Below are 104,779 nucleotides of genomic sequence, written 5' to 3' on the forward strand. Positions count from 1 at the left end.
CATCAACTAGATTTCTTTACATCTTATCTACAAGATAGGGAGTTACTACAACGCCCTTTTATGACAAGAATACTTCTTTATTTCACTCCAGTTTGCATAAAACTTCCAGACGAGTAAATACCAACGCTTGCTTTCTGTTACATACCGCTGTCAAAACCATTCTACATTCACAACACAACCAACTTCAAACTGTATATTACACATCAGCTTGCCGTCTAACTTTTAACATTGTATTTCAGAGATATAATAAACATATTTCTTTATTGTTGGCATTGTTGTTGTTAGTTAAATTACGTACAGTAGGTTAGGTCTACAGCTTGAATTAATATTTAATTATTATTGTAAAACATAAGTTTGAGATAGTTAAATATTTATTTTATTAATATTTATTTGTGTTACATATCGTTGTCAAAACCGTTCTGCATTCAACACAACCAACTTTCAAACTGTATATTACAATATATTTTACTTTTAATATTGCATTTCAGAGATATAATAAACATATTTCATTATTGCTGTTGTTAGTTAAATTACGTACAGTAGTTTAGGTCTACAGCTTGAATTAATATTTATTTTAACCAACAACCAACTTTCAAATTGTATATTACACAACAGCTTGCCATTTTACTTTTAATATTGCATTTCAATATAATAAGAGATATAATAAACATATTTCATTATTGCTGTTGTTAGTTAAATTATGTACAGTAGTTTAGGTCTACAGCTTGAATTAATATTTATTTTATTATTGTAAAACATAAGTTTGAGATAGTTAATTATTTATTTTATTAATATTTATTTCTGTTACATATCGCTGTCAAAACCGTTCTACATTCAACACAACCAACTTTCAAACTGTGTATTACAATATATTTTACTTTTAATATTGCATTTCAGAAATATAATAAACATATTTCATTATTGCTGTTGTTATTTAAATTACGTACAGTAGTTTAGGTCTACAGCTTGAATTAATATTTATTTTATTGTTGTAAAACATAAGTTTGAGATAGTAGTAGATTAGGTCTGATTTTTATACAACCTTTTGTTTTGCATAATTGACCTTTTGAATTTCATTTCAAAACTATTTGACAACTACCATGGACATACAACCTCCCAGAAAATTACGTCGTCGCCTTTTTAGAGTCGTGCTCCCTCAAATTTATTTTATATCATCTCAAACAAGTCTCATTTACATTATACTCTGTCAATTCCTGCTGAGAACTACTTTTTCAACAACCAACAGTACTCTTTCTTTTTTCCATTATTACTTTGGTCGTGGGCTGTATGACAGTGGAATTTCTAGTGAATAATATTACAAGTGAAAACTTGTGATATTATTCTGATTCTCAACTGTATCTACAGATTTATGAAGAGTGTACTGAGAAGCAATAGCTAAAGTTGCTCTCTCTCTCTTATTCACAGACACAGACAGACATCACCCTACTGTATATGACACCATCAAATGTAAATCTGATATATGTGCTGGTTATTTGTAAGATAAACTTTTGTACTATTGTGGGAGTTGGACAAATCAATAGCTTGGTAAAACAAAAGGATAACTCGTAAAGAGATCCAAACTTGCATATCCACTAGGTCACAAAGGTCACATATCCATTAGTTCACAGAGGTCACATTTCCATTAGGTCACATTCATTATGTAACAGAGGTCACATAACCATTAGGTCACAGATGTCGCATATCTACTAGGTCACAGAGGTCACATATGTATTAGGTCACAGAGGTCATTAGGTCACAAAGGTCATTAGATCTCAGAGGCCATTAGATCACAAAGATAATTAGGTATTGATCTGTGTATAAATACCAGGGTTGTGACTATTACGAAAAAATGATGACCGGACACCTATAAGTACTCACTGATATTCAGATGTGAAATGTATTACAGTCGCAGTAAATCTTTGCCTGGATATCCATGTAGTTGCATTAGCAGCGCAGTAGTGGGTCACAGTCACGCAGTATAATTGCATTGCAGACTTTTGCTAGTGCGCAGTATGCGGTGTACACGCAGTACATCTATTTTCTAATGCGGAGTGAGCAGTATTGGTGCAGTGGCAGTATTACCAACTGCATGGTGCGTAGTGCTTGATGCAATGGGAGTTGCTAGATATGAATGCGGCTTAAACTCGAGTAGGATTAGGCAAACAAATTGATTACAATGAGCATGTTGAATATGGTTTAAATGAGAATCTATGGTTTTAATACAATGTATATACTTGTAATGTTAATACAATGTATATACTTGTAATGTTAATACAATGTATATACATGTAATGTTAATACAGTGTATATACATGTAATGTTAATACAATGTATATACATGTAATGTTAATACAGTGTATATACTTGTAATGTTAATACAATGTATATACTTGTAATGTTAATACAATGTATATACTTGTAATGTTAATACAATGTATATACATGTAATGTTAATACAGTGTATATACATGTAATGTTAATACAATGTATATACTTGTAATGTTAATACAATGTATATACTTGTAATGTTAATACAATGTATATACTTGTAATGTTAATACAATGTATATACATGTAATGTTAATACAATGTATATACATGTAATGTTAATACAGTGTATATACTTGTAATGTTAATACAATGTATATACTTGTAATGTTAATACAATGTATATACTTGTAATGTTAATACAATGTATATACATGTAATGTTAATACAATGTATATACATGTAATGTTAATACAATGTATATACATGTAATGTTAATACAATGTATATACTTGTAATGTTAATACAATGTATATACATGTAATGTTAATACAGTGTATATACATGTAATGTTAATACAATGTATATACTTGTAATGTTAATACAATGTATATACATGTAATGTTAATACAATGTATATACTTGTAATGTTAATACAATGTATATACATGTAATGTTAATACAATGTATATACTTGTAATGTTAATACAATGTATATACATGTAATGTTAATACAATGTATATACTTGTAATGTTAATACAGTGTATATACTTGTAATGTTAATACAATGTATATACATGTAATGTTAATACAATGTATATACTTGTAATGTTAATACAATGTATATACATGTAATGTTAATACAATGTATATACTTGTAATGTTAATACAGTGTATATACTTGTAATGTTAATACAATGTATATACTTGTAATGTTAATACAATGTATATACTTGTAATGTTAATACAATGTATATACTTGTAATGTTAATACAATGTATATACATGTAATGTTAATACAATGTATATACTTGTAATGTTAATACAATGTATATACTTGTAATGTTAATACAATGTATATACTTGTAATGTTAATACAGTGTATATACTTGTAATGTTAATACAATGTATATACTTGTAATGTTAATACAATGTATATACATGTAATGTTAATACAATGTATATACTTGTAATGTTAATACAATGTATATACATGTAATGTTAATACAATGTATATACTTGTAATGTTAATACAGTGTATATACTTGTAATGTTAATACAATGTATATACTTGTAATGTTAATACAATGTATATACTTGTAATGTTAATACAATGTATATACATGTAATGTTAATACAATGTATATACTTGTAATGTTAATACAGTGTATATACTTGTAATGTTAATACAATGTATATACATGTAATGTTAATACAATGTATATACTTGTAATGTTAATACAATGTATATACTTGTAATGTTAATACAATGTATATACTTGTAATGTTAATACAATGTATATACATGTAATGTTAATACAATGTATATACATGTAATGTTAATACAATGTATATACTTGTAATGTTAATACAATGTATATACTTGTAATGTTAATACAATGTATATACTTGTAATGTTAATACAATGTATATACATGTAATGTTAATACAATGTATATACTTGTAATGTTAATACAATGTATATACTTGTAATGTTAATACAATGTATATACTTGTAATGTTAATACAATGCAAAGACACCAATTTTGTCAGAATGGTGATAATGCCAGACTTTTTATTCCAAAATAATATATGAATTAGAGTGCGAGTTAAACTAGTCAATGGCAATTACTAGAGTGGAAGCTGTGTATGTCATCCAGTTCGGCTTCCGACCTTCAAACATCGTTGATTGTGGTGAGAACATTGGGCAATGAGCAGTTACAGTGAAATCGCAGTACAAACACTTGGAAAGTCAGCAGTGTCAGTCGATCCACAGTACTACACATGCAGTTTCAAGCTTGTAAGATCACGCATTCGCAGTATACATGAATTGCTAGGTTTCAGGTAGTGTGCCAGGGAAGTTAATGCGCAGTAGATAATAATGGGCAATTTGGAGTGGTAGCGCAGTTGCAGTAACAGTAAAGGTTTACTAAATATTACAAAGTTGTAATGCAATATAAAATCACTGCTTATTGTACTGGCGCAGTGCAGATTTAGATTAACGCGGACCATCACTTTGCTTTATATATACATAAATAGGCAGTGGGTATATGACAGTGGACATGTGGTAGAGGACATGTGACAGTGGACATGTGACAGTGGACATGTGACAGCGAACATGTGGCAATGGACATGTGGCAGTGGGACAATGGACAAGTGGCAGTGGACATGTGGCAGTGGACAAGTGGCAGTGGACAAGTGGCAGTGGACATGTGGGAGTGGACATGTGGGAGTGGACATGTGACACTAGACATGTGACAGTCGACAAGTGACAGGAGACATGTGACAGTCGACATGTGACAGGAGACATGTGATCATCTAAATATTTCCTTGTATTGCGCATAGTGTCTGTATATTTACAAATAGTTCATAAAAACATTCCAAATCTAACTTGCCCATATGTACATGGTAAATGCTAAAGTTAGCCTTCATCAGTTTGTCTCCCATCAACTCGTTTACCCAGAATGCACTTGTACAGTAGGCCTTCACTCCATGAATGTAGACATATTCTTTGCCCCGCACAGGCTAGCAGATGTTGTCTACATCTGAGGCTTGCCGCTTCTGATGAGTAGTTTAATTGCTACAAGTAAGTTAAAGACTGAAAAACGCACTACATACGCTGGAGAGATAAAATATCTACATATTCAACAAGAACTGAACAGAGTTACAACTGCGGTGTGAAGCTAAGACGACTGCTGGAATTCAATAATAGCTGTGTGTATTGATCGCCATGGCGATCAATACACAGCGTATGGCGACATGGCATTCTAATAGAACGCCATGGCGCTCTATTTTTCAACCTTTCCTTTATAGTGGCGGTCAATTGGAGGTGGCGTTCAAATAGAGACTGGCGTTGCATCTTTCAAGAAGATAAATGGGAAGATAAATTTAGCACTTTTACGGGCAAAGCGAATGTCGCCTACATGCTGCCCTCTTTTCAGCAGGGCGATATGTAATCTTTTGGATGCAATAAATCTGCCAACTTACCTCAAACTTGTCGTCAAAGATCTCTAAATAAAATAAACTTTGGGAAACCGACAAATATCTCTACCAGTTGTTATCTATTGTTTACAATTAATCTGCGATGATATTATAGCCTGTGCCTTACTTTGCAATTTGTTAGAGCTTTCAACTTTTCATTTCATTCTAAATTTGAAAGCATATTTTTATTTTGTATCTAAATGTAACAATGTTGAATCAGTTTGTTGAATCAGAAACAGTTTGCAGCCAAAACTAGCTTTTTATGGGCAATAGAAGAACAGTTATAAGCGTCGATCTATTGTAAGCCGCGTTATATGTATATAAGTTATATATGTGTTATATATAACACGGCTTACATAATGTTTTAAGTTATATATGTAAGTTTTATAATGATAAACGATCAAGTGCTACAAATATATATTCATGAACAAGTGTCATAAACAAACCATACTTATATTACATGCAGAAACAAAAATTAACGTTTTTAAAACAAAAATATTTGCCTCATTTGCTTGGATAGCTACGTTCTGATTGTTGCTTTCGATGGAACAAACTTCTTCTGGTTGTCCAATATCTTCTACAATGTCTTCTGACTTCAAATTTTCTTCTGCACTGCTGAACTAGTCGATATCGGCGTCCAAAAATCTTTTTGGCAGAGCAAATGCACAAATGCAACGCGTAAAAGTTTTGCTCGCCAAATATAACCTTTGGTCCAAAACTAGTCATTCATCTACCGTCATAAATGTGAACCGTTTGTTTCATACATGCACTTAGAAGTATCCCGACTGCGTTAAACAAGGAACTACTATTAGCTTGAGACAGTCATTAATAATTTCTATGGTGTCGCTTTCAAAGTTTCAACAGAAAAACTAACGAGAAGCTCTGGAATTGGACAAGAGAATTCATTGTTATCAAGGTAAATGATTCTGATGAGTGATTTTGTGAACACATTTCTACTGATCAATCGATGTTATGAAGATCAAAAAATGTTAGAATGGCGGTCAACGGAGGTGGCGTTCAATTACAGAGTGATGCTCTATTTTTCAACTCTGCTCTCAGGGTGGCGGTCAAATAGAGGTGGCGGTCAAATAGAGGTGGCGGTCAAATAGAGGTGGCGGTCAAATAGAGGTGACGTTCAAATAGAGGTTCTACGATACATTAAAATACCGGTAAAAATATGTATAGCCATAATGGTGAGAGCGAGTAAACTATAATTGATAAAGTTGAGTCAATACAATAGGAAAGATCAGCCTTGTGAAGACAATATTACTCATGAAAGATTTTGAGAGACAAATACAAAAATTAAATAGATATTTAAGGTAACAAAATGTTTTTGTAAATGATAAAGAGTAAAGAACGAAGAAACACGTAAAAGAGACATGAATGCGATTGGTGTTTAGCATGTGGTGATTTGTCTGGCATATGCGCTACAGGTATTAATGTAGGTAGGCATTCGTCCATGATTAGATTGATGTGGTCTAAAGAAGAGCCCCGAGAGAACCCAATTGGACACTTCAGCAACAGTGGCTTCTAACTGAATTCTAACAACTGCTACCGCAACTCCTCACGCTTAGCATTCATTGACAGCTGTCACTCAGCAGTCAACATTGGCCATTCAACTGACGCGTAAACTGTACAAATCTGACGGGTGTGCTATAATATTACTCGAAATCCGTTTCGTTTTAATCAACGGTGTGGCTTCTAAAATCAGAATTGAAAGTATTTTTTTTCTCAAGATATGCATTCAGTAAAATCCATGAAAAGGCATAAAAATCTCCAGCCTAATTTAGTGGATAATTCCAAATAACATTTTAGCATATTTTTCACCTATTGTGCAACGCGGGTGATCCATCTTTTAGATTGAAAATACAATTGGGGTGCTTCCACTTGTGTTGACAATACAAGTGGGATGCTTTCACTTGCGTTGACAATATAAGTGGGGTGCTTTCACTTGCGTTGACAATATAAGTGGGGTGCTTTCACTTGGGTTGACAATACAAGTGGGGTGCTTTCACTTGTGTTGACAATACAAATGGGGTGCTTTCACTTGTCAACTTTTTATCACACTCTTAGGTTACATGTGCACACGGCTCAAAGCAGCTTCTGTCTAGTCAAGGGTACTTAGACATTTCCTACATTGTCTATCAATATGAGAGATATTATATATTACATATTATTGTCGTCTATCAATATGAGAGATATTACATATTAAATATTATTGTTGTCTATCAATATGAGATATATTATATATTACATATTATTGCCGTCTATCAATATGAGAGATATTATATATTACATATTTTTGTCGTCTATCAATATAAGAGATATTATATATTACACATTATTGTCGTCTATTAATATGAGAGATAATATATATAACATATTTTATTGTCGTCTATCAATATGAGAGATATTATACATTACATATTATTGTCGTCTATCAATATGAGAGATATTATATATTACATATTATTGTCGTCTATCAATATGATAGATATTATATATTACATATTATTGTTGCGAGAACCGCCGGCTGATGCCGCAGGGTCAAGGTAAGGTCAAGCGCTCGTTCTGGCATAGACCAAATCCAGTATCAATGCGCAACAAAAAACATATCTGCTTTTCAGCTATGATGAATGTTAGTGAGCATCTCACAAGTGTGACTTACAGTATATGTGTCCTGATAGAACATCATTCCAACAGTTGTCTATTGATTAAAAGAAGTTTTCGTTTCAGAAGTTTTACTTCAACCTTAAGCCTAGCCGGACAAACAATATTCCTAACTATGGTGTTTCAAAAGGTGCGTCCAACGTTCAGGTAGCAAAATGACTGAATATTATGAAAAAGCGAATCTTGGTTTATATCTGTATTCAACAATAAAAAACCGATTTATCCATCTTTTGCTATAAAGGATTGAATGAATTATTGAATCAGCAGCAAGAAAAATGCATAAATAGCAGCATTTGATCAACTTACTACAGAATCCTAGATAGTGAGGAATGACAAGACATTGAATGACCCTGATATGAGTCTTACTAAAGGCTGAGAAGACTCGCTGTTGATAGATGAGTTTTAGTTTTGCGAATAAAGCTGTTCACTTATTAGACAGTACCTTTGACAGATAGCCCTCTAGAACCTTTTACCCTTGATGATGCCCGGCCTCCAGTTGAGAGGGTGAGTATCCTCAGTCTAGAAAAAAAGTACATGACAGTAGAAAAAGTGTATGATGAGAGTATGGTAACATAGAGTGATATAGTATGGTAATACAGAGTGATATAGTATGGTAATACAGAGTGATATAGTATGGTAATACAGAGTGATATAGTATGGTAATACAGAGTGATATAGTATACTAATACAGAGTGATATAGTATGGTAGTACACAGTGATATAGTATGGTAATATAGAGTGATATAGTTTGGTAATACACAGTGATATAGTATGATAATACACAGTAATATAGTATAATAATACAGAGTGATATAGTATGATAATACAGAGTGATATAGTATGGTAATACAGAGTGATATAGTATACTAATACAGAGTGATATAGTATAGTAATACAGAGTGATATAGTATGGTAATTACGTTTGAGACTAACTGACCAACTCTCACCAACCTCCCCTAATTGAGGTACAGCAATAGTTTGAGACTAACTGACCAACTCTCACCAACCTCCCCTAATTGAGGTACAGCAATTATTTGAGACTAACTGACCAACTCTCACCAACCTCCCCTAATTGAGATACAGCAATTATTTGAGACTAAGTGATCAACTCTCACCAACCTCCCCTAATTGAGGTACAGCAATTATTTGAGACTAAGTGATCAACTCTCACCAACCTCCCCTAATTGAGGTACAGCAATTATTTGAGACTAACTGACCAACTCTCACCCAACCTCCCCTAATTGAGGTTCAGCAATAGTTTGAGACTAACTGACCAACTCTCACCCAACCTACCCTAATTGAGGTACAGCAATTATTTGAGACTAACTGACCAACTCTCACCCAACCTCCCCTAATTGAGGTACAGCAATAGTTTGAGACTAACTGACCAACTCTCACCAACCTCCCCTAATTGAGGTACAGCAATAGTTTGAGACTAACTGACCAACTCTCACCCAACCTACCCTAATTGAGGTACAGCAATTATTTGAGACTAACTGACCAACTCTCACCCAACCTCCCCTAATTGAGGTACAGCAATAGTTTGAGACTAACTGACCAACTCTCACCAACCTCCCCTAATTGAGGTACAGCAATTATTTGAGACTAACTGACCAACTCTCACCAACCTCCCCTAATTGAGATACAGCAATTATTTGAGACTAAGTGATCAACTCTCACCAACCTCCCCTAATTGAGGTACAGCAATTATTTGAGACTAAGTGATCAACTCTCACCAACCTCCCCTAATTGAGGTACAGCAATTATTTGAGACTAACTGACCAACTCTCACCCAACCTCCCCTAATTGAGGTTCAGCAATAGTTTGAGACTAACTGACCAACTCTCACCAACCTCCCCTAATTGAGGTACAGCAATAGTTTGAGACTAACTGACCAACTCTCACCAACCTACCCTAATTGAGGTACAGCAATTATTTGAGACTAACTGACCAACTCTCACCAGCCTCCCCTAATTGAGGTACAGCAATAGTTTGAGACTAACTGACCAACTCTCACCAACCTACCCTAATTGAGGTACAGCAATTATTTGAGACTAACTGACCAACTCTCACCAACCTCCCCTAATTGAGGTACAGCAATAGTTTGAGACTAACTGACCAACTCTCACCCAACCTCCCCTAATTGAGGTACAGCAATAGATTGAGACTAACTGACCAACTCTCACCAACCTCCCCTAATTGAGGTACAGCAATTGTTTGAGATTAGCTGACCAAATCTCACCAACCTCCCCTTTTGAGGTACAGCAATTATTTGAGACTAACTGACCAACTCTCACCAACCTTCCCTAATTGAGGTACAGCAAATGTTTGAGAGTTATAAACAGAGAAAGATTTTCAATGATAAGAACAGTAAAAGAAGGCAATCCATCTTGATAACTCACAGCTGTGTCATCCTCCTTGTATATCTTTATAGTCTTGTCTGCCTCAGCTGTCAGCAGCCTGCTGCCAGACTGATCCCAGGTTAGAGCAAATATTCCATTCTCCGAATCAATAGAGCCAGGCTGAACTGTAGACTGAATTCTCTGAAAGTTGTACCCTGTTTTCCAATCCCAAAAGTAGAGAGTGCCATTGTCAGCTGCAATACACATACAGTCAGTATACATATATACACATACAGTACACAATACACATACAGTCAGTATACATATATACACACACAGTACACAATACATGTACAGTCAGTACACATACATACACATACAGTACACAATACACGTACAGTCAATACACATATATACATGTACAGTACAAAATACACGTACAGTCAGTACACATATATACACATACAGTAAACAATACACGTACAGTCAGTATACCCAACGCAATACCTAATCGTATAAGCAAGCAATGTGTGTCAAGCTGTCGCAAGTCTGTGCTGCAATAGGCATCGCTTCATGATATGGCTTCATTCTAATAAGGAAAATGTTTTAAGTACTTTGGCCTATCATCCAGCTTGTTAATAAATATTACTGAGGATAGAGCAATGCTATGTTAAAAAATATAACTATTTAACAATGAAACATCGATTGTTTGGTGGATGATATACAGCGTAGAAGATGCTGGTAATACTATCTACTTTCCATAAAAGACTACTAGATAGATGACTAGCTACACATAAATAGGAGTGTATGTAAGCGCATAACCTTCCTAAAGTGCAAACTTCAACTTGGTACTTTTACTGTTGTGTTGCCTAAAATATTATTTACTTAAATAAATTGCTTCGCAATAATTTGAATGCATGTTAAATAAAATTAGGTCTTTGTCAAAAAAGATGATAAAACAATCAAATCTTATAATAGGTAGGTTATATTTCCCTACACAAATGTGTAATTCTTTGCCTTCAATCCAAATTACAAAGCATGAATCACACGCCTAGCACAACGAGCGGTAATGATAGTAAAGATAGTACCCATAATGCTCTGTTATGCTCATCAATAACATACCCAAGATCAATAAGATTTGTAGTTGTCCTCAAACCAGAATATCTTCCTAGTACATTTAATCATTTCGAAAATGTAAAAATATTATGTTTGTGAGCTGATTTGGTTGACTCGATGACTCATAATGGGTCAGTCAGTCAAAAGAACCACCTGATGCCACATTGTAGGTTTTTACAGAAAGGTTATATGACATAAAATAAATTTGTTATAAATCAAGGAGGCTAGGTTTCACTCTTTAAAGGTTGACTTGCAACAAAATTCACATTACAGTTATTTGATATGAAAAGATTCACCATATCTTACTCTGTTGCATTGTAGGTGCAAAAATGTGGAAAAGTGATTACAAGCTCTTAAAAGCTAAAAAAACGAACAGTTAATCGCAGCTACACGAGACCGCCGTAGTTTGGATTCCCTTTCCAAAATGGCTCAAATGTGATGTAGTTGTGAGAGATGGTTTCTGTTTACACTTTCATGCAACATCATTCGTCAAAATATTTTCACAAATATACTTCACGCATTTAATAAAACTATGTCTATTGTTCTTACGTGTCTATTTTATCGTCATTGTAATGCTGTCATTTTTAGCAGTGATATCTTATAACTTACCGTAAAAATTCGTTTAATTTTTTAGCCTTAGCTTGAAGGAGTACATATCATTGTCTGATAACCATGACGAGCCTGTTGGTCACTTGTGATAATCGAAAAGTGCTGCAAAAATTATTTGCGATGTATTGGGTCACATGATCAGATTACGACTTGCCAATTAGACCAAACCGAAACAAAACTGTAAAGTAGCGAGCATCTATATTTGATACGGGGTCTTCGGTAAAACCCGAAGTGTTTGTCATAAACTAGTGCTAGAATAAGTTTTATATTGACCTTTTTATTGGCCTTTCAATTCACGTGAGAACATCACGTGACAAGACGATAACCAAATTTCATGGTTACGTCATCAAAATAAAGAGATTCCAATCTACGGCGGCTTTTCGTTTTTGAGCTTTTAAGAGCTTGTAATCACATTTCCACATATTTGGCACCTACAACACAACAGAGTAAGACAAGGTGAATCTTTTGTTATCAAATAACTGTAATGTGAATTTTATTGCAAGTCAACCTTTAAGCTAGTTGATAGAATGGTGTGATCACAATGATGTGATCACAATGAATCTCATCACAGTAATACCAATACACAAAGTTGTTTGAATGCTAAGTTGACCGGCTGGCAAAAGAAAGACAGCTTATAGAGTCTATATTAATATACAAGGTCAAAGAATGGGTAAACAGCTGGCCATGACCAACATAGTAACCATGTAACAATTTTACTACATTTATTATATAACTGCAAGAGCTGATTTTTATAAAATGTGATAGCAAAAACAGACAGAAGGAAAGCCAGCCTACCTCCTGATACAAGCACGTTCTCAGGATTGACTGTGAGAGAATTAATGATGGCATTGTGCCCTGATAAGTTCTGAATAAAATTTCCATCGGGGAACTTCCACTGTTTGATATTGTCAGCTGATCCTGAAGCCATTGTGAACCTATGAGGCAGAATAGATCATAGATTTACAGCTCAGTATCAAAGAAGCTCGATGACTGGAGAAACGCTGAGCTGCGGAGAGCAATTTCAGGCCAGATGCTCTTTCTGTCACCAGCAACCCTTTTAAGAATTGAAACTAAACATATTGTCATGTGTCCAAGACCGCCATGTGTGCTCTCAGATTACAATATTGGTACATATTTTTTTTTATAGATACATTGACCTGTTGACCAGTATTTTAACTATTTTGGTTTGTTTTGCATTAACATCTATTTTAACATCTAACATCTATGTTAACATCTATTAACACCTATTTTATAATCATGCCAGATCTTCACCGGACAGACAAATATTTAACACATGTGAAGGAAAAACAGACCGCTACAATAAAGGGGCCAATTTCAGCCATTTGGAAAGTCAGTGAATAGGCTTTAGTACTTTAGGCATGACTCTGACTAGTTGTATGAATCAATGTTACCTCTCCAGTATCCTCTCACTCTACATATGAAACCCATCCTTGAACAAAACCAACTATAATCACAAAATAATTTAATACATTTAAAAAACTGAAGTCATCTTTCATATTTGATGAAATCAAAGTTAGGCAGGGAGGTAAACTCTCCTACTCCAATTCCATAGATTAAACATTTGTCAGTTTTCTCTATAACTCATGAAACTCATAAAATTCATCAGCCAATCAAAAAGCATGAAGAAATGACTGAACTCTCACTGGGTTGGGTGAAGTGCGATGGCTCGCACTGACTTCTTGTGGTTGGTGAGGGTTACTTTGCTCTTACCGGCAGCCAAATCCCAGAGCCGTACTGTTGAATCATGAGAGCCAGTAATCACCTTCAACACATTGACAACAGATCGTAGCCTTACACACGAGATTCAGGAGTGTGCATTATATTTATCATACACATTATTATTTACACTGCATTACAAGCGCATAAATAACCAATTCAAACATAATAATAACGCTAAAAGGCAGGTTACCTGCGGCTCAGCAGCCTGGGCTTTTACAGTCGCGACAGTATTACTATGGCCAGCAAGTGTGTGGATGCATGATTTAGTGCGGATGTCCCAGACCCTGCAGGTGGAGTCTCGGCTAGTTGTTAATAGCACATCTATAGTTGGATGGAGGTCAATGGATTGGCAGGCGGAAAGATGGCCGTGGTAGTGTCTGATTACCTGCGTAGACATGATATCACAAGTTAAGTGCACCTACTTTTAACATGTTCGCATGTGCTTTTAAAGGCCATGTTGACGTAAAACAACGTGTTAACACCTGTCAACACCATGTTGTTAATTCACGGGTAATTAATAATAATAATGATAATTAAGTAGAATCCCCAAATTTCAGGTAATTTGGAGCATCCGTTTTTGATGATAGTCATTTAATGCATATATTCATGTACATCATCAAATTACTGGTGTAGACTGTAGTTGATTTCCAATCCATGACCAAGCATACATGCCGAATATGCATGCAAACAATCACACATGCACACATTCGCCAGTTACAAGAACACTGAAGCTTCAAATGACCTCAAATTTGGCGTGATACGTAAGGAATTACATATAATTGTTTATAAATCTAGCGTGATACATAAGGACTCACATATAATTGTTTATAAATCTAGCGTGATACATAAGGAATTACATATAATTGTTTATAAATTTAGCGTGATACATAAGGACTCACATATAATTGTTTATAAATCTAGCGTGATATATAAGGACTCACATATAATTGTTTATAAATCTAGCGTGATACATAAGGAATTACATGTGATTGTTTATAAAATGTGCTTTAAACAATCACAATATATGTGACAGAGTCATGATCTTGTGTCAGAGTCATGATCTTGTGGCAGAGTCGTGATCTTGTGTCAGAGTCATGATCTTGTGTCAGAGTCATGATCTTGTGTCAGAGTCATGATCTTGTGTCAGAGTCATGATCTTGTGTCAGAGTCATGATCCTTTGCTAGCGGTAAAACATTTCAGAGGTACCGACAATGTTCAGTGAAACTAGCACAAGATTTCATCTCTACAGACAAACTCAGCACGAGTTGCTAGAATATTCTTCATTTTAGAAGTACTGTTGTTGAGAAGGGTTATCATGAGACATGATCAAAGAAGAGTTGAATGGTTGACCCTAGTAATTGTGATCTAGCAGAGGAAAATTCAAGGTTGGAGCAGAGATTTGGGGTTGTCCTCTTGTACCCTTAAAACGAATCGCAAAAACTTATTTATATAGTTAACATGTTTTATTATATCACCTGATTTTCAGCTTGAGCACATTATAGCCTGTACTACTTAGCAAGCAAAGCCTGTTTATAACAGTTCTTCTTCATTTCATACTAATCGATATGGCCATAATACATACTAGCTTCACTAAAAAGTTAATATTGGTCCTGATATCGACTGGTTCAGCAGGGGAAAGTATTTTAGACTAGAAGACAGTGAAGATGAACTTGGAAATTCAAAAGAAGGTGAAGTGAGTGAATACGACCGAAGACTGAAATTTGTAGCGGCAACGCAGAAGCTAACGATGCTGAATAAATTTATTCAAATGGTTTTATTTTAGATTCTGCAACTATTATAAACATCGCATATGTCACTTGCTTTTTTCTATTTTTTTTTAATGTTTGATATGTTATTATTAATCATTTTATAAATTTGCTGATTGGTAATGTACCGTTTAACAACCCAAAGGCTGTTATTTAAACTGGGCTTGCAATGAGTAGAGGCTGATATTTCAATGTTTACTGTATACAAAAAGCGAATTTTTGCTACCAACTGTAGTCAGCATGAATCAGTGCAACAAACTTTCATACGACATTGTTAAAGATATTGAAAAGAATTTCTGATAGCTCAAATAATTGCAACTCGGATTGCAAAATCTGCATATGTTAACTGCATATGCAAAATATGTTAACTGCGAGCAAAATATATCAGCTTCTAGAGCAATTTCTTATCCTTTCAATACACATTCATATAATTATATATCACATTGATATAATTATATGTCATATTGATACAATTATATGTCACATTGATATAATTATATGCCACGTTGATATAATTATATGTCACATTTATATATATCAATTTGTCACATTGATATAACTATATATAGCAGGACCATGACATAAGGAAATAATGCTCTCAAAAGATAAATGTTTATATAGCCATTAATGAGACAGCATAAAACACTGACATCCTATTGTATTTGCTAGTACAAACACACCTACCTTGTTGTACTCTAAGTCCCAACATTTCACCTGCTTATCTTCACCGCAGGAAAAGAGAAAAGGATGACGGGGAGATACAATGACGCCTCGCACTGCACTGATGTGCCCTGTTAGTGATAGCTTCAGTGTGCCGGTGGCCAAATCGAAAATCTTAATAATTCTATCAGCAGAACCTGTATGAGAAGTTGTTAGGACAAACGTGAGTTAGGTTATTAAACAAGATTAATTTAGTCTTTCAACTCAGCTAAAGAATGCTCAGCTAATGCAACATAAATATAGCACCATAGGAATCACAACAGTTCCAACGACTACAGTTCCGACGATTACAGCTTCTACGACTACAGTTCCGACGACTACTGTGCCGACGACTAGTTTTGACACCTGCTGTTCCGACAACTACAGTTCCGACCACTATGTTCCAAGGACTACAGCTCCAACGACTACAGTCTCGGCGACTGCAGTTCTGACGACTGCAATTTCGACGACTGCAGTTCCAACTACTACAATTTCGACGACTGCAGTTTCGACGACTGCAATTCCGATGACTGCAGTTCTGATGACTACAGTTCGAAAGACTACAGTTCGGATTTAATAGTTTTGACGACTACAGTTCCGATGACTACAGTTTTGATGAATACAGTTCCGACAACTACAGCTCGGACGTCTGCAGCTCCGACATCTGCAGTTCTGACGACTGCAGTTCCGACGACTACAGTTTAGACAACTGAGGCCCTGGCAACTGCAATTCCGACAACTACAGTACCGATGACTACAGTTCCGATGACTACTGTGCGGACGACTACAGTTTTGACAACTGCAGTTCGGACAGCTACAGTTTCAACCACTATGTTCCAAGGACTACAGCTCTGACGACTACAGTCCCGGCGACTGCAGTTCCGACGACTGCAATTTCAATGACTGCAGTTCCGATGACTACAATTTCGACGACTGCAGTTTCGACGACTGCAATTCCGATGACTGCAGTTCTGATGACTACAGTTCGAACGACTACAGTTTGAACGACTACAGTTTGAACGAATAGTTTCGACGACTACAGTTCCAATGACTACAGTTTTGATGACTAGTTCCGATGACTAGTTCCAACAACTACAGCTCCAACATCTGTAGCTCCGACGACTGCAGTTCCGACGACTACAGTTCAGACAACTGAGGCCCTGGCAACTGCAATTCCGACGACTACAGTCTCGATTACCACAGCCCGGCGACTACAGTCCAGTGACTGTAGTACCGACGTCTACAGTTCCGATAACTACAGTTCCGACGACTACAGTTCCAATGACTACAGTTCCGACAATGGCTTTGTTTTTTATTCGTTACTTATTGTGCACACATGCGCCAAATGATAATAGATTGTTTTATGAGAAAATTACTTTTGATTACAGTCAAGTTTTCTACCCACAACCAAGTTTACAAAATACATAATTTTCACTGCTGTCACAGCTCTTTTAAAGACATAGTCAAGAGGAACATGAAGGAAGTGGATAACGGACAGTGACGAATAGCAGATTGGCAAGCCGTAGACCGGAGACCCTCGTTGTTGCAAAAGCATAATGATGTTATGACACGAAGAACATAGCCATCATTCTGTTTAAAATGCAGCAGTTCAAACTCTTTAAATGAACCACCGTGAACACGAGCTCTTAAAAATGCTGTCACAGAAAATCTTGCTAACACAGTGAAGTGAATGTAATGAGAACTGCAAAATTCATAGAAGCACGAACAAACTATTTGGCTATTGCATGGTTCTCACAAAGGGATTACAAATGGTTCTTGAAAGTACATACCTGTAGCAAACCATTGATTACCAGGCTCCACAGTTACGCATCTCACCCAACCTGTGTGACCGCTGATAACCTGTGTGGTTAAAAAGCAAAAGGAGAGACAGTATTTGACTGAACTTCATAGCATACATGTAGCAATTATGTTTTTGCAAACATATCTAAGCTATATGCACCAGATAATCTAGGCTTTACATTACTATTTGGAGGCGATTTGCGCTTGCCTACATCTACCTGACAGTTCTACGAATGGTGAGCGTTATGATACATATTACAAAGTAAACTACAGGATTAATCCAACAAATGCCCAAACATAAAACAGCTTATTTTAAAAAGCTAACTGAAGGAAAAAGAAGGCCCATGAGAGCGACTGCTAATTAAAACCTCAACATTGCTACAGAGTGAATATTTGTCTCCATCTACTAACTTGAATAGATTGTGCACTCTGCATTCATGCCTTAGCAATGAGACTGACAGTGTAATGCTGAACACATCCTAGTAAAGGCTACTAAAAACCCGAGGATACAGCGAAGTAGAGATAGTTGAAGCTGGTGAGTCTGAGGGATTACGGAATGTGGTAATATGAGACGAGTAGCTGCTCCATTAGCCACTCCATTAGCCGCTGCATACGCTGTTCCAGTCGCAGAAGTAGGCTGGATTGTGACCAGACAAAATACTTGCAAGTAGATACAGTGAATAATTTAGAAAGACATCCTTATGATTTTTACTCTTAAAGCACATAATTACATAACAATTACATAATTTTTTCATCATATATGTCAATACATCAGAGTCTTGGCTTTCGAGTGAGCCATTGTTTGACATGGTGAGACAGACATTGGTTGACGTTTATAGGATTTCCCCAGAGCTCTACCGCAGAAATGTTCAATGGTATAGGCTCGAAAATTGTGAGGTCACTATTTTCATATTCGGTGTTATGTGCTCTTACCGCTTATTTATCAACTAATATAATGACGCCAGTGGCAGGTGAAGGTAGGACAACTCCGGAGAACCAATGAAGATGACAAAGGAATCAGTGTCATTAGCTCTCCATGTACAGATTATTTCTATGATAAACAGCTCAGATTCCAAGCACCATACTATGTTTTCCCGATGATATTATGCACTAGCCCTCTCTTTTTATTCTGATGCTGAGGGGCATGACTGAGACTAATTAATTTCAAGCATTGCGGGATCTCACGAAAGTGTAGTTGACATATAGTCCTAGGGCCACGCAACTGCAGGTCACAATTTAATCGATGTGATTTCATTACCTCTATCAACGACAGTATATTACTATATTTATTGAAGCATAATTAATTAACCCAGAATATGAGCTTGTAATGGTCGGGCGTTAGCACGATCCTGGGCATTGTTGATTATCTAAAATCCTAGTTTATTATTAGCGATCTCTGGGTTTAACAGCACCGATTGTCACGGGAAAGGGATCGACGACCTAAGGCTAAATAAAAATTATGACATCACAATGTGGGAACCGCAACCAAGTGTTTTTTATTGCAGATCATACTTTTGACACCCTGTTTTTCATAGTTCTATTATTCTTTGTGTATTGAATATAGGCTCATTCGAAAACCTAGACTCTGATGTATTGAACTATATAATAAAAAATTATATAATTTATGTGCTTTAAGTTAAATTGCAATATAAATTCCTACTGCGTAAACTAAGAAGTGACCACCATCACATACACTTGTATGTGATGGTGGTCACTTTTCCTAACCCACTTACTAAACCAGTCCGCCTTAACCACCTTCATGCGTGACTTTCAAACTGACACAGAAAGAAACGAAAATTCACAAACCCTATAAAGCTTCCAAGGCGCATGCCACTGGGGCTTGGGTATCGTTGGAGCCTTTTTGGGTATAAGCATCTTCTCATTTCCGACAGAAACCAGAGCCTTGGAACTCTTTTCTGTTGCAGCATTTGTCTCAGTCACCGCTGATTGGACATTGCTGGAATAAGTATCGCCAGCACTCACCAACTTAGGAGTACCTGTACAGAGATTATATTCAGAAATATCAAACGTGTAAGTAGAAAACAAAACATTTTTCGCCTCTAAATTTAAACTTGGCAGTCCAGTGTGCTGATTACGTCGGAATAACAAATATGCCGAAATCCCTCTAACAACGAATGAAAGAGATACAATACTCGATCTCGATCAGTTTACCATTATTCATTACTGTGAAAACGAAACTAGAAACAGGTGATAAAATTTTAGCGAAGAAAAAGTTGAAGTTCAGTAAAATAGTTAAAAATACATATTAGATGTAACTTTAAAAATATGTTTAGTAAGCTAAATTCATTTAGGTCAAAGTTTATGTTATATGTCTGCCTCGAATGTAAGAACTCCCTATGGTACGTACTGCACATATCACATTTAATGTTACATTTTATTGCAGATCATAACCACTAAATAGGCCTACACTAAAGTTACAATAGGTAATATAGTTACTAAAGTCAACATATTGTTCTGTTACAAATTTTTAATATTTACAGTATGTATATAAAATTTTGATGATTTTTAGCAGGGGTGTTTGCATTAAGCATTTACTATGGGTTTCAATACCTCTCTACACTAAATCTTCGCCTTACGATGCCCACACTGAAACGAATTAAAATCGTACGCCGGCGGTCCACTATAGTACGGTTGAAATAGATTTGGTCAGTTTGTGTGCAACTGATCTATGGACAAATTCTCATGCTTGAACACAATCATTAGTTGTAATTTCAAACCAAGAAATGTCTTGTCATTCCATCACTAGCACTGCTTCATTAGTTTTTATAAAATCCTCAATTTTCAACTAAATAAGGAAGGTAAGAAGTAAAGTTTAACATTATTCAATTACCTACAAACCAAAAATATGAAGGAAAACCACTCACAGTATTTACCAATTTACCAAATCCAATCTTTCACATGTTGAGTGAAATAGTTGCTAAAATTATAAAACGTATGCAAAAAACTTGTATATTAGGTGATCACAAATCGGGATTGACTGTCTGATTGATAAACTATAATGTTTGAAAAACTTTGAAAATCTTATCAAAGAAGTTAGTTGAAATATCAAGTCAAGGATTTGTCAAGTTAAGTTTATTTTTGTAAGAGTCAGGTTTGTTGCACGCCAAAGAATTCTCCGGTATAGGCAAGTTGAAGGTTGACTGTTTTTAAAAGTTCTGTAATACGGCAGAACATGAATGAGATAGCCATAAAACTTTGTCTACTTATAACTACATAAACTAATGAGAGTAACTATAGATTATAGTATAATGAGAGTGACTATAGTTTATAATGTAATGAGAGTGACTACAGAATATAATGAGAATATTGTAAATTGAAAATACAAATAAAAAAATAAATTGCAAATATTTTTGCTAAAAACTGGTAAACTCTTGAAACAAAGGGTGCTTATTGCATAATTTCCACTTTCCTAGAACCTCGCAAAACATAACTGTTGAATGTAATGGAAAATACGCGCATAGGTTGAGCAACTGTAATGAGTAGGTAAAAGCACACTCAAGAGACAACCATTTCATATGCTTATATAGACACAACAACTCACTCTGCAGTGGCACTCCATAGGGATTGAGAGCAAGAGGAGCACCTGGCTTTGTGGCCTGTCTTTGCTCTTTTTTGCTGGGCACATGCTCGTGCAATATCGGCCCAAACTCTGCCTTGATCTTTGTTGATAGTTTTATCTTTTCGCTAGAACACAACAGAGACGTCTTAGACACAACAGAGACGTCTTAGACATAACAGAGACGTCTTAGACATAACAGAGACGTCTTAGACATAACAGAGACGTCTTAGACATAACAGAGACGTCTTAGACATTACAGAGACGTCTTAGACATAACAGAGATGTCTTAGACACAACAGAGACGTCTTAGACACAACAGAGACGTCATAGACATGACAGAGACGTTTTAGACATGACAGAGACGTCTTAGACATGACAGAGATGTCTTAGACACAACAGAGACATCTTAGACATGACAGAGACGTCTTAGACATGATAGAGATGTCTTAGACACGACAGAGATGTCTTAGACACGACAGAGATGTCTTAGATACGACAGAGATGTCTTAGACACGACCGAGATGTCTTAGACATAACAGAGACATCTTAGACACGACAGAGACGTCTTAGACAACAAGATATCATAGACATAACAGAGATATTATAGACACAACAGAGGCGTCTTGGACATAAAAGAGATATCATAGACACAACAGAGACGTCTTAGACACGAAAGAGACGTCTTAGACATAACAGAGATATAATAGACACAACAGAGACGTCTTAGACACAACAGAGATGTCTTAGACACGACAGAGATGTCTTAGACACGACAGAGATGTCTTAAACACAACCGAGATGTCTTAAACACGACCGAGATGTCTTAGACATAACATAGATATCATAGACACAACAGAGACGTCTTAGACATAACAGAGATATCATAGACACAACAGAGATATCATAGACACAACAGAGACGTCTTAGACATAACAGAGACGTCTTAGACATAACAGAGACGTCATAGACACAACAGAGACGTCTTATACACAACAGAGACACTTTAGACACGACAGAGACGTCCTAAACACGACAGAGATGTCTTAGACACAACAGAGACGTCTTAGACATAACAGAGATATCATAGACATAACAGAGATATCATAGACACAACAGAGACGTCTTGGACATAACAGAGATATCATAGACACAACAGAGATGCCTTAGACACAACAGAGACGTCTTAGACACAACAGAGACGTCTTAGACACAACAGAGATGTCTTAGACACAACAGAGATGCCTTAGACACAACAGAGACGTCTTAGACACAACAGAGATGCCTTAGACACAACAGAGACGTCTTAGCTGTTTGTTACTAACTTTTTCATTATCTACGCTCCTATATGACGTCCACGTAATATCATGGTAATGATAGTAATAAATGGTAGTCTGGTTCTCTACTCATTCATGAAGCAAAGTCTTTTTTCAGCATTAAGCTTAGGCCTATAGCTTCAATGTACTAAACTAGATCTAAAAGCTGCAAAGTTTCAACAGCAATGAAATTAATTTTCAAATGGTTCTAAACCGTTCTAAATGGTCTGCTAGAAATTGTCAAAGAGTGAGGCTCGCATTTAACTGTCAGAACTAGAGAAAAAGAAACCGGATTTGAAGTAGATCGAACTAAGAGCTTACCGAGCAGATATCCAAATTGGTTTTTGATAAAACTATCCAAAGTGCGTATTTGAACCAGTAAACGCTGTAAATATTGATTCAAACTTTGGCCTACCTTTGCTCATCATCAACAGGAAGCTTGCCTTGTTCAGATAAAAACATGTCATGGGTCCGTTTCAATGACCTGAAGACCAATGTGTGAACAGAATGCTTTTGAACTTCTTGCTGCAATGGTAAATTGAACAGAATAAAGTGAGCACTTGTTTACACATTAAAAATTGAATACTTTATTTCCCTCATGTGATTCTTTGAAAAAATAAAAATATAAATTCATCACAGTTTCTGAGCATGACTTGTTCCCAAGGATGCAACTAAAAATGGCTACAATTTCCATAGACTGAATGGAACCTTTTTTGGCTTTACGACCCCAATTTAATATAAAGGAATTGCAAACAGTTTGAAATGCGACAAGAATAGTCATCAAAAACCATGTCTACGCATAAACATCTCCTGGCTAGCATTATTCATGTATATCATCGTTTATAGCTTGCTGTACAGGCCTATAAGGGTAAACAAACAACAAACAATGAATTCCATGTGGTTGGTGTAGGCTAAAAACACAGCCAAAGTAACTAATGCATGCTCAAAACTGAATGGCTAAATCTTAGTTTGGCTAGGCGTAACCGAAGCTGGAATTTGATTGGACAACATATCATGAGTGCAATATTCACTTTATATTTTCGCTATCATGCAACGTAAATCGTCATCCATGATTTATCGGACTTCCAACTGAAGTGAAAAATCAAACAATATAAATGGAATTGAATAATAATCAAGGTTGTGATGCAGTAAAACTGCACCACGTCATCGCAGTGTGGTAGGCCATAATTTTGCAGTGCAGTACAACATTCTAGTGTGAAGTAGACATTTACTGCTACTACAACTGCGCTTACTGCCAATTGCACACTGCGATTTACTTCCATGACATTACATAAAGCTTGGCTATTCCCCCAATACTGCCACCGTGCAATCCTCAAAACTCCAGACTCTATGTATGCTGCAGTTGCGCATTAGTATTAAATTGATACTGTGGATCAACTGGCACTATCCAAACACTTCAGTGCTACCACACATTGCCCAAACTTTTCATCCCAATCAATGGTGTTTGAACGTTGAATTAAATACACGGCTTCACCTTTCATTGCCTCTAGTAATTACTAGCGACTAATCTAATCACTCATGTCTAATCACAACAGAATAAATATGTTCCTACTGTTTGATGTTAGATAAATTTACTGCAACCCTTTTGGTTTGCCTGAGATATTGTGGCTGGTGAACTTTATGTGTGCCACATGAACACAGCCTACTTAAGAGGTTCAATAGCAGTCTATTAGGAAAATAAAAGTTGTTTGTAATATTTAATCAGTACAGTGTACTGAAATGTGTTGTTGCTTCACCGTTTTGTTATTTTTTGTTGTAATTAAAGTTTGTTTTTTATTAAAAATGATTGTAGAGTTTACCTAGAATTTTAACTACTTGCATTTGCCAGTCAAATGTTAAATTTGCATTTGTATACTCACGCAAAATAATGTTTCTGTTTGGCTTTATTGCGGTATGAAGAGTTATATAATAATATTACAACGAAATAGTTGAAATTTTGTCTCAACTTATGTTTGTTAGACATATCAATTAAAGTGAACTTATAGCCTGCTATCAACTGTGAGCACTCAAATCTGCATTCTTGGCGGTGGAGTGGGTTGAGCTAATATAATCAGCCGGTTGATGGCTGTAGTTGCTTGGGTTTATAGTATCTGCTCTCATTTAGGTTGTGCTTGCATACGCATAGCCTACTATCAACTGGGGCCAATTGAATCGCATTATCAGCCTTGCATGGTTGCTTGAGCCTGCATTATCGTTGTTTGCAACGGCTGCACTAACATATATACTTTTATTAGCAGCAGTAGTCACTTGAGTTTGTCCCAGCGGCTCTTTCAGCAGCTTATTTTACTGTTTTCCATCAAAACCACTTTTTGGTTACCCAATCTGTTGGTTCGATCGGCGTTAATATATAGGCGTTAGCGGTGAATAATATTCTGAAAACGAGTAAATAGTTATATCTACATACCTCCACAACCATCTTTGTAATTGTATGTATTTTAAACGTTCAAACCAGAATGAAGATTATCTTACAAAATGATGTTTTTATTTGTCAGGCGGTGCAGATACCAAATTCGGAGTGTTTTTTAACACAAATCGAAACCAACGATGTTCGACTTAGTCGCGAAGTTTTGTATGTATGATATCTTGCAGGCAATTATCGTACTACAGAGCGACTGTAAATCAGACGAGACTATTATTTGTTCTCGGATTATGAACTTTGTGGCGCCATAGCAGTAATTTAGCCTAAGCAACATAATATTTAATATCCGGTAAAGTAAATCGATATTAAATCAAAAGTATATGTAGAATTTAGACTAGCGTAAACGGAGAGTTTAGATTTGCTGTTACCTGATCACACAAATGTTGCTACAAATTTTGAAACAAACATAGATTCGTAGCGTCGGTATGTTAACGAAATCATCGATTTACAAATAATAATCACTGATTGGAGTTGCTTTGACGACAAGAAGGTAAGCTTCGCATTAAGATTTGCATAAGAAATAACATAGAATAACCGAATTTTAGTGCAATGCTATGTTAGCACACTACATGCATCAAACTAGCCCAGTGTTAGAATATTTATCTTCTGGGACTTCACTTTGGCTAGCGTTTGCTTCAGAGTATGTGTATATGTATATATAGTTATGTACTGTATCATCCATGCAAAGCCAGAAGTACTTTATGTAGCCTGGCTTGCCTGGGTTTTACTAACTAAAAACATTCATCATTGTATCTGTTAATGTCTCATACTGGTCAACATACCTGCCAACTCTCACGCATTGGGCGTGAGACTCACGCAATCACCCCAAAGAAAAAATGAAAATGCGTGAGAAATGTGTGAGGTTTTTGCCCCAATTTCCACAATTTTATACATACTATCATTGATACATCAATTGCCCCAAAACCAAATCTCACGCATTGCCCCACTCTTGGGTTGGCAGGTCTGCTGGTCAAGTCTATTTCATTCCGCTTGGATTTTTAGATAGCGATAAAATTTAAAGTTTGGTCAGGTAATTGTATTAGCATGTTTGCATTTTCAACTTTCAGATAGCTTTCACTATGAGTGGCTTAGAATTGACAGAGTTATACCGTGAGTTGCAGAGGACAGGCCATGGACTCTCCAAAACTAGCCCTCTTATAACTAGCTGTGAATCAGAGTTGTCAGAATTAATTCGCCAAATAGACATCATGTTCAAGTATGTACTGTCAACAGAAATTTATCATGCTGCTTCATGTGCATACTTTATGCTCTCTGCTTGACAATTGACTTGATGATTTCTACATGCTTAGAGTGAAAAGAAATGACTGGGAAAAAGAACGAGCTACATTTGAGCTGAAGGTTGAAACAAAGGTGAGAGAACTGCAGTTGCAGCAAGAGAGTATTGACAGGAAAAACCTAGAGGTTAGTCTTCTTGCTTGTTTGCTCCCACAATGAGACAACTAAGTCAGTTGTCTGTAAGGAATGTTGATGAAACAATGCAGACTCAAATCGTAATTGTAAAATAGTGTAATAACTTTTTAGTTCTAATTTAATGTTTTTCTCAATTTATGCCATTGTTCTTCTTTTTTCAGCTTTTATAATTGCCACCACAAATGGTCTTTCTCCTGGTATAGGATTTATTGTGACTATTCGCTTATTAGATTTGACACAAGATCAATTGCAATTGGATGCTCTTCGTAAAACCACCTAGGTCCATGTGTGTTCAAACCATCTAACCTTTTCAATATGTCATTGTTAAGATTTATTCATAGTTTTTACTGCTATGTTGAAGTCTTATGTTAGTAACAAAATGCTTATTTTCTGCTAGTGAAGCTTGTCCCTGTGAACTGGTGTGTCTACAAATTAATAATGTCACCTGTATCACATGTATCTGACAGCTTATGTGTTAGTATATATCAACAGGATACTTGTGTTCTTTTATATCAACAGGTTACCTGTATCTGACAGCTGGTGTATTCTTACATGTCAACAGGTTACCATGTCTGACACTTTATCTATCCTTTTATATCAACATGTTATCTGTGTATGATAGTTGATCTACCCCATCGACCAACAGATTACCTATATCTAATAGTTGAAGTACCCTCGTAGATCAACAGGTTACCTGTATCTAACAGTTGAAGTACCCTCATAGATCAACAGGTTACCTGTATCTGACATTTAAAGTACCCTCGTAGATCAACAGGTTACCTGTATCTGACAGTTGAAGTACCCTCATAGATCAACAGGTTACCTGTATCTAACAGTTGAAGTACCCTCATAGATCAACAGGTTACCTGTATCTAACAGTTGAAGTACCCTCATAGATCAACAGGTTACCTTTATCTGACAGTTGAATTACACTCATAGATCAACAGGTTACCTGTATCTGACAGTTGAAGTACCCTCGTAGATCAACAGCTTACCTGTATCTGACAGTTGAAATATCCTCGTAGATCAACATGTTACCTGTATCTAACAGTTGAAGTACCCTCATAGATCAACAGGTTACCTGTATCTGACAGTTGAAGTACACTCATAGATCAACAGGTTACCTGTATCTAACAGTTGAAGTACCCTCGTAGATCAACAGGTTACCTGTATCTGACAGTTGAAGTACCCTCGTAGATCAACAGGTTACCTGTATCTGACAGTTGAAGTACCCTCATAGATCAACAGGTTACCTGTATCTGACTGTTGAAATATCCTCGTAGATCAACATGTTACCTGTATCTAACAGTTGAAGTACCCTCATAGATCAACAGGTTACCTGTATCTGACAGTTGAAGTACACTCATAGATCAACAGGTTACCTGTATCTAACAGTTGATGTACCCTCGTAGATCAACAGGTTACCTGTATCTGACAGTTGAAATATCCTCGTAGATCAACATGTTACCTGTATCTAACAGTTGAAGTACCCTCATAGATCAACAGGTTACCTGTATCTGACAGTTGAAGTACACTCATAGATCAACAGGTTACCTGTATCTAACAGTTGAAGTACCCTCGTAGATCAACAGGTTACCTGTATCTGACAGTTGAAGTACCCTCGTAGATCAACAGGTTACCTGTATTTAACAGTTGAAGTACCCTCATAGACCAACAGATTACTTGGATCTGACAGTTGATTTCCCTCATAGACCAACAGATTACTTGCATCTGACAGTTGATCTCCCCCTAGATCAACAGGTTACCTGTATCTGACAGTTGATCTTCCCACAGACCAACAGATTACTTGTATCTGACAGTTGATCTCCCCCATAGACCAACAGATTACTTGTATCTGACAGTTGATCTCCTCCATAGACCAACAGATTACTTGTATCTGACAGTTGAAGTACCCTCGTAGATCAACAGGTTACCTGTATCGGACAGTTGGGGTATTTTTGTAGATTAACAGGTTAAGAGAGCAAACGAGTCAGCTCGAAAAAGAAGACAAGAAATTAATTTCAGACTATCAGTTTCAAGTCGAGAAGCTTCACAAAGACCTGACAATGCTCAGAAAACAATATGAAAAGATGAGAACAAGGCATCAGAAAGAGAAAGTCAAATTGGCAACTGAGGTAGGTACATTCTCAGCTAGGTAGGTGCATTCTCAGGTAGGTAGGTAGGTGCATTCTCAGGTAGGTATGTAGGTGCATTCTCAGGTAATCCACCACTCAAACTCCTATTAAGTGTGATAGTATATAATGTGGTCTGACTTTCTAGAGTGCCTTGCAAGGTCTACCTAATGTAATTTTTAAGGATGGACATTTTACAATATATAATAAATACTTCATGACATATTAACATGTAAACATATTAACATGTAAACATATTAACAAAGTTTCGTGTTTTATGCAACCAGTCTAGAACAGCCTACTTGTGAGCATAAAGGTGTCTGCTCTAATACCATATGGCTGTTTCATCTCTCCTTTTATTTGACTCTTATTCATGGAGTGAAGCGTGACAAGAACATCTGACGCTTCTTAATCTTACCGGTAGCTTCTTTTCCTTTCATAAAATTTAAACCTGAAGAAGCATTTCTTTTGTATTTAAAATTCTGAAAAGCATCTCTCTTATGCAATTCAGCTGGACAAGTCCTTAAGAGAAGTGAGCTTCGCAGTGAATAAAATTAAGGTAGCTATGCCAGATCATTATTCATATTTCTTTGTATTATTTGTTATAGCTTACTGTTCTCATTTTTCTTGTTGTAGTCTACACGCATCTTTCTTATCACTTTTGTTATTTAAGTCTCGGATATCTAGCAGCGATCTTGTAATGATCATTGAACACGCATCTTTCTTATCACTCTTGTTATTGGAGTGTCGGATATCTAGCAACGATCTTGTAACGATCATTGAACATGCATCTTTCTCTTTACTCTTGTTATTTAAGTCTCGGATATCTAGCAGTGATCCTGTAATGATCGTTGAACATCGCAGCGATAAGAGGAACTACATAGATGAAAATGCATGGCTACTGAAAGCCAAACATATTAAGTTGAAATTTCTTTGATAAAAGGAAATCAAAAGGTTTTCAACTGCATCATTAACATTCTCGAATATTCAGACCTTGCGACAATAGTGTTGTCGTTGAAAGTTTGTAAGCCCAAAATTTGTTTGAAGAAATTTATAAAAAAAAACAAAAAGAAATTGCACTTTTTTCAATATTACATTGTTAATAATATTCAGCAACTCCACTCATCAAAACTCATTCGTTTGACAAGCAGAAGGTGCTTGCTTACCATTTATTCCTCGCTCTCTTTAACAGAAGTACGAGACAGAGGCCAGCAATCTGTCCAAGGACAAGAAGCAGCTTGAGTTGGAAGTGGAAAAACTCGTTGCTACTGTTAAAGCCCTCAGTAAGCCACATAATGCTAACAACATAGAAACAATGTAAATTGACATTACAGAAATTATATCTCGACTCGTCCATATTGTTTTATGCCTTCTAGCCACTTGGGTTAACACTCTGTCAAATAATTTATCACTCAATTGGGTTAACATTTAATGTTAAAGAGATAATGTTCGCCCATCTAACCTTTAGTAGTTTTATACTAGTTTCACTTTAGTAGCCTCTGACTGTAAACGACTTACTGTAGCTGACAAGTGTGAGTTGATGGAGCAGCAGGGCACTACCTATCAGGATCAGCTAGCCAAGAGGAAGCAAATGATCGGTGACATCGAGTCTCATCTCAGGTCAGTTTCTCAGTTCTACCGAGATATATCCAGTTTCTGCCTACCTCATTGTGAATATTGCGGTATGTCATTGTGATGGTATGCATGAAGAAGTTCTGCGAGATTGGTTTGGGTCTGAACAGAGTAGAAGGAATTATGTTTGAGACAACCGCAGTCATATTGTCTTCAGTACTTGAACGAACCCAGGATACTCACTGAGCATTATAGAACATGAAGGTGAACTTTTCTTTTCTCTATCTGAATAACAAGAGAATATGTCGTAAGTCGTACAATATTACCCATACTAAGTTTATCTTATAAACATTTTGGTTTAAATATATGTTTTCTGATGTGCTGTACGTACAAGGGTGCAGATGCAATTAGACAATCGGTAACTTCCAAGGCTTCTAAGTCAGGAGATGAACATTTGTTTGGGTAATCTTTCATTTTTAGGAGTTTTCGATTTATGGCTCTAGAAGTGTTTAAAGAAATTCATACAAATATTATTTATTGGCTCAGTTGTTCAAATGACAAAAGAAATAATGTAATATACATTGAGGTGCCTGTAACGAGCGAGTTTGCTCATGTGTGATATCAAGTAGTGCCAAGCTGTGTCAGTTTTGATTCTTTAGATGTGCACCAGTGCCTGTGCACTCTGAACTGCTATCAAGACATCTGTTTTCAGAGCAGAAATAGCTAGCCTCAGCTCACAGCTTCACAAGACAGAAGACAAGGAATCCGAGCAAAGTGTAGAGATAGCCCGCCTCAAAGCCGACCTCAACCACTGGAAGAACAAGTCTACAAAATTAATAAAAGATTTGCAATCAGCAGATGAGTTGCTGAAGAAGTCCAATTCTCTTGCCAAGGTTAGTTATAGTTAGTAATAGACAGCAGGGATTACATGTCACAATTTCCATTTCCATTACTCATTTCCATATGATTTCCATTTCCATAATTCATTTCCATTTCCATAATTCATTTTCATATTGTTTCCATTTCCATAACTCATTTCCATCTTATTTCCATTTCCATAACACATTTCCATATTATTTCCATTTCCATAACATTCCCCTATTTTATTTCCATATTATTCCATATTATTTCCATTTCCATATCATTTCCACAATTAACTTCCATATTATTTCCATAACATTTTCGTAATTCATTTCCATATTATTTCCATTTCCATAATTCATTTCCATATTATTTCTATAACATTTCCATTATTCATTTCCATATTATTTCCATTTCCATAATTGATTCCCATATAATTTCCATAACATTTCCATAATTCATTTCTATATTATTTCCACTTTCATAACATTTCCATAATTTTAAAATAAAATTTTCATATCCATTTCCATAAAATAGTGGAAATATTTATGTTTATGGAAATGGAAAAGTAAACATTTCCGTAATATGTTTAGTGACCCCTGATAGACAGTACATGTATTTGATATAAACTACTATTACTTTATACATTAACTTACTCATTCGTAATCTATACCTAACTTAACGTAAAACTTCTAATTGAACGCCATGGCGCTGTATTTTTCAACCCTTCCTCTATAGTGGTGGTCAATTTGAGGAGGCGTTCAAATAGAGGTTGGCGGTATATTTTTCAAATGACTCATCAGAATTTTGGGAAGATAAATTTAGCCCTATTGCGGGCAAAGCGAATGTTTCCTATATTTTGCTCTCTTTTTCCAGTGGAGCAATATTAAACCTTTTGGATGCAATAAATCTGCTAACTTACCTCTAATTTGTCAAAGATCTCTTAATAGACATGCATCGAGAAGCCAAGAAATATCTCTACCAGTTGATATCTACTGCTTGCAATTGACCTGCAATGATATTATAGCCTGTGTCCTTCTTTGCAATTGGTTAAATATTTCAATTATAATTTCATTCTAAATTTTAAGACATATTTTTATTGCATATGTATATTTAACAATGTTGCATAAAAGCTCATTGCACTCATTGATGTGTTTGTTACAGTTTGCAGTCAAAACTAGCTTTTTATGTGCAGTAGAAGTGGATTTATGAGCATCAATCCATTGTAAGCCGTGTTAAGATAGCTGCAAGGATGCTATTAATTAACATGCTATAAATATGCATATTTATAAGTTATATAATAGTAATTTATCAAATGCTACAAATATATATTAATGAACAAGTGACATGAACGAACCATACTTAATGTATATTACATGCAAAACTAACGTTAACGTTTTGAAAACAAAAATATTTCCATTGTTTGTTCGGATATCTGCGTTCTGATTGTTGCTTTTGATAGAATGGACATTTTCTAGTCGTCCAATACCATCTACAGTATCTTCTAGCCTTAACTCTTCTTCTGCACGACTGAACTAGTCAATATTAGCCTCCAAGCAATTTTTTGGCTCAGCAAAACTTTACACGCTGCTTTTAGCCCAAATGCAACCCGTAAAAGTTCTCTCGCTAAACGTAAGGCTTGGCCCAAAACTTGCACACCGTTTTTATATGCTTGTTCTTCGAAGTATTAAGACCACATTAAACAAGGAACTACTTTTAGCCTGAGACAGATATTAAATATTTTTATGGTGTTGCTTTCAAAGTTCTTCTACCATAGTAAATTTATACCGTTTTCATATACATGTACTTCGAAGTAGAAAAACCACGTTAAACAAGAAACTACTATTAGCCTGAGACCGTTATTGATTATTTCTATGGTGTTGCTTTCAAAGTTTCAACGAAAAAAACGATAAGCTTTGGAGTTGGACAATGACAGAATTGATTGTTATTGACATTAAGATTCATTATTGATATGATTTTTGGACACTTTTCTACTGATCAGTTGATATTATGGGTTCATAAAGATAAAAGATAGTCAAAATAGCAGTCAAATGGAGGTGGCGTTCAACTAGAGGGTGGTGTTCAAATAGAGGTATTACGGTAGTTATGTACTAACACTATATACATAGTAATAACCTAGTCATATACTAACATTACTCTATATTCAGTAATAACCTAGTCATATACTGATCTATCACTTCGCTATCTAGAATCTGCAGACTCAGAATGACAGTCTTACTGCTGAGCTGAAAGCGCAGGGAAGCAACTTGCATATGGCTACTAGGGGTCAGCACTGCCAGGAGAAAGAGATGGCCAAGCTAAGAGACATGCTTATTGAAAAGGATAAAACTATCAGGTCTCTATTTTTGCCAAACTAGTTTTTGCTACCGTTATGATATACATGTATATATTATGATTTCCTGGCTCGATTGGTAACTTGGTAAGAGGTTGATAGCATTCGCCAGTCAGGGGATTCAAAGGTTGTTTTATCGAAGTGAAACTTTTGCATCCCTCATGTCACAGCAGTTCCTGCATTCACTTTTGTTAGCTTATGAGCCTAACAAGCATTAGGGCCTAAGTTTCCAAGGTATACTATATACCCTACAAAATGGAATTATTCGATGGATTTAATAATTTGCGAGTTTGCGTACTGTCAATTCCGCGAATTATTAAAATTCGCGAATAATCAGTTTTATTTTTAGTACAAGGGAGAGTAACTACTACCTCAAATTAAAAACTAGGCGGAGTTAGGAGTTAGTTAGGAGGCGCAGTTAGCTGAGTTCCAAACTCTTTTAAAATCATCGCCAGGGCTTTGAGTTGAGCCCATTGCCAATGCATCACACTTCTTTACAAAATTATTTAAGGTTGCCACAAGTTATTTGGAATTTGGCATGGCATCATCATCAAAAAACTCTCCTGCAGTTCTTTACGTTGAAAAAACTCATAACTTACCACAATTTGTTGGTTCACCAAAGGCCTCCAAATCGATGAACATTCATGAAAACCTCTGGGTGTAGCCAAAAATTTATAGCTTAGCATGATCGACATGACTTACTCATCTAAATAGAAACCTAAACACGTGGTATACACGCATAAAGGTTTTACTCTATTGCTAGCTGGTTTCACCGATTAATTTATTCGCAATTGTGTTTATCCACGAATAATTTCATCCTGTAGGGTACCTTGGAAACTCTAACTACTTGCTCTCTGTGTAGCAAAATCACCTTGTTTTTTGTTTAATAGGTCTCTCCTGGATAAGCAGTACTTGGATGAGTCGGCTGCTTTGGATGTACTCAAACAGGATGTTCTTAAGGCGGATGAGGATAATAGGTAGGTATAATTGGTAGTATAATAGGTAGGTATACTTGGTAGGTATAATTGGTAGGTATAATTGGTAGGTATAATTGGTAGGTATATTTGGTAGGTGTAATAGATAGGTGTAATAGGTAGGTGTAATAGGTAGGTATAATTGGTAGGTATAATTGGTAGGTATAATTGGTAGGTGTAATAGGTAGGTGTGATAGGTAGGTGTAATTGGTAGGTATAATTGGTAGGTATAATTGGTAGGTATAATTGGTAGGTATAATTGGTAGGTATAATTGGTAGGTATAATTGGTAGGTATACTTGGTAGGTGTAATAGGTAGGTGTGATAGGTAGGTGTAATTGGTAGGTATAATTGGTAGGTATATGAGCAAATGTAATTGTTGTTTTATTATAAGCATCCTCACGGTCTCAGGTCATAAGGTTGCTCTTTTATTTTGATAGGGAGTTGAAGGCCAAAGAGGTAGAGTACAGAGCCGAGATATCACAGTTAAAGGGAGAGTTGTCTACTCTCAACTTGAGGCTAATCAACACAGACCAGGAATGTCTTTCACTCAGGGAACAGTTGCACCAAAAGGTTAGTTTTGGCTTCACGTTCTCCTGTTAGATATTACCATTACATGATGTGGGTAAATAATATGTATTTGTTTGTCTCCCAACTAGATTTTGACTTTGTTCAAGAAGTTCAAGATGCAGCTTTTGTGTAGCTATGTGGTTGGGTATACTTTGAAGGTTCACTTGTGACAGAATTCACATTACAGCTCTTTGGTAATAAAAGGTTCACCATGTCTTACTCTGTTGTGTTGCAGATGCAAAACATGTGGAAATGTGATTACAAGCTCTTAAAATCGCAGCCATCACGAAAACGCCGTAGTTTGGAATCTCTTTATTTCGATGACATACTCAAGCATTGTGGTTATTGTTTTGACACGTGATGTTATCACATGAAATTAAAGGCCAATAAAGGGCTCAATATAAAACTTATTGTAGCACTAGTTTATGACAAACACTTCGGGTTTTACCGAAGACCCGTATCAAATATAGATGCTCGCTACTTTACATTTTTGTTTTAGCCTGGTCTTATCATCTAGTCATAATCTGATCATGTGACCCATACATCCTGTCATACATTTATGCAGCATTTTTCGATTATCACGGGTGACCAACAGGCTCGTCATGTTTATCTGAGGGTGATATTCACTCCTTCGAGCTAAGGTTAAAAAATTAAACGAATTTTCACGGTAGGTTTTAAGATATAAGTGCTCAAAGTGACAGCATTACAATGATGATGAAATAGACGCGTAAGGACAATAGACATGGTTTTATTGAATGCGTGAAGTATATTTGTGAAAATATTTCGACAAATGAGGTTGCATAAAAGTGTAAACGGAAGGCATCGTGTTCAACTACGCCCCATTTGAGCCATTTTGGAAAGGGATTCCAATCTACGGCATTGTCGTGATGGCTGCGATTAAGTGTTCGTTTTTGAGCTTTTAAGAGCTTGTAATCACATTTCCACATATTTTGCACCTACAACACAGCAGAGTAAGACATGGTGAATCTTTTGATACCAAATAACTGTAATGTGAATTTTGTTGCAAGTCAACCTTTCAAGCACATCAATTATATCAATACTTTTATCATATATTTCAGTACTTCGGAGTCTTGACTTTCGAATGAGCCTATATTCAATACACAAAGAATAATATAACTATGAAAAACAGGGTGTCAAAGTATGTCCTGCAATAAAAAAACACTTGGTTGTGGTTCCCACAATGTGATGTCATAACTAGCATTTAGCCTTAGGTCGTCGATCCCTTTCGCTGCCATTGAGGCTGTGCTTTTCTGTGATAACCGGTGCTCTTAAACTCAGAGAGCGATAATAATAACCTAGGATTCTAGATAATCAACAGTGCCCGGGGATCGTGCTAATGCCCGACCAATACAACACATGTTCTGGGTTAGTAAATTTCGGGTGATTACTAGAGATTGATTTTTTCATCCTTTCGTTTCTGTTAAACATTTATAGTAATTATTATCACATCATTTTATATGCCCCTGTTCGTAATTCGTATCGCTTTCCATGTTGTTTTTTAAATATGATTATGCTTCAATAAATATGCTGTCATTGATAAAGGTAATTAAATCACATGGATTAAATTGTGACCTGTAGTGGCGTGGCCCTAGGACCATATCACTATGTTTCCATGATGCGCAGTGCTTCAGAGTTGCGCTATCTCCAAATCATGGAAACGGCGTCTTTGCACTGAAATCACTGCGCACTGATCAGTGCGAAGCCAGTGCAAATTCGCAGCAAGGAAACAGCGACTGCGCAGTGGCTGCGCATAGCTCTCATGCCGTGGAGACGGATTCTTCGAGGGCCATAAACTAGTACAAAGGTTGTCCTGCTAATCTTGTTTTTTTACTATTCTTCCAATCTTCTTTCACCTAAATTTAATTATGGTCTGCATTCACGAGGATGATGAGGTGATTACTTTCCTGGACTTCGTTATCGATGCCAACACTTTTCGAAAAATAGGTGGCAAGTCCTAAATTAACGTTTAAATAATATATTACTTAAAAATATTTATTAAAAATATATTACTATGTAAAAAGTGTGTTAAGGTTTGTAAAACCTTGTGAATGTGTATTGTAAATAAAAGTATGACGACAGAATCATAAAAAGACCGTTTATGACGTTCGGTATCTGTGATCGATTCTATTTCTCCATCAGGCGATTCGATTTATACAATTTCTCTTCTCTGGCTAATTTGCGGTATTTGCTGAAAACCACTGCGCAGCATGGAAACGTACAATCCCCTCGACTTCGGAGGGGGCTGCTTCGCAGTACTGCGCACCATGGAAACATAGTGTATGTAAATTGCACTCTCGTGAGATCACGCAATGCTTGAAATTAATTTGCCTCAGCCGTGCCCCTCAACATCACAATCAAAAGAGAGGGCTAGTGCGTAATATCATCGGGAAAACATAGTATGGTGCTTGCAATCTGAGCTATTTATAATTTGTGCGTGGAGAGCTAATGACAGTGATTCCGTTGTCATCTTCATTGGTCCTCTGGTCTTGTCCTACCTTCGCCTGCCACTATTGTCATTATCGTAGTTGATAAATAAGCGGTAAGAGCACACAACACCGAATATGAAAGTTGTGACGTTGTAATTTGTGGGCCTATACCATTGAACATTTCTGTGGTAGAGCTCTGGGGAAGTCCTATAAACACCAACCAATGTCTGTCTCACCATGTCAAACAATGGCTCATTTGAAAGCCAAGATATTGAAGAACCTGAATAAGCTGAAACAGTACTGATATAATTGATGTGCTTTAAGTAGCATTTGCTCTCTTCAATCTTGTGTTTAGGTTGTCTTTTTCGCTAGTCGTTACAGAGTGATCATGTTGTGTTTTAAGGCAACGGAGCTGAGGCAGACAGAGGATCGGATCTTGCGAGAAAGGGATTCTAACTTGAATGAAGTAGGTCTTCACAGTTGATATGTTTTCATCTTGATCATTCTGTATGTAGTCTTAGTCAGGCTTGCACTCAGCCTTGAAACGCCAAGTGATGTTTTCATATATTCCATTTTTATATTATTCACTGGCATTAATAATAAAATTCCTTATTTCATAGTAATAATTGGCATTTTAATGCGCTAGCAAAGACAATGAGTGACAACAAAGTGTCAGCTCTGTGTATTACCCTAACATAAAAGCCACGTCTTGCAATTTCAGTTGCAGATGAAGATGTTCTCACTCAGGGAAGATCATGATGCCGAGTTGGCCAGACTTAAGAGAGAGCTTCAAAACTGTCGAGCTCAGCTCTGTGAAGCTATGAGGTGAGTCAGGAGAGATTATAGTTGAGCATTTACATGTAGTAGTAGTACTGGCTGGGTGGACCATATCTCTGCTTGTTATTGCAGTCGTAACAACCAGACATGTTTGCTGGTCGGGCGGACTGTATCTTTGCTTGTTGTTGCAGTCGTAATAACCAGACGTGTTTGATGACAACCTTCTCAGAAGGAGACGATACACACTCAGATGCAGTTAATGCTGCTTTAGATGAAAGTCAGGCTGCAGCCGACCTCAGGCTAACGAAGCAACAGTTGGTAGCGCTAAGGCTAGAAAACCAACACCTTCAAGATCAGGTATGGCAAGGATGTGGTTGCCTTGAGGATTCCATTGCTTTCATCCTCCGTACTTCCTATTTTTAGACCCTTATATGTCTGGCTCAATGCTGTCTCATGATATGTTTTGCTTGTTTCTAGCTAGTAACATCATCCCATATTGGCTCAGATGTTAGGCAGAGCCAAAAGCAAATGAATATTATTCAAGATAGCTATGGAGGAACGGTAGAAAGATTGCAGGTACACAGGCTAAATGCTCCCATAGTATCAGCAGGTATTATGAGTAGTGTGAGTAACTCTATAATATTAGTAGGTAATATTAGTAGGGTGAGTAACTCTATAATATCAGTAGGTATTATTAGTAGTGTGAGTAACTCTATAATATTAGTAGGTATTATTAGTAGGGTGAGTAACTCTATAATATTAGTAGGTATTATTAGTAGTGTGAGTAACTCTATAATATTAGTAGATATTATTAGTAGTGTGAGTAACTCTATAATATTAGTAGGTATTATTAGTAGGGTGAGTAGCTCTATAATATCAGTGGGTATTAGTAGCAGGGTGAATAACTTTCTATTAATCCCGACAGGCTGACAATGAGAGGCTTCGCTCTGATATAGACAGACTGAGAGATGAGATGAAACGAACCAATGAAACTCATCACAGAAAATACTGCAAGCTGCTTAAAGACATGCAAGAAGACATTGAGAGGTCAGTTTCATACATTGTGTGTCACCTGCTGGGATTGACGCAGTCTTATCTCACAGCGTGCTTTCCAAACTAAGAGTCTTTAAGATGTGGTTGCGTCAAATCTGAGTTGATTTTAAAAGAAAGTATATTTCTTTGTCTATCAGTTGATATGTTGTTTGTTGTGTTAGGCGATCTCATTGTCAAGATATTTGAAAATTAAAATCGAAAAAATTCTATCGCGGTAAAAACGCCTAGGCAAAAAAAACATGCCCAGACTTGCCCAAAATGATGTAACGTGTGATACAACCTGTCTCCATCTCTCGTATTCATATCGGCTATTGCGATAAAAGACTAGTCCTACGCGGCTCTATTGGCATATATTTCATCTTGTATTTGCTCGTGTTGGCTAGAATAAAATTTTTAATCTAGCTACAGATACATTATTACCAAATGTCTCAAAGGCCTCAAACAAGGAAAATTAAAAACTTGTCATATTAGCTTCTTCTAAATGCTGTGTAAACATCTTAGTACAGACTACCAATTCTACCGGTCTACAGTAATTCTGTCAAGCAAACTATGTAGAACAAGGTCTTTGTATCGGAACAGTTCCATCGCTACCCACACTAACGATATACAGCCTCCTAAAAGCCCCGCCCACATTATGCCCGTCGCCTATCCTGGGAGTAGGGCTGTATATCGTTGCCCACACCGAAAACTAGTTTCTTACTACCGTAAGTAAAATAAGCAAGCTGCGTCTTTGAAAAGAATGTGGCGAAACCTACTACATCTCTAAAAGTCATAAACATTGTATAGTTGACTGTCAACGTAATCGAGTCATTATTGGTATCAATGTGTAAAAAAATTCACTGGTCACATTTGATTAGTTGATTCAAGTACTAAACAAATGGTCGAGCTATGCAAAAGTGCCTGTCCATCCAGCTCTGATTGCACTTCATAGATCCATCTATCAGAAAAGATTTACACACAGGTGTCAACGGGGCTATGATGCACTCAATGTTCTGCAAATCATGTTTTGCATTATCTTCAACAATACTATCCAACGACCAAACGAGCGGATGCGAAGTTAGGGAGTTTTTATAATAAATGCATGTGCACACAACTTACGAAAATTATTCATCAACAATGAGACGAACCCTTGTTTGAAAATTTCATCAACAAATTTAACCATCATTTTGTAGATTAGTTAAAGTATAATAACGATACAAAATACATTTAGGCCTATTTAAATATGTTACCAAGTCTTTGTAAATTATCGAAATTCTCTAAAAACTTACCCGTCTGATCGGATTATACACAAATAGACAGATTTATTAGGACGAAAATCGTCACAAAACGCTTGAAAACTTGGTTTAATAAAAGTTAAGACCGGAAATTGAAACGGCGGTCGACAGAGAATAGAACGATCAAGTCGTGCGCATTTCGCGAAAAAATAATGTACACATTTCACCAGTCTATGGCATTGTTTACTTGTAATCGAATTTATCCGAAGGTTTCTGTAATAAACGTAGACCGTTTGAGGCATTGACCGATTTATAGGTACGAAATTGTGGTACACAGTTTATCAGCTTATGTTTTTTGTCTAATCACCGAAGGCTTCATTATTTAAAACGTTAGCCGAAATTCTTTACAACTTATGTACAAGCTAGGGCTGAACTACAACGCCCCTTTATGACGAGAACCTTTTTTTATTTTGCTCCAGTTTGCAGAAAACTTTCAGACGCGTGAACGCTCATACTTGCTTTCTATTAAAGATCGCTATCAAAACCATTCTACATTCAACACAGCCAACTTGGGCTGTATGACAGTGGAATTTTCTGCTGGGGAGAGATATAAACATATAATCTTTTCCTTTCATTATTGCTGTTTGTTGTATATAATAACACCCACACCCAGTACATTACAGCTACCATTGTAGTTATACTATTGCACTGCAGTGCCATTTGACTGCTAATATTGCATTTCTCAACCATCAGTACCCATCCAATATCACTTTGGTCGTGGGCTGTATGACAGTGGAATTTCTAGTTTTATTATATAATTTTTACAAGCAAAAAAATTGTCATCTCGGCATAAAGCTTTTATTAAAAATATCCATCAAGTCGTGGCCACTCACATAGTTTCAGCTGATACAATAAGACAAATTCATCTACTGCAGCAAACTCAAACAAAACATCATGGTTTATGTAACACACATTCAAGTCTCTCTTTCCCATTTATGGCAGTTTCCCCACTGACAAAGCTGCTTCGGCTGGTGGGACCACATCAACATCCTGTAATCAGTAAAACAAATGCAATAAATATATTTCATTCATTGATATGTCATTCTAACGCATATCTATTGAAAGTTTTCAAATTGGGAGTTAGATAAATTAATGTACTTGTACATGTATTTGTGTAATTTTAAAAATGAATAAATGTTTAACAAAAGCATAAGTACGCCAAGCCAACGATTCGAAGCTTTGGTTCTGGAAATTAAAGATTTGCATTGATCAATCGATTTTCTTCATTTTCTAGACGTGGGAAGTGAACATCTAAAGTCAAATCATAAATCTAATTGACTAGGTAAAACTGCCATAGAAAATTTGAAGCAAATATAGCTCGGTGAAACGATAGAAAATTATGAAACAATGATTAGTGATAGCAAAAAGTTATAATTTTATTAATTAGTACATGTATTAATGAGTACTAAAAATATTACCTTTAGTATATTCATTGATCTAAGCCATTGTATTGCTAGATGGCATGGATTAAAAAGAAGCCGTCAAGAACTCGCTGTACATACATATCTCGCACACGCAGGAAATTACATTATAACCTAAAACAGGGAAATATAATCTGAATGTAAACTCAAAAGTATATCTATAGGAGACTCAAAGTAAAAGGTAAATTCACCTCCATTCTCCGATCTTCCTCCGTAGCACTTTAATCACCTGATGCACAGAAAACTCTGGAGTCACCTTTGCAGTAACTTTACAGCAATTTTTACAAACCTGTTGTTCGTCAATAAAATGTGTCGATCGAGTAATTCATTAAAGTAATGATGTTAATTAATTTAGTAAATATCAATGTCCATGTGATTTAATAATAGAGTAAAATCCCTAAATTTGAGATCACAGACAACGCATTTTACAAGTGATAACATTTATTACAACATATATAAAAATTTTGTGCTGATTGGCTAATGAAGCGACCTCATATTTATCGCTCGTGGACTCTTTCAGAGGTATTACTAGTTACTTCACGAATGAAGCACCCGCTGGAATGTGAGCGTTTTAAAAGATGGCCTCATTCAAACGCATATATCTCTGGACAGGATTGGTCTACAAAGACAAAAATGACATCAAATTGTAGCTGATGTTTTAGCCTTTTATTGGTCTTGATTTCATTAAATCGACTTTTTTGACGCAACTACATCGTTAAAGGCGCAAATACACTAGGCGATTTTATTGTGTGCGTCATGAGAAGCACAAAGATATCGCCTAAACACACTTGTGCGATTCACCAGTCACTAATAACACAGGCTCGTGAACAGCCAACCAAATTCCGTATCACCAGTTTCTTTGGACTTGATAATAAATGTAAGTAAATATGACGCCTTCTAGACAACGGTATAAACTATGTCTGCTTTTGTTAGGCTTATCTCACTTTCACGAATTGTGGCTTGTGATTTTCGATTAACAAAAAGTGATTCTTATGTTTTTAACGATAATATTTAACAATTTTTATATATATTTTACTCTACGGTAGTTTTATTTTTTGAGAGAATAAATATTTAGCATTCTTAAGATGGTCCTGTGCAACCTGTGCAACAATTGACTGCTAAATGTAGGTTTTTAACTGGGTATCTTTGCAATTCTTGTGTTAGATGTCGTAAAGGATTGGTTGTGCTCGTATTAAATCTATGAACTATTCTGCATTCATTTTGATGATGTTTCGAAATTGGCATCCATAGCATGTTGTTGTGGGGAAAAACGACCATTTGAATTGCACCTTGCCTGGGATAAAGTTCTGATTGTGCATGTCTAATGTTAACGCTCAACATCAACTCGCTGGACTAGTTCCATCGCAGATTGGCGGCATATGGCGGAATATCGTACTACATATCGTACTACATATTGTACTACACATCGTACTGCATATCGCATGACATCCCGCACTACATATCGCACTACATATCGCATGACATATCGCACTACATATCGCACTACATATCGCACTACGTATCGCACTACATATCGCGTGATATCGCACTACATATCACACGACATATCACACTACATATCACACTATGTATCGCACTACTTATCGCACTGCATATCGCACGACGTATCGCGTGACATATCACACGACATACCGCACTACATATCGACTTGTGCGTTTGTGCCTCAAGCAATCAATTCCTCATTTTTTCTTTAAAGGTTGACTTGCAACAAAATTCACATTACAGTTATTTGGTATCAAAAGATTCACCATGTTTTACTCTGTTGTGTTGTAGGTGCCAAATATGTGGAAATGCGATTACAAGCTCTTAAAAGCTCAAAAACGAAAAGCTGCCGTAGATTGGAATCTGTTTATTTATCTGACGTAGTCATTGCAGTTTGGTTATTGTCTTGTCATGTGATGTTATCACGTGATTTGAAAGGCCAATAAAAAGCTCAATATAAAACTTATCATAGCACTAGTTTATGACAAACACTTCGGGTTTTACCGAAGGCCCTGTATCAAATATAGATGCTCGCTCTTTACAGTTTCGTTTCAGCTTGGTCTAATCGTCAAGTCGTAATCTGATTATGTGACCCAGTACTTCGAAAATAATTTTTGCAGCACTTGTCGATTATCACAGGTGACCAACAGGCGCGTCATGTTTATCAGAGAATGATATGTACTCTTTCGAGGTAAGGTTAAAACATTAAACGAAGTTTTACGGTAAGTTATAAGATATCACTGCTAAAAGTGACAGCATCACAATGACGATAAAACAGACATGTAAGAACAACAGACATGGTTTTATTGAATGCGTGAAGTATATTTGTGAAAATATTTCGACGAATTAGGTTGCATGAAAGTCTAAACAGAAACCATCTACCACAGCTACGTCACATTTGAGCCGTTTCGGAAAGCGAATCCAAACTACGGCGGTCTCGTGTGGCTGCGATTAACTGTTCGTTTTTTTAGCTTTTAAGAGCTTGTATTCACATTCCCACATATTTGGCACCTACAACAACAGAGTAAGACATGATGAATCTTTTGATATCAAATAATTGTAACGTGAATTTTGTTGCAAGTCAAACTTTAATAGCGAATGTTTTATTCGATGCTAAACAATGCACATCTTCACCCTTAAGCTTTATTGGTTAAGCTGGCTGATTGCGCGCGCCCATCTCTTGTCTATAACACATTATTCGCTATATTCATTTTGCACCTGCCAACAAAACTGTACTGTATTTAGTAACCTTGGTTTGTTGTAATATCTAATCATCATGAAAGAAATTTCATGTGGGCTTTGTTTCTCTTGAGCTATCATGGAGCTCATTTGCATTTCCAGCCGTTTGACTAGCCTATTGCATTTCATGACTGTTACATAAAGTTGTGAGTATTCTTTTGACTACCTCTTCACCTGTTTTTGTAGAAGGGAGGCTAGGTTGCATGAAGAGCAAGAGCTAAACAATGCGAGAACTGAGGTGACGAACAATACCCTCCATGAGACGAGGGAGTCGGTCTACCAGCATGAGAAGGCATCACTTCAGGAGCAAAAGAACTTGCTGATGGAGAGACTTGACCAAACTGAGGTTGAGATGAGTCAGTGCATGGAAGCCAACTGCAGTATGTGTCCCCTTCAGCTTCTTATTGATTTTCGTGTTTCTTCCTGCGTATTATTAGCTCATGCGGGCTTTTCCTGTTTCTTATTGGCTATTTTGGTTCGTTCTTATTTTTTATTGGCTCTTATTTTTCGTGACATTTTTTTGGTGTTGTGTGCCCTTTTCTATATCTTATTAGCATTTCCTGTCATGTGCCTTGGTGTTTCTTTGTTTTTTTGTGTCTTTAATTAGCTTTCCCTCCCATATTACGTTTTATTGGCTTTATTAGTCCCTTTCTCAGACTTATTGTCTCTTGTCACTCCTCTTCACATTTCATGGATGCAGCGTGTTCCTTCATCTATTTGATTGACTTTTGTCTGTCCTGCCGTGTACCTTACTCTACCTTACTCTACCTTGTTTTTATGTCTTCTCGTGTTAACATTTGGTGCTTGAGAGATTCTTATTAGTTGTTGCTAGCACAGTTGATCATTACTCTAACGCTCATTACGTAACGATTATTAAGCTGGCTTCAAACACGGCTATTGTTATAGTAAAGATTTAGACTACTAGCTCACCAGGTAAGTTACCCAAACTCATTGGGTAATTATATTATTATCAGGCATTCAGTAGTACATGTCTAATACATACACAAATGACTAAATCTTGTTCACAAAAATTGAGCTTGTCGATGGTTTTCATGTCAACAGCACTGACGCAAGAGAACCAGCTGATGGCATCGTTTGCTGGAAATATCTCAGAGGTCATGGCCATGGCAAGCTCTAGCAAGAAGGATGTCAGTCAAAGTCATTACAATTCTGCATACGATGATCAAACAACAGGTGCTGGTGCTATCATATCATACAACATATTCATATGATTATAAGTTCTATCATATCATGCAACATATTCATATGTCTATAGGTTCTATAGATACTAACTCTAACCATAGTACATTAGGAACATTACTATATTCTATATATTAGTTGTATGTATATATATATATATATATATATATTGTAGATTGTAATCAACCAAGTATATTGTACACTTGGTTGATTCATTTCATTAAGTTGAACTTTGTTTTGAATGAGCAGATTTTTTTGGGCTCAGAACAGAAAGCCCTGACCCAGTAAGACGATTAATCAGCGATGAGGCAACGTTGAATTGCTCGAGTTCTAAGATGTCAAATAAAAGTCAAAGATCTAGTCATTCAAGAGAGAATCATAATTGTACTTCCACACCAAAGAAGTCAAGTTTTAACAGCTCACTTCGAGAAAAACCTAGCCACAGCAGAACGTCCAGTGCAGGTCATCCTAGCCACAGCAGAACGTCAAGTGTAGGTCGTTCTAGCCACAGCAGAACGTCCAGTGCAACTCGTCAGCATGATGTATCCAAATCTCCAACTCATGGCCCCTCAAAGTCTTCCCCGTGTCATCGATCAGCTAAGGGTCGCCATTCTACTTCACCCCCTGTTAATCATCCGAATCGCTCATCGTCGTCGGAAGGGAAACAGACCAACTTGTCCCCCAGGTCTGTAGTTTTTTTCAGAATTTATATGGTCTCTACTTTCTGTTAGCATTGATGTCATCAATATCTGTTTATTTCACAATTCAACTCCTTGATATACTCTTCCCACAGGGTGCAAGCCGAAAGGTCTCCATCTCCTGGTGCAAGGAGTTTCATCTCATCTCCTAGCCGAATCTCTTCTTTCCATGGGCATGACTACAGTGAGAGCTTTAATGTGAGTAATCCAAAGTAGGCTTGGATTTTTGTTAGTTTGAAGCAGTACATTGTGTCATCATTCACATTTGACCACCACCTCTATTTAACCGCCACTATGACAGATGTGTTGGAATATAGAGCGTCACCTCTATTTGAACGCCACCTCTATTTGACCGCCACTGTGGCAATCTTTGATCATTATGAACCCATAATATTAAGTGATCAGTGAAAAGGTGTTCACAAAATCATATTAATAACTAAAAATTCTACTGTCATACAGCCCATGACCAAAAAGATATTGGAAAAAAAGAAAGGGTACTGATGGTTGAGAAATGCAATATTAGCAGTCAAATGGCACTGCAGTGCAATAGGATAACTGCAATGGTAGCTGTAATGTACTGGATGTGGGTGTTATTATATACAACAAATAGCAATAATGAAAGGAAAAGATTATATGTTTATATCTCTCCCCCTGCAATAGGAGAAATGCAATATTGGCCAATATTAGAAGTAAAATGCACTGATATTATTAGAATAACCAATTTTATTAATATAGTAATAATATAAAACCAATGCACAATTTTGTTTACATTTAAAAACGTCATAGTTAGCAATATCAAGAAGTTGTGATATTTATATAGATTTTTAGAAAATCTGTACTACGTAGTCATGGTTCTGTAGTCATCCAAACTTATAATTAAATATTGTAATAATCTCATAAGAATCGTTAGAAATAATATCATCGTCATTTCCTTTACTTACACTGCGTTGGACATCAGTTAGAATACCAAAGTACTCAAGTGTCTAAAATGTCAGTTACTTTGAAATCGGCAAAAATGAAACGATTTCAGTACTCCTACGCTAATTACAGAAACCTTCGGCAATTCGACAATGCTATAGACTGGTGAAATGTGCACGTTATTTTTTCACGAAATGCGCACGACTAAATCATTCTATTCTCTGTTGCTCGGCGTTTCAATTTCCGGTCTTCACTTTTATTAAACCAAGCTTTTCAAGCATTTTGTGACGATTTTCGGCCAAATTAATCTGTCTATTTGTGTATAATCCGATCAGATGGGTAAGTTTTAAGATAATTTCGACAATTTACAAAGACTTGGTAACATATTTAAATAGGCTTATATGTGTTTTGTATCGTTATTATACTTTAACGGCTCTACAAAACCATGGTTAAATTTGTTGATGAAATTTCCAGACAAGGGTTCGTCTCATTGTTGATGAATAATTTTCGTAAGTTGTTTGCACATGCATTTATCATAAAAACTCTCAAACTTCACTTCCGTTCGTTTGTTCGTGGGATGAATCGTTTACATTAATAGCAGTCAATTCTCTTGTTATCCAACTCCAAAGCTGTTGGCTTTTTTTCGTTAAAAGTTATTAATTCTTTTTATAGCAAAACCATAAAAATAATTAATAACTGTATCAGGCTAATAGTAGTGCCTTGTTTAATGCGGTCTTGATACTTCGACTTGATAAACGATTTACATTTACGATGGTAGATGAATGACTAGTTTTAGGCCCAAGGTTATGTATAGCAAGCAAAACTTTTACGCGTTGCAATTGTGCAAAATACAATGCGTAAAAGTTTTGCTCTGCCAAAAAATTGTTTGGACGCTAATATCGACTAGTTCAGCAGTGCACAAGAAGAGTTGTAGTCAGAAGTCATTGGGGAAGGTATTGGACACCCAGAATAGGCTCGCTCCATCAAAAGCAACAATCAGAACACACAGCTATCCGAGCAATTGATGCAAATATTTTTGTTTTAAAAACGTTAGTTTCTGTTTCTGCATGTAATATAAGTATATTTTGTTCATGTCACTTGTTCATAAATATATATTTGTAGCATTTGGTAGATTATCATTATATAACTTATAAATTTGCAGCTTTATAGCATATTATTTGATAGCGTCATCGCGGTAATTTGATTTTAAATTGACCGACGCTCGTAATTTCTCTTTGATCGCACATAAAAACCTAATGTTGGCTACAGACTGTAGCAAACATATCAATGAGTGCAACAAAATTTTATGCAATGTTGTTAGATATAGATATAAAATGAAAATTTCTTCAAATTAAAAAAAACTGAAAGCTGGAACAAATTGCTAAGCAGGACACGAGCTATAACATTATTGCAGGTCAATTGCGAGCAATAGATATCATTTAGTAGAGATATTTCTCGGTTTCTCAGTGCATATTTAATAAGAGATCTTTGACAAGTTGTAGATAAGTTAGCAGATTTATTGCATCCAAAAGGTTTCATATCGCTTTCATGAAGGAAGAGGGCAAAATATAGGCAGCATTTGCTTCGCCCGTAAAAGTGCTAAATTTATCTTCCCAAAATTCTGATGAGCCATTTGAAAAATACAACGCCAGCCTCCACTTGAACGGCAACTCTAATTGGCCACCATTATAGAGGAAGGGTTGAGAAATAGAATGTCATGGCGTTCAATTAGAGGTTTTACAGTATTCATAAACTCATTAAAGGTTCATCCAAACAGTAGAAATCTATTTTAGCAATTAAACTTTTTAAATACCCAATTGATATGCATTAGTCAATCTGAATAGTTCAGATATAGGCCTTTGAGCTAATATGTTTCCTTGAGTAGGCCCAAGGCTGACTCAGCTCACAAATGAATTGAATCGATTCTCTGGTATCTTTTACTTCCTGTAAAATTGAATTGACTCACTACTTTCTATCAGTAAATGGAATCGAACCATTTTTAAATCCTTGAAAACATCTCTAGTATAATCTGCATGTTCGTACCAAGGAAAGCAAATAATTTACCTGTCAACTCTGCGCCAAAATTGGCATATCAAGTTCGGGGTATACATCCTCTGCAGGTATTAATGTTTTCTAGTTTTATGGTGTAATAGTATAGTTACTTTCAAAGTTCAGGAAAACTCTTACATTTTTGCTTGCATGTGTTTGACTCAACTCTGGGATAAACTGAAATATCTCAGAGAAAATAACACAGTAATTTTCTGTGTAAAAATTACCCATGCAACGCAGGGCATTCAGTTAGTGCATTATATAAAACTATAAAAAGCTAAATGCAAAACTCTGATTATTTCTGAACTAAAGTAATAATTAGTAAAAAGACTTTTCTATTGTTTTACTTAAGAAACATGTGAACGGATGTAAATGTATCATATCTGTATCATATCAGTGTCGTCATATCTGTACAGATTCTTATCTTCAACCGTTTTTTGAAGTGTTCAGAATTTAACCTAGACAATCATTCAAAAACAATTTTTACAGCTGTTTAGCTTACATAAATATTTGAAATCAGTACTTTGACTAATTGACTAAATTCACAATGAGTAACAATGTTGCTAGTGATAATTTTATTTTTCTAGCAAAGCGGCCCAGTTTATAGACTAGAAACTAGCTCCTTATTGGTCAACTAGTTGCCACACAAACTACTGTATATCAGTATATTTTGCCAGTCACATATATTTCTAGCGTCTAATAGGCCTCATCATACTTTTGATGAATCTAATCTATCAGATTCATGTGTACAGTAGATAAGTGGTAGATCTAAGTATGTACCCGGTTCCTTTTTTAAATTATACTCGACTTACGAGGGGCGATCGTAAAGTTCCAGGAATTGTCTCAGTACACAAAAACCGTTAATCGTAATCACTTAATTTAAACTGTCCCCTTCAAAGTAATCGCCTGAGCTTGCTATGCACTTGTCCCATCTGTGTTTCTACTGATCCATGCAATGCTAGAAATCACTTTCCGTAAGGCTTCGGAGTTGTCTCGTCACATTTTCTTGAATAGTTGGTATGTCGTCAAATCTTTCACCTTATATTGTCAATTTGACTTTGGGGAATAGGTAGAAGTCACATGGTGCTAAATCAGGTGAATAAGGGGGATGGTTAAGCACAGTCACCTTATTTTTTGCCAAATACTGACGTACCATCAATGAGGTGTGAGCCGGAGCATTGTCATGGTGTAGGTACCAGTCACCTGAGAGCCACAAATCTCGACGTTTCCTTCTGATACTGTCTCTAAGTCTTATCAGAATGTCTTTGTACACATGCTGATTCACAGTTTGACCATGTGGCAGAAATTCAGAGTGTACCACATCTCTAATGTCGAAAAATGTTATCAGCAGCGTTTTTACATTTGAGCGAGACATTCTAGCTTTTTTAGGCCTAGGAGAGCCAGGGGATTTCCATTGAGAACTTTGTGATTTGGTCTCTGGGTCATAACCAAAGACCCAACTTTCATCCCCAGTCACAACTTTTGAAATAAAGTCAGGATCTTGTGTTAAAGCATCTTTTAGTTCGATACAACAGCTAACTCTTTTTTCTTTTTGGTCATCAGTGAGCAGTTTGGGTACCATCTTTGCAGAGATCCTTCTCATGCCTAAATCTTCAGTGAGAATAAGATGACATGTACCATAAGAAAGCCCACTTTCTGCTGATATTTCCCGTATAGTCAATCGCCTATCTCCCATCACCTGCTGCCTCACAAGGTCTGTGGCAGTTGTGGTCCTTGAAGTTGCCGGTCTGCCCATGCGGTCATCATCTTTAGTACTTGTTCTTCCCTCTCTAAATCTTTTGTGCCATTCATAACAGGCTGTTTTCTTAAGGGCAGAGTCTCCATAAGCTGTCCGTAACATTTGGAGCGTCTCAGCACCGGACTTTCCAAGTTTTACACAAAATTTTACACAAACGCGTTGCTCTTCTACTTCATTCATTTTCGAAAAATCCGACGAACGATAAAAAATGACCTTGACATTACCTACTATAACTTCATTGCGGGTGCTCTGACAAGCGTAAAACTTTGGCTATGGGGAAATCCCGTGCTGCTTAGCAACATGGAACAATCAAAACAACTGCACATGGTCTTATATTTGACTAGGAAAACGATTCCGGGAACTTTATGATCACCCCTCGTATAGTTATAGCTAGTTCCTTTATGCAGAAATCATTGTCGGGTGCAATGTTAAACTCATTTACTATTTGACAGAAAATAACTAAATATTTTGTTGCAGGCTCTATTTGTATGTATTTCAGACTTCATCAACCGGCTCAATGATAGCGGAGAAGTTTCTTAGAGACCAACGTCAGCGCACTGCGGCACTCGAGCAGATGTTGGACCAACACATACAGGGCCTGAGAGATGACAGCAAGCAGCTCATCTCCGACAATCAACAGTATCTGATGTGAACTTTTAAGCACCATTACGCTTTATCAGTCACCTTGCAGTGACTCACAGCGACTTACAAGGACTCACAGTATATATTGTAAAACTGCTGAGTATCTAAAAGGTTTAGCCTATTTTTTCAGACACAATTTTTACAATTACGGAGCTTTGTCCAGGCCGTGTTATTTATTGTTTATTTTGCTATAGTTTATTGCAGGCTTTACCATTTTCATGTTTAATAGTGAGCAGTAAGGTATGTGCAATGATGGTGAACTGTGACAGTTTAAAATGTGTGCAATGTTGGTGTGCTGTGACAGTTTCAAAAAGATGCAATGATGATGAACTGTGACAGATTCAAATATGTGCATTGCTCGCGAGTTGTGACAGTTTTAAACATATCTAATGATGTCGTGGTTTTTGAGATCCAAACATGTCGCCATGCATCAGTATATGCAAATATCTGACATTGTTTTACTTTTTATGGCTGTTTTAAGTCTTCCTGACTATTTATTAATTTAAAGAATTCTTCATGTTGAATTTGATGTGTTTATTATTTTTAGTGAATTTTACTGGTGCAAGTGAAATGAGTGCTGTCTTCTTATGGTACTAGATGAGAATTAGAGTGTATGCTCAAGTGAATAATCATTTGTTTTTTCTTTTAGTGTCTTAGCTGGTGTTGTGCTCCAGTTGCTGGATCACAATACCATGGTTGTAATAACAGTGTGTCAAATCAGAGTGGTGCCATGATAATACCATTGTATCAAATCAGCGTAGTGCCATGGTAATACCACTGCATCAAATCAGAGTAGGGCCTTGGTAATACCATTGTATCAAATCAGAGTAGGGCTTTGGTAATACCATTGGATCAAATCAGAGTAGGGCCATGATAATACCATTGTATCAAATCAGAGTAGGGCCATGGTAAAACCATTGTATCAAATCAGAGTAGGCCCATGGTAATACAATTGTATCAAATAAGAGTAGGCCCATGGTAATACCGTTTTATCAAATCAGAGTTGGGCCTTGGTAATACCACTGTATCAAATCAGAGTAGGGCTATGGTAATACCACTGTATCAAATCAGGGTAAGGCCTTGGTAATACCATTTTATCAAATCAGAGTAGGGCTATGATAATACCATTGGATCAATTCAGAGTCGTGCCATGATAATACCATTGTATCAAATCAGACTAGGGCTGTGATAATACCATTGCATCAAATCAGAGTAGGGCTATGATAATACCATTGTATCAAATCAGAGTAGGGCTGTGATAATGCCATTGCATCAAATCAGACTAGGGCTGTGATAATACCATTGCATCAAATCAGAGTAGGGCTATGATAATACCATTGTATCAAATCAGAGTAGGGCTGTGATAATGCCATTGCATCAAATCAGACTAGGGCTGTGATAATACCATTGCATCAAATCAGAGTAGGGCTATGATAATACCATTGTATCAAATCAGAGTAGGGCTGTGATAATGCCATTGCATCAAATCAGAGTGGGGCTATGGTAATACCAATGTATCAAATCAGAGTAGGGCTGTGATGATACCATTGCATCAAATCAGAGTAGGGTCTTGGTAATACCATTGTATCAAATCAGAGTAAGGCTGTGATAATACCATTGCATCAAATCAGAGTAGGGCTGTGATAATACCATTGCATCAAATCAGAGTAGGGCTATGATAATACCATTGTATCAAATCAGAGTAGGGCTGTGATAATACCATTGCATCAAATCGGAGTAGGGCTATGGTAATACCATTGTATTAAATCAGAGTCGTGCCATGATAATACCATTGTATCAAATCAGAGTAGGGCTGTGATAATACCATTGCATCTAATCAGAGTCGTGCCATGATAATACCATTGTATCAAATCAGAGTAGGGCCATGGTAATATCATTGTATCAAATCAGAGTAGGGCCATGGTAATACCACAGTATCAGAGTAGGTGTTATGGTAATACCACTGCATCAAATCAGAGTCGTGCCATGATAATACCATTGTATCAAATCAGAGTAGGGCTATCATAATACCATTGGATCAAATCAGAGTAGGGCCTTGGTAATACCACTGTATCAAATCGGAGTAGGGCTATGGTAATACCATTGTATCGAATCAGCGTATCGCCATGGTAATACCATTGTATCAAATCAGAGTAGGGCCATCGTAATAGCATTGTATCAAATCAGAGTAGGGCTATGGTAATACCATTGTATCAAATCAGAGTAAGGTTAAGCCTTTTACATGTTTATCACGTTAACACGTTTTAGTTAATGATGAAAACTCACTACCCCATTTATACCGCAGCAATTTCAATACCATATCAACAATATCATAGATATAAAGGTAACCTCCTAAGAATTATGCTTTTGTCTGTCATATTCTAGCAATTTATTGGCAAAAAATATTTGGCTTGCATTTGTACGACTTGATATCTTTTCAATGACCATCATGTCTATGAGGCTAGTAGATAGCATGATACGTACAGGTGCTGCCCTTGGGGGCCGATCGTACTCTTTCACCCAAGTTTGCACTGTAAACACTAAATTGTAAAAGAGCATTCCTAAATTAGGCATGATGACAAGTGAAATAGCTGCTATCGGCAACACTTAATAGAAAGCTGACACTGCAAAAAAGTTAAACAGTTATATCTGCTATTCCTTTACTCGGGCTCATGGTAATAGACAGAGAGCTACTCAAATGAGTTATTACATTTCTAGAATGTATACAAATATGAATCAATATTTCATGATTAGAAGAAAAGATTCATACACCTGCAAAGTTTTCTTTAATTAAGTTCCATGTTTATGTCTTAGATGGCCTTGCTCACTTCACATACTCCACTGTTCTACACATTCCTAAACATTTCTTACAATCGAAGCCTACACATTAGCCAATAATGATGATAGGCTAGTGACTTTGACCCAGTTGGAATGTAACGTGGCTATATTATTTTCGACACCCATTTTTCTTGAGTTCCGCAAACCAAATGGTCCGCAGGCTTAGAGATAAAACAGGTTTAGAATACTGCGTCAGCGATAAAGAATTGGCATGGTTGTGACTAAAAGTGCAGCAGTCGGTCACCAATGCTTCGACGTACTGCTACATACAATTGTTAGTTACCATTCAAGGTTCATCATATGTATATCCATGATGCCACAAAATTCAAAGGGATCCTTTATTGATTGAAAACAGCAAAGATTGACATTTGTTTTATTGTGAGCGAGTTTTATAACAAATGCATATCAACATCAGAGCTATTGACAGAGGCCTTTGGCTTTGGATCGATAAATATTATCAACTACTCAAAGGTAGCATATTTGCTATCAGTAGGACAACGGAGGTCATATATAGGCTGCATCTCTTATCTCATTTTCTGTCCGTCGCTACTTCATGCAGCTAGTACAATCTTTGTTACTTTCCCACTTTACTCGTAGTCTATTGTGTTTCTTATTCTGTTTCTAAACTTTCTTCAACTCAAGTCAACTCAACTCAAGTCGATGCAACATGTAAGTAAACACTTGAACTTAGTGTGTGACGCCAACATTTTTCATCTGGTTGCATGATAACTTTGTAGTCTGTGAACAGTGTGTGTTTAGCACAGCTGTAGCCACCATGGATCTTGTGCATGGAATGCGATGTAACATCTGCCTTTGAATTTCACCAATTCTACAATGGTTGACCAATTACAGGCCTTCTTCACGACTAACTGAGCAGCAACTAACATTAAAGTGTAGAAAAGTGCCGACATTAAAATATAGAAGAGGATGATTTGACCAAAGTTCGTAATAAAGGCTTTTTTGAGGTGCAAAATGGAAAACAAAATGAACCTTGGTTAAGCTTTGTCTGTAAATAACCAATTGGCCAGATTGTTACATACAAGTACGCTGGGCTAACTCTACCTATGGAGTCCCTGAGCCAATCAGGTGAACTCCTGAACTCAGTGAGCCAATCAGTGAGAAGTTTTCAAAAAAGAATGTTTTACATAACTTCAGCCGCTTCAAGCGTATATTAGAAAATTTTATTGGTAAAACTTTAATTAAAATTTGTTTAAATAAACAAATTTTAAATAAACTTGTATCAATCAAGTTTTCTGGTGATATGGGATAGTACTGGAGGTGATATGGGATAGTACTGGAGGTGATATGGTATAGTACTAGAGGTAATATGGGATAGTACTGGAGGTGATATGATTTAGTCCTAGAAGTGATATAGTACAGTACTAGAGGTAATATGGTATAGTACTAGAGGTAATATGGTATAGTAATAGAGGTAATATGGTATAGTACTAGAGGTAATATGGTATAGTACTAGAGGTAATATGGTATAGTACTAGAGTTAATATGGTATAGCTCTAGAGTTAATATGGTATAGTACTAGAGTTAATATGGTATAGTACTAGAGGTAATATGGTATAGTACTAGAGGTAATATGGTATAGCTCTAGAGGTAATATGGTATAGTACTATAGGTAATATGGTATAGTACTAGAGTTAATATGGTATAGCTCTAGAGTTAATATGGTATAGTACTAGAGGCAGTATGGTGTAGTCTTAGAGGTGACATTGCTTATACATATAGCATACACATTACCATAGTAAAAGATCTTGCTGATATTTCAATAGGTTACAACGCAAAGCTATTGACTCTTAACAAACAAAATTCTGCTTTATACTCAATACAAAAAGTGGTGCGAAGGTTAACAATTTTCCATAGTATGATAATTAATTAAACAGAATAATATGCTTTCGTTAGATTCCCACACAATTATTGTTAATATAACACCTCTATAGATGTATCTCTAATATAGCACCTCTATTAATAGATGTATCTGTAATATTGCACCTCTATACTTGTGTCTCTAGTATAGCACCTCCATAGATGTATCACTAATATTAATTTCTCTCATCTGCTTTTCTATAGTACAGAGGTGAGTAATCCGAATGAGAATGGCTCAAGTGTGTTTACACAAAGAACATTATGCTTAATAGTAACACAAACAGCTATAAAGAGCCAATACTAGAGTCATTGTGCTGAAACAAAGCATTCAAGCTGGTACGCTGCATCGGCTAGTATCAATACTGCCAGAGTCAGATGCCCTCCGCAAAACAAGATTTATCAGTCGTCCGTGTTTGTTGCAGTAAGAAAGAAATGGGCTAGGTAACACTAATTGCTGACTTTGGCAATGGCAGCGGTGCGCTCAATTTGCTACCTCTGCCTTGTAACATTTCTTCCAGCGGCTGGTAAGTTCAGTGTATTCATCTTATTCAAAGCTTGTATGATTGATTCTACTTGTATACCTACCTAGGTGTATACCTACCAACATTTATACCTACCTACACATATACCTACCTACACGTATACTTACCTACACGTATACCTACCTACACGTATACCTACCTACATGTATACCTACCTACACGTATACCTACCTACGCATATATCTACCTACACGTATACCTACCTCCACGTATACCTACCTACACGTATACCTACCTACACGTATACCTACCTACATGTATACCTACCTACACGTATACCTACCTACACGTATACTTACCTACACGTATACCTACCTACACATATATCTACCTACATGTATACCTACCTACACGTATACCTACCTACTTGTATACCTACCTACACATATACCTATCTACACATATACCTATCTACACGCATACCTGCCTACATGTATAAAGACCTACATGTATACCTACCAACATGTATACTTACATACAAGTATACTATGCTAGCAGCTGTTACCAAAACTTGAGCTTAATTCCATTCTATTTATATGTATTATCTAAAACATCATGAGGATAAATCTTTGTGGACAACATTGAACTGAGTGTACTGAGTCTCTCTGTAATTTTTCTAGACATCATTGGTTTGTGCCTAATAAGTGTAAGTGAGATCGCTGTTGGCATCATAAGCATAGACTTAAGGAATGTGAATTCAATTCTTGTAGACATGATTGACACATATAAGTATGTCCATCGAGTCTATGTGTCTATATATTGACACATATAAGTATGTCCATGAGTCTATGTGTCTATATATTGACACATATAAGTATGTCTATGTGTCTATATATTGACACATATAGGTATGTCCATCGAGTATGTGGGAATCTTGTAGACTTTCTTGACAGACTCCTTATGCTTTTAAGTTAAAGCTGATTGGACCCGAATGACAAATGGTTGTGTGTGTGTGTGTCACTACTCTAGAGCTCAGTGTTTCCAGTCTAAGAACGTTTCCCAGCATAAGTTCTAGCAGACACTGACACGCTTAGCTGATAATCTTCGATGAGCCACTTTAGACCTCTGAGGTCTACAAATATGCTACATATTGAAAAAGCCTAGCATAGCTTGTAACAATTTACACTATTTCTTTATTGTCTATTAATTCCCTGAAGAGTATTAAAGTTTGAATATTTAATAGAACAATTGAATGGTCTCATAGATACAATTTAGAGAATGCTTTGGCAACCATTAATAGTTGTTTTAGCAATAACCGTTTACGTTTTCTAACCAACTTTAAGTGTCGTCGGAAATTCTAAAAGCAGCAACGCTTTATTTCATTGCGTGTCAACCTTCAACGTTGTAATGCTTAAACCTAATAATGTGAAAAACAGTTTTCTCAAAAAATGTTAATTATCACAAATACTATTAACATAGTATGTTTACTATGTTAATAGTAGTTGTTAATTGTTGGTTCTCTAAGATCACTCACTCTGATCATTATCATCTTTATAGCTATTCCAAACATTGTTATTTTTAACATGGTTATCCTTCAGACTGCGCTCTTTAATTATTAACATCATCACTATTGCAGCCGGCTCTTTATTATTATTACTATTATTATTATTATTATTATTATCACGATTACTGTTCAGATTTATGCAGGCATTTAAGCTTCCATTTGTTAAAAGTGACCGCAGGTTCGTCTCAATGTTCTTCATGTGTGAGAATGACTGCTCGCATGCATATGTATAGCCAAACATGGTCAAAACGGCAAGACTCGCATGCTGTAGTGTTTTGTATGGTAGCGCGTTCCAATTTTTGACAATCAACTGGTCTGCGTGTAGAAGTTTTTCTATATCTGTCCATTTGTGTTTATTTACCAGCTCTGCTTGCTCTTATGCAAGTCTTCACAAATCGTTACTAAGGGTCTTACGCTTATTCACCCACATGTCTGATGCCTTGAGGTCCGCAGAGCTTAAGTCTCAAGTCAATGTGTCGCTTTATAATTGACCGTTACATCAATGCAATTTCATCCTTGCATATTACACACTACAGGGCCCGCTCTCTCCACAAAGGCAAATTTTTCTGTCCATTCTTGCTGAAATGTCTGATACTTCCTGTTTGTTTTCTTTGGGCCATCATTTGGTTTGAAGGGTTTACCTTTTGGTCTATAAGTGACTCGTGCGGTCTCTGTGCGGCCTCTGTGCGGCCTGCACAGAGCGGACTACAGAAAGCATGACAAACTTTTGCGCCCCACATCAAAACGTTGCAAATGAAAAATGCTTTTATTAAATAGACGCTATTTGTTATTCTGTTTATTGTTACCGTAATTTCAGCATTATTTATATTATTATGTTATTTAAATTAGCAGCAAAATTATTGATTATTTTTTCCACTCATTTATCAAAGAGCCAAATGCAATCATCAGAGGAGTACTGTAGAGTTTAAATAAACTGCTACTCCATTAAAAGGAGTACTGTAGAGTTTAAATAAACTGCTACTCCATTAAAAGGAGTACTGTAGAGTTTAAATAAACTGCTACTCCATTAAAAGGAGTACTGTAGAGTTTAAATAAACTGCTACTCCATTAAAAGGAGTATAATTGTAGAGTTTAAATAAACTGCTACTCCATTAAAAGGAGTACTGTAGAGTTTAAATAAACTGCTACTCCATTAAAAGGAGTACTGTAGAGTTTAAATAAACTGCTACTCCATTAAAAGGAGTACTGTAGAGTTTAAATAAACTGCTACTCCATTAAAAGGAGTACTGTAGAGTTTAAATAAACTGCTACTCCATTAAAAGGAGTATAATTGTAGAGTTTAAATAAACGGTTACTCCATTAAAAGGAGTACTGTAGTAGAGTGTAAATAAACTGCTGCTGTAGATGTGAGAATAAATCAAACAGGTTGGAGGGCCTCATGCTCATTCTAATTTGACATCTTGGACTAACAGTTTTAGGTATGACAAACCAATTAATTAATTTTAGCCACCAACACAACGGCCCCATCTACAACTATAGACTCTCCTTCAGGGCTCAACAAGTTTGAGATTTTAGCTATCATCATAATTCCTATTGTCGGAGTGACAAGCATTCTCCTAGCAATTTCCCTTCTCTTCTGGTGCAAAAAGAAGCGTCGACAGCAGAAGAGTACAAAGTATTGTAAGTACTATTGGTTGGTGGTTGTAGTACTACTTGAAGTCAGTCAGTGTACTAATAGGGTGAGGTTGTAATACTGCTTAATGTCAGCCAGTATGTACCGATCGGGTGAGGTTGAAGTACTACTTAAAGTCAGCCAGTATGTACTGATAGTGTGAGATTGTAGTACTACTCAAAGTCAGCCAGTATGTACCGATAGGGTGAGATTGTAGTACTACTCAAAGTCAGCCAGTATGTACCGATAGGGTGAGGTTGTAGTACTACTTAAAGTCAGCCAGTATGTACCGATAGGGTGAGGTTGAAGTACTACTTAAAGTCAGCCAGTATGTGCCGATAGGGTTAGGTTGAAGTACTACTTAAAGTCAGCCAGTGTGTACCGATAGGGTTAGGTTGTAGTACTACTCAAAGTCAGCCAGTATGTACTGATAGGGTGAGGTTGAAGTACTACTTAAAGTCAGCCAGTATGTACCGATAGGGTTAGGTTGAAGTACTACTTAAAGTCAGCCAGTATGTACCGATAGGGTTAGGTTGAAGTACTACTTAAAGTCAGCCAGTATGTACCGATAGGGTGAGGTTGAAGTACTACTTAAAGTCAGCCAGTATGTACCGATAGGGTGAAGTTGTAGTACTACTTAAAGGCAGCCAGTATGTACCGATAGGGTTAGGTTGAAGTACTACTTAAAGTCAGCCAGTATGTACCGATAGGGTGAGGTTGAAGTACTACTTAAAGTCAGCCAGTATGTACCGATAGGGTGAAGTTGTAGTACTACTTAAAGGCAGCCAGTATGTACCGATAGGGTGAAGTTGTAGTACTACTTAAAGGCAGCCAGTATGTACCAATAGGGTGAGGTAGTGCAGGCCGAAATCTACGCTTTATGTTTTATACATTGTCACTTTATGAAATACAATTTTCATTGAGTGACAATTGTATTCTTCATATAAAAGACATAATCTTGTAACAAAGCTTGTTTTTACATAAATCAATTAGTTATAGTATCACCATAAAATAATTATCATGAGTAATATTATATTACTAGCAACATTATATTACTAGCGAAATCATATTATTAGCAACATTATATTATTATATTATAATTATATTATTAGTAATATTATGTTGCTACTATTTCTAAATCTGGCAAGTTTACTGCAGCTCATTTTTTTTACCTTTTTTCCAAGTTTTCTACACATTAAAAAATAAGACTTTAGAATTTTTATATTTTTATCTGCAATAAAATAAACCTCGGATTTGAACTCAAAACCTCCAGTTCTTCAGACAGGCATTTATTTAATACAATATACCGTTCAACTGACTTGGGTACATACTTATTACACATGCCAATATTTCATGGCTTTATGTATAACACTGCAGTTTGCACTATGTGTGAAGCCATACCAGAAGAAAAATCAGTGCATATATTTGAAAGAAAATGCTTCAACCCACAAGGCCAACAATACTACGTCAATCAGTATAGAGCTGTAGTAGGCACTGCGGCTAGTACAGTTTGAATTACACAGGAGTAAAAAACTTAAAACATTCAACTTAATTCTTAAAACTTAAAACTTAATTCTTATAACTTAATTCTTATAACTTAATTCTTATAACTTAAAACTTAAAACTTAATTCATTTAAAACTTATTTTATTACCTGTGTAATGCCAGGAATTCATTATTTACTTGCATAGAGTTATCTCCTCTCTAGAGGGATAACTGCGCATTCAACAACACGAGCGTTTCCGGTGCCAACAAGGAGCGTTTAGGCCACGCCCCTTTTTTGTGTTAGTCAATCGTAGTGATTGACAGAACAATAACATCAGCCATGAGAATGATCATGAATTTGCACAGTTAAGATAGTAATTATTGCTCATATTAAAGAAATGATGATTATAGTTTATTACTCTAATATATGCTTATTATTTAAATCAATTCAATACCTACTTGACTTGCAAAGGCACTGAATAGATAGTGTTAAGTGAGTTAATGTAATTAGTTACTCATAGATAAGATAGATAGTCATACTGGGGTGGTATTACATTGGTGTGATGGCAAGCTAATCGACTGCCATCAACTGAAAGTATTGACATTGTATGGTGATAGAGTGATTCATTGACACCACAGTCCACAAACAGCCCTTGCATGTAAGATTAGATTTCAAAACATATCAATCAAATACATAGACTAGCTTGAAGCAAAGATGTCCACTAGTTAGTGGACATCTTTGCTTGATGTAAGCAAGCAAAAAGTTTGAAAGTTAGAGTGGCAAATGTTGTTATATGTTAAATAAAAATAAGTTATACTTAATTATAATAAATTATAATTATTTAAAAAATAAAATAGACTTTTTTATTACTTTATTTAGTAAACAATTTTTTATTGTAATCATAGCTAAACAGATTATATTTAGCCATTACTTGCTAATTATTTCACATTTACATTTAAACACATTTGCAGTTTCATTTTTCTTCCTAATTTATTTCAACAAAAAACTTCTTTCATGATATGAAATTTAAAAGTTGTAGTTGTTTGAAAAAGCTTGAAAACCTTTACAGTTGTTTTTTTCCTCTTAATTCATTTGAAATGCTTAAAAATATTTTCTCATGATATGAAGTTTAAAAATTAGAATGGTAAATGTTACATAAAAATAATTTTTCTGTTCAAAGACTTTTTTATTACTCGAGCAACTCGGGTAGTACAGCTCATAGTTGATGGCAGTCAATTAGCTTCCCATCACACTAATGTAATACAACTCCAGTATGACTATCTATCTTATCTATGAGCAACTGATTGCATTAACTCCCTTACTTAACACTATCTATTCAGTGCCTTTGCAAGTCATGTAGGTATCACGGATTACGTGTATGTCACAATTTCCATTTCCATAATTCATTTCCATAATATTTCCATAATTCATTTCCATATTACTTCCATTTCCATAAAATTTCCATAATTTATTTCCATATCAATTCCATTTTCATAACATTTCCATAATTCATTTCCATATTATTTCCATTTCCATAATATTTCCTTACTTTATTTCCATATTATTTCCATTTCCATAACATTTCCATAATTCATTTCCATATTATTTCCATTTCCATAACATTTCCATAATTCATTTCCATAATAATTCCATTTCCATAACATTTTCCTAATTCATTTCCATATTAATTCCATTTCCATAACATTTCCCTAATTCATTTCCATATTATTTCCATTTCCATGACATTTCCCTACTTCATTTCCATAGTATTTCCATAATTCATTTCCATATTATTTCCATTTCCATAACTCATTTCCATATTATTTCCATTTCCATAACATTTCCCTACTTTATTTCCATATTATTTCCATTTCCATAACATTTCCATAATTCATTTCCATATTATTTCCATTTCCATAACATTTCCATAATTCATTTCCATATTAATTCCATTTCCATAACATTTCCCTAATTCATTTCCATATTATGTCCATTTCCATAATTCATTTCCATAGTATTTCCATAATTCATTTCCATATTATTTCCATTTCCATAAGATTTCCCTACTTCATTTCCATATTATTTCCATTTTCATAACATTTCCTTAATTCATTTCCATATTATGTCCATTTCCATAATTCATTTCCATAATTCATTTCCATAGTATTTCCATAATTCATTTCCATATTATTTCCATTTCCATAGGATTTCCCTACTTCATTTCCATATTATTTCCATTTCCATAACATTTCCATAATTCATTTCCATATTAATTCCATTTCCATAAAATTTCCCTAATTCATTTCCATATTATGTCCATTTCCATAACATTTCCATAATTCATTTCCATAGTATTTCCATAATTCATTTCCATATTATTTCCATTTCCATAGGATTTCCCTACTTCATTTCCATATTATTTCCATTTCCATAGCATTTTCATAATTCATTTCCATATTATTTCCATTTCCATACCATTTCCATATTTCTAAAATAAAATTTCCATATGCATTTCCCTAAAATTATGGAAATATTTATGTTTATGGAAATGGATATGAAAAAGTAAACATTTCAATAATATGTTTAGCGATCCCTGGTAGGTATTGAATTGCTTTAAATAATAAGCATATATTAGAGTAATAAACTAATCATCATTTCTTTAATATGAGCATTAATTACTATGTTAACTGGAAATTTATGATCCTTGTTTAACCCTTATCATGGCTGATGTTATTGATCTAGTCAATCACTACGACTGACTAGCACAAAAAAGGGGCGTGGCCTAAACGCTCCTTGTTGGCACCGGAAACCCTCGTGTAGTTATTACTCTAGTGGGTGATAACTATATAGTTACTTACTACACATGCAGTAGTTTGAACAAATACTACATATAATGTATATTAGTTGGTACAATTGCTATATATACAGTAGTTTGTACAATTGCTATATATAGTGTATATTATATACATTAGCGTGTACAGTTACTACACATGCAGTAGTTTGTACAATTTTTATGTCAGCTCTCCTGTAATGGCAGTCTGGTTTAACTAAGCAGATCTTACCGTCCGATGTTGGATGATCATAACAAATATTACAGAATTCATAAAAAAAATTTACAGTTGTAGACAGAGTTTTAACTCGGAAGGAGTTAAGAAGCTTTGAAGAGGCTCCCTATGACTTTAGCCAAAGTGAAGAGCTCTCGTATAACAGGATGGCAGATGGGGATGAAGGCAGTGATGATGATGAGAGGATACGTGAAATGCATGGCTCTTTTTCTGAAATAGATGCAGGTGACAGAGCAATTGCTTCGCGTATTGAAATTTGATTCGTGCATCATATTATGTTATTTCTCATGTATATTAGGCCACAAGACAATCTAGTCAGCGTGTCGACCCTGAGTTTGGTTCAATATTTGATAAGCTAACTTGATGCAAGTGATCCAGCAAGTGTAGTCTTTTATCAAAACTAGGATAACTTAAATTTGTTTAAAAACCCAAACTTACGAAAATACACAATTTCTAGTTTTTCCCAATCTGTAAAAGGATATTTTCTTTATTAGGAATTGACAATGTAAATTATCAAGAGAGTGAGTCAAAATTTCCTAACAAGAATGCTGTTGAAGCGGCTCTGGATGAGCTAACAACGTCTGTAGATGTACAAGTGTTTCCGATGGAGAAACTCTCTGACGCCCGCCCCATGCTTCCAGCATCCGATGCGGTGTGTATGCTTTGAATTGATGCAAAAATCTGTCTTGATTAAGCAGGTTTGGAAATCTCCAGAAACAACTTTGAACTTCTTTGTTAGAATGAAGGACTATACAACTCTCTACTGACAGAGGCCTACTAGTTTATCTACTAGTTTAACTCTAAGGTTGTGCAACAATTCCTTGATCCTGCGATAACTGTCTAGCAACGCGATAACTCTATGGCCATGTGCTGCCTTTCTGGTTGTGTGCTGATTCATGGTTGTGTGCTGACTCCCTGGTTGTGTGCTGACTCTCTGGTTGTGTGCTGACGGTCTGGTTGTGTGCTGACTCCCTGGTTATGTGCTGACTCCCTGGTTGCGTGCTGACTCCACGGTTGTGTGCTGACTCTCTAGTTGTGAGCTGACTCCCTGGTTGTGAGCTGACTCCCTGGTTGTGAGCTGGTAGTGTGATGAAATGAAGTTTTAATATACTGTTGCAGTCTCCACAAGAACTTATAAAAGATCCAAGTGTGAGAAAAGAAGTCGTAGTAGTAATATCCAATCAGACTATGGCTTGCACAAGTTTAGCCAATCAAGATGAAGCAAAAGCTGATGGACTTCAAGTAATGTACAGCGAGCGTACTGCACTTTAGCTCTTTTATCGACCTTTAGCTATTATTAATATTATTATTATTATTCTATTGCTGTCTGATAACAGTTTTAAACTGTTTATCAACTCTAGGTATTGTAGGGAAAGCTCATTGAAAAGAAATATTCAGTTCATGTATCTCATTGAGCAGAGCTTAGATATTTTATGCAAACCATTCATTGCTCATATTCTTGATGCACATTCTATATTTCTTTCAAAAACAATATTCTTTTAAAACCACACTGTTTGTTAAATATATGGCTGTGCAGATGCATGCATGTCAGTATGTCTTCATTTTTAAACAAGCACAAACATTCTAGAACGCTATTAAAATTGATAACTCCATAACATAATAACAGATAAGTATTGACAGTTTGTGCCAAGTACTAAGAGCTGCTGACAGATTTGACAGGTATTGACAGGTACTAACATGCCAAGTGTTATCAGCTGTTTTGTCATGCATTTGTCAAATAGTTGAGTTGTTAAAAAAGATTGAATGTTCACTTTGTTTTTTTGGCTAACAATTTTTTCGAATGAGTACATTAGGCTCTAAGTCTGTCTATTGAGCCAATTCCTGCCTGTAACTTCTCCACTAAATACTTTGGTATAATATACTGCAATATTGTATAGTGCAATATTATTGCAAAAAAATTAAAATAGAAAGCTGGTTAATTGGCTCTCTCCACGTGTGTTTTACCTACAAGACTGCTGTATGTTAGAGCAAATATGTTTATGAGGATACAATGTTTTGTTTATATATGCAGCTGTACTTTGTACCGCTGCATGTACATCTGGTTATGTATATATATCTGTACAAAGTACAGCTGTATATGCAGCTGCTCATGAACTAAGGTGAAATAATGTGACTTATAATTATCCTGTGAAAAAGTTATTATGTAATGTAATGGCATAACTAGTATTAAAGTGATAGGAATGCTGCCATAGCAATCTGTACAAAACCAGTAGTGGTGGCTACTGATCAAGGTGCTTGTGTTCCGTTTAAAAAATATCTTAATTCTAATCCAGCCAGGCATCAACCATTAGTCTTGCCCTTGTTTATCAGATGAACAAATCATGCATGAATTCACTCTGGTTTATTGATCTTAACTGATTAAGTGGTAGTTATCTCCCCAGTCAATGTTGTCCTGGCATTCATTTAGCCACATGAAGAGAGTTGGAAACCCGCTGCTTATGATACACCTTTTCCAGATGAAGATGAGCCACCAAAGAAAATTCCAAGATCTAATTCTGCTGTTCACTTCTCTACATCAAGACCTACATCTGAACCTATATGCATCATTTGTAAAAAGAAAGTGTGGTACTACTCACACAAATCAACTACTGGAAAAGCTGTGTTTCATGTAGTCAAAACTGTGTCTTCTAGTATGTCCATCTCTCCTGTAAATTAGCTTCAGCCATGATTTGTTCAGTTGCTCTGATCATGATAAGTAATTCAAAAGTCTTGTCATGCTTAGCAACCTTCAAAAAATTAGCGCAACGGAACTGCTCAAATCGAGATAAAAACTACTGAAGCTTGAAAATGTTTAAAATGGAATAGCTTGCGCGATATTTTAATGCGCATCATTCGCAAGTGCAGTTTCCATCATTCGCAAGCATGATGAGTTCGATAAATATCTGCAAGTAGCAAAACTCACTTAACTAGTGGATTAATGTCGTTTTCATGACGGGGATAACTTGCGGATCGGCTCAACTTGTGCATCATGGAAACATGATGGATAAGTCGTGCTGTGTATTGTTTTGTAGTCCAACTTGTACTGGTACTGTACAGCTGATTTAAACTCCTATCGACATGTTCAAGCATGGCTGTGTGTGAACATTTTGCTAAATTTGCGAGCGGTGCACCTGCCTACATATGCAGATGGCTTGAAGAATGCTGCTACCATCAAACAGGAAGATCGTATACTCATACACTTTCATCACGACACAGTTGCTTTAGGAATGGCCTATCATAACACGTGTTATGATGAGTATATCTGCATCATGCTCGAGACACGACTGCATAAGTGGTGAAAATATTCATCAATCTTGCCCCAACAGAATCAATTGAGAAGATTGTCCAACACTTACCTATGGTAACTTGGAACTTTTTATATAAAGGGACAAGCAAAGAGCTGTGCCTCTAACTGTAGTTTTTGGATATTTAAGCCGGGGTCACCTGAAGACAACTGAGTCAGAAACCTTCTCAGAGGATCAGTTCATATCTATGGCAGTCATGGTCAAACTACTATAAATTTTGTCACTCCAAGCTATTGAGGATGTGGGGGCCATAATTGTGGATGCCATGGTGCTTATCTAAGCTCTGTCTACCAGTGCCATTCCTTCAACATTCGGATAACTTGCTGATACCATTCTTGATGTGCTTATTGCTCATACTAAGAAGTACAAGGCAGCTTGTGTGGGTTTTATTAGATGTCAGTGCAATGGCTACAAAGCTCGAAGATAATCTACCAATGGGAAAGTCTCCTAGGTTTGCACACTCCCTCCGGCTGTGATGCAGTTTCGTCCTTAGGAAAATGGAAAGAGAAATAAGAAATAAGGAAATAAGAAACTCATCAAAACAGATGTCGACTGTCAGCAAGCAATAAAAGGACTCCGAGAATAATTTATGTTTCGGGGCAACTTTATTTTCTTAGTGAGACTTAGGCATGCTGATTCTAGGGCCAGGAAGATAGCAGCCAGGAAAATGGCAAATGCATGAACTGGGTAAGGTGCAGGCTTTTTGTGTCCAAGTCTAGTGCAAGCCAGTACCTTCCCCCCCCCCCGCCATCAATCGCTAAAAGAACACGTGCATCGTACCAATTATTTAGCAGCTACCTATAACATAAAACAATACAACTTACCAGGGCAACAACACAACTTGCCACTGCATCATTTCCTTCTTTTCATTGGTCTTTTCATGGGTAAGGAAAACAATGAGTATGCTTTGAAGTGTCATACCAGCACTATTGTCCCACCTGATATTCTGCAAGCAGCTCTATGGGGATGTGAAAGATCCAGCTGCCGAGGGAACTGATGTGCCGGTATCATGGTAAAGCTGCCGTACGCAGAGCTTTGCCCATGCATGCACTGAAACAAAATTGAAGCAACAGTAGCAATGGATGCCGATGGTGAGGACAATGACTAAGAAATCAACATATTGAACAAATAGTTACGATGTGCGATATTTTGAAATAACCCAGCTAGTTTTGTAAGACTGTTCGTGATGTTCACAGCGCTTGCAGCTTTCTTGGTACTTTTTATTATTCATTGGTCTATAGAACATAATTATAGTGCTTTGACTTTTATTGTAAAATACAGCTATTAAACTATAATATATATATATACATATTTCTCAAAGTATGGGTGTGGATTTGTGTGTCATTCCGGCTGTCGGACTTGAAATCTTAATATTATAATTCCGCCTACCGATGGATTTGAACTCACGACGTATCAACAAGTTTCTTCTCCAAAAACTCTACCACTGAGCTAGAACACCATAGTGATAAGATCCATTTTTATATAATAGATACACCATGCGTGTGCTAATTATTTTAGCCTTGCGTCCATGAGTTACGATGCTCCTGTTCAGAAATATTTTGAGACCCAAGCATACGCAACGCAATGCTTCTTCGTCTTTTTTGTCAGGGTTAATTTATTGGGCCCCCGGTATCGACAATAATTTATCTCGAACTTAAAATTTGGTGATTTATGTGTTGTATTATGAGATTTGTTAGGCTCAGGCTATATTGGTGTCTGAGCTCAAGGCAGTACAGGTGGTCTTGGTAATTACGCTGAGTGCATAAAGCTGGATAAAGCTAGTGGGTAAAGCTAATAGATTAGCTAGTGTAAGGCAGTATGGGGGAGGATATAAGGAAGTGTAACGAAAGACGGAGGCTTCTTCTTCATCTTCGCATCAGTACATGTGAGTACATCGATTTATACAACATGGCGCAGTTGACAAAATTCTGATTTTTTTTCTTTTTGTGTTATCATTAGCGAACACTTTTCTGGTTACGGGGTTAAGTTTAAATGGTTGATTAGACCCTTACACGAGCGTGCAGGTGAGGTGACGTGAGATAGGGTGGTGTTGTGAGGTGTTGTCGTGGTGAAGCATCGGTGTTGGTAAGGTGTAAATATTTATTACGTGTACGGAGGGGAGAATTACACTAGTTTTATACGAGTGGGGTAGAGTAGATTGGTGGCGAGAGATATATTGTGTTGGGTAGAGATGGAGAGTGGGTTTCCGAAGCTGGTGTTTGGTGAGCACGGTGATGGGTCGTGGGAGAGATTTATAGAGGAAATGAATTTTTGTATGGAGAGTGCTGTTGAGAGAAGGGGTTACGAAGGTGAAGGTAAGGTGAGGTAGAGGTAGGTTAGTGCCACTATTGAGAGCTATTGGGCACAGTGGTAGAGAAGTATCGAGGGGTGCAGGATTTAACGTAGATGGCGTAAATTCTACTTATGAAGGGGCAGTGGAGGTTTTGCAGGATTATTATGGTAGACAAGAGAGTATGTTCATAAAGGGGCATAAGTTTCTGACGGTTAGGCAGGCACTTGGAGAAAGTGATAGAGAATATTTACAACGGGTAGAGAGTTTGAGCAGATATGCAGAGGTGACTAACAATAATGATAGGGTAAGGTTTGCCCTTATAGTGGCGGTTAACGGGTTGAGAGATAGAGAAGTAAGCAGAGATCTAATGAAGAATGCCAATCTTACTTGGGCATTATTGCATGAGGCATTGAGGGCTTGTCAAATGGCCAAAAACTCGGATAGATTTCTGAGAAATGAGGGTAGAAGTACTGATTTAAAAAGTGAGGTTAAGAGAGAAGTAGCAAAGGTATCAGAGTTTGATAGCTGAGCGCAGTACAGGAGTAATGATAGAGATAGAAGCTTTGATTCAGCAGGTAAATCTTCCCCTAGGGGTAGCCCTAGGAGTAGTAGAGGGTATTATGGTAGTGAGGAGCATGATACTAGTAGATATGGGACAAGAGGCCAGGAGTATAACAAGGACAGTGACAGTAGGAGGTATAGAGATAATAGCAGAGAGAGGCATGTCTCTAGATATAGAGCAAGCAGTAAAGAAGAAAGTAGAGATAAAGTTTGCTATAATTGCAGAGGTAGTGGCCATGAGATGCGGAGTTGTCCCCACATTAAATGTTTTTCTTGTGGACGGCGAGGACATGTATCCCGTTATTGTAGGGATAAGGGAGGAGATGTAGGTTACGACAGACGAGGTAGCAGCAGGAGGTCAGGAGGTAGTCGGGATAATAGCTATGAGCGATATGGTATCAGGGATAGTAGTAGGGAGAGGTACAGGGGCCGAGAAAGCCCCCGTGAGATGAGAGACAAGTTGAGTAGATACAGGGACAATAGTATAAATAGGCTTGAGGGGGACCGGTACAAGGAGCTGGCAGTAACGAGAAGAGTACTTTAGACGGTGGCACAGGGTCGGACAAGCCAGAGGCATAGCCTATGGAGACTGCCCTAACGGAGTCAGGTAACGAGCAACACAAGTAAGGTAAGTTACTACGTCTGCTTGTTGGTAGTGATGGAGTGGCCCAAAACAAAAAGAAAAAAGAAAGGGCATGTTGTATTATGGGATTTCTTAGGCTCAGGCTATATTGGTGTCTGAGCTCAAGGCAGTACAGGTGGTCTTGGTAATTACGGTGAGTGCATAAAGCTGGATAAAGCTAGTGGGTAAAGCTAGTAGATTAGCTAGTGTAAGGCAGTATGGGGGAGGATATAAGGAAGTGTAACGAAAGACGGAGGCTTCTTCTTCATCTTCACATCAGTACATGTGAGTACATCGATTTATACAACATTGTGTACTAATTATATACGTTATTAAAAGATATACTGTACATCGTTGAAAGTTGTGAAATTTTAAATTTACAGTGGTGTGAAAACCTTGACAGTTGTTTTATTTATTTTTAATTTAGTTGCCCTGCACAAAACGTTTTCCTCATGATATGAAGTTTGAAACTTACAGTTAGTTGAAAAAGTTTGAAAACCTTTACAGTTGTTTTTATTTTCTCTCTTAATTAATTTATTTCAACTACACAAAACACTTCTTTCATGATATGTAGTTTGAAAGTTTGAATGTCCAATGTTGTTATATGTTAAATACAAATCAATAATCAATTTTCTGTTCAAAACATTTTTTATTACCCAGGCGACGCCGGGTAGCACAGCTAGTATATATATATGTATATATATATATATATATATATATATATATATATATATATATATATAAGCGGAGAGAGAATGTAGAGGCTATTTCTACTCGAGATAATACAACTCTCTGCATCAAAAGTATTAGCCTTTACCGATTTGGTAATCAGACCTTACAAAAAACCAGAATGAAAAGTGTAACGGCACATTTAAAATTAAAACGACACATTCAAAAACTAGGAATTAAAAACATAGGTAATAGTAGCAAAAAATAGTTTTTAAACAATTTCAAAAATAACAAATGCAAAAGGTAATATCAGTTAATAATTAAAACTGCTCATTTGGTGTGCACTTTTGCACCGTTTGCACACGCTATACGATTAAAACTATAGAACACTAAGATTTTAATAACTATAACTGGACAGGCAGACATCTGAACAGACAACGAGAGAAGACGAACCTTGAGATTTATATATATCTATATATATATTTCTCAAAGTCCGTCTGTATGTCGTATATCTGTTGGAAATCTGGCTATAGCTATTATTAGAACAGATGAGCTGGACAACAATACAGACTCAAAGTCATGGCTTACCATTATTGGAAGCCTAACCTTATTAACTAGCTTAGTGGAGTTTTCCATTGGCAATATGCCAGGCTACTAGCTTGAAAGGTACAGTTGTTTAACAAAGTTTTAAAACCTTTACAGTTGTTTTCTCTTAATTTTCTCTCATTTTTCTCTTAATTTATTTCGACTACGCGACACACTTCTCTCATGATATGTACTTTGAAAGTTATAATGGCAAATGTTGTTATATACTAAATACAAATCAATTTTCTGTCCAAAGACTCTTCTATTACACTGGCAATGCCGGGTGGCACAGCTAGTAATTGTATATAGTTTACATCTACGGGTGACAATTATAGAATGTTAGAAAACAGATTAAAAGACAAATTTTGACTTCTTCACTGACATTCTGAATCACTGCAAAATAATTATACGAAAATGTTGCAAATCTGATGCTCCTACAGAGGGGATCTTATTGACAGGAGAGAAATCCTAAAACACTATTTTTATCAAACTTCGCACAAACGTGGGAATGGCAGCTGCTGAAACTCTTCATTGTTGAATTCTGCATACACAAATTAGTCTAAGCCACTGCAGAAATTGCTATTGAAAGTGGATGCCATCGGAACTTCATTTCTAGAGCCCTTTGTCTGTTAGACCCATAGCCTAATAGACGCATTGCTGTAGATTAGGCTGGTTATGTATAGGTATTTGTACAAAGATGGCTTTATGTGTGGCTGAACATATACAAAAGAACATAAACGACTTTGGGCTGTGATAAAAGTACAATATTTAAATACTTGTCCTTTTATCTTTCTACATATATGAATCGAGTGACACTTGCAGAATACCAAAACTACAAGAGGCCTTCTACTATTGCATATATCCAATTACCATGCTTAGAGTTTAATCTTTGACAGTTTAACAGTCGCACTATCAGAAACCCGATGATGCTTAACAAAGGGAGAAGAGAGAGAAAACCATTAGGAGAGGAGACACTTTATCAAAGATACATGTATTAAATTGTTACCAAATCGGCGGAACAGGAATTTAAAAAAAGATAACAAATGGTATGTAAATGTATCTAAATAGAATAGGTTACTTTCTATGGTTATACCTTTTATGGTTATACATTCTACGGTTAAAAATATAAGCTTTGAAAAATGTCTTCTCAAAAACAGCACAGCACAAATTTGCTAGAGACAAGATATTAACAGTTAAGAACAGGAGCATAGAACAAGCCTGCTGTGCAATACTCAATATTGAGCCTTAAGAAACTGATGCATAGTTGTGCTACTCTTGTCACTTGGTCTGCGCAGCTGGTATGACAACTCCAGGTGGGTGCCATGACAACTCCTGGTTGGTGGTCTAACAACTCCAGGTGGGCGCCATGACAACCAAAGCGCGAGTAACTGTCTTATGTAGAAAAGTCAAAGGGTTAAAAGATGATTGGCTTTAGCAACGCCCCCCTTACCAGTTTTCATTTATCATTACAATTTAAAGACTGAAGTTCTGGGTGATGAAATACATAACAAAAATAATAACAGACTTTAATGCACGAGGAAAGTAGCCTAAAGGCGCTGAGCCACAATGCCTAGTCCTGCATCAATTGCACCCAGTAATGCTAACCCATGATAACCTGTGATAACTGAAATAGAGAACAAGAGAGTAATGGTATTGTAGACAGTGATATTCATAATTGATTGTTATATGAAAAGGTTAACCAAGCTTTAGACTCCGTCTTCAGTCTGCAGTTCCTCATCAGCAACAAAAATCAACAGCCTAAAGTATCTGTTGTCTTGGAGGCACAAAGGGGATGTTGGGGCAGCGACAGAGTGACCAGGTCATGTCTAGTTAGCTGATGAGCAAAGTTTGCGCCGCATTTCGTAGGGTTAGTTTTGTAGTAGTTTAAAAGGGCCTTCATAGAAGTGAACTTTGTTTCTTGATGTATAAAGAGCATTCCCTGCGGGTCCTCAAATACCACTTTGAAGCCATTTTTCAGTTGCAAGCTGCAAAAGATTTGTTAGTAGTTAGTAGTAGTAATGTAGTAATATACTGCAGTGCAAACAAGCTGTTTTCTGGGAGTAGGATGACTATTTTTCAACCATCAGCTATACAACCAATATGATAAAGCAGTCGAACACAACAAGTGAAAGAAAATATATTACAAGATCTTGCGTTTACGGTAATATAGTAATTTCCCCTCTCCTAAGTACTTCCTAGGTAAAAGGAAATGAGCAGTAGGCTAATGTGCTAGTTTATAGTTTTTTGGCCAAAGTACACTGGCCCTCTGCCATACGATATTAATTCGTACGAGTGTTGGCAAGGTAAGGCGAAAATGTCGTATAGAGAGGCATAAAAGTAAATACCCATATTGAACCATAACTGCTACAATCCCCTAAGTAGAAAATTCAAATAGCAAATCAACTATGCTGATCACTATGGTTACACTATTTTTCACATTTATTGCGTCAACTAAAAGTTGCAAACAATTTCGAGATTAATTTGCATTTTTTCCGCAAAATGATGTAATTTTGAAGGCGTTAGCTATATAGTGCATATCGTTAATTTTTTGGCGTAGCCTAACCTAGCTTACAATTGACCCAATAACAACGCTAGCTTGTGATAAAATCGCGCTTTTTTGAACTCGTTTTTCTTGGCATTCAGCCTATTAAACATCTTGTAACAAACTACAAGCAATGTTAAATAATTTATCTACCTTTCAGAAAAGACTGACATTATTTTGAAGGTTGAATTTAGAGAATAATGGGTTTTAAGACACCCATCTCGATAGAGACATTTAAATCAGTTAGTCATTCTAGATTGGTCTAAACAACCCTAACTTCCGTCACTAAAAAGCGAGGTTGCGTCACATATTTAAGAGCGGGGCTTGTGGTGTCGATTGCGACGCCGATATTGAATCGCTGTAAAAACGCCTTCACAAACAGAAATGATTTTGACAGTTAGAGGACCAATCTTTATTTCAAGTACAAAATCGAAATCAGCGTGTCTGATTTACCTTGAACAAACCATGAAAGCTGTTCGTGGCAGTTATGCTTTAATTATCTAATGCAAACACCCCCTGGTAAAAAACATCATAACTTTATATACTTCATCACTATATATAAATATATTATTACGATATTTTTAATTTATACTATATTAAAAATTAGTAATAAAATGGTTTATTAATATTAGAAAGTAACTATAATTCCCTACAGTAACTTTGGTGTATTTAGTGGCTATGGTCGGCGTATGATTCTTAGCTCTTCTTTCAACGTTGTTATCAATCTTAGCACCATGGCTAACGGAGTTAGAGTTATGCATGGGCGTGTTCATGAATACGGTAATAATTTGACATTTGGAGTTATTTTATGCCAACTACACATGCACATTTCCTCCCATTATGAAATTCTTTGAATTAATTGATGCAGTATTTTCTTGGCTTTCAGATAATATAAAATTAACTGCTTTCAGAATAGTAGTTCCGGAGCTATGAAGTGCAACACGCGTAAACGATGGGACATTTTGTGATGTCCCATCATGCGGGCACTTGCTCTATTCAACAAAAATCGCTAATATTGCATCAATCAACATTGCAATTCACCTTGTCATGTATGGAATAAACGCGGTCTTGTCACATTAGGGATTCAAAATAAACCCCGAAAGTTTAGTGATTCACTTATTGGCAAGTAAAGCCAGTAAGAAAACCACCATTGTAGTTGAATAGCATGTAATTTGATTGCTGGACATCAATCACCATATAATTCTTATTACACCAATCAACTGCAAGTCTTTGGATGCATTCAAAAGCAAACAGGTTATCACAAAATGTCAGAAAGACAGTATCGTCAACATTGGGTCATTAATATGAATAAAGAATGGTGTGAATAAGGCTAAACTTGACCGTTGAGATGCGTTGGTTGATGTACTGAAGTTATGATGTTTTTCAAAATTCCACGATATACGATGGGAAGAGTTGGAAATGGTCTTAAGTTTATGAAATACATGAAAAGTCTATGAAATACGTGAAAAGTCTAAAAATACATGAAAAGGCATCACATGTGACAAACATGTCAACTATAATGTTTACAAGATAAGGCTATGATAGAAACGTATCACCTATAATGTTGGCAAGGCTATGAAAGGAACATGTCAACAATAATGTTTGCAAGATAAGGCTATGAAAAGAACATGTCAACTATAATGTTTGCAAGGCTATGAAAGGAACATATCAACTATAATGTTTGCAAGATAAGGCTATGAAAGGAACATATCAATGGTATATATCAATCATCCATGCATATCAATCATAGGATATGCATAGAAGCAAATCCTATGCATAGAAGCAAATCCTATGCATAGAAGCAAATCCTATCCATGAAAGCATATCCTATGCATGGAAGCATATCCTATGCATGGAAGCATGATAGTCCTATGCATGGAAGCACATCCTAAGCATGGAAGCACATCCTATGCATAGAAGCATACCCTATGCGTGGAAGCATATCCTATGCGTGGAAGCATATCCTATGCATGGAAGCATATCCTATGCATGGAAGCAAATCCTATGCATGAAGGCATACCCTATGCGTGGAAGCATGCCCTATGTGTGGAAGCAAATCCTATGCATGGAAGCACATCCTATGCATAGAAGCATATCCACTTTATGCGTGGAAGCATACCCTATGCGTGGAAGCAAATCCTATGCATGGAAGCACATCCTATGCATGGAAGTGTATCCTATGCGTGGAAGCACATCCTATGCATGGAAGCATATCCTATGCATGGAAGCAAATCCTATGCATGGAAGCATATCCTATGCATGGAAGCATATCCTGTGCATGGAAGCATAGTCCTATGCATGGAAGCACATCCTAAGCATGGTAGCACATCCTATGCATGGAAGCATACCCTATGCGTGGAAGCATACCCTATGCGTGGAAGCATATCCTATGTGTGGAAGCATATCCTATGCATGGAAGCACATCCTATGCATGAAAGCAAATCCTATGCATGGAAGCATACCCTATGCATGGAAGCACATCCTATGCATGGAAGCATACCCTATGCGTGGAAGCATATCCTATGCCTGGAAGCATATCCTATGCGTGGAAGCATATCCTATGCATGGAAGCATATCCTATGTATGAAAGCACATCCTATGCATTGAAGCATATCCTATGGATGAAAGCGTATCCTATGCATGACAAAGGTGTGAAATTGAGAAACTGAGACCATACGAGAAACTTTGAACTTCATATGCTAGAAACTACCCCAGGGTTGAGCTAACCATTCGCTCAAATCCTACATCACATGTTGAGAAATTCCTGTCAAGGTCATGATAAACTTAAGCTTTGTTTAGGAAATTACAAAGAGCCCTGAAACATGTCTATGACACTAAGCCTGTTACAGTTGGTCGTGCTTTTGACAGTAGTTTGATCAAGATGTCTGGGGTGTTGGTTAGTGCAGCGGTGCGTTCAATTACTTCTGCTCAGCGATGTACCACCATGTTATAGAAACTGGTGTTTGATGGTAAACAAATTGTGGGACTAAAGTGAAACCGCTAGTGAACCGCTGGCCATCTATAGCACCACTCTTGCATAAGCGAACTAACCAGAGTATAAGAAAAGGGGTCCTGTGATAATCATTTCCTCCGTCCGCTAGGGCAAGCTCAACCACAGCGTACCAACCCTTTGCCTTCTGCTCTAGGACTTTGCATATCTGAATAGTAAAATACTAAATCTGACAAATGAGCCAATGAAAGTTCGACCAATCGCCAGCACAATCTGATGAAGACTCTTGCTTGAGTGAGTACCAGCTGACCTTTGACGGCTGACCTTTGACAGCAGACCCTTTGACAGCTGACTTTTGACAGCTGACCATTAGACAGTCTTCTATGAGATTAGGAATGCAAAACATTCCGTATTTAGAGTCTTTAATCTCAACAATGAGAGCTTTTATATGAAGGACTCATATCACCAGTTTGAATCCAGCATCTAGTCATCTAACACATCTATCCACATGATACACAAGCATCTACACATATGATACACAATCATCTACACACATGATACATAACCATCTACCCATATGATACACAATCATCTACACATGATACACAATCATCTACGCATATGATACACAGTCATCTACGCATATGATACACAGTCATCTACACATATGATACACAATCATCTACACACATGATACATAACCATCTACCCATATGATACACAATCATCTACACATGATACACAATCATCTACGCATATGATACACAGTCATCTACGCATATGATACACAATCATCTACGCATATGATACACAGTCATCTACACATATGATACACAATCATCTACACACATGATACACAATCATCTACACACACATGATACACAAGCATCTACACACACATGATACACAATCATCTACACTTATGGTACACAATCATCTACACATATGATACACAATCATCTACACATACGATACACAATCATCTACACATGATACACAATCATCTACACGCATGATACACAATCATCTACACGCATGATACACAATCATCTACACATATGATACACAATCATCTACACATACGATACACAATCATCTACACATGATATACAAGCATCTACACACATGATACAATAGAAGTATACGACTTTACTTGTATTGTATATTAATTGAATTCACAATTACTTTATAGACTATATGTATGTACACACGGCATACTTGTACATGTGTAGTACATTGTATATACAATAATGACATCCATAAGTGATTAATGAGACTGATTCGGCAAAGCTCAAGTCGGACAAGAGCCAAGGTCTACGCTAAATAATGCTGAGCCAATCAGCATCAGGATAGCAAAATGCTGGAAAGTGCTTATAGGTGATTCTCTGTAGATGAAGGAGAGATAGTCAGACTTTCATATGAATAGCCTGTGCACTCTGCATTCATGACATAGCGATGAGAGGGACAGAGCGTTGCTATACATATCCTAATGAAGGTTGCTAATGTGAAGCCGCAATAATTGAAGCCATGAAGTAGGAGGGATTACTGCATATCCTCAGTTTCTAGCCAAGTAATTTATAAGTTGCATTTCATTTTGTGTGATTTTATTCGATTTAGCACTTTCAATTAAGGAAATTAACTTGTAAATGAAAATATGACCCCCATTACAATGCACATTTTTTTATTATTACACCATTATTGTTGTTGTACCATTATTGTTATTACACCATCATTGTTATTGTACCATTACTGTTATTGTACCATTACTGTTATTGTACCATTATTGTTATTGTACCCTTATTGTTATTGTGCCATTATTGTTATTGTACCATTATTGTTATTACACCATTATTGTTATTGTACCATTACTGTTATTGTACCATTACTGTTATTGTACCATTATTGTTATTGTACCCTTATTGTTATTGTACCATTATTGTTATTGTACCATTATTGTTATTGTACCATTATTGTTATTGTACCATTATTATTACTGTAGCATTATTGTTATTGTACCATTATTGTTACTGTAGCATTATTGTTATTGTACGATTATTGTTATTGTACCATTATTGTTATTGTACCATTATTGTTACTGTACCATTATTGTTATTGTACCATTATTGTTATTGTACCATTATTGTTATTGTACCATTATTGTTATTGTACCATTATTGTTATTGTACCATTATTGTTATTGTACGATTATTGTTATTGTACCATTATTGTTATTGTACCATTATTGTTACTGTACCATTATTGTTATTGTACCATTATTGTTATTGTACCATTATTGTTATTGTACCATTATTGTTATTGTACCATTATTGTTATTGTACCATTATTGTTATTGTACCATTATTGTTATTGTAGCATTATTGTTATTGTACCATTATTGTTATTGTACCATTATTGTTATTGTACCATTATTGTTACTGTACCATTATTGTTATTGTACCATTATTGTTATTGTACCATTATTGTTATTGTACCATTATTGTTACTGTACCATTATTGTTATTGTACCATTATTGTTATTGTACCATTATTGTTATTATACCATTATTATTATTGTACCATTATTATTATTGTACCATTATTGTTATTGTACCATTATTGTTATTGTACCATTATTGTTATTGTACCATTATTGTTATTATACCATTATTATTATTGTACCATTATTGTTATTGTACCATTATTGTTATTGTACCATTATTGTTATTGTACCATTATTGTTATTGTACCATTATTGTTATTGTACCATTATTGTTATTGTACCATTATTGTTATTGTACCATTATTGTTATTGTACCATTATTGTTATTGTACCATTATTGTTATTGTAGCATTATTATTACTGTAGCATTATTGCTACTGTACCATTATTGTTACTGTACCATTATTGTTATTGTACCATTATTGTTATTGTAGCATTATTGTTAATGTACCATTATTGTTATTGTACCATTATTGTTATTGTACCATTATTGTTATTGTACCATGCGAAAGCCTTGTAAATGTATCAGCCAGTGATTAGGTACTACATTTCAGTTTGACTAATGAAAACTTACACTTTTTTTTGTTGTTGTACAACTGAAAACATTGTTTGTGAAATTAGTATCTCTTGACTGCTTGCTGCTCTCAAGACTCAACTGTTCCTTAACTTTTTGTGATCGAGCAGCAGATGACGAAGGAGGCAGAGGGAGGGGTCGAAGGGCAATGGAAGGATGTTGATGCGAACGTGATCCGGGTGGTGTAGGAGGAAGTGACCGACAGGTTGCTGGCTGCTCTTGAAGCTTGGCAGCACCTAAAAATAAGTTTAGCACTGTCTCAAAATAGGATTTCGCAATAAAATTCCTTGAACAGAGCCAGTTAATTCTATGCAACTAGAATTTTAATAAATATACATATGCAGAAACAATATTTCAATACAAAACCAGTTTTATTATATGAACACATTTAAAGATAATCTTTGCAATTTGATTGTTATCCTTAATCATCTGCCATAAAATATCTAAAAGCGAGACCTTGTTATCCAATAAACCTATATTAGACTGCGCGTGTGCATGGAAATAGCTAAATATGAAAATGAAATGACAGGTAGCGGCAGGTGGCTGCTATTTTACTGTAAAATGATGAAAGGAGAACCCGTTAGGACTTATCCCCCTTCTATAACCTACCAGAGTAGAGGGTTTCAAAAGTCAATGTATAGCTGGAGGTTTCTGTCTTTGCGCTACTCAAGTTTGATCTGATACTGTCAATAAGCTCTGCTCTCGGCGACGAACATGCTGGGCAGGAGAACATGGCTATACTTCGGCATTTTATCTCCACATTTTCCTACAAGATACTGATACATACTGATACATACTGATATATACTGATATATACTGATATATACTGATATATACTGGTATACACTGATACTGATATATACCTCGACATATGTAAAGAGGTAATAGTAGAGTGGAAGTTTGACTGTAGAGGGATTGTGTATGATATACGAGGTCTGATCCAAAAGTTCCCGGAATGGAGTTGTATACTTGTGCATATTTGCACGATGGAAAAACCCATTGCAGGGTTGGCTGGGAAACACCTCTGGAGTGTTGTCACAAAACTTCAAGCTGCTATGACAACGCGTTCTCACGTGAGCCGATGATATGTCAAGGTCTGTCAGGTGCTTCCGTCACTTAAAAAAAAATTTATCGTCATGTCTAATAATCCAGAACAGCGCATTTGCATTAAATTTTGTGTGAAATTAGGAAAAACAAGGATATTACGATCTTTAAAATAAAGTTTTGATCATTCCTGAAAGCTTCCTTAAAATCTTTGCAAGCATGCATCCTGAGCTCGTTTTGGTCATCAGCCAGCAAGCTTGGCACGAACTTTGCTGCGACTCGTTTAAATTGTTAAAAAATTGTTTAAATTGTCAGTTAAAACTTTTTGAACAGTTCCAAAACTAAGTCCAGTCTCTCCAGATATCTCTAATGATTAAACGTCGATCTGGCATGACTAGTGACCTCACACTGTCAATTTACGAGCAGGTTCTTGGCGACGCTGGTCTGCCAGACCTCGCGTCATCTTCAGTGCTGTCTCTACCTTCACAAAAACGTTTGTACCACTCAAAAACTTGTGTGTTTTTTTAGACCAGCATTTTCAAAAGCAATAGTTAACATTTCAACTGTCTGAGTACTTGTTTTCCCTAATTTCGCACAAAATTTAATGCAAATACGCTGTTCCGATTGATTAGACATGACGATAAAATTGTTAAAAAAACGACAGAAGAACCGGACAGACCTTGACATATCGTTAGCTCACATGAGAACGCATTGTCATAGCATCCTGAAAATTTGTGAAAACACTCCAGAGGTGTTTCCCAGCCAACCTTGCAATGGGTTTTTCCATCCTGCAAATATGCACGAGTATACAACTCCATTCCAAGAACTTTTGGATCAGACCTCGTATTTATGGTATATGATATAGGTGTATGCATATGGTGTAGGTGTATGTATATGGTGTAGGTGTATGTATATGGTGTATGTGTATGCATATGGTGTAGGTGTATGTATATGGTGTAGGTGTATGCATATGATGAAGGTGTATGTATATGGTGTAGGTGAATGTATATGGTGTAGGGGTATGTATATGGTGTATGTATATGGTGTAGGTATATGGTGTAGGTGTATGTATATGGTGTATGTGTATGCATATGGTGTAGGTGTATGTATATGGTGTTGGTGTATGTATATGGTGTAGGGGTATGTATATGGTGTATGTATATGGTGTAGGTGTATGTATATGGTGTAGGTGCATGTATATGGTGTAGGTGTATGTATATGGTGTAGGGGTATGTATATGGTGTAGGTGTATGTATATGGTGTAGGGGTATGTATATGGTGTATGTATATGGTGTAGGGGTATGTATATGGTGTATGTATATTGTGTAGGTGTATGTATATGGTGTAGGTGCATGTATATGGTGTAGGTGTATGTATATGGTGTAGGTGTATGTATATGGTGTAGGTGTATGTATATGGTGTAGGTATATGGTGTAGGTGTATGTATATGGTGTATGTGTATGCATATGGTGTAGGTGTATGTATATGGTGTAGGTGTATGCATATGATGTAGGTGTATGTATATGGAGTAGGTGTATGTATATGGTGAAGGGGTATGTATATGGTGTATGTATATGGTGTAGGTGTATGTATATGGTGTAGGTGTATGTACATGGTGTAGGTGTATGTATATGGTGTAGGTGTATGTATATGGTGTATGTGTATGCATATGGTGTAGGTGTATGCATATGGTGTAGGCATATGCATATGGTGTAGGTGTATGCATATGATGTGGATGTATGTATATGATGTAGGGGTATGTATATGGTCTAGGTATATGCATACGGTCTAGGTGTAAATGGTATATGGGGAATTTCAATTGTGCGTCTCCGACAATTACAGAAAAACCATGATAGTTTTTCTGTAATTGTTTCCATGTGTAATGGTAATTTTGAGACGACTGAGGTATGAGATGATCGAGGTATGAGATGATTGAGGTATAAGATGATTGAGGTATGAGATGATTGAGTTATGAAATGATTGAGGTATGAGATGATTGAGGTAAAAGATAATTGAGGTATGATATGATCGAGGTAAAAGATGATTGAGGTATAAGATGATTGAGGTATAAGATGATTGAAGTAAAAGATGATCGAGGTATAAGATGATTGAGGTATGAGATGATCGAGGTATGAGATGATCGAGGTATGAGATGGTTGAGGTATGAAATGATCAAGGTATGAAATGATCGAGGTATGAAATGATCGAGGTATGATATGATCGAGGTATGAAATGATCGAGATATGAAATGATCGAGGTATGAAATGATCGAGGTATGAAATGATCGAGGTATGAGATGATCGAGGTATGAGATGATCGAGGTATGAAATGATCGAGGTATGAAATGATTGAGGTATGAGATGATCGAGGTATGAGATGATTGAGGTATGATATGATCGAGGTATGAAATGATCGAGGTATGAAATGATCGAGGTATGAAATGATCGAGGTATGAAATGATCGAGGTATGAGATGATACACCTCCTACCCCGAACCTTCGGTCAGGAAAAAGCATTTTTACCCATACACCTCTAGGTTATGTTAAAAAGCGACTCAAGTGGTAAGACGTAAATATATGATAGTATGTCATAGGATTGTAACACAAGCTGTGAATCACTATGAGAAAAAAAAGGGTTAAATTGGTGCTACGAGTGAGACTCACAGGACAATCTCTGACTTTACGAGACATGATATCCTTAGCATGCTCCAGGTCTCCACCATCAATTGCTTTAAAGAGCTCAGACTAGAACAGCAAAGCATAGAGTGATAAAATGTCTAGTTAATCAAGAGCGAATATTCGTGCTAGCTAGACAAAACATTGTAATAATAAAGTAAATTTAGATATACTGATGTCTTAAATTCATATGTATGTGTAGTAACATTAGACTGCAGGCATAATATGAGAGAATCTGCGAGTTCCAGATATTTTTTTGGGGCAAAAAGAAAGCAGATAGATTTGGAAAGAGGAAAATCATGGAGGCATTTTGAGCAGTAAATAAAATATTTGCTTGTGTCATCTGCCAAGTTGTATGTCGGAGCTCCAAACGCCTTTCATGTGTTCCTAGATTACTTCCTTGTTCAAATATGTGGATAAGTCCTCCATTCTGCCATAGAACCTAACCAACATCGCCAGAGTTTTTCACAAAAATGCCTTCAACTTAACGTATAAGCATCCCGATGTTTCAGCTCTTGCCATTCCTTCAGGAAAAATTGAAAACTGAAAGAGCTAGTGAGAGAAAGAGAGAAAAAAAGTGAGAGAGAAAGAGATGGAAATAGAGAGAAAAAAGAGGGAGGAAAAAAAGAAAGAGTTTCCAATCACTGTGGAACCGATGCTGATGGCTCTTTTTCCATCCCGGTACTGTCTTCTCTACAGTACAGGTTTCAACCTTGTACTGTAGAGAAGACAGTACAGGGTTGAAACCTACCGCTACTTAATCTATAGACAGAGCACTGCAACACTACTTTTACAGTAAGAAACCATCTACTTACTTTGCTGGCTAGCAAAGCACTCTCCAACATCTGCCGAACTGTAATATTCTCTAAATCGGTGTGACCTGTTGGATGAATATCCATGGAACAGCTCCACAAAATGCTGCATTTGTCACATTCAAACTGCCGCATCAAACGGAAGTTTAAGTCTTTCAGAGACTTCATTGTTAACAAATTCTCTTTTCAAGTCGAAAGTGGACTACAACAAGTGTATCAGTAATAGTTAACAATCAATAAAGACTTTCATATAAAGACTAGTTCTGAACAGTTTTCATATATAGACTAGTTCTCAACAGTCTTCATATATAAACTAGTTCTCAACAGTCTTCATATATAGACTAGTTCTCAACAGTGTTCATATATAAACTAGTTCTCAACAGTGTTCATATATGAACTAGTTCTCAACAGTCTTCATATAAAGACTAGTTCTCAACAGTCTTCATATATAAACTAGTTCTCAACAGTCTTCATATATAGACTAGTTCTCAACAGCCTTCATATATAAACTAGTTCTCAACAGCCATCAAAATAACGGTGCTCTAGTAATACATTTCCAATCACGTCATGTGTAAAAGCATTTGGCCCAATCAAGCGCTAATTAGACAAGTCAACAACTGTCAACATAATGATAACGATTTGTGTTTTCAATGACTCATTGTCATGCTCAATTGTTCATGCACATAAATGCTAAATCATTTGATAGTATTTAACAGAAATGTTACTCTGAATTTAGACATAGTGGTCTACCCCATAATCAGTTGCGCGAAATGCATAGACTTTGTCAGAGTCACATCTACTTTAAAGCCAGCTCTCACACATCTCAAAGCAGCTAATGATCTCAAGCAGATGAACAAATTGAAGTTGTTGCCTTAAAATGATTCTGTATTCGTGCTAAAGCATCATTTGTGTTTTAGAGTGAATTCATTTGCCAGCACTCACTTTGTGGATATGTCCGCAACTGGGTAGAAGCTTTTGCCTTGGTATCCTCTGGCTTTTGCAGAGGCTTTTCACCAAACTGGATGGAACACTCTCTACATGTGAAACTTAAATTGTGGCCACCTTTAATACTAGTCTTTTGGTGTGCAGTATGCGGTGGACAACAGGGTGGTAATTGTATCAGTCTTTAACTTTTGATTGCATTAACCTTATCTGTTGGCTGTCTGTTTTTTATGAGACTGGGCTGTTTATCTGATTTCATTCTTTTTTTATAGACATCTTAGAAGGCGATTAGAGCACAGCTCTGGGCAATACACCACACCTAACTCCTCTGATAGGCCTACAGAGAGATGCCAAACCTGTTGTTCAACAAATGACATTAGCTTCTGCGACCTGAAGGACCTTACATGCAACTCAATAACTGTGATTCATACACAACACAAATGAAAAATGCTGTATTGCTCCTAGTGAGCAGAGGGTTGTTGCATAGAAGTATTAGCAAAAACAGATAGCACAATGGAGAAACGCCTTAACGCCGGAGACATACGTAATATTACAATGAACATGATACCTAATACATTAGAGGACCAGCAATTAAGACAGTCATCATATACTCATCTACAAGCAACTTACAAAACCTCCTGTAGAAGTAGCTTATGAGGAAAGAGACATCCATAGATGTGCCAGAAAACCATCAAAACGGAATTATAATTCTACTAGACATGACCAAAACAATTGGAGTTAGTCATCATTTCCAATCATTACACTCTCATGATGTACTTAAGACAAGTTTGCTCATTGCTAACCCTCTGCTACATAAAGAACAGAACTTGAATGCCTAAACACCTTCTCACAAGCTAGTAAAGACGTCTATAAAAGACAACAGCTACGACGACTCAGCATCTCTCTCTTCCCAAGGGCCTGCTGAAGCTCCCACTCACCCCCTGCCTGCTGAGGCGTGTTCATCTGCCTCTGGAGCTTCCCTTTTTCTTCCATCTGCCTGTGGACCCTCTATCTTATCCATACCTATTAAGCCTCCTTCTCCACCATCAGCTTAGCCCCTTCTTCACTATCTCAACTGCTGAGCCACTATATCAAAAGACTTTCATGACTCTTGTTTGACTGTAATGACTCGCAGCCTTACGAGACTGAGCAACGAAAATCGACGACCATTCGAGTAAACTTTATTGGCTATTCTAATCTTCTGTCATTAATACTATTGTTTAGAATTTTGTTAGTTGTGTATTTTAATTGTTTGACTTATGAAATAAAGAAGTAACTTTTACTGGTATAAATATCAGTGTTGCTTACAATAACTTATGTAGTCAATTTGATGAAAAATGACTTTCCACCACTAAAGCGAAATTACAACTCCTTATTATATGTTGGGGGCACTGAGAAGGGCCGAAGAGAGAATGGAAACAAAGGCTAAAACTGCACTAGCGAATCAATTTGGGCTTATGTATCCAACTAGAGAATTAAAATTATGACATGTTTCCACGGCTAACAGAGGCGAAGGCGCTTGCTGGAATAAATACAAGCCAAAATGCGCCCGCTAAAAGAATTATAAGGCACATGCTACCTTAGACTTACGAGCAGAAAATCATCATCTGAAATTAGAGAAGAAATACTCATTGGTTCTTTGTTTTATTATTAACTCTTTTCCCATATTAATTAATGATTACAAAAATTTAGCCAAATTTTTATATCAGGTGTTTACTTGTAAATCACACGTTTTTTTTAAAACAACGGCCGTTTTGAACTACAAATTTCAACTACTTGTAACCACCAATAATATGTTGAATTTGCTTCTGCTCGCTTATATAAATATTGTTTCTGCATTTGAGAGGCAGTCGGAATTTGGTTAGTATGATAAAACATACTATGATACTATAATAAATTTGTTCAAGTATAATGGGTCTTCATTTATAACTTAGACTGCTTGGGTCAAAGGTTTGCGCTAATATATACACAGACTACTATCGGCTGTGATATATAGAGCATGTATTGTCGGCTCTCGCTGGAGTTGCACTGATATATGCAGTCTGCTATTGGCTATGACATATAGAGTCTGAATTGTCAGATCTTGCTGAGGTTGCGCTGGTATATTCAGTCTTTTATCAGCTGTGATATACTTAGAGTCTGATTTATCGGCTCATGTTGGTTTTGCCTTGATATTTGTAGTCTGCTATCGGTTGTGATATATATTCTGTATTATCGACTCTTGCTGGGGTTGGCTGGTATATACTGTTATATCTGTCGTCAGCCATATACAGATAGACAAAAAGAATAATAAAATTTTATAGCCGATTCTCACGGATATAGCATCTGAGAATTCCGGAGATGAGATGATCACCATTACAAGCCAACGTCCAGATTCAACCTACCTATTGTACTACTAGAATATTGAGAACTTGGCATAAGGAAATCTCAGATAATCGCCAAAAGATTGCAGTCATAACACAAACTATGACAACCTGCGTCATGCGATATCAAGATCCGTATCTGGTACCTCTCTCTACCAGACTTGATATTATGATTAGAGATTACACATGTTGAAATCTCCGCAGACAGAAAACAACAAGGAGTAGCCAAAAACCCCCAAATACAAGAACCAAAATCAAAGACCTGAAACATGTAGTTTCACTCCTGGACATTAAAGCTATGCTATGCCTGAATCAATATAAAAGGATGAATATTCACTCATATTCTTCACACGTTCAACACAGCTTCATCATGGCAGACAGCAGAGTGAGCCGAAGAGTCGATTACCGAAAAAATTAGAGAGCGACTATATTTTAAGTTTCAGACATTTACTTTCAATTCTTATAATCTAGTTTAATATTATAACTATTATATCTGTTTCTTGTTCTTAACGTAAACATGGGGTTATGGGAAAACCCCTTGACATTCTTTACCTAAGGAATCTCATTTCTTTTGAAACTGTAGTTCTAAATTACAGCATCTGGGAAGTTCAACTGTAAGATCTTAGTTACATTAATCAACAAGATAAATTGATTAAAGCAGTCAATAAACAAAATCAGACTTTACATAAGAGCTATTGGCGATAACTACAGCAGCCCATCTGCAGCCACAAGCAGCCCATCTGCATTCACTAAACTGATCCATTCCCAATACATTGTAGAGTAATTGGTAGAATAGTCCAATTCAATCGATCACCAACACAACAATACACAATCTGCTATTGGCTGTGATATATAGTCTAAACTGTCAGCTCTTGCTGGGGTTGCGTTGGTATATCCAGTCTGCTATCGGCCGTGAGATCTGGTATGAACTCTGTATAATGTAAAGCGAGTCTGTATTAACGGCTCTTAAGCTGGTAGTGTCGAAGTGTGGTTAATTATTGGAGGTGTCTTAGCTACTATAACCAAGCATCAGTTTCTGGTTAGCCTGGTTCGAGAGTTGTTTTGATTTTACTTCACTTAACACCGGTGTGTTGATTATTGATAGTATTGGATTGTTCTACCAAGTAATCTTACAACTGTTAGGGGGTAACTCAAGTTTATTATTGAATGCAGATGCTTAATTGTTAGTAGGCCTACTAACTTCTCACATAAGAACCAACCCTGATTAATGCCTGTTTAATCAATGTTTCGATGAGTAATGTAATCAAGATTCTACAACTGACCTTCCTAGATATGAGAATCTAGGACTATACTCTGAGAAAAAGAATCCCTAAGGTGTGAAATATAAAACTGGTTTTTCTCAAAACCTTATCTGGATCTGGATGATGTTTAGTCCCTAGAGCCTCATGAAAAGCAAGAGAGGGTCCCTTCGATCACTAAGTCTTTTTTTTTTTTATGTTTATGTTTTTTTCTTATGTTTATTTAAAAACAAGAAAAGGATATAATAAGTTACACTCTAGACTAAGTTATTAGAATATAAACCAATTTCTAGAGACTCAAAATATAGTTGCCCTCTTGTTCTCTTGCAGAGTGACTCTTCCACTTGATCTGCTGACACGTCTGCCGCCATGATAAAGCTAGGAGTTCAATCCGAGTTTTAATTACTAGCTCTTAGTGATTATCTATAACACTGATATGTAACGCTTTTAATGTTCTAGTAGTGGAATGGGTAGGTTGTCAAGTGATGGTGTTAATCCCAGAGATGAGACTTGTGAATGTCGTAACTCTGAAAATCTATTATGTTAGCTGCGTGGTGATTTAACTTGTTATTTTCTTTAGGTCTATCCGTAGCCTACATAGCTGATATCAAATATAACAACACCTTCACTAATGTATGAACCAGTCATAATCAAATTAGTTCACACAAGCTAAACAAAAGTCCACACACTAAACATGGTCCGAATAGAATAAGATGACAAAACAAATTCGACACTGACGTTGTGCGTGGCTTTACATAGGTTATGCATAACTTAATTTTTCCATATCCATCGTTCGTTCAAGCAAATTGCTAGATATGAGAGTATAAACGGTATGAAGTTATTTCTATGGTTCAACTCAAGACTACCTTTACAATTTTTTAACCTGATAGAGACAAGCTTCGGATGACCATAACAATTACTGTTGACGTAAAAACTTACCGTGAAAAATCATTTTACGCTCAGAAGTTGGAGCACATACGATGTAGCAGTCGCGGGCGTACAACTCACAACAATAATAAGCTATAGGATACGCTCTATGACACATTCCAATAACGTTTATGGATAGTTAGGCGACAGTCGCTAAGGCGACAAATGTTTAGGCGACACTTTCGGTTCGACAGGCGTCAACTTCAGACGAAAGGGCGACACAGTGGACAGAAAGGCGACAATTCCGGGCAGGATTCTTTCAACTGTTATGTCGTTGTTAATTATTAGCCATTATTAGTAAACACTAACAAGACACCAACTTTATTGATGCCCAAGTTGGAAATCTTGCATTAGTACATTTTACCAGTTGCTCTACCTTATTTTTTTGGTATCTATTACCTGCTTATATCCACATTACTCTGATTACATTATTCTTTTACATTGTTGTGTTGATTATTGGCGGTATTGGATTGTCCTACCAAATAATCTTACAGCTGTGAGGGAGTAGCTCAAGTTTATCATTAAATGCAGATGCACTGCTTAATGGTTAATACTAACTTCTTAGATAAGGACCCGTCTTGATTAATGACTGTTGTTTTGTTGATTAATGTAATCAAGATTCTACAACTGACCTTCCTAGATATGAGAATCTAGGACTATACTCTGAGAAAGGGATTCCCTAAAGCCTCTAAGGTATGGAATATAAAACAGGTTTTTCTCAAAACCTTATGTTTATTTGAGAACAAGAAAAGGATATAATAAGTTACACTCTAGACTAAGTTATAAAAATACAGAGTAATTTCTAGAGACCACGGATCGCTAAACATATTATGGAAATGTTTAATTATCCATTTCCATAAACATAAGTATTTCCATAATTTTATGGAAATGGATATGGAAAATTTATGTTATAAATATTTAAATGTTATGTAAATGGAAATAATATAGAAATGAATTATGGAAATGGAAATAATATGGAAATGAATTATGGAAATGTTATGAAAATAATATGGAAATGAATTATGGAAATGTTATGGAAATAATATGGAAACGAATTATGAAAATGTTATGAAAATGAATCATGGAAATGAATTATGGAAATGGAAATAATATGGAAATGAATTATGGAAATGTTATAGAAATGGAAATAATATGGAAATGAATTATAGAAATGTTATGGAAATAATATGAAAATGAATTATGGAAATGTTATGGAAATGGAAACAATATGGAAATGAATTATGGAAATGAATTATGGAAATGGCAATGATATGGAAATAATATGGAAATGTCATGGAAATGGAAGTAAAATGGAAATGAATTATGGAAATGAATTATGGAAATGAAAACTGTGACATACAGGTAATCCCTGCTAGAGACTTACAATAAAGTCACCCTCTTGTTCTCTTGCGAAGCGACTCTTCCACTTAATCTGCTGACACGTTTGCCAACCATGATGAAGCTATGCTGAAATACTGAAGTATATGAGTGAATCTTTGTCCTTTTACATTGGTTAAGAGTTAGCATTGGTTCCCAGGAGTGACACTATACGTTTTAGGTTTTCAAATCTGAGTCTTGTAATTTCAGTGGTTCCTGGCTACGTTCTGATGTTCTTCCAGCGGAGGTTTCATAATATTTAATATCTAACTTTAATTCCTGGTCTGGTGTAGATTGGTACCAGATGCGGATCTTGAGACACCGCATGGCACAGGCTGTTATCGTCTGGGTGTTGTCGCTGACCGAGGGTCCAACACTCTTTTAGGAGTTTTAATCTGATTTCTAAATACTAGCTTTTAGAGATTATCTGGAATCCTCACATGTAACGTTCTTAATGTTCTAGTAGTGGAATGAATGGGTGGGTGTCATGCAGGGTTGGCTCGGTTTAAACCGATGGTTTAAACCAGCCGAAAAAACCAGTATTTATGTTTTTTTTGTTTTTTCATTATTTTTTGTAAAAACATAATATTTTAAGCTCCAAGTGGTTCATATGCGGTAAAAATACAATTATATGTAATTATCAGCTGTGGAAGTTTATTTATGACACTGTAGTACAGTGGTGGCAGAGCTCAAGTTAAAACTACATGAAATCCTAGCACAACAATGAGTTACTGAATTTCATTTTCAATTGCTTTTATCAAGAGATATAATGGTTTTTTAATGATCAAATTTAAAAACCGTGTGAAATATACTAATCCGATCGTCGTCTCTAATAATGAATAAATACTTTCTCAAGTCTGGCCAGTGAGAAAGGAGTTCTTATAGTTCGAAATTAAGACAATAAAATCCTTTTGAGCAAAAGCTTTAAGTTTGCAAACTAATATTTCATTTATTGGGCACAAGCCAAAGTAGTTGGACTGTTAGAATTCAGTTTATCAAGTCTTTTGTGTTTTGAAAAGTTGAAGTTGTGTCTCAAATTTCCAACACGCCTCGCAAACAGGATCACATTTGGCAGCTTTTCACTCGAAATGCAAAAGGCAGAGGTTTTAAGGCAAAATGTAATAGGTGTGCTGTCGTAACGCGGAATCACGAAAATTGGCTTAAAGCTCACATACCAAAATATCAAGCTGAAAACACCAATTTAAACAGTGATGCTGGTATTCAGGTGGTAGAAATTGAGTCATCTGCCACTTTTTCAAACACTAGCAATGCATTATTCTCTGCTCTACACTACCGCATGACTAATCACTTGGATTAAAATTCCTACTTATACATAGAGCTGTATGTAAAATATTCACTTTATGGCATAAAATTTCTGCTCTGTATTTCATCAATCATGTTTGATGAAAGACTCATTCCAAAATTTCTGTTTTCTCTCTTTTTTCCCATAACTCCCACAGTACCATCTTTAACAGATGATTTCACATATGCATGTTCAATACTCAATCATGCAGCTATAGTAAGTGATGTTAATTAGACATAAAATTGCAAAAACCTTGGTAAAATTATACAAACCGTAAAAACTGGTTTAAACCATAAAAACCGATTTAGAACCAAAAAACCTGGTTTTTCGGTTTTTTCATAAAAACCGTGGTTTTTTTCCAGCTCTGGTGTCATGTGATGGTGATAATCCTAAAGATGGAATTTGTAGATGTCGAAATTCTGGGAATCTGTTATGTGAGCTGCATGGTGATGTAACTTGTTACCTTCTTTATCTTCTTCTGTACATGGCTGATATCAAATAAATTATAACAACACACAGTAGAATTTCATATTGTATTAATAAAGCTTGTATCAAATATTCACCTAATTGAGAATGTTATTATCCAAAAGGAGCTGCTGAGATTAATCTGTCTTTAATCGCCCAACTTCTTCTGTTCATCTTTTTCCACAATGTTATATCTTATCAGTTTGTCAACTACACGCTCAGAAGTCATTTAGGCAGTCACTGCTTTCTTTTTTGCTTCCTTCCTTGACTGCTTGTTAAAACTGGCAAGTTGCTTATCAGTGTGGCAAAAGTCTGAAATTCCTTACCGCCTAATATATGACATCATGGAGGTATCAACTTTTTGAGCTCCTTTGAAGCGATCTTGAGTCACTAGCATATCCCGGTTGATGAATTATTATACCATCGCTGGCTCATGTATCATGTAATCATGTATTTGGACCCTCGTTAGTAACTCTCTAACTAATGTATACTCTCGTTCTAATTGCAGTATGAAAATAAATACATACATCTGAGCTTAGCTTGATGCATTTTAATAAATGTTCTTTTTGGCATATTTATACAAATATGTAAAGCTGATCTTTACAATATATAATTTTTAAAAATACGTACATCAAAAGTTTGTGGCATTGATTTTTTGTTTTTTGACAATGACTTGATTCTGATCGATACTATGTAGATGAACAGATGAAGCTTCTCTATAAATCGGCAACTGGGTATTACTCTCTACTAATTCTAAAACTTAAATGAAGAGATATTTGAATTACAGGAGTATAAGTATATACACACAGTCACACCCAGGTACTTGAATGCACTTGCACTTCCAATCATACACAAAATAATAGCAGGAAATTCCCTACACCACTCTTTAATAGAGCTGTCATTAAAGTTCAAGCCGATGGCTGTTCATGTAATATCTTCCATTCTTTAATGAAGTCTGCCCTTTGTTAAAATAGTCATGTATAAAAAAGATTCATAGTGCGTGCTAAAATGCAAAATATGGTCTACGATGTGGCACATGGCAGCATTAACCTAAAGCCACAGCTGAGTATATATCACAAAGGTCTTTGAGGTGTTGATCACTCCTCATTGTCTCAAACTACAAGTTGCGTGTGCCATCGGGATCTGTGAGAAGGGTGATTCGGTTAAATATCTCAAGTGACTTTAAAGGCAACACGGCATCAGGACTGGTTGATTTCTATGATTTGGAATAGATAATTTCTGCATAAGCTTCCTGTGGTGCTGTTTAGTCTTCTTACGACAAGCTGCAGAAGTTAGTAAAATATGGATATATCTTAGACATGTATGTAAGAAAAACCCTTCATTCTTCATACTCAAAAAAAATCTCAACAAACATAGATCAGTGTGAATCGCAATTTAGCCTATTGAGTCTGCATTATAATGACATTGGATTATTATCATAATTGGAAAGAAAAAAGGATAAGGAAATCATTCTTTCCAAACGATGATCGAAACCATAAAATTATTTCTTCTTGAGGTGAGATAATTCTGAAATTTCAACAATCAGGGATAAGGTTGTCGACAATTCAGCCAAGAACGTGAATTCGCCAACTGTTTTTGTTGGGACATTACAATGGACAACCAATGCATTACATTGCAAATGAAATTGACTATGTCATTATAGTATTATACATAGCTGGCTATGGAATAATTACAGATTACTCTTACTTGCTTAATGTATAATTCCAGGATAATACTTTTGCTATAACAGTTCTCTTTACATACATACTTGGGATGTCTCTTACCAATTCATTGTAAACTCAGTACTGGAATAAAGAACATTAAAGTGAGAACACAACAGTTCTAAACAAAAATGCTGATACAAAAACAAGTTTTTGTATTTAATTGAATAAGCTAGATGATTTTTTAAAGACTACAATTAAAAGTTCGTTAAATGTTTGGTCTAGCATAATCAGAAAAAATCCTAATGGCATTTAAAGATACATGCCACTATTTCGATCTATAAAAAAATCTTTAAAAAGAAAACAATAACACTGTCAGGAGTACGCTTCAACAGTATATGTATAAGCACTGCAAATGACGACAGAATCTCATAGTTTGTCAGTACAGTACTGTACTTAGCTTTCAACCAAACACCTTTTTTAACTGGTTTGTTCGCCGTGTCGCTCTTCCGTCTGAAGTTGTCACCTTTCAAGTCAAGAGTGTCACCTAAATGTCTGTTGCCCTATTGACTGTCGCCCTAAAGTCCAGTTACCTCTGATAACACTCTGTAATCACGAGCTTGGCGATGCAGTAAAAGGCGTTGAATACATAGTCGGAGTCCAATTTACCCTGTAATTGATGACTTTTAATGACCATTTTCTGGTATCTGTACATATTCATGTTTTCAAATGCAAGACTTCAAAAACGGGAATCTTCCCCAGAATTCAAATGTCCGGAAAAACCTCCTTTACAAATAATTCGATTGATAACAAAAACACTCTTTATGTTTATTGGAAACTATAGAAGTAATTATTAAATGTGGGAAGGGTTTACAACACGAAACTTATTTAAAATCTATGTGGGCACTAGGTCAAGACAGTCAACCTGTGGTGAAATTACGTGGTTATTAGTGAGCCTTTAATATAACGCTGTTTCCCAAATGCAGGTTTTTGCCTTTCTTGAGAGCTAGCTTTTCATAGAATCTTCCAAAGCTATTAATAGCCTGTATTCCACACTTATTTGCCAACTGTAAGCAATGAAGTTACCACTATTCTTTATGAATACGGCTTATAAAAAAAGCCAAAGTTAGGGTAATTAGAAAATTGCTTGCTTTTCTTCTTCTTTAGAAAAAGCTGTGACATTTAAAAAGAGGGAAAGCTGCGGTCTTTTATTTTGCACAGCTTGTTCTCCTCCTGCACTTACAACTAATCCCAAGTGTTTCTGAGTCATTAACCAAAATACGTAGTGCACTAATACAGCCATATTTACATAATCAAACATAGTGATGTCAGCCAACTTGTAATAGATCCCACATAGTAGTGTTTGCAAGTGCAGTAATTCGCTATATTAGCGAGAGGCACACGCAAACATTCACTACAAATCTTTCATTTCCGTTATCACCTCTCTTCATAAGCTATTTCTTGCATTTAGTAGATAGGTTATGTTGTGGAAGTCAGCGCTGATTAACCACTTAGAAGTGGGTTCTGCGTATAAGTTGTTTTATACTGAATGAGTGATAGCTCTTTTGCACAACTGAAATTGTTGCACGTGTCAGGGTTTAAAACGATAGATGACCGGCAAGTCGGAAGAAATAGTTGAGTGTGGGACCATAAAACAACCATTTCTACAAAAAACAGCTCATCAAACACCTCAATACATCAAAACACACACATTAAAATCTAGGGCAATTGCAGTGCTGCTGTAATTATCAAGCATGGGAGTTGTCCAACCATCACAGCTGATATGATGTGAATATATGGGACATCAGTTGGATTGGGAGTTGTCTGACCATTATAATGAAAATACTGATAAATGAAAAACAGCATAAAACTCCAACTAGATCACGATTATTATTGATCAACACTACGAGAAAGAAAAGAGACTACATGGCTACAGCAATTGCTAATGAATATTCAGCGAAGTAGACAAATTTACAGAGTGACAGGCACAAGCAGAGGTATATCACCAATATTACAGGAGCCAACCAGATTTACAACTTGTTGAAGCGAAGTAGCAGTCAACATACACCAGATCAGCAAGCAGTCATTAGCAAGAAAAATATTTATGACACTCTATTTGGCATATTTAAATATTGCTTATAAGATCATTTTATTTTATACAATGTTGTATCGTATAGCAGTAGAAAAATATGCAGTAGACGCTCCTATAACTTATACCTCCTATAAACATAAACTCCAGATAATGTAAAGAGTTTATGTGAAGTTTTTTTAAGTCGGTCTAGCTCCTAAATTCGATTGTTACTCAATCTCGCCACACTTGCGAAAGAAAAATGACACAACGTACAAAGCTATATGTGTTATATGTACAACTTTCGCTACATTCTAGTTTGTTGTGATAGTTTGTCAGATGTGTCACCGAAACAGAGAACAGTTGCTGCGCAATTGTTCATAAATACAAAGGCGATCAATTGGTGCAGGTGTTACAGCGTCGGTCTACTAATTTGAATGTGACGAGTTGGAGTATCGTCGAAAGTTCTCTTTATACTAACGTTGAGCCTTGGGTACAGATAGGAAGCCGAACAGGTAGTACCGCTTTTTTATAATAAAAATATTTTGTTGATTTGCTTTGTTGTAAACATATAAAATCTTTGTTACCTATTAGTTTTACATGGCAGAGTAGAGTTTGCGGTTTAGAAAAAAGTAATCAAATCATTGTAAATGAATGTCGCAGATGTGCGCTCCCCATCAACTTATTATAAAAATTATTGCAGTCTCTAGGTCTATAAAACCTACAAGATTGATCAGAAAAAGGAGAAAAGTTGTTGATGCAAACCAATAATACTGCAGTGAGGATACAGCCTTCAAATTAGAAGAGTTAAATTAAGTTTTTTTATTTTTGCATGGCCTAAGGGGTGAATTTGGAAACATCTTGAAACGAATTAGGCAATTTACATGTATGTTACTGATTTTTAAACGTAAATTCCCTATAACGTAAACTTTCCTGGAACGGATTGTTTACGTTGAGAGAGAGGGAGAAAGGGAGTGAGAGAGAGAGGGAGTTTTAGTGATCCTCCACATAGCACAGAGTTCTGTCATGAGATCACCTTTAAACTGTGTTTCTCTGTTGCTGTGGAGCTCTTCAGGTAATCCAAAGTAATAAAAGGCTCGGCTATTTAAAGCCTCAGCACCTGAGCTGTAGCATCAGACAGAGGTACAGCGTCCTGCCAACAAATAAAATGGTCTGTCAACACTGAAATTCATTGGTTTTCTTGAGTTGTCAAAGGTAGCGGCTCTACAAAACTGATAGCAACCTTTTGCTAAGGACGTCCAGCCCAGAAAGGTCCATAACTTTAAGAACGATGCAAACCTCCAGACTTAGCTCACTGGCGTATCTCGCACCAGACGTCAAACATCAAAGGTCATTCCAGGCCATGTTAGTCTAAGTTTCTGAAGGGTCCTCATTATCCCGGCACGAGAAAGGGTATCTGTGTTAAACACCACCTGCTTCCGCATTCTTATAGCACAAAGTATCCCCTTCCGAGGTCTTTTTCTTGTATTTATATATATACCAGCATTTGATCCTCTCTTATTCACATTAAAGAGAGCATGGTGCTAAGCTTTCATAATTCTGTACCACCAAGGCTGACTATGGCCCGATCCAGAGGTTGTTGATTCTTGTCAGCATTGTAAATAGTCGCAATATCACTTGGGAGCAGCTGAGCCTGATAGAATTCATCAGAGCTAGGTGTATCTGACTGTGTGTTGGTGAAGGTTTATTGCTGTCCATTTTTTAATTAGCAGCGTATTCTAAAGTTGTCTGCTCTTGATCATTCTGGCAGCTATCACTAGTGCTGGAAGCTTCTATCACGCAACAACTATCACCATTAGCTATAATTAAGCTGGCATTTTGTAAGAACCCTGGTCCACTCCTAGCTGATACTTCAGTCTGTACCAACAACTTGATGGGTGCACTTGTCCTCCAATAAATCATCAGTACATTCTCGTGCAATCAACTTCTCTCTAGCAGTCCGGGTACCCACAGGGTTTTCATGCTGTGCCCGTTCTGATAGTTAGTTTTGGATTTCACCCATCCTTGATCCTCCACATAGTTTGGTGACCCTGCCACATTTGGTGCAGTCATGTCATGGCCTCCTTAATAACCAATCAACATTTCAATGTTTGCTACACTGATTGTGAATTCACTCAAGAACTCCAACCACCTTGTCAAGTGGGAAAAAGCCTCTTGCATAACCATAAAAGGCGTAGTCCTCTTGCATAACCATAAAAGTGAAGCATGATCTGTACAACTTTTAAACTCTTCACCATACAAATCAGGAAAAAAATGAGCAACGTCTTTGACAACAGCAGCTAACAGTTCTCTCCTAGTTACACAATAGTTTTGTTGAGCAGGTGGGAAAGCACAACTATAATAAGATATTACCCATTCCTGGTCACCTTGCATTTGAAACAAGCCTACGCCAACCCCATTAAGAGAGGCATATGTGTCTAGGATATAATCAAGAGTCAGATTTAGATAACCCAGAACTGGTGCCATTAGTAGCGATTGCTTCAGCTTGTTGAAAGCTGCATGGCACTGCTAAGTCCATTCAAACTTGGCTGCTTTTCTTATTAGCTTTGTCAGTGGTACGCTTTGTTAGCAAAGTCCTGGACATACTGACAATAGTAACCGACTGTCTCAAGAAAATACTTTAGCTCAGTCACATTCTTTGGAGCAAGTAGCAACACCCTTACTACTAATTCTATGTCCTAAATATGCCACATTTTTGGAAGAGATAGCTTTTAGATGGCTTAAACTTGGGTTTAGCCAATCAAACTCGAGATAGGACCTCTTCAAGGTTGAGGTAATGTTCTTCGAAGCAGTTGCTCATGACCAAAACATTGTCTAGATACAGCAGCAAAGTTTTTCAATAAAGTCTTTGTAACACTTGCTCCATCATTCGTTAAAATGTTGCAAAGGCCGCTGTTAAACCAAATCGCAAGACTTTTTATCTCTGCGTAAATTTTCAGTAAAAGCGCTACAAATTTGTTTCGTGTGATGCACTCCTCAGGAGCGGTTTGACTAAAATGAAAAACTGTACCGAAATGCTAGAAATGGGATCGATGTTTAATCATGTGATTTTAGCGCTAAGTGTAATCGAGAAAAGAACTCCTAGCATGTCTGCAATTGGAAGCCAACTCATTCCTTTTATTTAATGTGCTCAAGTGTGGTGTGCATATTATGAAGTCTGTAGTTGTCTGTAGTAGACTGCAGTTGTCTGCAGTAGTCTGTAGTGGTCTGTAGTTATCTGTAGTTGGCTGTAGTTGTCTGTAGTTGTCTGTAGTTGTAGTATATGTCATAGTAGGCTTCTGTCAGTTGCTCTCCTCTGCATGTCTCTTTATGCACTGTTGTTGCTCTTCTCTCACACTTGGCTCAGCTGCTTCACCTGCTGCAGTCTCCTCTATCCTCTGCTCTATTTATAGGCATTGTTGAGCTATGCCAACTGTCATTAGCTGCTTGTGTTTGTATTTGGTTGGCTTCGACATTTTTGCACAAAACCTGTGAGATGTTTGCTTTTAGAATTCCTGCTTAAGGATTTCCAGGATGAAATTCACAAAACTGGCCAGTACTCATTGACCTATGACCCTGTTATATGGCCTATGATCCTGTTATATGGCCTATGACCCTGTTATAAGACCTATGACCCTGTTATATGACCGATGACCCTGTTATATGACCTATGACCCTGTTATATGACCTATGACCCTGTTATATGACCTATGCTTGTTGAAAAAATATTGTATCATGTATTTCTGTCCTAATTTATTTCATCAGTATTTTTGGCTACTACATAGGTGTGTCCAGGCTAGCTCAGATCTCCAGCTTTACCGCCTTGGCTGATAGGCTGGCTCAGATTTCCAGCCTCACAACCATGGCCGGTAGGCTGGCTCAGATCTCGGCCTTACCAGCTTGGCTGGTAGGATGACTCAGATCTCCAGCCTTACCACCCTGGCTGGTAGGCTGACTCAGATCTCCAGCCTTACCACTTTGGATGGTAGGATGACTCAGATCTCTGGCCTTACCACCTTGAATGGTAGGCTGGCTCAGATCTCCGGCCTTACCACCTTGGATGGTAGTATGACTCAGATCTCCAGCCTTACCACCTTAAATGGTAGGATGACTCAGATCTCCAGCCTTACCACCTTGGCTAGCAAGTTAATAGTAAAAGCTTTTAGATCATCATCGTCAAGAGATAATGATACATCCATCAGACCACGCAGCAGTCATATCTCTACATCCCTTGTCTTACCACACATAATACCGTGCAGATAACTCCCCCAAAATTCACCATGTCTAGCAATAATGTCATGCAGGCCTCTGGCTAAGCAATACATTAACTCTAATAGAGTAATGTTCTACATTCAAGTAAGTTGCATTGAGTAAAAGTGTTATAAGTATTGCTACTACTTGTGGCTGGTTGGTGGCTCTTTGTAAATTAACTGTTACAATATGTCAGTAAGTTGAGTGTGCTTTGTAAGAATCCTTTTTACAAAATAATCATTCTCATTTGCTGGAGCATGTTATTCTATTTTTAGGGCTTATGATAGCTAATAATCTCCATTTTGTTAATCTTTTGTTCGATTTTTTATTCAAGTTCTTGATTGCATTGATCAGACAACTCCCAGGTTAGCTGTTGGCAAGATATTCACATGTTGCCAGTAGTAACAGCTGGGCAACTTCTGTACTAGTGTGGTTTAAAGGTTGACTTGCGACAAAATTCACATGACAATTATTTGGTATCAAAAGGTTCAGCATGTCTTACTCTGCTGTGTTGTAGGGGCCAAATGTGTGGAAATGTGATTACATGCTCTAAAAAGCTAAAAAACGAACAGTTAATCGCATCCATCACGAGACCGCCATATATTGGAATCCATTTCCAAAATGGCTCAAATGGGACATAGTTGAACAAGATGGCTTCTGTTTACACTTTCGTGCAACCTCATTTGTCAAAATATTTTCACAAATGTACTTCACGCATTCAATAAAACCTTGTCTATTGTCCTTATGCGTCTATTTCATCATTATTGTAAAGCTGTCATTTGAGCACGGATATCTCAAAACCTACCGTGAAAATTCATTTAATTTTTTAATTTTAGCTCGAAGTGCGTATCATCCTTTGATGAACATGAAGAGCTTGTTGGTTACCTGCAATAGTTGTAAAATGCTGCAGAAATTGTTCGCGCGATTTGGCAGAAAGTATGGGTCACACGATCAGATTACGACCAGATGATTAGACCAGGCTGAAACGATACTGTGAAGTAGCGAGCATTTATATTTGATACGGGCTTTCCGGTAGAACCAGAAGTATATGTCATAAACTAGTGCTACAAGATGTTTTATATCGAGCCTTTTATTGGCCTTTAATTTCATGTGATAACATCACATGTCAAAACAATAACCAAACTGTTGGTTATTGGTGACTGTCAACCAAATTAGGTGTCCACGTAGTTTGTTATCAATAACCAACACAGACAGTCTATAAAAGAGAAAATACTCGGCTATAGGTTGGTAGCAAATACGTTACTAGCGCTTGCTCTACCTCGACACTAGATTTGTGAGAAAAACAAATTTTGAACAGATAAGTCCTTAACCCTTAGCCATAAGCCTTAACCAAGATCGAAACCTGCAACTAGATTGAAACCTACAACTGGATTGAAACCTACAACTGGATTGAAACCTACAACTGGATTAAAACCTATAACTGGATTAAAAGGATTACCATTCTTGGTGCTTCACTTCTTCGATAATTTCAACACGACCATTTACACTGCTATCTAGAACTGCATAGGGTAGTACTATCTGCTTCCTTAAATATACTGTATAACCGGTGGATCACACTAAAAACATTTTAAAAGTTGATTCTAATAGCTCTTCATGAAAAGTTTGCCTTGAACCTTTGTTGCGTGATGTAACAGTTGCATAATAACCT

General features: G+C 36.4%; 4 protein-coding genes and 1 long non-coding RNA gene across 7 annotated transcripts; 3 read left to right on the top strand and 2 right to left on the bottom strand.

Moving 5' to 3' along the window:
- Window positions 1-4,808: 4,808 nt before the first annotated feature.
- On the bottom strand, window positions 4,809-25,679 carry LOC137401393 (pleiotropic regulator 1-like). Its single transcript, XM_068087720.1, has 12 exons — window positions 25,532-25,679; window positions 23,522-23,631; window positions 21,776-21,918; window positions 20,020-20,210; window positions 18,204-18,273; window positions 16,399-16,571; window positions 14,138-14,332; window positions 13,872-13,990; window positions 13,003-13,142; window positions 10,543-10,736; window positions 8,583-8,659; window positions 4,809-5,069 (listed from the first exon to the last, which is right to left on the bottom strand). Exons 1-11 carry the CDS (start codon window positions 25,541-25,543, stop codon window positions 8,600-8,602), a joined length of 1,407 nt encoding a protein of 468 aa, XP_067943821.1. The 5' UTR covers window positions 25,544-25,679; the 3' UTR covers window positions 4,809-5,069; window positions 8,583-8,599.
- Window positions 25,680-25,935: 256 nt separating this feature from the next.
- On the top strand, window positions 25,936-53,140 carry LOC137401392 (centrosomal protein of 63 kDa-like). The gene is made up of 20 exons (XM_068087718.1): window positions 25,936-26,036; window positions 26,614-26,762; window positions 26,857-26,968; window positions 28,942-29,112; window positions 30,302-30,392; window positions 30,633-30,729; window positions 31,394-31,574; window positions 33,753-33,898; window positions 34,786-34,872; window positions 35,309-35,441; window positions 38,289-38,351; window positions 38,607-38,710; window positions 38,854-39,019; window positions 39,140-39,238; window positions 39,588-39,709; window positions 45,339-45,532; window positions 46,215-46,346; window positions 46,602-47,037; window positions 47,146-47,248; window positions 52,276-53,140. The coding sequence occupies exons 2-20, from the start codon at window positions 26,626-26,628 to the stop codon at window positions 52,426-52,428; spliced, it is 2,727 nt and encodes a 908-aa protein (XP_067943819.1). The 5' UTR covers window positions 25,936-26,036; window positions 26,614-26,625; the 3' UTR covers window positions 52,429-53,140.
- Window positions 53,141-57,518: 4,378 nt separating this feature from the next.
- Window positions 57,519-66,914, top strand: LOC137402072 (uncharacterized). The gene is made up of 5 exons (XM_068088540.1): window positions 57,519-57,658; window positions 60,648-60,821; window positions 65,418-65,588; window positions 65,858-66,015; window positions 66,483-66,914. Exons 1-5 carry the CDS (start codon window positions 57,601-57,603, stop codon window positions 66,633-66,635), a joined length of 714 nt encoding a protein of 237 aa, XP_067944641.1. The 5' UTR covers window positions 57,519-57,600; the 3' UTR covers window positions 66,636-66,914.
- A 7,462-nt stretch (window positions 66,915-74,376) lies between these two features.
- LOC137401646 (uncharacterized) lies at window positions 74,377-92,066 on the bottom strand. 3 transcript variants are annotated; one of them, XM_068088096.1, is made up of 8 exons: window positions 91,998-92,062; window positions 87,437-87,773; window positions 86,498-86,696; window positions 85,671-85,751; window positions 82,574-82,730; window positions 81,965-82,200; window positions 78,992-79,098; window positions 74,377-75,383 (listed from the first exon to the last, which is right to left on the bottom strand). In XM_068088096.1, exons 3-8 carry the CDS (start codon window positions 86,660-86,662, stop codon window positions 75,149-75,151), a joined length of 981 nt encoding a protein of 326 aa, XP_067944197.1. In that variant the 5' UTR covers window positions 86,663-86,696; window positions 87,437-87,773; window positions 91,998-92,062; the 3' UTR covers window positions 74,377-75,148. The 3 variants fall into 3 exon arrangements, with proteins under 3 accessions (XP_067944197.1, XP_067944196.1, XP_067944198.1); XM_068088095.1 differs by lacking the exon at window positions 87,437-87,773 and having other exon boundaries at window positions 91,998-92,066; XM_068088097.1 differs by lacking the exons at window positions 87,437-87,773; window positions 91,998-92,062 and adding an exon at window positions 91,925-91,986.
- Window positions 92,067-92,220: 154 nt separating this feature from the next.
- Window positions 92,221-95,659, top strand: LOC137402023 (uncharacterized). Its single transcript, XR_010979421.1, has 3 exons — window positions 92,221-92,373; window positions 92,626-92,678; window positions 95,028-95,659. It is a non-coding gene; the product is annotated as an uncharacterized lncRNA (long non-coding RNA).
- The last annotated feature ends 9,120 nt before the right edge of the window (window positions 95,660-104,779 follow it).

Source organism: Watersipora subatra, chromosome 8 (assembly GCF_963576615.1).
Source record: "Watersipora subatra chromosome 8, tzWatSuba1.1, whole genome shotgun sequence".
In the NCBI taxonomy this organism is placed as follows: Eukaryota; Metazoa; Bryozoa; class Gymnolaemata; order Cheilostomatida; family Watersiporidae; genus Watersipora; species Watersipora subatra.

What these genes read in the sequence shown, in the direction of transcription:
- LOC137401393 (XM_068087720.1), bottom strand. An exon ending in CTATGGAGTGCCACTGCAGA is followed by an intron (nt 20,211 to 21,775) that starts GTGAGTTGTTGT and finishes ATCTCTGTACAG; the next exon opens with GTACTCCTAAGTTGGTGAGT. An exon ending in GGGACTTAGAGTACAACAAG is followed by an intron (nt 14,333 to 16,398) that starts GTAGGTGTGTTT and finishes ATGTCTACGCAG; the next exon opens with GTAATCAGACACTACCACGG.
- LOC137401392 (XM_068087718.1), top strand. Translation starts at nt 26,626, where the DNA reads ATGAGTGGCTTAGAATTGACAGAGTTATACCGTGAGTTGCAGAGGACA. An exon ending in TTGACAGGAAAAACCTAGAG is followed by an intron (nt 26,969 to 28,941) that starts GTTAGTCTTCTT and finishes GTATTTTTGTAG; the next exon opens with ATTAACAGGTTAAGAGAGCA. An exon ending in GGGAACAGTTGCACCAAAAG is followed by an intron (nt 35,442 to 38,288) that starts GTTAGTTTTGGC and finishes TTGTGTTTTAAG; the next exon opens with GCAACGGAGCTGAGGCAGAC.
- LOC137402072 (XM_068088540.1), top strand. Translation starts at nt 57,601, where the DNA reads ATGGCAGCGGTGCGCTCAATTTGCTACCTCTGCCTTGTAACATTTCTT. An exon ending in GCAGAAGAGTACAAAGTATT is followed by an intron (nt 60,822 to 65,417) that starts GTAAGTACTATT and finishes AAAAATTTACAG; the next exon opens with TTGTAGACAGAGTTTTAACT. An exon ending in TGCTTCCAGCATCCGATGCG is followed by an intron (nt 66,016 to 66,482) that starts GTGTGTATGCTT and finishes ATACTGTTGCAG; the next exon opens with TCTCCACAAGAACTTATAAA.
- LOC137401646 (XM_068088095.1), bottom strand. Translation starts at nt 86,662, where the DNA reads ATGAAGTCTCTGAAAGACTTAAACTTCCGTTTGATGCGGCAGTTTGAA. An exon ending in GTAAAGTCAGAGATTGTCCT is followed by an intron (nt 82,731 to 85,670) that starts GTGAGTCTCACT and finishes AGTATCTTGTAG; the next exon opens with GAAAATGTGGAGATAAAATG. An exon ending in TTTTGAAACCCTCTACTCTG is followed by an intron (nt 82,201 to 82,573) that starts GTAGGTTATAGA and finishes ACTTATTTTTAG; the next exon opens with GTGCTGCCAAGCTTCAAGAG.